General features: G+C 45.6%; 5 protein-coding genes, 1 long non-coding RNA gene and 2 pseudogenes across 25 annotated transcripts; 4 read left to right on the top strand and 4 right to left on the bottom strand.

Moving 5' to 3' along the window:
- Positions 1-11,537: 11,537 nt before the first annotated feature.
- Positions 11,538-12,401, top strand: LOC120651735 (defensin Tm-AMP-D1.2-like). The gene is made up of 2 exons (XM_039929348.1): positions 11,538-11,843; positions 11,917-12,401. Exons 1-2 carry the CDS (start codon positions 11,774-11,776, stop codon positions 12,096-12,098), a joined length of 252 nt encoding a protein of 83 aa, XP_039785282.1. The 5' UTR covers positions 11,538-11,773; the 3' UTR covers positions 12,099-12,401.
- Positions 12,402-12,859: 458 nt separating this feature from the next.
- LOC120698955 lies at positions 12,860-15,484 on the top strand. 5 transcript variants are annotated; one of them, XR_005685139.1, is made up of 3 exons: positions 12,860-13,288; positions 13,506-15,032; positions 15,146-15,484. It is a non-coding gene; the product is annotated as an uncharacterized LOC120698955 (long non-coding RNA). The 5 variants fall into 5 exon arrangements; XR_005685141.1 differs by having other exon boundaries at positions 12,861-13,288; positions 13,514-15,032; XR_005685146.1 differs by lacking the exon at positions 12,860-13,288 and having other exon boundaries at positions 13,295-14,601; positions 14,755-15,032.
- A 6,335-nt stretch (positions 15,485-21,819) lies between these two features.
- On the bottom strand, positions 21,820-26,592 carry LOC120653735 (annotated as a pseudogene).
- A 692-nt stretch (positions 26,593-27,284) lies between these two features.
- Positions 27,285-30,374, top strand: LOC120698968. 2 transcript variants are annotated; one of them, XM_039982786.1, is made up of 3 exons: positions 27,285-27,946; positions 28,293-28,444; positions 29,354-30,374. In XM_039982786.1, the coding sequence occupies exons 1-3, from the start codon at positions 27,486-27,488 to the stop codon at positions 29,620-29,622; spliced, it is 882 nt and encodes a 293-aa protein (XP_039838720.1). In that variant the 5' UTR covers positions 27,285-27,485; the 3' UTR covers positions 29,623-30,374. The 2 variants fall into 2 exon arrangements, with proteins under 2 accessions (XP_039838720.1, XP_039838727.1); XM_039982793.1 differs by lacking the exon at positions 29,354-30,374 and having other exon boundaries at positions 28,293-28,503.
- Positions 30,375-40,549: 10,175 nt separating this feature from the next.
- Positions 40,550-74,197, bottom strand: LOC120698983 (structural maintenance of chromosomes flexible hinge domain-containing protein GMI1-like). Of its 6 annotated transcripts, none has more exons than XM_039982811.1 (38): positions 73,990-74,196; positions 73,137-73,491; positions 72,992-73,024; positions 72,619-72,705; positions 72,462-72,517; positions 71,504-71,587; positions 70,925-70,997; positions 70,213-70,268; positions 70,017-70,131; positions 69,859-69,927; positions 67,296-67,379; positions 65,657-65,707; positions 63,021-63,135; positions 62,887-62,939; positions 62,688-62,816; positions 61,640-61,730; positions 60,728-60,762; positions 54,716-54,791; positions 54,412-54,600; positions 54,121-54,303; positions 53,994-54,015; positions 53,792-53,909; positions 53,608-53,724; positions 53,174-53,488; positions 52,970-53,088; positions 47,678-47,855; positions 47,470-47,578; positions 47,224-47,321; positions 45,747-45,845; positions 44,620-44,686; positions 44,458-44,540; positions 44,094-44,357; positions 43,850-44,017; positions 43,577-43,691; positions 42,925-43,099; positions 42,596-42,787; positions 41,536-41,853; positions 40,550-41,130 (listed from the first exon to the last, which is right to left on the bottom strand). In XM_039982811.1, exons 2-38 carry the CDS (start codon positions 73,479-73,481, stop codon positions 40,809-40,811), a joined length of 4,803 nt encoding a protein of 1,600 aa, XP_039838745.1. In that variant the 5' UTR covers positions 73,482-73,491; positions 73,990-74,196; the 3' UTR covers positions 40,550-40,808. The 6 variants fall into 6 exon arrangements, with proteins under 6 accessions (XP_039838745.1, XP_039838736.1, XP_039838753.1 ...); XM_039982802.1 differs by having other exon boundaries at positions 73,977-74,196; XM_039982826.1 differs by lacking the exons at positions 40,550-41,130; positions 41,536-41,853 and having other exon boundaries at positions 42,606-42,787; positions 43,025-43,099; positions 73,977-74,197.
- Positions 74,198-93,564: 19,367 nt separating this feature from the next.
- Positions 93,565-99,342, bottom strand: LOC120699011 (sirohydrochlorin ferrochelatase, chloroplastic-like). 10 transcript variants are annotated; one of them, XM_039982917.1, is made up of 8 exons: positions 99,150-99,342; positions 98,910-99,012; positions 98,576-98,770; positions 98,424-98,485; positions 96,145-96,213; positions 95,033-95,158; positions 94,723-94,815; positions 93,565-94,118 (listed from the first exon to the last, which is right to left on the bottom strand). In XM_039982917.1, exons 3-8 carry the CDS (start codon positions 98,703-98,705, stop codon positions 94,014-94,016), a joined length of 585 nt encoding a protein of 194 aa, XP_039838851.1. In that variant the 5' UTR covers positions 98,706-98,770; positions 98,910-99,012; positions 99,150-99,342; the 3' UTR covers positions 93,565-94,013. The 10 variants fall into 10 exon arrangements, with proteins under 10 accessions (XP_039838851.1, XP_039838812.1, XP_039838805.1 ...); XM_039982878.1 differs by having other exon boundaries at positions 98,576-98,778; positions 98,910-99,049; positions 99,150-99,341; XM_039982871.1 differs by having other exon boundaries at positions 98,576-98,778; positions 99,150-99,339.
- A 30,755-nt stretch (positions 99,343-130,097) lies between these two features.
- On the top strand, positions 130,098-133,913 carry LOC120699059 (annotated as a pseudogene).
- A 6,269-nt stretch (positions 133,914-140,182) lies between these two features.
- On the bottom strand, positions 140,183-142,657 carry LOC120699068 (L-type lectin-domain containing receptor kinase SIT1-like). Its single transcript, XM_039982930.1, has one exon. It carries the CDS (start codon positions 142,385-142,387, stop codon positions 140,336-140,338), a length of 2,052 nt encoding a protein of 683 aa, XP_039838864.1. The 5' UTR covers positions 142,388-142,657; the 3' UTR covers positions 140,183-140,335.
- Positions 142,658-143,715: the final 1,058 nt, after the last annotated feature.

Raw genomic sequence — 143,715 nt, forward strand, 5'->3', positions numbered from 1 at the left:
GCAAAGTCTGACTCTGAATATCCTTCTATTTCTAGAGATTCTGATTTTTTGTACGTTAGCATGAGCCTTCTTTACAATCTTCCAGTGCTCTATGCCTGGATTACTTTTGTATCTGCCAAGTACCCCGGTAATAAAACTTAAGTCAGGGCGAGTGCACACTTGTGCATACTGTAAGCTTTCGACAGCTGAAGCATAAGGCACTGCCTTCATTTGCTCGAGCCCATACTGGTTCTTGGGACACTGATGTTTCCCGAAACTGTCGCCCTTGACTATTGGAGCAGGTGTGGGCTAGCTCGCATGCATACCGTATTTCTTTAATACCTTTTCTAAGTATGCTTTCTGTGACAATCCTAATACCCCTTTTCTTCTATCTCGGTGAATCTCAATCCCTAAAACGAATGAAGCTTCACCAAGATACTTCATATCAAAGTTCGAGGACAAAAATTTCTTTGTCTCCAGTAGTAGATTAACATCACTACTAGCCAGCAGGATGTCATCCACATACAGGATGAGGAAAATAAATCTCTCATTCTTAAATTTTGCATAGATGCAATTGTCCTCTTCATTTTCTTTAAATCCAAACTTCCTTATTGTTTCATCAAATTTCAAGTACCACTGCATTGAGGCTTGCTTCAAGCCATAAATTGATTTCTTTAGGTGGCATCCTAAATTTTCTTGGCCTTCCACAACAAAACCTTTCGGTTGTGCCATGTAGACATCTTCATATAGATCCCTATTTAGAAATGCCGTCTTCACATTCATCTGATGTAATTCTAAGTCATAATGAGCCACTAAGGCCATTATTATTATGAAAGAGTCTTTACATGAGACCAGAGAAAAGGTCTCATTGTAATCTATTCCTTCTCTCTGTGTGAAGCCTTTTGCCATGAGTCGCGCCTTATATCTTTCTATATTCCCTTTGAAGTCACACTTCGTTTTGTAGACCCACTTGCAGCCTACTGTTTTGGCTCCTTTGGGAATTTCTTCTAAGTCCCAAACTTTATTGGTACTCATTGATTTCATTTCATCTTCCATGGCTGCAAACCACTTGGATGAATTTGCGTTTTTCATGGCTTCTTCAAATGAGGTGGGATCACCCTCAATTTGTATTTCTTCGCTATTATAGACTTCCTAATCGTTAGAAATAGCAGATCTTTTAGTTCTTTGTGGCCTTTGTGGGGCCACTACAACTGGTATTTCTAGTCCAGGAGGTTGCTGTTGCTCCCCCTCATCCGCGGCAACGGGTTCTGGTTGAGCATGAGGAATGGAATTCTCATTCTTATTTGCTGCCACGTTAGGAGAACTAACAACGGGCGTTGGCACTGCAGTTCTCTGTACTGCTGGTGCCACAGCCACAGGTAAGCAGAAATAAGGTTCTTGAGTCATCGGAGTAGGAACGAATACCCGCTTCTCCTCAAGATCAATTTTTCTGGCTACCATGCTCCCCCTGATCATCTGATCTTCTAGAAAGGCAGCGTGTCTTGTTTCTACGAATTTTGTATGTCTGTCAGGGCAGTAAAAATGATACCCTTTCGATTTTTCTGGATAGCCAATAAAATGGCAACTGACTGTCTTGGGATCTAGTTTCCCAATGTTTGGATTAAACACTTTGGCCTCAGCCGGACAGCCCCACACTCGAAAATGATTGAGCGAGGGTTCTCTTCCTGCCCACAGTTCATACGGTGTCTTCGGCACCGATTTACTTGGCACGCGATTAAGTATGTAGATGGCAGTTTTTAATGCCTCCATCCACAAGTTAATCGGTAGCGTGGAGTAGCTCATCATGCTTCTTACCATATCCATAATGGTATGGTTTCTTCTTTCTGCTACTACGTTCTGCTGAGGCTCGCCCGGTGTGGATTACTGGGCAACTATGCCATTTTCCTGTAGGAACCTTGCAAAAGGTCCAGGAACTTGGCCATACGGGGTATGCCGACCGTAGTATTCTCCCCCACGGTCGGATCTGACAATCTTGATCTTTAAATCATGTTGATTTTCTACTTTTGCTTTAAATATCTTAAATTTATCCAACGCTTCTGATCGTTCTTTTATTGGATAAATATAGCCATAACGCGAATAATCGTCTGTAAATGTTATGAATGAATCATAGTCATCTACAGTAGTGATAGGGAACGATCCACAAATATTTGTGTGGATTATTTCTAAAATTTCCAAACTTCGTTTGGCGCCTTACTTTATGTTCTTGATGTATTTTCCTTTAATGCAATCGAAACATTGTTCTAAATCTAAAAATTCTAACGGTGGAAGAATTGATGCTTTTACTAAGCGCTCTATTCTCCCCCCTTGAAATATGGCCTAAACGACAGTGCCATAATTTCAATGAGATTGCATCAATTCGTTTGCGTTTCTTAGTGCCATTCTCACATGAGGAGGAGTTCTCATTCTCAGAACTTACAACATTAACATTCTCAGATAATGAAAGTAAGTACAACTTGTCTTGTCGGAAGGCAAGACCAACACATTCTTTATTATAGTGTATCTCACACTTGCCATCTCCAAAATGACAAGTAATCAAATCATCATCCAACTTAGACACACTAATTAAGTTTCTTTGCAATGAAGGTACATAAAGAACATTTTTCAAATGAAGTACAAAGCCATTATGTAATTCTAAATGAAATTATGTGATGGCTTCAACTTTAGCTTCTTCACCATTCGCCACTTTAATTCTTCTTCCTCCTCTTGGCAGGGTCTGGCTCATACTTGTCCCCTGTAATAAATTAGCAATATGAGCAGTTGCTCCAGAATCAATCCACCAAGTGGATTTATCATAATTCAAAAATAGGGATTCATCTACAAAAGTAATGGTGTCCTCACCGTTCTTTAACAGCTCCATTAGAAATTCTAGGCATTGCCTCTTGTAGTGCCCTCTTTTCTTGCATTTGAGGCACTGGTCTTTATCAACTGGGAAGTCTGACCAATCTTTTTAGCATGGAAGTGGTTTGGAAGGACCACTTTCATGCTGATTCTTGCTTGGCGGGAAGGGCCTCTTGTAGTTCTGGTAATTTTTTTGGGGGTTCTTTTTCTTTTGGTGCTGGACTTGAAAGACAAGTTCACCACCACCATTGGCATTTTCCAGCCTTGCTTCTTCCTGAGCACACATGGCAATCAGCTTCTCAATGTCCCAGTTTTCTGGAAAGGTGTTGTAATTGACGTGAAAAATCGCAAACTCCTTTGGAAGGGACTTGAAAACAAGCTGGACAAGGAACGGTTCTGGCAAAGGCATGTCCATTGTCGCTAGCTTGTTAGCCATGTGGCTCATCTCTTGGATATAATCTCGGATTCCACCACCAGTGTACTTCTTTGTAATTAGCTGCTCTGCAAGAGTAGCAGCATAAGCCTTCGAAGAGCCAGTGAACTGACTCTTTATTTTCTGGAGTTATTCTGCAGCGGTGGGGCAAGCAGTGATTGCCATTCTGATGGATTCTCAGATAGAGCCTTTAATGATCAATAAGCACTTGCGGTTTGAATCCGCCCATGGTGCCATCTCATTGTCATGCAATTTCTTTGCTTCATCATATTTCTTCTGACGAGCCGTGAATGTCGCGTCAGCTTCATTCTGAGCCCTCACGGGCTTTTCTGGTTCTTGTGGCTGAGGCGTATTGATGGCCAAATCTATATTGGCAATTTCCAGAGCGATTTCTAGCTTCTAGTACCACTTCCCATAGTTTCTGCCATCTAATTCTGGGATGCCATTCAAAAGGTTCATAGCATTCGAACCTGAAATTCAAATTCAACAATTTGTGAGGACAACAATAATATGCATGCATCAATTTAACTTTGGTCAAAATTAAAACATGCGATATTCTGTACATTAAATCTAAATCACCTTTGGGCAGAAAAAAGATATAATTTATACAAAATTCTGAACAAAATCATAATATTGCAATATCAACTTTGGTCAGAAATTACAATACCATAATATACTGAAAATTCTGAAAAAATAAATAAATTTTATATGCCTCTATGTCAATTATCTCGTTGTTTCAAATTAACATAGAGACAAAATAAATTCTTTGCAGCGGAAATATGTAAAAATTCTAAAACTTCACAGATGTTCTGCTCTGAAAATAATACACTTTGGTGCATTTATTTGCAGAGATTCAAAATTCTGAACAAATTCATCTCAAAACATAATTAAAATGGTTCTGAAAATAAAAGGAAAAAAACTTTTCTGGATCTGTTCATGCGGCCCGTGGCCAATTTCGGCCCACAGTCGCCCCCCCCGGCGCCTGGGCCCTCGGCCCAACAGAGGATGGCCGGGCTGCCAAAAGGGCCCAGCGCATCGCCCCACCTGGGCCTGGCCTGTGCTGCCGCGGAGGGGATCCTGGCTGTCGGATCTCCATACGACGGACCTCCGGCCATTTCGGCGGAACAAAATGCCGGTGAATGGCTCGGCCCGAACCCTAGCACCATTTCTTCCTTTCCCCCCTTTCTGAGCTCATCTTGGAGACGGCGGTGCCAACGGCGCGAGGGAGACGGCGGCGCTGCCGCTGCTGCCTCGCCGGAGGCGCGCTCGCCCTACGGTGTGCGCACGACCATCGAGGTGGCCGCGGGCGGCGCCCAATTCTGCATCCGGCTGAGTCCCGCGCGCGGGTGGAGCGAACGGCGAGCTTCTGCCGGTTCTGGGCCATGCGCCGACAAGCGGCGGCGGCGGCCAGTTTCTGGACCGCGCGCCGACATGAGGTGGCAGCGGATCGGGGAGGTAGGTCACCCCTTCCCCCCTGTGGTTCTTGTTTCTTGGTTTCGAATTTGCTAGGGTTAGGGTTTCTGAGTTCGATTCGAGATCGATTCATGATTTTTTTTCTTCGATTCTTCTACTTTATGATGAAAATACCCCAAAAAGTCCCGATATATGCACTAAATCGGCGTCTGATACCAATGTTAAGTACTGAAATTCTAGGGTTCTATACAAGATCGAGTCTAGGCATACAAATCAGGTCTAGGGTACAAGTTCTGGGTAGAGAAACAAGAGTTCATGGCCCTAGACTAGTACATGAATAGAGAGAGAGAGAGAGGAATAGGAGATGCAGACCATCCGTGGGAGGGGGCGCAGAGGAGCTGGTGCCGGCGGGTGCCATGGCGTCGATGGAGTCGAGGATCGAGGCGAGGAAGTCTGAGTCGACGAGGTGCGGGTCGACGAGCTCGTGGTCCGGCGACGGCGGTGGTCGGCGTGGGTAGCGGCGTCCCTCAGGCCTCCAGCGACACTGGCCTTCAACGGGGAGAGCGCGTGAGGTCATGGTGGTGGTCGCAGTGGTGCTGGCAGTGCTTCCCGTCGGCCAAGCGCAAAACCCTAGATCGGTAGGGACTGTGGGGAGGGGTTGTGGCAGCGAACCTTGGGGTGCGTGCCCCGACCGCCTCCCTGTTCTTTATATAGCGCTGGCGACAGAGGCCCACCCGTCACAAATAGACTGGGCGCTCCGATCAGGAGCGGAGGGGGAGTCCGGCCCGATCTTTGGATCAGGCCTGGAGATCAACTCCAACATTCTCCCCCTTGATCTCTTCTTGTTTCTTATTCTTGTTCTTCATCTGAATCATTCCATTACAAATCAGTGTATAGAGCGTGCCTCGTCATGACAATTATTACTGTTAGATTTCTATAGGTGGTCACACCTCCAAGGATCGTCTATGGGTGGCCGCTGCTTCTATGGATGTCAGCAGCTCAGCGCCGGCATGGATCCCGCCACATCCTTAGAGAGGAAGCACGAGCCAGTGTGTTCATAAAAATATCAATTTTCTCTTTCGATTCTAGTTGTGGTTTTGCTTCTGCTTTAGGTTAAACATGACAAGGAACCTTCACTACAGGTCGGAACCAGCAACCGGTAATGTTGTTAGGGCCTTCACTAGCGGTTGATGTCACAAACCAATAGATAGTGCCCTAAGACATCACTAGTGGTTAGTGGCACCAACCAGTCATCAGTGTAGGTTCTCCATGACATTGATCTTGCACTGGAGCAATTGAACTTGTAGTGATACATCAGCTTCATTAGGGTTCATATCAAATCGGTAGTCAATAGACTAGATAGAGTTCACATATTAGGTTATTTCCGATCTAGTTCGCATCTGAGAATTGGGCATGCAAGAGCAATCCCTGCAGAAAACATGGACGAAAGCCTCTTATGATAGTTTGAACCAAGATGTTCACCTCATCTCTCTGGTACCCTTGGTTTGCCTTGGGACAGTTGACAGCACTGCCACCTCCTCATCCGATGATACCATGCATGCTCTCCTCCATCTTCCTGCCTCAACTCAAGCCGTCACGCGTCCATGTTGGCACATATAGCAACTTTATTGCATCTCAGCATCGGCATTGCTGCAATTTTATAATTCCCGATCTCTTTAGCTTTCGTTTGGTGCACTTTCATAGTCATCAAAGTTTCCGGGATGACGGTTGGAGGAAAGGGAAATGGGGAACGATATTTGGGACGTATTTTTACCCTGCGGGAACGAAAATATTCCCGTCCTGGATCGGAACGGCATTCCCAGAACGTGGAATGCAGGAGCATTCCTTTTCCCCTTCCCCGGTGACTGTGTTCACGTTGGACTCACATGCCTCCTGCCATTTAGACTCTTAACTCATGAATGATATAGAACAACCTACACTTTCTATTGAAAACCCATGTGCATGGTGATTGTTTGAACCCAGAACGCAAGAGTAGAAGCAGAGGATCCTATACCTTAAATCTGAAGATATGCACTGGTTAGGTGTACAAATCTGTCCATCACGAATGGGAAAAGCCTCGGATGTTGAAACGCATTTTGTGCACTATATCTGACGACATCGTGGAATTGATCAGTGCATATTCACATCTCTCCCATTAAGCTAAAAGGTATGCAAATGAGCAAATCCACCAGGTACAATAGCAAGGATCGCAAAATCATAAAGCAACATACTCATATCTCCAACCAACTAACACCATTGTAAAATTACTGCGTTCTTACCAGTTTGCTTTGGGACAGGTTGGCATTCTGCATGCCCCGTCATTTCTCACCAGTTCGCAGACATAAGGCCAGTCTCAGTGGGAGTTTTATAGGCACAGTGAAAGTGTTCGGGTGCTCTAGCCTAAGAGGGGGAGGGGGTGAATTAGGCACTATTAAAACCTTAACCTATGGCTCCAACTAGTTTTCACAAAACTTAAACTAGATCAAGCTATCTAGATGTGCAACTATGGTTCACCTTAGTGTGAAACCCTCATCACAAAAGAGTTTTGCAACCTATAGCCAATCCTAGCAAGATACTACACTAAGAAAGTAAAAGCACACAACTTGCAATATGAAATGCGGAAGCTTAAAGGGAGGGATGAGAGGAAGCGAACTCTCGACACGAGGATTTATCTCGTGGTTTGGATTGCCACAAAGGCGCCCCTACGTCCACATTATTGAAGCACTCACGAAGAGTATCGCTTCCTGGCAATCAAGTCTCTTCCGTGAACACAATCACGGTCACCTTGATCCCGATCTTCACTAAAGGAGATTGCCTACGAAGGAGGGGTCTCCGTCCCCCCGCACAATGTTGTCGACGCCGCTCCACACCAAGCCGGAGAGTCGTTGACTTGCCAGCAAGCCACTAATGCTCCAAGGAGGCCAGCGCACCGAGATACAAGTTTGGTTCACTCTAGAACCACAGCACAAGGATCTAAATCTTGCTTGATCACTCACTCAAGAGCTAACCTAGGATTTACACTCACAAGGCTTGTGCTAAGGACTAAGGATTTGATCTCTATACTCTTAGATGGCTTGGAGGTGTTCTTGGATGTGTGTGTGATGTCTTGGGACTCCAGCAAACTTCAAATGGCCGGGGGAACACATATATAGGCCTCGAACTTGAACTAGCCGTTTCGAGCCATTGGGCACATTTCTGCGTAGACATTGGAACTTCCGGTGCTAGGGCATCGGTTCTTCCGGCCACTAATAGCTTGAACTAGCCGTTGGGGCTTCTGACGAGTTCTGTAGCTGAAAAATGGTACCATCGGAATATCCGGTGGTAGCATCGGAACTTCTGGTGCTAAAGGAACTTTCTGGGTCAAAAATATGCTCTCTGGACAATAGTACGGCATTGCACCGATATCCTTTTTTGTAGCATCGGAATTTCCGGTGCTTATAGAAATCAGCTTCAAGGTGCTTCGTATTTTGGGCATAACTTTTTACTCCGAACTCCGATTTAGATGATCTTGTACTCTTTGGAAAGCTTGTGAAATTATCTACAAGATTCTGCTAAAGTACATCTCATTTGACCAAATTTTGAGCATCGGAATAACCGGTGATAGGCATCGGTTCAACCGGTGCCACACAGAAATCAGCTTCTCCGTGTTTTGACCATAACTTTTTACTCCGAACTCCGATTTCGATGATCTTGTACTCTTTGGAAAGCTTGTGAAATTCTCTACAAGATTATGCTAAAGTCCATCTCATTTGAATAAGTTTTGAGTGTTGGTTAAACTGATGTTTGTCGGAAGGTCCGGTGCAGGTTCATAGGAAGAACCGGTGCTACTGATTTTTACATAACTCATCCAATTCAGCATTTCTTTGAGTTCTTTCTTTATGTTTTGCTTTGCTAACCCTTTTTAATATATTTTTGGGACCTAGAAAGATTCACTTAACAAACTTGTTAGTCCCATTGATTGCGTTGTCATACGATCACCAAAATCACTCGAAATGGCATAAACGGTGCCATGTTCCTTACATACAGTTTCCTAGACTGAGAACTAGGTAACTATGCCAAATGAGTTTCATGATGATGAAACTCTTCTCACATCCCATGAAACTCCATCCTTCTTTCTCCTTGCCATGTCAACAAAAGTGATAGTATTTAATGTCATGAAACCTTCCATGAAACTCCCACTGAGACTGGTCTAATGATCAAAGGCTTGCTAGTACAATTCTTTATTGATTTTAGGTCCAGTCTTTACGTCTATGACTCTCCCACTACACTACAGCCAGGTACTAGCTAGATATGTATAGGCCCTTGTTGTACACGTATAATATAGTATTCTTAAATGACAAGCCATATTGTATTATATATATATATGAAAGATCACCTCCATCTAGGGTGTTTGGTGTTTCACTAATTCTCTACACTAAACTTAATTACCTCCCCAGCAACGCCGGCCTCGCAGCGTTAATAACTAACTGTTACATGGGCGAAGCTACTCATTAGGTACTGGGTGCTGATGTACCCAGGGCTCTTGTGATCCTAAAATTATTATTGCTTGCTTATTATCCTATTAACTTTCAATTCTTTCTTTGGTTAGGAAAAATAGATTAGGTATATGAAGAATTGAATATGCATGTGTGATAAGAGAGCCAATAATCAATAAATTGGGTGAATAACTTCGGTGATTAGCTACGCTTCATTGGCAAAGATCCGAAGTTTGACATCAATATATCTTTGTTTTAAGTAGTAAGTAGCTTAGTATGCTCGTCGATAGTGAGGAGCTTGACGATGGCAGCACCAATCTTAAAACTTATTATTGACCCAATTCCCTTTTATAGGGTGAGTATATGTATGTATATATTTGAGTATTTGTATATATATGTGTTATGTTTTGAGCTCTTGGCTCAATCACATCAATTGAGAAAATTTATATAATCATGTCTTGTGTTCTCTCTAATAATTCCCGGATTACCAATTTATAGCATATCAGAGCAATTTAGTATTAATGGTGCACCCCTCGTTTTGCTCTAACTTCGCTCCTGAACTTTACATTGATCTAGCCATTGCTCACGCCATAGCTCCACCGCTGATGTGTTTTCTGTGAACCCCTTGTTTTCCCTTCGCTGGAAGGTTCGAGCCCACCAGGAGCCAATTGTAAGAGGCTGCCGCCGATTCATCGTGGCATGGCAACCATAAGAACGCCACTTCGTAGCACGGCCTCCATTACATCATGGCCTCGGACCCAAAGATTGACACCCGGCCCCAGCCTGCTCTGTGCGTCAAGCCTGTGCCTTTCCAATTCCTCTCATACCCAGGTGTCTAGGCAAGTTTAACCTCCTCGTTCATTGTTTTTCCCAGCTGGTCGATGGGTTGGAGACTTGGGTCGGAGTACTTATAACCTCTACTGCTGGCTCATGGTTGTTGATATGCTGGGTTTGTTGGCATCGTCCTTTTACTACACTTCAGTATCAACATTCTGGTGTCCACCATGAATGGTTATTTACTGAGACGATAAGGATGACAGGCGTGTGGTGAGGTGTATCATGGTTGTGGTCTAGATTTCAACATGGTCACCGTATATACCCATATACTTGCAAAAGAATCAATTGATAAAGTGCAATGTTTTAAGCATCGGATGGATTATAGTAATAAATCAATCAGTAGGTCAGGCACCTGCACGCTAGCATGTACAGCCAGAACAACAACAAAAAAAAAACTAGATTTAATGCAAGATCATGCAAAAGTAAACCCTTCCGTTTCTTTTTTTTTTTGAAATGGGAAGCTTTATTAATTTCAAGGCCGTTAAATCAAGGTGATACAACATCTTGAAATCCCCTGGCCTCTGCCCGGAGACACACAACCCAAAGTAAATGACAAACTAAAAAGTTCACGGCACACTAATGACTACCAATCCGAAAACTAGACCGCCACCCATGTGCCTGGGTAAAAAACTTCTTGGCCACCTGCACCAAGTACCGAGAAGCCGCTACAACGATCTCTAGAAGACTTCTGCAAGACAGCCCATGTACGTGGCCAATGCGTAGTTAAAGAGATCTTTATGTGATTAAGAATTACTATGTCAGTGATTTTTTTTACAGAGTTAGCATGTGCTAAATTACTTGAATAGAAGGAAAAAAAATCACCTGGATCTGAATCTTCTGAAATGTATTGTAGCAACATGATGGCACTATGTCGTCCAAGATAAGGGCCTTGATACCCCTTCAACACCGAGACAACCGGGAGGAGCGGAGGTTCGCTAGAGCTGCACTTACCGTTGGACTGCCACTAAGACTTTTATCTGCTGATGGAGTATATATATTGTAGGATGATGGAGCTAGAGATTGAAGGCTCTTGGAAGTGCTTAGGAATGTCAACTTACCTATTGACCTTTCCAACTACTTAAAAGTAATAGTGGTCACCTAATAAGCTAGTAAGCTAGGTAAACTCCGTGCAGCCTGCCACCAAGATAAAATACGATCAGTGATGTATACATTTTGATAAGTTTATGTTTTTTTTGGCGCATTTTGCAATTTGTTGGACCAAATTAAATGATACAACCATATACAATTTATGTATGGTGTGGGTGCAATTTACTCTTGTTAGAAAAGAGAAGCATGCTAATAAGGTATGCATGTGGCTCTTAGATGCAACAATTGTACGCATATGTTTGTGCCCTGACATAAACTCATGCATCTTTTCCCGGCCCCTCTCTTTTCTCAAAATTTAAAAAAATTATTTGAACACTTCGCGTGCAGCTGTTGACGTATACTTGCGCAAGGATGCAGGCCAGCGTCCAGAGCTCCACAGTCGTTCAATAATTGAATGGCCACAGTTCAAAATCCAGCAGCCGTGTCTGGAGGGGAGCCAATAATAATTCAATGGCCATCCCTGATCAGCAGCAGCAGCCGTGCATTCTGTGACTGTCCGTAACCGCCGCTCTTATATTTATCCCTTCCAAAATTAAACACTGCTGGCTAATCTCAGCACTTTTTATAGACCCATCGATCTCCGGCCGGTTCCCACAACTTAACAAGTCCATCTTCCACATCAAGCTTGCAGTGTCTGTGGATAGTTCATCAGTAGTTTTGGGTATAGGAGATGGCGCTGTCTCGCCGCATGGCCGCACCCGTCCTCTTCGTCGTCGTCCTCCTCGCCGTCGCTGCCTCAGGTGGTGACCATCCATCCATCCATATGATACATACGCCTAACCATATCAGATCTTTAATTTGAACTGCATGCAGAGACGGCAACTGCGAGGGTGGTCGCAGATGAGACGCACTGCCTGTCACAGAGCCACACGTTCAAGGGCATGTGCTTCAGCAGCGAGAACTGCGCCAGCGTGTGCAAGTCGGAGAACTTCCCCAGCGGCGAGTGCAAGATGCACGGCGCCACCAGGAAGTGCTTCTGCAAGGTGGTCTGCTAGTGCACGCACGCCGCCCCATCTCTGCAGGAGGAACGGCGCAAGCAGCCATGCATGTCGATTACGTTATTTTTTCATCGTCCTTGAGGCCCAGCAGGAGGATACCTGGGGTGTTCGTCCGTGCTGGCTGGGACACTTCATTTAATTCTTTGTCCATGAAGAAATTTACAATATAGTCCCTTATTTGCCATCGGTGTATATATCAGCGCACCACCTATGTCGCTGATCGCAGTTAGGGTCATGTAATTCGCAATATTTCCTAACTATTTCATAGCCAATTTAATGTTGAGATTAAAGCAGTGCAAATCTATACTATAAAGATCGAAAATAATTAAATATATTTTTCATTCATCTTGGGCCACCATACTCCTCACACCGGATCCAGATCAAGGGAGGTGGGAGGGGTGGAGACCCCTAATGCCAAAATCTAAATTATTTTGTCACCCGACGGCTCGCCTACCCGCCTCGCATACCCACCTTCATACCGGTTCGTTTGGTCAGCTGGTCAACGCGTGCTTCTCCTAAGTTTCCTCTGCTCCATGCGCCTGCCTTCTCCCCTCACGCTCGCCGTGCGCGCGCCACCGCCGACTGATGGCGCCCGCGCGCAGCCGCCTCCTTGCTCGCCGCGCGCGCCACCGCCACCTCCCCTCCTCCCGCTCAGACAGGAGGATTCCTCAATGTTCTACGAGCACTGCGCGACGCCGCTCGGAGGGTGGAGGCCGGCGACGGCCGCGGGCCGGCGCTGCAGGCGCTCCTCGCGCTCGAGGCCGGCGCCGACGACCTCCTCGCCGGTGACCCCAATCTCTCCACGCTACGCCGGCTCCTCTACCGGCTCAGAGCCCTCTCGTGCTCCATTGACCTGTGCGGGGCCGAGGAGGAGGGGAGCAGGATGATTGGATCCCTCTCGCATGGTGCCGCAGGTGCGGAGCGCAGAGGGGGATCGCGCGGGTGGCCGGTGCCGTCGCGAGGAGATCCAATCGTGGAAATCTCGCGGCGTGGATTGGGTCTCTGTGCGCGCGGTGCCGCAGGTGCGGAGCGCGGAGGGGAATTGCGCGGGTGGCCGGTGCCGTCGCCGGGGAGATCCAATCGTGGAAATCTCACGGTCGTGGGAGGAGATCGAGCCGAAGAGGAGACAGACGAGGAGGACGAGAACCGCCGCTCGATGGCGGCAGTGCACCACCGCCCCCAATCTGGTTTGTGTTATCAAGTTGCCCAACTTGTGCTTGTTAAAATGTATCTGAGATATATTCTAGGACCAACCAAAACTAAAATATTATACTTGGAGTGGGTGACTAATAGTGCCGATCAAATCTGTTAATTTGCATGAGAAATGACATGCGTTACTTTGTTGGGATGGTGTCTGCCTGATTTGGTCCATAATTGTTCTCTGCGTTATACCTTGGCGGCTAGCGGAGCAGAGTGGTCCCTTGGTCACCAGCCACACACCAGGTGCTTCACCAAATGGAAAATATTACGTACTTGATAGAACTCCAATATACTCTGAGGCTGTAAAAGAAAGGGAAAGGATAAGATAGTCTCCGACTCCAATATACTCCATCCCGGCAGAACTTGTTCGTCCCCGGACTCTCGAAGTCGACCTTCTCAAGGTACAAACGAGTCGCCCCCTGCTTGTTTGAGCAATTAACAGTTTGAGCTTTGGATAGCTTGCTTGTGGACTAATTGGGGTATGGCTCGATAGGTCTGAATTGATTGTTGATTATTTTGGGGATGGTTGGATAGGTCTGATGCATGCTCTTATTATTCATAATTGTGTGTCCTTGTCGTTTCTCTTCTCTTTCTGCGTGTAGAGCAATAGGGCCTTGTTGAGGGATTTGAAAATCAAGATATGTATAGAGATAAATCTTCCTCCTGCCTTGTACACAGCGTACTCATGTGGAAAATTCAGACTATTTTAGGAAAATTACTCTTTCCTGTGTTCACTAATAGGAGTCTGAATTTGTTACAATTTAGAACCAGTCATGCTTGTAAGGAGAGTTTTTTGAAGCAGCTTTACAAGTTCTCATGAAAACAACTAATGATGTTAATATCATTTTTTATGCCTGTAGCTGCGCACGCATGTATTTATGGTCTTGAAATGTAGGGGAATTTTTCAGAAGATCATTCTCTATTTTCTGTCATATGAACTACCATAATGTAAGGGAATCCTTGAGATGATCTTGCTCTATTTTCTGTCATATGAACTAAGTCGAATGCACTGTTTTTGTATTTTGCTGCATCAGTGGAAGCATTGGGTTGTAAAGATGGCAGTCTGGAAGACCAATTGTTTTGTTTTGCTCTGCTTTGCTTTTCTCAAGCTCCATTTGATGTATATGGCACAAAAGCATGAGATACAATGTATATGGGATTATTAACATCTTGCTTAAATCTGAAATGTTTCTTTGGTCTAATCTTAAACTATGTCAGAGTATGCAGGATCATATGGTGATACCTGCAGATTATGTTGAAGACCATATTTTGTAGAAGTGACATGAATAATATATACAAGGTATAAGTCTATTTGATTCAGTTACTAGCATGAAAGCAGTAGCAAAAAACATAACTAATGCGTACCATAATTAGTTATGTTTTTGCTTTTTCTAAAATGACTGATTATAAGAAGTTATCCTCGTTTGCCCTCCTCTAATCGGACTGGGAGCAGGCCACCACAACTGAGCAGGTCATGGCTCCGTTCAGTCTTCCTCAATTCAAGGAAATTTGGTGCACTTTCCTTTTTTTGTTATCTTCTCAAATTCAAAGTTACACTTTGTGAGATATAACTGGGATTTGAGAAATTTTAGGCCATTCTCTAAGTTTGCTTGCAAGTTCATTGCATGAGTAGAGGAGAGCAGTGCGTACGTAGGCCGTGATTCATATGGCTGCCAGTATTCCCTACAATGGAATATCAGACCGCTGCTTATTTTTCATGTGCTGTCGGAGGTGTGCGACGAGATTTGATTTGATTTGATTAACATATTTCTTTCATTGATTGTTGACTTAGTGTTTGAACCAGATCCTGATTATGAGCAAAACATTATATCTTGATGACACAGGCTAGCAGGTGCGGCTCAATTTGTCATGGCAACGTGTGTAGTCACTGATATACAGATGGAGAGTCTACAGGGGATGGACGGCCGGCCCTAGGGAGAAAGGAGAGAGGGAGGGCCCGCTGCTCCCTGCCATAGTGCTTTGTGAATTTTCACAAGAGCTGGGCAATTTTCCATTGATATTGCAAAATACCAGTGCAACGTTTGTGTAGGAATGATCACTGTTTTGTTCTTTAGATTTTGTAACTGAAATTTGTACTCCTGTAGAGATCTATATGTGAATATACACCAGCAATTAATTGTCAATTTCACAATTTGCTCATGATAAAGACACGTTTAATGTTATCCATGTATAGTATTCAATTTGTGTCCAGCTAGGATGTTGTACATTTAGCTTTCCATATCACGTGTACATCTTTGCTATAAATATATAATTTGTATACATCTTTGCCAAAAAAATAAAACTATTATTTATTTATGAAATTTTGTTTATAAGTTTTTTCGAAATACGTGCGTGCCGCACGTACACTTTACTAGTTTATGAAATGTAAAAATCAATTGATTCTTTTCCCATACAAAATGTCACTTTCCTCGATATCAAACAAGCAAGTTGAAGGTCCAGGATAAAGGTTTTGATAAGTTAATACTCCCCACTATTAAACGCATCAGCTTCTCGAGGTACATCTGGGGGGAGGACACCAGCGATTGACGTATTTGGAGGTTGATCGGACGAGGATAGTGGAAGAAGGGGGATGATGGGTGTGGCAACCAGAAGCAGTGAGGCAACCATTGCCACGCCCCAATCAGAAACCTCCTCGCCGAGATTGGCAGCCATCAAGGCCCCCCTGAAGGTGCTCGTGCGCAAGCATGTGTGCCCCCTGGTGCTCATCAACCCCCAATCATAGCTCCTGGGCGTCCCCACAATGCAAGCAAGTTCAGCAGAAGGATTTGATGAAGAGTGGAGAGGCGAAGCCTGTGATTGATCCTAGATATCGCTTCCTAACTTGCGTCAACTGTGGTGACCTGGGCACTTTATTGGTAGCTGTGGAAAACCTAGAGTTTGCTTCATGTGTGCTATCCCAGGTCACCACATGGACGCTTGCCCGAAATGGACCCAGCCTCACCCTGCAGTTGTGTTTTATAGTAGTGCCAGTAGAGCTTTGGGTTTCTATCATATGAATGTGTCTAAGGAAGGTCCTAGCCAATGATTCAACTTAACAAATTGTGGTGTTGTGAGAGTGCTCTCAGGTCAAATTACGGTCAATGAACTAGAGAAAGAGCTCGCTGCATTTTACTGTAAAGAGTGACCGTGGCAGATTAGAGAGCATGAGGCAGGTCAGTTTCTAGTGAGATTTCCTCCACACAAGAAGGTAGCTGACATTAAGAATTACTCTTCTTTTGCCCTTAGAAAACAGGGGTTCCATGTTGAAGTCCTTGAGTGGGTTTGTGAGACCATTCACTTTTGAAGACCTGCAAGATGTTTGGATTCAGGTTAGGGTGTTGCCTCCCAAGTTGTGTAGCTGGAATGCTTTTGCTCAAATCATATCTGGTATCAAAATTCTGCTAGAAGTAGATTGGCCTTCTATTTTCAAAAGCTTTTATGAGGTGGTGAGAGTTAAAGTCTCATGCAAAGATCGCTCTAAAATTCCTATTGAGAGGTTGCTTGAGATGAAGGAAAAACTTTACATCATATTCTTTTCGGTGGAGGGGGCTCAACAGGAGCAGAAAAATTAGAAAGCAGAGGGTGATGTTCTTGATGATCCTGATGATAATGATGATGAAGCTGATGACTTAGATGAACACTCCAATGGGCGAAAAGCTATGGATAACACTCAAAGACCACAACCCAAAAGTACTCCAAAAGATGCTCCATCTAAATCTAGGAATGAGCATATCAAATCTAAGACAGCTCCGCTGATCCAACCATTGCAAGTTGAAATTGATCAACTTGCACAAATGAAGGTAGAAATGACCAATCAACGGACTGACCAACAAGTACAGGGAGGAGATGAACTAGAAGGAGGGGACTTACAGGACTTCAGTGGACACCAAGAGCAAGAGGATATTTCTAGATGGGAGAAATTCAGACAGCTAGCCTCTGAGGAATCATTCAAGGGGGTTGTTCCAATCTCTTAAGAGAAATGGAGTTGGATGGAAATAGTTAATATGATTCTGAAATTAGTGAAGAATTAACCACAGCTTAGAAAATTTTGATCTATTCCTCCACCAAGAGAAACATATTCTCTAAGTTAGAGGAGTGTGTTAACTCACATGTGATACATCAGAACCAAAAGCAAGATGTGATAGCCAAGAACAAAAAACAGAAGTGAGGGCTAGAACCTCTGTGTGATAGACCAAGGAGAAGGAAGGAAGATTGGAGGATTATGATGCAAAAAGCCACATACTTAAAATGCTACAAGAATTTTGAAACTTCTAGAAAGCCCCAAGATAATTCTTTTGTTGCTCTTGATAATGACTATCTAATGCATGTAACATCAAACATGTATACCTGATAACATTAATATTATGAAGAATGAAGAAATAGAAAGAAAAATGTGACTATTTTACTGATGAATTTCCTAAAATTGCTTTAGCTGTAAATTTGGATTGTGAGATGAAAACTGCTAATGATAGTAGTAACTCACCTAATTCTTTGTACCCTGGGCATATTCAGTGTCACCAAATGAAGAAAGGGAAAACATGGCTACAGGTTGCAAAATGCTATGAAGCAATCCCATAATTCTGATATTAATCATGATAGAGGCCATGTGGAATGTTAGAGGCCTGAATAAATTAGGCAGATTAGAATGTTTAAAAGATTTCATTCATAATTATAATCTAGACTTTGTGGGTTTGCAAGAAACAAAGAAAGCTAACTTTTATGCTTCTATCCTAAATCACATTAACAGTAACTTCAACTCGAATTATCTACCAGCTGTTGGGACTGCTTGTGGTATCTTGGTTGGTTTTAGAAACAATACATTTGATGTTCTATCTTGGGATATCAAACATTTTTCTGTAAGCGCCGTAGTCAAAAATACTTCTGATAAGATGGTCTGGAAGCTAATAACAGTCTATGGCTCTGCTTAAGATCATGGTAAACAAGAGTTAATTGATGATCTGCTTGTCCTGTTTGGATGGGATGGTCCTTTGATCATGGGTGGTGATTTAATCTAATTAGGGGTGTTGCGCATAAGAGTAATGAAAATATTAACTTTCATTGGTCTTATCTCTTTAACAACTGGATTAATCACAGAGATTTATAGAGCTGAAAAACCATGCTAGGATTTATACCTCGACCAACAACCAGGATCAGCCAACTATGGCCATCCTAGAAAGAGTGTTTATCTCTACAAATCTTGATGCTCAGTATCCCAATATTAATCTCAGTAGCACTGCAGGTTTAGGCCGTGACCATGTCCCTCTGATCATCAACTTTGGTGTTGACACTGTTAGGAAAACTTATCCCTTTCATTTTGAAAAATGGTGGTTAGGACAGGAGGACCACTACCATGTGGTAGAAAAATCCTAGAATTCACCTTGTAATCTTTCTAATCCTATAGAGGTTTGGCAGTTCAAAATGAGAAACGGACCCAAACAGTACAAGTTGAAAGCACCGAGTTTCGTGCAGTAGCAAATTGGCCCCAAAATACACCCAAACAGTATGAAACACACCAAAACATGAGTTTAGTATCCAATGGGGTGGATCGGGTGTGTTCATTGCGAAAAAGTTTGATGCGACTTTTTGTTACGAACTTTTGCATTAATTACTCTACTTCGGTCCGTTTTGCACCTAGTTTCATGCAGTAATGGAATGGTCCCAAACGCACCCAAATAGTACCAAACAGACGAAAACACGAGTATAGTGCCCAATGGAGTGGATGGGGAGCATTCATTGCAAAAAAAGTTCGACGCGACTTTGTGGCAGGATCTTTTGCATTAATTGCACCACTTCAGTCCATTTTACACCAATTTTCCTGCAGTAACGAAATGGTCCAAAACACACCCAAACAGTACGAAACGCACCAAACATGAGTTTAGTTCCAATGGAGCGCATCAGGTGCATTTGTAGAGAAAAATTTTGGCACGATTTCATAGCATGAACTTTTGGATTAATTGCACCACTTCGGCTCATTGAGTTTCATGCAGTAATAAAATGGTCCCAAAACACACCCAAATAGTGCAAAATGCACTAAAACAGTTTAGTGCCCAATGGAGTGGATCGGGTGCATTCATTGCGAAAAATTCCGACGTGACTTGGTGGCACGAACTTTTACATTAATTGCACCACTTCGGCCCATTTTGTACCGAGTTTCGTGCAGTAAATAAATGATCCCAAAACACACTCACATAGTATGAAACACACCAGAACATGAGTTTAGGGCCCAATGGGGTGGATGAGGTGTGTTCATTGCGAAAAAGTCTGATGTGACTTCGTGTCATGAACTTTTGCAATAATTGCATCACTTCGGTCCATTTTGCACCAAGTTTCATGCAGTAACGAAATAGTCTCAAATGCATCCAAACAGTACAAAATGCACTAAAATACGAGTTTAGAGCCCAATAGGGTGGATCGGGTGCGTTCATTGCGGAGAATTCTAACACAACTTCGTGGCAAAAACTTTTGCATTAATTGCACCACTTCGGCCTGTTTTGCATCGAGTTTTATGCAGTAATGAAATGGTCTCAAATGCATCCAAACAGTATGAAATGCACCAAAACAGGATTTTAGGGTCCAATGGGGTCCAATCGGCCCATTTTGCATAGAGTTTCGTGTAGTAAAAAAATGGTCCTAAGTGCACCAAAATAGTACGAATTGCACCAAAACAACAGTTTAGGTCCCAATAGGGTGGATCGGGTGCGTTCGTTGAGAAATCCAACACAACTTCGTGGCACAAAATCTTGCATTAATTGCGCTAGTTCGGCTTATTTTGCACCGAGTTTTGGGTAGTAAAAAATGGTCACAAATGCACCCAAAAAGTGCGGAGCGCGCCAAAACATGAGTTTAGTGCCCAATGAAGTGGATCGGGTGCGTTTGTTGCGAAAAATTCCGGCGCGACTTTGTGGCACGAAATTTTGTATTAATTGCACCACTTCGACCCATTTTGCGCCAAGTTTCACGCAGTAACAAAATGGTCCTAAAACACACTCAAATAGTACGAAACGCACTAAAACATGAGTCTAGGGCGCAATGGGGTGGATCGGGTGCGTTCGTTGCGAAAAAGTTTGATGCGACTTCGTGACATGAACTTTTGCATTAATTACTCCACTTCAACCGGTTTTGCAGTGAGTTTCCTGCAGGAACAAAACGATCCCAAATGCCCCCAACTGGGACCAAACGCACCAAAACATGAGTTTAATGCCCAATGGAGTGGACGAGGAGCGTTCATTCCGAAAAATTCTGACGCGACTTCGTGGCGCGAACTTTTGCATTAATTGCGCCACTTCAGCCTGTTTTCCACCGAATTTCGTGCACTAATGAAATGGTCCCAAAATACACGCAAATAGTATGAAACACACCAAAACATGAGTTTAGGGCCCCATTTATTGGGTTGGGTACGTTCGTTGCGAAAAATAACGACACGACTTCGTGGCACAAAATTTTTTATTAATTGCACCACTACGGCCATCGCGGGGAAGGATGCGAGCCGGGAAAGCTCCGCCTTGTGCCGTGGGGGAAGGGCCGCCGCCTCCGGTGAAGCTCCGCCATGTGTCGGGGGGGGGGGAATTGTCGCTGCTGCCGAGAAGCTCCGCCTTGCGCTCGGCGCGGTGCGGGACAAGGGAGATGGGAGGGCGCGTGGGAGGAGCAGCAGCGCCGGAGAGGGAGCTCTGGGCGGTGCGAGGGGGGGAGCTCGAAGCGACGCCCATGGACGATGGTGCTCCGGCAAGTGGGGGTGGGAAGCCGAGGTGCGGGACGTGCATGGGGAGGCCGCTGGCGTGTGGGAGCTTGAAGCGGCGCGAGAGGGGAGTGGGAGCGTTTTGCCGAGTGCCACGGCCTCGGCTTTTCTCCCGAGCGGGGTCGAGTTTTGCCGAACGGAATACCGAGTGGATGGGTTTGACGAGGCTATCGGATGCTTGTTTTGTGACTTTTTCTAAAAGTTTAGCTAGCTAGATTCTTTTTAGAGAGGCTGTTGGAGATGCTCTGATATCCACGCAATAAGCACAAGAGTTTTTTCTCCAAGAATATAAACACGAATGAACACAATCGAGATAGAGGCACAATTTTCTTTGAATTTTCTCCTTTACCAGTATCAGCAAGGATATCCATGAAAAAAACATAAATAGTTAACATATTTCAGCTAGCAGTGCAATTTCCATTGAGGTTTCTACCTTGGTCGTTGGCTTCACCACATTCATTTCCCCTATGTTGCCTCCAGCTATTCGCATCTATGAACCGATCTTGTCATAGCATTCAGCCTAATTCAATGTGTTAGTAACAAGTTTCACGAAGCATATAAAGGTAAACACATTTTCTTTGAAGTTCTACTTTGGTATCTTGCTTTACCTCATTCCTTTCGTCCAGGTGGTTTTCTTTTGGTAGTCCCTCCTTAGAGCAAATCTTGTCATTGTCATAATTCAATGCTCATTAGTACAGGGTTCCACAAACGCAACATAAATGTACCAACTTATTTGAGGTAGCAGCTGATTTTAAGAAAAGCCCCCCACCTTGGTATTTTCGTTCATCTTGTTCCCCTTTGCAGCAGGTTATCCTTATTACCTAGTTTCCTTCTCAGAAGGATTCTTGTCACTAGATTCATCGGATATCGATTTTGAAGCAGTGTTGCCCCTGGTTATTGCGCATAACAATGCATTAGCTTCTCAGCAAAGAAAACTGGTTTGGTAGATAAAACTTGTATATAATGAGATAAAACAATAATGTATGCAATAAAAGGATTATATTGTTGTACACATCGTACCCCGTGGACTCTTTCACAGCAGAACATTCCCTCCATATTCTGAGCATGGCACTACAGGTTCGATCCCTGATAAAGGCGCTCCATGAAAATGGACCACTAATTTTCTCAGACTTGTTCTCCAGCAACTTACGCATCAACTTGGCCTCCTTTGTGATGGCCTAGAGATTAGTTTGCAAACAACACGGAGTTCAAATACACATATCAAAGAAATATTAACTACATATTAAGTAGCTAACAATAATCTGGCATAGCCAAAGCTTGTACCATCATGGTGGCAGCAGCTTCAACACATCGAGGTCCTTTGTAGGCCATAAATCCGAAGGCCGTCTTCCGAATCATGGAGCATAAGTTGACTTCACGTATCATTCCAGTGTTGGTTTTCAGCAACTCGAACAACAGACAAGTCTCCGCCATGACACACTTGGAACCATGGTTTGCAATTGACACAAGAAGTTAATGAAACTTCAGTGAGCAATATATCTATAGGTTAAGGAGGCAGTCTGGCTACGGTTTGTTAGCAGGGAAGGACACACCTTTAAGGCAACACTGGTGGTCGTAAATCCAGCATATTCCACGATAGTTGTTTGATGGGCAGAGTTGGTGAGCTTGTCCTTCAGACTGATCTCATCAACATTGTGTTTTTTATCAGAGCAGCTCAGCATATTCAAAAGTTGATCCTCCAGAATGATACACTTGATACCAGCATTTCACAGTTTGTGCAAATATTAATTAAATTTGGAAATCAGGCTACATATAGTAAAAGCTAAGCGGGACGACAATGGTTTTCGAGAGAGGGAGAAAGCCAGGCAGGAAGATACCGAGTTGAACAGGGTTGTCAAGTCATTCCCATCATCTCCATTGTGATCAGGACCAGTGGCAGCATTGGCTTCCAGTTGATGTGCCAATACTTCAGGAGAATTGCGCTTATAATATTCCTGGAGGTAAGTCATGTATAGGCACCAAGGCTGCACAGGAAAGTACGGTAGTATCAAATCCCACCCCCATGCTCTTTCGAAAAGTTCTGCACCGGACAGCAAGCAATGTATATATTAGAAGCAAGCAAAATTAACAATTAATTACCTTAGGGAGAACTAGAAATGACATCATAGCAATAATAGTAATAGAGAAATAAAAGCTACAGGAAATGGATCTGGAAGGGTACAAAGCAACAAATCAAACTACAGAGGTAAAATATTTGGATAATAAATCACAAGTGGAATGCATAGTTAACAATTAACTCCAGTTCCACTTTCAATTCCAAGAGAGGATAAGCACAGGGAGATGCACCTGGGTAATTAACTATCCGCAACGGTGGTTGTTCAGGACGACGACCAAGCTTTCTACATTCTTCACCATTCACAGTAAAACCAGTCAACATCTCCATGGCAGTTTCTTGCTTCTTGGCCAAATAGATCTTGAATCCGGCCTCCATATCTTTTAGCTTAGAGGACATTGTGGTGGTCAGGGCCGGCGTGGAAGAGGTGCTTGATTTTTTCTGGATTTTGACCTTGCAGACCTCCTCAGGCATCTTACCCTTGACCATGTCTGTAAAGGTCTGGCGGGTCAGGTTCAGCAGCCCCTTGATGTCCAGGTAGTTTGCAGCCTGCCAAGGCAAATATATAGCTAGATATTTTCCTCGAGTGTGCATTTTGATCAGTGAATACGAAACATCAAAAGGGTCCAACAATCCCAGCATGGAAATCAATCGCAAATACATGGCAACGGCAGATAGTTGCATACATTCAAGCAACCAGGAGTCTAAATGTATCTGGGTAATATTTTATCAGTTCCTTATTTGCTAGCATCTGAGCATCAGATCTGATCAAAATATATGGTTTCTAAAATATCATAATCTACAACAATTATGATCCAACAGTTTATGGGTTCCTCCTAGAACTAGAAGCAAAAATATAATCCTACCACCAGATAGTAAGTTGTAACAGCCAATGAATCAATGCCAGGGCTCCATAGCCAAGCATAAGTCATGTAAATTAGTTCATTATTTCCTTTTTTTTCTCCAAGGATGTATAAAAAATGGTGGAATCAGATAACAGTTGTATCCATTTGCAAAGCATCAGGTACAGGGGTCATTTAAGATACCTTTAGCATCAAAACAAATTATTTTGAAGATACGATATCAATTTCTACCTAAGTACCATGGTATATTAAGCCTGCAAGTGAGTCAATTGTTACCAGTTCCACACTACTCCCTCCATTCCAAATTATAGGTCGTTTTGGCAAATTTAGATACATAGTTTGTGTTATGTATCTAGACATAGCATATATCTAGGTGCATAGCAAAATCTATGTATCTAGATTTGCCAAAACGACCTACAATTTAGAACGGAGGGAGTACTTGATTAAGATATTCCTACCAAGCCAAAAAACAGACATTTCCATTACTATTTGCATTTGATCTTAAACCTTCCCAGGTTTCAGCTACGATGTTACAACAGGTGTGAAGGAAAAACATTAAGGGCCCATTTGGATTTCATCATTTTGAAGGAATTGGAATCTACTTAATGGATTAGGCTATTTAGCTTGGAATTTGAGATTCTACAACTTCGCAAAGTTCACATATAAGCCTATTTCAAATTCATAGGGTGGGAAATGGAAAATGATTCTATAGCTACTCTCCAACTTGTAGCATGCTCTTCAACTCGCTTCCCTATAGTAGAAAACTAGAAATGAACATATAAGCTTCTCTCTTGCATAGCTAACAATAGTATGCAAATATATTCCATATACAAACATATTAGATAAATTAATACATGCCTAAATTATAACTTATTACGATCTCAAAAAAAATTATAACTTATTACAATGAATTCAATTCCAAGGATCCAAATGGGGCGCCCGCCTCCTTTGGTACAAAGGATTTGCAAAACATAGGAATAGGTAAAACGTAGGATTAGAATGTCATGCCATCTTGAATCCTATGGAATGAAAAACATAGGAAAATTGCTAAATTGATCATTTGGATGAAACATAGGAATGAGAAGAGAGAGACACACAAAGAAGAGAGAGATAGAAACAAAGGATTTTTCCCAAGCCTCATGTTAGAAATCCTCCAAAATTCCTATGGAACAAGCCATTCCATAGGAATTGTAAAGGTTCAATCCTTTGTTCCAAAGGGCTCCATAGGAAAATTTCCTATAGGATTCCAATCCTACAAAAACCCTCTATTTTTCCTTTGTTCCAAAGGAGGCCAGATATCACATTGCACCAAAATCACACCATGGCCAAATGCATCCAAAGCAAAATGTTAAACCAAGTCTCATGGACACCTTAAGAGCAGCTTAGGCAACATTTATGTAGGACGCACAAAATTATTCATCACTACGACAACTTATGGCTCATTAAAGTAAACTGTATATGCACAGTATTATGATATAAGGTAACTCAAGATAACATAAGACGAGCCAAACCCCACAGAAAACTACTTGCTATAAATCAGACAAGCAGAATATTCATTAATTATGTGAAGCTATGAAATGTACAGAACTAAGCCCTGATCATGGGAGGCACAGTTCACAAGCTGATCGATCAAAATAATAGTTTGCACCATACAAATAGCAATAGATGGACTGAGACAACATATGAATACCATGCATACCTGAAGGGGTACCTAAAATAAACTGATCACTCGTTTTCATTCCAACCCATATTACCAAATGTGAAATCAAAACAAGTGTCCTATTGACAATATTTCAGGTGTCAATCGTAAGGCATACTCCCTCCGTCCCATGAAGAATGCAATTCTAGTTTTTTTCAGACAGATTAGTGGTGGCGTGAAAAGACTCTCATGCCCTCAATTGTTTGCCGCATATGGTTAGTGTTGGCATGCAATTCAAATCTGACCACGTAATTAGGCAGCTAATTGAGATCTAATCTCTAGAATTGCACTTTGTGTGAGATTTTTTTCAAACTCAGGATTACACTTTTCATGGGACGGAGGGAGTATACCACACTAATTATCCCCTATTCAGGTATTGCAACAGTCATACACTAACAAAAAAGAAAAAGAAATCCATAACCTAACCTGACGATATTTCAAAAACCAAAGACCGATCTGCCACTGCCATTAACCTTTAAGCGGAAGTACAATCAGATCCAAGGTATCGAGGGGAAGGGGTGGGGGCTCACCAGCATTGACGAAGCCTGCATCGAAGATCTTGAGCCAATCCTCGGCAGACTTGTTGGTTGCGCCTACCGCGTCGCCCGGCCCGGTCGGCTCGGCGTGCTTGTTGCAGTACTCGATGACCTTGACGAGGATGTGGGAGGTGACGCTGGGGAGCGGGATGACTTTGTCGGCGCAGTCGTCCTCGATCATTTTCTTGAGCATGACCGACTGTATCGCCGCTGACTCGTTCACCTCGAACTCCTCGTTGTCGCTGCTGCGCAGCCACAATATCTTCTCCTTCGCTTTCTGAGGCGCCGCCATCGATCCCCTCACCGTTTGGAGACTGTGCTGGAATCGCAAGGGTCAGGCGGCGGAAGCCGGAGGGAGGAGGGCACGCCGCCGCTGCAAGGGCTTGCTGCTGCGTTTTTATTGGAAAGACTAAGGATGGAAATTTTTATTGGAAATTTCACAAACATGATGACTCCCTGCTTCTTCTTTTTTTGTCAAATGGAGATGAGAGCTGGAGCAGTTGTTGTCTCTTTGTTTCTTGATGTGCAGAGTGTGTAGGCTTGTAAATTTTGAAGTGTGAACGGATGACTAAATAGAGTCTGAGAGCAACGAACAGAGCTGGGCAACGATCGGCCGTTGAGCTGTTGAAAACAATATGCATTTATAGTTTTTTATTATCTTTGCATCGATTCCTCTTTGAATTTCGCATCTTGGTACTGTGCAAAGATTCGATTGTGCTTTATTGTTGATGGGTCGAATCTTTGCATGTAAGCACAGTTTAGGATTTGCTTTTGAAAGGCTACTGGAGAAGCCCTTATGAATGCTTTTATATATGTTGTCTATGTTAAATACTTGCTGCAGCTAAAATTTAATATAAATATTTTTTTACAATAATGTAGTGTGTATAAAATGACACATTTTAGGTAGAAGAAAATTGTAATGGCATAGTTTTAAATAGATAAATTGTAATGGAATCTTCCAAGTTGGATATTTACAGTACCACCAATCCAATTAACTCTTTATAAAATCACCTCTTGCCTCTTCACGCGTGACACCATATATACAATATAACAAATTAGAACGTTGCCTGGTAATGTTATACATATAACAAATTATATAGCCCTTTAAAAGTAAGATAAGAAAAACAAACTTCGCGGTGGAAAGCTAAACACGTATTTGTCTCAACTCAGCACAGACGATTGAGAAACAGAGATTGGCTTCCTCTTCCTTGGACTCGGGAATTCGTCGCCGCCGCTCTCCAAATTCCGGCACGGATTAGCTCTAAAGCCTGGCCGCGATGGAAGCCGAGAGGGAAAGCACGGAGCCCACTGCAGTGCCGCCTTCGGCTGCGGTCCGAGCGGTGCTCGGCGACGACGACCTCCTCCGCGAAATCCTGCTGCGCCTCGCCTTCCCCACCGCCCTCGTCCGCGCCGCCCCCGTCTCCAGGCGCTGGCTCCGGCACGCCTCCGACCCCGCCTTCCTCCGCCGCTTCCGCCGCCTCCACCCGCCCGTGCTCCTCGGCTTCTACCTCAGGGAGCTGGGCGCGCGGGCCCCGCGGTTCGTGCCCGTCTCGCGGGCCCCGGAGCTCGCCGCCGCCGCGGGCCAGTTCTTCATCAGCGACTGCCGGAACGGGCGCCTCCTCGTCACAGACTTCGACGACCCCACCGCCTGCCGACACGCGGTGCTCAGCCCGCTCCGCCCCGGCCCTGCGCGTGGGAAGAAGGCCGTCCTCCCGCCGGCGCCGAAGCTGAGCCTGATATGGGCCTTGTTTGGATGCGCGCTAGGATTCTAGCGCTAGTGAATAGTGCCACTTTGACTGTTAATTACAGTGTCAAATAAAGTCAGTTTATAAAACCAACTTCAGAACCCCCGCGCTAGTGACCCTGAAGAATCTAATGAGGCCTTTGACCGCGCGATTAGAGGATGGTACTGTAGCACCACTGTAGCAAATCATCGATTAATTACCGTCATTAGATTCGTCGCGAAAAGTTACACTCATCCCTAAAAAGGTTTTGCAAATAGACTTCATTTAGTGCTTCATGCATGCGAGATTCTTTTTTCGGGATTTGTGCGCGCTAGAATCCTAGCGTTGCCAAACAAGGCCATGGTTCTTCCTCACCGAGAAACCCGCCGCCGCCGGCGAAGACGACGGCGCCGTCGCGGTCTTGATGCTGCCTCTTGGTACGACTACGAAAGCAAAACTCCAAGTGGATCTGCTCGCTTCAAGATCTGGCGCCTGGGTCGTCCGTCAGTGCGGTGATAGACTATGATAGGCGATACGCGGATATTTCGCAAAACTCACGTACCGGTATACGAAAACTCACGTACTGGTATACGGATATTTGTACTTGTACTCTACGGATACTCTCGGATACGTATTCCGTAAATATCGGATATTTTTAAATAATAAAAATAAATCAGATACTCATAGGATACCTGTGGATACCTATCTGATACCTTCAAACTCTAACAACACCACTCAATCGCTTCATATAAAGGTACTCCATTCAGCTGTGCCACCCTCTCATCCCCACTCGCGCAGCCGCAGGCCCGCAGCAGCCTCGCACGGCTCCCTTGCTGTCACCGCCGCTCGGCCATCCGCCCACGCCTCCTCCTGCTCCTTCCCCGCTGCTCATCGCTCCCTTGCCGTCACTGCCGCCCGGGCACCTGCCCGTGCCTCCTCCTGCTCCTTCCCTATCGCTCGTCGCTCCCTTGCCGTCACCTCCGCCCGCCCACCCGTCCGTGCCTGCGCGGCCTATCTAGACAGAGGCCCGCACATCTGTTAAAGCACTATTTAGGGTGGTGTTGCGGACTCTGGAGAGGGAGAGGAGGAGCCGCGGCCGCCGGAGTTGGCCGCTACACAGAGAAAGAGAGATAGAGTGCCGGAGGTTGGGGAAGAAGACGACCGACATCCATTCGTGGAACAGACGAACATGTAAGATAAAGTTGGTTCTTTTTTCCTTTGCCCCTTCTATTTTCTAATAATTATAGAATATATGAATATATGAGTTTATGACGCACATTCTAGTTCGTGAAACTTTTATTTATTTTTATTTTTTTATATATATTGGCATATCCCTGTATCCTTGTTTTTTTAAAAATGACATATCGGAATATCACCGTATCGCGTACCGGTATTCGTATCCGCGTATCCGGACAACATAGGTGATAGATCTCCCGGAGACATTGCCTCCAATTGCGTACACGCTTCCACCGGCCCGAGGCAAGATCTACAGCTTGACCAAGTCTGGGCGCATTCTCCGGTTGGACATGACCGCCGCGAGGAGCTCTCTTCTCCGGCAGCCGGAGAGAGCAAGCACGGACAACCTCACGCTCTCATGTGGCGAGGAGGGTTCTACGCTGTTCCTCATCCACGCCGAAGGGTATCTGCTCAGCATCTGGCAGCTTCCGACGACCAGCAGCGACGCCGATGAGTGGGCGCTGGTGTATGACAGAGTTCATGTGCGTGAGGCGTGCAGCCGTCGTGAGGATGTTATGGTGCTGGCAGTTGATGACAATCTGGAGTTTGTGTTCCTGCGGCTGAGGTCGAGTGCGGTTCTCATGCATTTGCATCTGAAGAGCGGGAGCGAGAAAGTGTATGACGAACTGATGGTGCGTGATGGGCGCTTCTTAGATATCAACCCCTTCATGATGGTTTGGCCTCCGGTCTTCCCAGCATTGAGGGACGACGACAATCCTGATGGATGATCTCTTACCTTGGTACGAGATTGTATGAGTATGACCACACCCCACTTTTTGTATATATTTCCTTCCCTGTCTTTGACTTGAAAAGATCTATCTCACTATGCTTGTGATACATCTGTTGATTCAGAATCTTACCTGGCTGTGACTCTTTTTTTTTTTTTTTTGAAAAACCCCTGGCTGTGACTTTTGTAGAGTGCTTGGATCTCTTATTGTTGCCTTAGTAAGACCATGCTCAATAATTCCTTTACTGGCATAACTTTTGTAATGTTAAACTTTTGTTCTGCAGTGAGGTAACATAGATGCAGAGGAAATTGAAAAGATATGAGTGCGCAATCACAGGGTCATGTCTCTCTACTTTGTGTACAAATGTACAATTGTTGGTGTATTGGTGTAATAGGTAAATATGTAGGGACTATTGTATAAAAGAGAATGAATAAAGAGGAGAAGAGAGTGGCTGTGGGAGATTGACCCAGCCAGATAATTTCCCCACTCTACAACATGGTATAATAAACCACGCCATGGTGTGTGCCTGGCGTGCATCGTCACGTGGGAGTGCATGTGTTCATTATTGATCATTTAGGTTGCTAGGGTCTGATCGAGTCCGTAGCATGTCCACTGACGCACGAAGTTCGTGCTTGTGTTCACGTCCAGTGTCGAGTAGGATGGTGTATGCACTATCTCATAAAAAAAATGTACTATAAAATACTGCACTTAATAAATGAATATCAATTAAAGTATTCGTATTCAATAATATTTTTATTTTTGAAGGTAGTTGAGTCTTGAGTTTACAGAAATTCAACATCGATAATATGTATGCTTGACTTGTTTTTGTTATTGAATAATTTTTATGCGTGATACTAATTGCAGTTGCTTATTTGATTTTCCAAAATAGACGTCCTTCTCATGCATACATATTATTGAATAATTTTATTTTATCTGGTTTTCAAAAAACACGTGCCCTTCATAACTCTTATTCGAACTCCCAACGAACAAAACCCTCCTGATCTGCCGGCTGCCGCCATGTGCACAACGAGCTAGTCACCCCTTCCGCCGCCGCCGCCGCCGGGTCACGGCCACCGTCATCGCCTCCATCCTGATTCCTGAACCGTCACGGAACAATTTAAGGCGGCGCGCAGCTACCGTCGGCCGCGGTGTTCGGCTCCGACGACCTCCTCCGCGAGATCCTCCTCCGCCTCGACTTCCCCACCTTCCTCGTCCGCGCCGCCCTCGTCTCCAAGCGCTGGCTCCGCAACGCCTCCGACCCGGCCTTCCTCCGCAGCTTCCGCCGGCGCCACCCTCCCCGCCTCCTCGGCTTCTACGCCGTCGTCGACTACCGCCCCAGGTTCATCCCCGTCTCACGGCCCCGGAGCTCGCCGCCGCCGTCCGGCGCGCCAGCAGCTCCACAAACGGCCGCTTCACCATCTGGGCCGCCCGGGGCTGCCACCTCCTCATCTGCGACGGCCGCGCGCCCGCGCACCGGGTGCTCAGCCCGCTGCACGTGATGCGGCGCGCGGCCTTCCCCACGCCGCCGCCGAAGCGCCTGCGCGACGCTTCCCTCTGGTTCTTCCACGCCGAGGACGGCTGCGAAGACGGCGCCGTCGTGGTGGAGGTGGTGCTCACCGATGCCAAGGTGCAAGCGGAGGTACGCGCCATGGCGTTCGGCGCCTGGGGCGTCGTCTGCACCACACCGGCAGAAATGGAGCTCCAGCTCCCCGCCGTGCCATTGCCTTGGGTCGAGGAAATCCTGCCGCCGGTCCAGGGGAAAGTCCACATCCTTACTAACCACCCGTGCATCCTGGAGCTGGACACGGTGGCCGCGAGCATCTCCGCCATCCGGCTTCCGGGCAGCGTGGTGGTGACGACGAGGAACTTCAAGGTCTCACGCAGCCAAGATTTGGGGCTCTTCCTCGTCCATGCCAAGGGTTCCCTGCTCAGCGTCTGGCACCACAGGATTGGCAGCAATGGCGCACGCGACTGGGTCACTACGACTTTGTTCCAGGCCGTTTGTCCCGGCAGCCTTTGGGCCCGGGACAATAGGTGGCTTTTGTTCCGGGTCCAACGGCTAGCCGGGCCAGCGGGGAGACAGGGGCCTTTTGTCCCGGTTGGTGGTACCAACCGGGACAAAAGGCCCGCGTAGCCTTTTCTCCCGGTTGGAACCACCAACTGGGACAAAAGGCCCCCATTTTGTCCCGGTTGGTGCCTCCAACTGGGACAAAAGGCCTTGGGCCCCTTATCCCCTTCTCTCTTCCCCCGTCCGAGCCATTCGGCTCACTTGCTTTCTTGCGCTTCTTGGCTCGGGATAGAGTTCTTACTCATTTCTTCACCACATTTGTGAAGATCTTTGATTCCCCGTCCATTCATCGGCGCTAAAGGTTTGGGGCTTGTTTTTCTCTTCTTCCTTGGCTTGTATAGCTCATTTCATGCTTTAGAAATAGAGAAAATGTGTAGCTAGCTTATTTCTTGGACATTTAGCTAGCTAGATTGCATATGTAGGTGTGATTTTCTTTTAGATTTAGATGAGTATGTGGATAGTAGGAATTTTTAGAATGAGTGTAGATACTTCATGTGATGTACTTGTATATATGACCATATTGTGGATAGTTGTTTTTTTTATTCATGAATGAATTAATGAAATGAGTATATTATAGAATTTTTTGTATTATGAATGGATTATTATGACTAGGGTTTCAATCATAATTTCTGTGCTAGGAAAAATTCCTTATTTTTACCGGAGCCTATAAACAACTAGTTATTATTGCTAGAAAAATGTGAACACTTGAAGTGCAGTATAACTGTTTTTAAAAATCAGTTATGCTTTATGCCTTAATAACTTGTGTTATTTTTCATACCCTGTAAAGTTATCCATTAAATCTGAAAATTTTGCAGAGAACTCATAACGTCCACCATCCCGCCCCGGACCCCGCCGCGCGAGCCCAACGTCCCCGAGCGCCGCCGACCTCACGCCACCGCCCAGAGCCCCGCGTCCTCCGGCTCGCCCCGCCTTCGCTTGTGCGAGTCCAATTATTTGTTTGAATTTGTTTAGAAATTAGTTTAAATATGGATTATTTGTTTAAATTTGAAAATATGGATTATTTATTTAGAAATTATGTTGTAAAATATATATTATTTGTTAATGGTGCTTTAATTTTGATGACAAATAGGGTGTTAATTACTTTTGAAATTATATTATTTAGAGTTCATGTTATTTAGAGTGAAATCATAATTTGTTGTTTAGAGTGAAATCATAATTTGTTGTGTAAATAAAGGTATATTTACAAATTCTCGAAATGTATGAATGTATGTATGTATGTATGTGTAAAGTGAGTTTAAGGGTTTTATTTGTATTCATATTTTAGTTACGATGGACCCGCGACACACATACGCGGAAGACGAACAGTTCCTGTTGAATATGATTGGCGAAGGTCAAGGAGATGTCCCTGAACAAGCTGATGATGGCAGCAATACCGACATATATTTGAATATGTCCGGTGATGGAATTGAGACACCATCTATTCAGGATAACACTGCTGCTGAACAAAGTGCTAATGTACGTATCACAACTATACTTATTTGTAGTGACAATCATATTTTCATCTGAATCTATATGAATACTATGAATGTTTTTTTATAGCCGTCTGGATCATCGTCGTAGCAGAAAAAGACGAAGCGAGGCCCAACAAAAAAACTGGAAGGGCGGTTCATTATAACGGAAGTTGGTCCAGATGGCGAACCGATCGCTCCAGAAGCTGCCGCCAAAAAATTCATAAGACAATCCGGATGTATTGTCAGGGACCACATCCCGATCAGCTTCAGGCTTTGGAAAGCTTCCAATCCAAGCGAGGAACGGGATGCGGTACCCGAAAGAGAAAAAGAATGGTGCTGGCGGGAGCTTAAGAAAAACTTCACGGTTCCAGCTGAATCCGAAGAGATATGCAAGCGCTGGACCCTGAGTAAGATGGCCGAACAGCTGCGATCATTCAAGAAAATTTTGACGAAGAAATATATCAAGACCGGGACCACACCCGTATTTACCGGCGAGCTCGAAAAGCTCAGGGGTCACTGGGATGCATTTGTGGAATATAAGTCTTCAGAGCTTGGGCTTGAGAAGGTGCAGAAGGCCAAAGACAACGCCTCGAAGAAAGTGTACCATCACACTCTAGGCCAAGGAGGCTACAAGCTTGCAGTACCCAAATGGGAGAAGATGGAGCAGGATCTGCTTGACAGAGGCATCCAACCTGCGACCATGAGCTGGTCTGAAAGGTAAAGGACCTGGTTTTATGGTCACGGGGGAAGCTTGGACCCATTGACTGGTGACTGCATCTGTGGGCCAAACATCCAGCGAGCAGCCCAGAGATTACAGGAGGCCATACAAGCAGCGGCCGAGGGAACATTCCAGCCGGATAGAGAGAGGGACGAGCTGACTTACGTCCTTGGGAATCCAGAGCATCCGGGCCGCACAAGAGGCAAAGGCGTGGTTCCGTGGAAGTATGGGTTCAGGGATTACATTGAATCATATAGAAGCCGGCAAAGAAGAAAGAAAGATGAGCGGGAGCACATGCGAAGGCTAGAGGAATGGCTCATGTCACACGATCAAAGACTGGAGGAAGAGGTTCAATGCCAAGTGGCCATAGCAATGAGCCAGTAACAGTAAGCCCAAATGGTGCCTCCAGAGCCTAATGTCGCAGCCGATCACATGTCTCAGCGGAAAAGCAGCTGCGCTTCCACAGACGTCGCCGTCGCTGAGCCAACGAGGATGCATGCCGCAGTTGAAGCGTCGGCCCCGCAGCGATTTCCAGTGGATGAGATCACCCAGCGGACACCTTGTGACCTGCAGACTGACGTTAAGAACTTAATGTTCACTGTTGCGTACGGTACCGCCATGCTAACCCAACCAGGCGACGTGTACCACGGGCAGCAAATTCCGCCTAGATACACAAGAGTTGGCATGGAGCAGGTGTGCCAGGGTTGGGAGACGCTCGAGCTTGATATTCCTGGAGGCGATGGGGAGAGGACACTAGCAGAAGCCATTCATGGCTACATCCTATGGGATAAGCGTTACATTGTCCAAAAGTCGGATGATCAAACACCAAGACCGGCATCTCAGCATGCCTCTCCAAGACTGGCATCTCCGCAAAACTCCCCAAGGGTAGCACTGTCTCGGCAAGGATCACCGGCGCATTCTCCATCACCATCATCTCATGCGCCGATGAACACTCAAGCGTCACCGTCGCCTCCATGGCCACCCCCTCCACCGCCGGCAAAGAAGCAGAAACGGCCGCCGGCAAAGAAAGTAGCTGTACCGGCTAAGGAGCCTCCAAAGAAGAAGGAAAAGGAGAAGAAAACCAAGGAGGCTCCTATTAAACCCTGGGACATGAGCCTCGAAGAATGCGATCGGATAACTCAACAAAGAGTTAAAGAGCACTTCAAGCCGAAGCCGAAGCCGGAGCCCGAGAAAGTCATAAATCCGATAAATTTGAAATTTTTTAAGGGAATGTGCGAAGCAAATAAGAGAAAATTCATTCCTGGAGACCCCCCTTCAGACTACGAACGCACAATTATCAAAACTACTGAGAAAAAGAAGAGACAATCAAAGTCGTCGTCGTCCGACGTTCCACAGCTCGGAGCCCAAAAGAAACAATCAATAGAGCCTCTCGTAGTGGGACAGACGATGCAAGAACAAGACTTTGTTACATTTTTGAAAGAATCAAACCTGACGGCGGCTCAGATTGCAGGGGGAGAAGATATTCCAAAGGACGATGTGGTCGTCAAATGGACGTTTGAGATCGGCAAAACTCTTGTACCCCCCGAAGTAGTGTCTGTGCTTCCAACGCAAATGTATAAGCTGCACCAGCACTACATGCGTGCGATGGCAGATTGCATCTTCATGCAGGGCGCAAAGATTAAAGATGACGATTTCTTACGGGGGGAGGCCATTATATGGATAACCTGGGAAGAAATTTACCAACTATTCCATCAGAAGGCCCTCGACATCTCTATGGTCGGCTTGTGGGTTCTGTAAGTATTTTACTCTCCTTACGTATTATTTTGCATGATCTCAACATATTGATCTCTTGATTTATTCGGTATCATGTAGAATGGAGATACATACTTGCAGAAGAAAGGATACTCTCACCTCGGCTTCATCGACCCAATTACTTGTAATTGGAGGCTTCTACGTGACAATTCCGATGAGATATTCCAAAACTTATTCAAGTACATAAGCGTTCATCACAACAAGCAAATGATATTGTTTTCTTACAACTTTGCGTGAGTGATTCCTTTCGTCTAACTCTTTCTATTCTGTAATCGAATTGTTTAAACCTTAACTACCAAGAACTGCCTCCGTATAATCTTGCAGTGAACACTGGGTCCTAATTGTCATAATTCCCGAGAAGAGCCTACTCGTGGTTATGGACTCATTGAGGAGACCTCCAGAACAATACGAAAATCTTCTTAACATGATGAAAAAGTAATTCTACCACTACTCCGTCGATGACCGATAATTTGAATCATTTTGTTACTTTACTATAATTGTTCTAATCATGCACAGGATTTGGAAAGAATTCGCTAAAAATCATCCGGGCAAATTTGACAAGGAATTGAAGATCAAGACAGATTTTCCGGTACGCACTTGGATGATTTGTTGCACGATTCATTAGTTTTATTATATATTCATGTAAATACCTAATAATTTCTTCTCTCTTAAAGTGTATGAGGCAGAAACAAGGCACTGTATTGTGCGCATACTATGTATGCGAGAACATCCATGGTCTGGTAGGTCCTCCAAAGGGCTGGACAGATTGGGAGGAGGAAGTAAGTAAAAAACTTATTAATATTTGAACTTGTATTTTAATTAGTCAAAATTAATTATCCCCTTTTTCCATAGGTCGGTGAGATGCGCGATAAACTAATACCGGAGGAAAAGATTATGACGATTCAAGAATAATTCTCCGGATTTATTGTTGAGCAAGTCCTCGATCCAAAAGACGAATTCTACTATGATAGAATATCTAATATTGACAATCACAGCAAATATGACAATATACGCGTATATATGTAATTAAGAACGAATATACCTATGTAAATATATATGTGTGTCTATGTATTAAATTTCTATTTATGAGTATGTATGTATTAAATTTCCAAAAGACGAATTCTACTATGTAATTAAGAACGAATATACCTATGTAATTAAGAATGAATATACCTATGCAAATATGATGGAGTATGTATGTATTATATATATAAGCACTCCAATAATATATATGTGTATATATATATATTTATATAATATTGGTCCTAGACATTTTCATATGTAAAGGAATTCACATGTATAGATATGTGTATACATATATATATAAGTGAATTAATTTATATATGAAAACTATCTAGGACAAATATTATATAAGTAACTATATATATATATATGTACATATTAGTGGAGATCATACACACTGAATTCCAATACATAAGTTTATTTGAAATGCAAAAGTATAATTGAAATAGAAAAAAAATTGAGAAAAGAAAAACATGAAAAAAGGGACCTTTTGTCCCGGTTGGTAACACCAACCGGGACAAAAGGGTGCGCTAGCCACGTGGGCGCTGGCTGCACCTTTTGTCCCGGTTGCCAGACACGGGACAAAAGAGCACCCCCTTTTGTCCCGGACTGGCGTTCCCGGTTGGAAAACCGGGACGACAGGGGTTTTCCAACCGGGACAAATCAAGTTTTTTTTAGTGGTGGCAGGTGGGCGATAGGATTCCTGTGCGCGAGGTGTGCGACCGTGGGGAGAATGTTTCGGTGCTTGCGGTTGATGACAACGCGGAGTTTGTGCTCTTGGGGCTCAAGACAAGTGCGCGACTCGTGTGCGTGGGTGTGAAGAGCAGGATGGAGGAAGTGTACGAGGAGACGCCGATGCTTCCTGTGCGGGGCAATGTGTTCCCCTTTATGATGGCTTGGCCTCCAATCTTCCCAGCGTTGAGGGAAGAACATACTCCCTCCGTACCAAAATACAAGCCATGCTAGGAATTCTAGGACAAATTAATAAGAAGGTAAAATGATCATGTTTATCCCTATTTATTATCCATATTTGACGCTAATTGATTCTTGCATGCACATGCACTTTCTAAATAGGGTAGAATGACATGTTTTTTAGGACAAAATTTGAATGCTAGGATGCTATTTTGGGACGGAGGGAATATATAATCAAGAGGAATGATGTCAGGACTTCTCACGTTGTATTTTTTTTCCGCATTGAGGTAATGTGAGCGGACAACAAATTAAATCACAAAGGTTTGAGCGTGGCCGTCATATGATCATGTGTCCTCCACTTGGTGTAAAATGTTTGTGATGCCTTTACTGGGTTAGTACAGGGCTTGTTTGTTTGAGCTTCCTAGCAGCTTCTCAACATGAAAAGTCAGAAGTTCAAACAAATAGCGAACTTCTGGTGCAAAAGCTTAGTTTATATGGAAATCTGGAAAGCTCAGTTTTATGAGCTTTCCATAGCTTGAGCTCAGAAAGCTAAACACGTCTTCTAAAAGGTAGTGTTGGCCAGGATTTTCAGAAAAAAAGGGCCAAAAGCTCAAAAGTAGTAGCTCAAACAAATAGTAAATTTTTTTGAATATGCCATTTTACTTCCAGAGAAGAGGAATTCCACAATTTAAATAATAACTACTACCTCCTTCCCAAATTATAATTTGTTTTGGCTTGTCAAGATACATAAATATAAAGGCAGCTCGAAGTTAGCTGAACCCAAGGCGGTCAGCCTTGTAGAATTTGTGAAGAAATTTGTTGAGCAAGGCAGTGTTTTGTGTTCTCAGAATTATTCCCAGGCTACCTTCCTCTTTAGAACGATTGGCATGCTTCCATGCCACTAGGCATCCACCTTTCTGAGAGAGATCCAGAGACACTGTTTTTTATATATCAATCTGTTACAAAATCTTCTTTGGTAACTTTAAGGTACAGAGATAAAAAGTTGGCATGGAAGAGTAAATGGAATTGACCAAAACTAATCTACTAGCATAAGAAAGAAATATGGTGATACCCATTAAATATTTTCCCATTCTTGTCAATATTGGTATAAAGTCATCTGCTGCAGATCTGGCGGTGCAAAGAGGCAAACCCAAATAAGTAAAAGGCATGGTTCCAATCTGACAATCCATGGTACATATCAATAGTGCCAACTTCTCATCAAGCACATTAATGGATACTAAAAGGATTTGTTAAAGGGGACCTTCAGTCTTGTCGAGCCTGGCAAGTTGGGTAGCATTAGCTGGTAAAATGATGAGGGTGACATCGGCATACTGGATATTGGGAAATCACCACCAAACTCCTGTCCAATGGGGTGGCTGATGATGTTTCTGCTTGCTGCATCATAGATGACTGATTGTAGGAGATCTGCACCTAAAACAAATAGTAAAGTAGGGTCCCCTTGCCTAACTCCTCTTCTACATTGAAAGGGTTTTCTTAGCACCCCACTGAGCAAGACTAAGGAAGTACCTGAGCTAAGGATTTTTTGGATCCATTTAGTAGAGAAACCTTTGTTTCTTAGAGCTTTCAAGATGACTTGGTGTTCCAGTTTATCGAAAGCCTTTTCAAAATCCAGTTTCAGAATAACAATATCTCTTTTTGACTTATGGCAGATAAGAAGAAATTGATAAGCCCAACCTAGACAATCTTAAATTGTCCTGCCTTTAATGAAACCATATTGATTGGTATGCATCACTTTCAGAATAACCAACTAGAGTCTATTCGCTAGGAGCTTTGTTAGGAATTTAACTGAGTAATTCATCAGTGAGATAGGTCTGTAGTCGTTCATTGTCTCTGGACAGACTTTCTTTGGTATAACCGTATAAGAGTAATGAGACCCCCATTGATGCTAGAAATATCCAGATTACTAGCAGCAAAATCATTACGCAGTCTGAAAATGTCTCGCCATTGGAGGCACGGTGTCGAGGTGACTTGTCTAGTTATCTTATTGTTGCCAACAACTCTCGTTAACCAAGGATGTAACTGAGTGGCAATTGTTACAGAAAATAACCATCGCCTGGGCTCTTTTTCCAAACATCTTCTGCATTAGGCGCGGGGAAGTCAGGTGCCAGACCATGAACGGATGGACTCCACCTGGTGCCCTCTGGTACCCTTGCGCTCTGCTCCACCGTCCACCGGCACTGCATCATGGTCTGCGATATATATTTTCACCATGTAGAGCTTGCAAGCTCGTCCAGAGCTCTAGGGAAGCTTAGCCCAATCACCGTGACCACAGGAATACATCATGTAGCGTCATTGTTTAGATGATATTTTCCGTCCGTCTATCCAACTGAAGGAGCTCAAAGACTAAATGGTCCGTGTCAAAATATTGAAGTGGGATATATGATTCACAATACAATGAATATCAATATCCAACACTTTTAACATTGTTCGTTGCGGAATCCAAATCCGAGTAAAAATAAATATTTGTATTCGTATTTGTATATATTTGCCCATATCCGATCCGTTTTCATTCATAGTGGTCAGAGGTCAAGTAAACAGCGGAGGCGAGATCGAACAGTCATGTCATGCACACCGAGTTTCTGGAGGTGACGAAAGAATTAAACTAGTTAAAAGCATTCATAAGAAAGAATAAGGTTCGATGCAGGCAACCAAACAAAACAATTAGGAGGCACGAAAGAATTAAACTGGTTAAAAGCATTCATACGAAAGAATAAGGTTCGATGCAGGCAGCCAAACAAAACAATTAGGAGGCTATCAAGGGTACAGCATGTGCATGTCATCACGGCATAATGTCCATGTACCTTGGCAGGAGACTGACCATATCACGTCAGTTCAAACTACCAACACAAGGGGTCTCCATATGCATTGCAGAATAGGTCTGCCTACAAAACTACAAATAAACTGTGTCTACGGCACAGTTCCTGCTTACAGATCAAGTAGTTCCGCTTTCACCGGGGTTAGAACATGCTCGTTCCCATAAGGTTGGGTTATTTTATCTGATATCTCGTCAAACTTGCGCTTCCTCTTGTTGAACTTCTCCAACAGTTCCTCATAAACTATTTCTTGTTTGCTTATTTCGGTTTTGATTGCTTCCAAAAGCTTCACTTTGTCATCCAGCTTTCTTGCTTCCAAAAGCTTCACTTTGTCATCCAGCTTTCTTGTCTTCGTGACAGCATCCTGATGACCTTTTAACTCACCCGGAGTTTCCATCAAGCCGGAGACAACAGGAAATGTTATCTTTGGATCACTGGAAAATAGACCAGATTAATTTAATACAATATAGTAATGGAATAAATATGCTACCAAAATAAATAATGATTTTGTGATGGAAATGTATTACAACTAATGCTAAATACATTACTTAAGTGAATGTTCTTTTTGTATCATAATATCAACCTGGTGATTAAAAAGATTATTCATCTTGTGTAATGGCAAAAAATCAAATGCTTTAGAATTATTTCCTAGTAAAGCTCTCTAACAAATAAAGAATGAACCGAAAATTCAAAATAAAGCCAAATGCAGTGGTCATTGGCCAGTTAGTTGGCAATACTTCATTAAGTGTCATTCTTGTTATCCCAAAACCATCTAACAAATCGATAGTCAAGGTGTCATTCTTGTTATCCCAAAGGAGCTTATGAAACATAGTACTGACCTGTAACCAAGAAGAAGTTTTCCTTTTCCTTTAATAATGCCACCATCCAATGATATTGCTCCACCGTTCAAATAGTCCTTGGCTCGGAACATATCATCTCGGGTTTCATAAACTTGAAGCTCTCCAAAGAGACTATAAAATAAAGTTTCACGGAGTCCATGTCCACCTTTTGTTGTTATGTTCAAGTTCTCGTCAGAAAGATTTATCATATTGACAGCAAATCCTTTGAATCCCTTAGGTCCATTAACATGTGGAAACGGCCACGTCAGGTTTAATTCCTTTTGTGGACTGTTCCGCATAAGACCTCCTTTGAAGGGCCTGCCAAAGAGGTGCTGTAAATATAAATGCTTTCCATGGGATAAATTGCAAGACTAGATTACTTTCTCTACTCGAGAGAGATTTGACAATACATAAGACAGTTGGCACAGAAAAACTATTATCTACTTCAGAGATTTGTCAATACATAAGGCAGTTGGCACAGACAAGCTATGTAAGATAGATCCATAGCCCAGTTTAGTACTTTTGATGATACAAACAACAAATTATTCTCATAAACTAGTATTCTAACCCAACCCACACAGCCAATTTGAGGAATTTAATTTTATATTAGCTTGTTTGATAATGTCGTGTATGCCTTAGGAAAGGCTTACTCTGCAGGCGACAGTCAAGCAAGGCTGACATGAGACACTTATCATCAACGTCAGAGATAACCAAGCTATCCTAGAAGATTAGTTAGCTCCTAGCTACCAAGTCAAATATATTTTCACCAAGATTGTGTGTGTCAGTTAACATTAATGTCATAATTTTCATTAGGAAGATTTGTTAAGCAAGCATCATACTAGGCGTATACCTATGGAAATAAAAGAAGATTAAACCTAGTCTCCATCTAATCAGCTGCTCATACACATAAGGTTGCATATACTAGTGGTAGGTATAATTCTAATACTATTTTAGAAAGTTTATTATATGTGTGCTTGTCCTTGGTCAAAATTACTTAACACTCAAACGGGACAACCACAGAAACAACTTTATAATGGAAACTACAAAATGTTGATCTTACTCTATATCATCCAGGCAAATGGTAGAAAATCTACTCTTTATGGGAACTCCTAGAGCAGCTGCTTCATGATGAATGCCAAAGCCAACATCCACATCTCCATCAGTGTTGTATTTCTCAATGCAATTAGCAGCATCCATTGTCTTGCAAACTACTGAAAGCATGTCATCTTTGCCAAGATATACAGCAAGCATCCTACAAAATAAATACCCAAAGATCCAGAGGAAGAAAATGATACATCACCTTAGAAATGACCAAAAACGAACTACATACAGTCCAGTGTCAGAGATAAATTTAGCCACTATTTTAATTGTTCTTACAACAACACTTACTTGCCAATTTTGCTGTTTGGAACAGTTCCAAGTAGGGCAACAATACCGACAAAATCATCCATGAAACATTCACTAGAGCATAGAACAAAAGCAGCAGTACCAGGTTTTTCTCTAATTTTATGACGAATTAACTCCTTTGCATCAATGAAATAACCAACCATAGACCCGACCTCACCTGGTTAAAAAAAACTGAAGTTACATAAAGCAGCAAACCAAAAATGAAAGCAATATGGTCTTTCCTCTTAATACAAAGATACGCAGCTCTCCTGCATGTTCGAGGAAAAAAAAGCAATATGGCTTGGCAAAATTAGTAGATTGATTATGAGGTGCAAAGCACGTGTACATGTATAGGCAGGGAACCTAGGGTATGGCTTATGGAAACAGAACCAACCGGAAGTCCTTGCTTAACACAATCATGGCCTAAGGCCTGTGCGGCCAGCCACCCATGGCCCACGGCCTAATATAATTACCACGCTAACACAAAAGCTATCTGCTGTAACCATAGTGATGGCAGAAGAATACAAGGACCATTGCAAATGGAGCTGAAGCTCAAGTTAAGATTATAACACAATGATTATATGAAAGCCGGAATATTTCGCAATATAAAGAATGAACACACAATCAATACAATGACTGCGCATAGAAAAATCACCTTTTAGGGTGTCAATTTCCTCCTCCAGTGAGTCCTTGCGAGAATAAAGAGTTACAAGTCTCTTTTTTGTAGACTCTATCTCTGAAAAGGTATCTCCAACTTTACTTTCGGTTTTCTGCATAAGTCACGATATGGAATAATAACAGAGATCTTAGTGATGGACATGCTTGAGAGTTTCTTTAATCTTGCTTGTAAGTTTGTCATAGTTTTAAGAAAATTTCTATCTAGAAAACAGTGTAGTGCCCTGTACTTTTAGGAATGTCAAATTCTTACCTTAATAACATCTTTTACATATGTGACAAGATGACTAGGTTGAGCAGGAGCAACTTGAAAGGGAATTAAAAGATTTGAACTGTCAGTGGATAAAATTGGATCTCTCAATATAGGTTCAGGTCCATCCTCAAAGCTGGTCAATACTAAATCGAAAGGTTGAACTTGAAGCTGCAATGGTTAAAATTTAGTAGTACATTGGAAACAATATATAAAACATGTCAGAAATGTTATATGCAATTGGCACCTGAATCGTTATTTGCAAATCAGGATAATGTGTGTGACATGCCACAATAGTGACATTTCCTTGTTCACGAGGAAGCTGCACATGAGAAACTACACACCTTCCATGTTTAATGGCATATCGTGCTCCTTCCGCTAGTGGTAACTCATTCGATGTGATGTTGAGTGTATGAAGGGGTCCATCTATGGATTCATCAATTAGACCGTTGCTATCAGAAACTTCAAATATTATGTCCAGAAAGGATCCAGCCGGACAACTTTCAGGAACCTGTCAAATAGCAACACACATAGAAACCTCAAACACTATCTCAAAATTAAGGGCCAAATCACAAAAATAAGCATTCATTTAAGGAAAAAAAGTATCTTACATTTACTGCCTTTAACTCTCTTATGGCTATTTGAAATATTTGTAAGAAAATCTTCTTCCCATTGTGAAAAATTGATATACAAGCTGCACATGATAGGCATAATAAGTAGAATGAAAATTTAGTATAAAATGTTGACATAAGCATAATCCAAAATAACCAAACCTTCTGAACCAAAGCCACCCAAGACTCTTAGTGCTCCACGTAGGTCAATAAACCCCTCACCATTGACCTGCAAAGTTCACTCTTGAGCATAAATGCTGGCAGATAGACAACTGCAGAACTATTGATCAACAAAATGGCTGCTATATATGATGGTCAAAACATGAGGTAGGAATAAGGGAACAGTAATGTAACTGTTCTCTAACAACATACCATATTCCTTTAATCACACAGTAAAGCTCATTTGCCATTCAATAAAAACACCATTATAGTGCCATCACTATCTCTATTTTGAACAGGCACAACAAATTGTGCTAGTTTGTAAATAAGAAAATTCTTTCAGAGTCCACATTAGTTGCCACCGTGAACAAAATCCTGACATGGCATATATGATTACTAGTCCAAAATCCTCCTCCACTCAAGCCTCTCTCATTCAAATTTAATTTGATGAGGGGATGACAGTAAAATATTATCTTTGAAAGCAGAGGCCTAGAGGGTCCGAAATTGGACTTTCTGAAAACTAAAAGCAGGTGGCATGGAACTTTTCTTCTACTATACCTGAGCAGTTCAAGACTAAGTACAACACACTACTTTATTTTTCCTTTTGTGCAATGAACAAAATGTTCCTTCTGTATGAATGCAGCGGCATGAATTGGAAAGAAAAAGACAAAGGTAGATCAACTAATGTGCCACATTGCCCATTCACTATAGTTACAATCGCAGGTTACTCATCATGTAAAGTGCAAACAATGAGATTCTGGCATCTGGCTGCAATTTATCTTTTCTGGATTCTGCAGGGTACAGTGGGTTTAGGATAGGCTTGGGCTTGGAAAGAAATTGAGCAGTTATGCTCAAGCTGACCACTGAACAATACTATAAAAAATGTGGGTATTCCAAAAAAAGATAAATCTAATGTAATAATGCAAATCTAATGTAATAATGCATTCAAATTATTTTATTTTGTACATTCAAAAGTCTTGGCAATATACTGACCAGTCAAATTCACCATCATACTTAAAGTAGGTTGATACATGTGTTAGAACCACGCACAAATTTGAATAATATCAGTTCAGGCCTATTGCAATGCACTGGATGCATTTGAATAATCATACATTATGTGAAAGGCTTACCTTCTGAACAGAGATTTTTTTGTCTAGAAAACAGAGTCCATCAACATGGATATCAAGTATGGTTCCTTCTTCAACATGATTGCTAAATTGATCGAACACCTGCCACATGAAGTGGTTGGTATTCAGGGTCACAAATAAACACCCAGTAAGGATTTACTGAACCGGAATGAAGTATTACACTTTATACAGTCCCCAAATTCAGATGTAAGGCATACCTATTTTAAACTGAAGAAATCTCATTCTTCATGATTCTAGATTTTCACTCAAAAGTAAGAATTTTGTTATTGCATGGTCAGTTGCCAGCTTTTTATCAAGAAAGTGAGTACCACAGAAAAGTATTAGTGTAATTTGCTCCTCTGAAACAATTTTCTCGCCCTAGATCAAAGAATTAGCTTCTGTTTTTTATTCGAATGAAAAGGAGCCTAATCTTTTGTTAGATCGATATATGATTTAGAACCAAACAAATCTTCCTAACAATGTCAAGACCTACATTCCTATTAAATATGCTATCAATGTACAATATGTTCCGATCGATGAATCACTGATACGCCAGGAAGGGCACGGTGCCCGTATCCAATACGGTAGGATACAGCGATACAGCCCGATATGCGTATCAAAAAGTATCGAGAAAATAAGATTTAAAAATAAAAAATATAATTCTCAGTACGCAGCGGATACTTCATGATATGCTTCTCCTGACACATTGGCACAGCTAAACCTCTTCTCAGAGCCCATCAACATCTGAGCCGTTGGTAGTCAGCACATGTGTCCTCTAGACCTCTACTCCTCTGATCTTCTAGCATGTGCGCCACCACATGACCGTCTGCTAGCGCCGTCCCTTGGTAGCTCTGCGCCCCCACCATTGGGATCATGCATGCTGTCATGAGCGAGCATAGCCACTGGGATCCGAAGCTGTGGGATCTGAAGCCACGGGCGCGAGGCGCGCATCATCAGGAATCTGGCGCATGCTCCGGTACCTTGAGTGAAAACTGCAGCCTGCAGGAGAGTCATGAAGCAATCGCCGGTCAAGACATCGCACTCCAGTCTCCAGAGTTTCTTTGTCGCATAGAGGGTCAAGACGAGAAGAGTTACCCATGTACCAATCGATTCTCTTGCTGGAACAGTCAGTTTGCCTTCTCATGCCATACCATGTACCAATCAATTCTCTTCCAGGAGTGACGTGTGTGGAAAGAAATGTGGTTGTACTTAGCTGTAATGGTTATTAGTTAATTTAAATATATATTATTCATCGTATTGGCGTATCCTTATTTTTCAGCTATTGACATATCGGCATATCACTGTACCCTATCGCGTATCGGTGATACTCAGAACCTATGTATCAGTGATACAAAGGTTCCGATGGTTCATAAGGGCTTCTAATAGCTATGTTGGGCCCTTACTGGGCATCTGCAATAACCAATTCACCATGCTTATTTAGGTAAGTATGGTGTACAAGTTAGGATCATAATTTAAATACCTCAAGAAGGAAATTATCGATCACTCTTCCAGGAGTTAAATTCTCTTCCAAGAAGAGGGACATGTCCATAACAACAGTTGATGGAAGGCCTGGTTTAACTGCAGTAAAACATATCAACTCTTATAGTGTGAATAAGGATCAGTACTTAAGGAATAATAAAAAAATCCTCATGAAATAAAAATTAACCAAACTATAAAATTGCAATACATGAATGTAACAGATAAGCAAACAAGCTTTGTATCTAACCTTTACATGGCCATATACCAGACAACTTATTATCAAATGAAGATAGCTTCAACTTCGCCTCATACTTTGGCCGTAGTATGTCTAACTTGCTGGTTTTAAACAAAAAATCCTTCATGCACAGCACAGCGTCAAATATGATTAGCATTGAAACATCAAATATTACCAAGTTATGGTTGGTATTGTGATAATGGATGTTCATATGGCATACTTTGACGTTCATCGTTAATGAATCTGATGCGAGTTCCACTTCAACGTCATCAACATGCGCAAGGACATCATCACCATCGAACAAAGTTATAGTAATGCCAGATGTATCAAGGAAAGGAATTTCATTTCCATATTGATCAACACTTTTAACAGCAAGGCATATAACTGGACATCCAAGCCTGCAATATCAATTCTTATCAACTGAAAAGGCAAAAGTAAATGTAGCAGGAACAAATATAACAAATGAAGCAAACAAGAGTTCTGTGCAGAACTTCATATGACTATCAATCATGGACATTTTTGGGCATGTTTGAGGGACGTGTTGGAGTGAAGTTTAGGGTGAGCCGTGTTAGGGCCTAATTACAATACTGGTACTGTTGGAGGATAATAATTGTTATATTCCTCCAACCCTAGAAGGGTGGGTATATATAATGCATATACATAGGCCTCTAGATGGGCCTCTATACACACGGGCTCAATATACTCCAACACCCCCCCGCAGTCTGAACTACCGGCACAGTGATGTTCAAGACTGGACAACAAGAAAGCCAACACCCCCCGCAGTCTGAACAACCGGCGCAGCGGTGTTCAAGACTGGACAAGAAGAGAGTACAAGTAGAGTACAAAGGGCTAATACCCCCCGCAGCCACAACTAGCCACCGGCTACGTTGAGGCTGGATCGAAACTCCAAGAAGGTCGATGAGGGCAGCCCCTTGGAGAAGATGTCAGCAAACTGGGAGGTAGTCGGGACATGGAGTACCCGAACATCGCCAATTGCGACTCTGTCGCGCACGAAGTGTAGGTCAATCTCCACGTGCTTCGTCCGCTGATGCTGGACGGGGTTGGTGGAGAGATACACGGCGCTGACATTGTCGCAGTAGACGAGCGTGCTCTTGGCGAGCGGGCTGTGGAGCTCCGCCAAGAGCTGTCGTAGCCAGGACGCCTCCGCCACGCTGTTAGCGACAGCACGGTACTCCGCCTCGGCACTGGAGCGGGAGACAACCGGTTGCCGCTTGGACGACCAGGAGACCAGGTTGCCGCCCAGGAAGACGGCGTAGTCGGAAGTGGAGCGACGAGTGTCCGGGCAGCCAGCCCAGTCGGCGTCGGTGTAGACCACCAGCTCTGCTGAGGAGGAGCGGTGAAGCACCAGGCCAAGGTCCACAGTGCCTCGGACGTAGCGGAGGAGATGCTTCAGCGCAGCAAGGTGTGACTCCCGGGGATCATGCATATGGAGACAGACCTGCTGTACAGCGTAGGTGAGGTCCGGCCTGGTGAAGGTGAGATACTGCAGAGCGCCGGTCAGACTCCGGTAGGCAGTAGGATCAGCCACCGGATCACCCAGATTAGCAGACAGCTTCGCCTGAGTGTCGACAGGAGTGGAGCAAGACTTGCAATCAGTCATCCCAGCCCGCTCCAGAATATCGAGGGCGTACTGCCGCTGGTGAAGGAGAAGACCAGACGGGCGAGGCTCAACAGTGACGCCCAAGAAGTGGTGGAGCTGACCAAGATCCTTCATAGCGAACTCCTGCTGCAGAGAGGAAATGACACTCTGAAGCAAATGTGGACTGGAGGCTGTGAGCACAATGTTGTCGACATATAGCAGCAGATATGCAGTCTCATCCCCACGGCGGTAGATGAAGAGAGACGTGTCAGACTTGGCCTCGTTGAACCCCAGTGTCACCAAGAACGTGCCGAACCAAGAGTACCAAGCCCGTGGAGCCTGCTTCAGTCCATATAGAGACTTGTTGAGCCGGCAGACCATATCCGGACGACTCGAGTCCACAAATCCCGCAGGCTGAGAGCAGTAGACAGTCTCGGACAAGATGCCGTGAAGAAACACATTCTTCACGTCCAGCTGGTGCACAGGCCAAGCACGCGAGAGCGCAAGTGAGAGGACCGTGCGCACCGTAGCGGGCTTCACGACCGGGCTGAAGGTCTCATCATAGTCCACACCAGGCCGCTGAGTGAACCCCCGGAGAACCCAGCGAGCCTTGTAGCGCTCCAGTGTGCCGTCAACCCGACGCTTGTGCGTCCAGATCCACTTGCCAGTCACCACATTGCAACCAGACGGACGCGGGACGAGGTCCCATGTCTGGTTGGCTAGAAGAGCCGCGTACTCCTCTTCCATCGCGTGACGCCAGTGAGGATCCGCCAAGGCGTCGCGGACAGAGGAGGGTACCGGAGAGACCCGCGGCTCTCCCTCGGTGGCGGAGAGAGACGCGGCCTGGGACGCCATCCGCCGAGTCACCATGGGATGGATATGCCGAGGATCCCGATGGATGACCGGCGGGTGGTACACCTCCGGCCCGGCTCGAGAGGGAACCGGAGGAGGCGGCGGCGGCGGCGGCGGCGACGGCTCCGGTGGCGGCGTCGCAGGAGCCTCCGGAGCAGGAGGCGGCGCCGGTGTCGACGCCGAACGACGCCGGTACACCTGTACCGGCTGAGCGTACCGCTTAGGTGCAGGGGAAGGTACCGGGGCTGCGCGTGGCGCAGTGGGAGACACCGGGTCCGCGCGAGGCACGACCGGAGGTCTGGGTGCCGCGCGTGGTGCGGCCGCGGGCACCGGGGTCGCGCTCGGCGCAGCAGGGATCACCGGAAGTGGTGTCGGTGCGCCGGGAAAACCTGCAGGAAAAGGACAGACAGGTAACGGTGGCTGAACCGCCTGGTCAGTCGGAAACAGAGACGCCAGCTCGGGATCAGACGAAGGTGTGGAGGAGGTGGAGTAGGGGAAATCCGACTCGTCGAAGACGACGTGTCGGGAGATCAGAACGCGGCGAGTGGTGAGGTCAAATCATCGATACCCCTTGTGGTCAGGAGAGTACCCGAGGAACACACAACGAGTCGAGCGGGGCGCCAGCTTGTGAGAAGCGGTGGCGGAGGTGTTAGGGTAACACGCACACCCAAAGACCCGAAGGTGGTCGTAGCGAGGAGGGGTACCGAAAAGAGCGTGGTGTGGAGTGGGAGCAGGAGAAGCAGTGGACGGAAGGCGGTTGAGCAGGTAGGTGGCGGTGTGGAGGCTCTCAGCCCAGAAGCGCGGGGGGAGAGAAGCCTGGATCAGAAGGGTGCGCACGACGTCGTTCGTCGTGCGAATCATCCGCTCAGCCTTGCCGTTCTGAGGAGAGGTATACGGACAAGACAAACGCAGCTGAACACCCCGAGACAGGAAGAAAGACTGGGAGGTGGAGTTATCGAACTCCCGCCCGTTGTCGCACTGGACGGCCTTAACGGTGAGGCCGAACTGAGTGGACACCCAGGCAAAGAAGTGGAGAAGGGTGGTTAAGGTCTCAGACTTGGCACGCAAAGGAAACGTCCAAGAGTAGTGCGAGAAGTCATCGACCACCACCAGATAGTACTTGTAGCCAGAGATGCTGAGTACAGGGGAGGTCCACAGGTCACAATGAAGAAGGTCGAATGCATGCATCGCATGCGAGGAAGAAGAGGAAAAAAGAAGTCGAACATGACGACCGAGCTGGCACGCATGGCAGAGGGGCTGAGCAGGAGCCCTAGTACCAGGAACATCGGTACTACGACCGAGCTGAGCCAGAACGTCGCGGCCTGGGTGACCAAGACGACGGTGCCAAGTGGTGGAAGACGGCGTCGCGGCAAAAGCGGCAGACCAAGACGGCCAGGGCGAAGAAGAAGACGAGAGTGGCGCAGCGGAAGAAGGAAGGCGAAGGGTGTAAAGGGGCCCCGTGCTGTCACACCGGAGTAGGGGACGCCGGAAGGCCGAATCCTTTACAGTGAGGGCAGAAGAATCAAACTCGATGGAACAACAATTGTCAGTTGTAAACTGACGAATGGAAAGAAGATTATGAACCATCTGAGGAGCAACAAAGACATTGGGAAGACGAAAAGAGCCAGGAGCAGAACCCACGGCGGTGACAGGAAGGCAAGATCCGTCACCAACCATGATGGAAGAAGGACAAGAGGGGTGTGGGGGTCGAACAGAAAAGAGGATACCGGCATGTGGGGTGTTGTGGAAGGAGGCACCCGAGTCGGCGATCCACTCGGTGCTGACCGGCGGCGTCCGCCCCATGGCGCTGAAGGACTGCCGAACAGGGGAGCAGCTCCGGCAGTAGCAGCACCGGCGGCGATCGGCGCGGCCGCGGGGGGCATCCCGACCGCAGGCCACACGGCGGCGAGGGAGGCAGTGGCCCGCGCGGAGTCCCTGGGCGCAACGGCCTGCGCGGCGTGCGCGGCGGCGAGGGAGGCGGCGGCCCGCGCGGCCTGCGCGGCATGCGCGGCGGGCGCGACGGCGGCCACAAAGGCGGCGGCGGCGGCCAGGTCTGCGGGCACGATGGCGGCCTGCGTGTTGGGCGCGACGGCCCGCGCGGCATGCGCGGCGGCGAGGGAGGCGGCAGCGGCGGCGTCGCGGGCCGTGGATCCAACGGCAGGGGCAGGACCAGCTCCCGGCACAGCAGCCGCAGGGGTAGCCTGGTCGGCGCCGCGCCACGCCCCCGTGGGTCCGCCCAGGACGGCTGGAGGAGCGCAAGAGGTCAGCCCGGCAGCGGCAGAGGCGCGCCATGGCAGAGAGGCAGCGGCCGCCGGGGCAGGCGCATGCCAGGCCGAGACGGCAGCGTCGGCGGCGGTGCCCGCGGCGCGTGCAGCACCCGTGGCGCCCGCGGTCTGCACAGGCAGAGCGGTGGCAAGCAGAGGAGCGGCGTCCGGGGGCCACACACACGCCGCGCCGGTAGCAGGGGAGGCCGCGCCGCGCCCGAGCACGGGCTGCGGTGGCGCAGGCTGCCCAGGCGGCGTCGTGCCCGCGGCCCACGCGTCGGGAGGGGCGGCCCAATGGAGGGTGCAGGGCAGGGGAGGGGGCGCTATCCAGGGGAGCAGCAGCGCAGTGGCCTGAGCGGCGCCCCTGGGCGGCGGCGGCCTAGGAGAAGGGGCCCCGCCCCTGGGTGGCGACAGCGCTCAGGGGGCAGGGCCCCTAGGCAGCGGCGGCGGCGCAGGTAGGGTGAGGGCGGCGGCGCTGAGGAAGGCGGAGCCGCACGCAGAGAGGGGGGCGGCGGCGCGACGCCCACGCGAGCAGGGAGGGCTGTGCGGCGGCGGCCCCCAGCGCGACGGGTGGATCCGCACCGAGGGCGGCCGGATCCGTCGCGGCGGCGGTCTGCGGCGGCCCAGCGTCGAGGGGGCCGATGGCGGCGGCTGCAGCGGCGGGCGCCCAAGTCGCGGAGGGCCATGGCGTCGGCGACTTGGGCTATGCTCATTTATAGGCTATGTTCAACAAGCCAGAAAGCAAGTAATTACACAAATATTACTATTCCAACTACGTATGCATCCCAGCACAAACCTTATATTCACAGGATCACTATTAGTGGAAGAGCCAGTGAAAAGACAACGCCTAGAGTTCAAGTCAGGACAGACTGTTATAGTTGTCTGTTTCTGAATGACACTTGTATCTCTGCAACTCTACAAAGCATTTCAATATACAGCATAAGGTTAAAAGAAACAAAATCTTGCAACTGATTCCATATGAAAATGTTACTATACTTACCACAGAGAAATTAAACTGGTAAACTCCAGATTTTTTAAATATCCACGAAGCTTCTCTCAATGGAAATACGTACAGTCCATGTATGTCATTATGCAATGAGGTTTTCTTCACCTTTTTATCAACAAGTTTTGCAGGACAGTCTTTACTTCTGGACAACTGTTTAACCTCCATTACCATCTCCAGCTCATCCTTCACAATATACTTCTGCTCAAGAAGACCAGTGGAGCTAGGCGTATAATTTCCTGGTCGTAAAACAGCTACAATTTCATGTGGAGGTCGATAACCAGCCATTACATCACCTTCATATGGTAGATCCTATCAAAGTAGAGCAAAAAAAACAGCGGGTGCGCGCACGCACACAATTTAAGGACCTCCAAAGGGTGTTTGCAAATACTTCACATTAAAGTTTGAGCCTATTATATTAAATTACTGACCCCTCTTAGTCCAAGAGCATCAACTTCAGAATTACTGATGAGTTCAATCCATGCAGGAGCCTTCTCCTTTCTCTTTTTCAGCATTTGATTCCAAGAATCATCATCCATAATTTTGTACTGCAAGTATAGCAATTAAAAACACACCAAACGCCAGAAATTTGTATGCATTTACGCAAGAATTTACCATTCTATTATCTATTATGCTGACGGGAAACGAGACTGATTCTTGGATATATATATTTGGACTCGTGCAGCCGGCTTCATCGAGCCAGCATCCTTGCTCAGCAGAGTAATCGATAGGCCTGGAAAATTTACAAAGTTTCGCATTTCTAAAATAAAAAGAGGAAAGCAAATTTTTTACTGGATAAACTGGGATTAAAAAGGACCTGCATATAAGGCGGGCTTCACCTGTGAATAAGGCAGTCCAACATCAGAAATGAAAGATATGCCAACCTCTTTCAGAATGAGGATATGTCATAAAAGACGAATACAATAGAACATGAGTGAACTCACCACAAATATCTCCTTGAAGACCTTCAACAACAATGTACTCCAAAGTGGTACACAAAGAAGTTTTCAATGAATAGAATGTATTTTTCATACGTCCAGTTGCTCCAGGAAGAATTTTCAGATGATCTCCTCTCCTCCAAGTCTTCCCTTTTCTGGTAATTGATCTATGAACTCTAATGACTTCAACTGCAGGATTGTAACAAGAATATAATAAAAATGTTCAAAGAATTTCATGATTTGTTAATTGAATAAGCATACAATAAGCACAACAGTTATGCATCTGTAATCCCTCACCATCATTGGATATTCCAAGTCGTTCCTTGCACTTTGGATTGATAATAAGGGTGGGTTCATCATCCCCACCATCCATTTCCACATCGTACTTGTCATGCATTTCCTTGATCCAATCATAGTATTGTTTCTCCAGCTGATTATAACTTAGTAATTTTTCGTCCTTGTCACAAGCTTCAACTTCAACCTCAGCTATTTAGCAAAAGAATTAGACCAACCGCGGATATTAGAATTATTAAATTGAAATTTAGCTAGTAAGTGTTAAAAGACTACTAGAGCAGTAAATCAGATGGGCGAACAACAAAACCTGAGGTATTGTTAAAATATTTGCTACCCCAATTACGAAGTGCCTTCGTAAAATGATTATGTTGTGCTAAATCAGTCTGCAAAATTAACATAACCCCAGTTAGTAACTCTACATTGAGTGCATATCAAAGGAACAAGTGCCTGACTCATAAAATATGGGGATGTCTAATAGTATCAATGTTGCAAGACAATAATGTTGAGTGCATTTCATAAGAACATTAATGTTATGCACTATCTGTAGAATTCTACTTTCTGAAATAACAGTTTAGTGGAAATATTCCATTCTAGGAATTTGTAACACTTAGATGAAAGAATCCTGACATTTTTTTCGTGAGACATAATAAAAGTGCACTTGGAACACTATGTTATATTTGTGACTTACAGTGGGTGAATCGAATGAACCAAAGAGAGAGAGCGCAAGGATAGAGAGCCAGTAGATAAGCAGTCAGTATGGGCCACTTGGGCCTATAGAGTATATGGGCCATACTTAACACCCCCCTTCAAACTTAAGGCGGAAGTGGAGGATCTGAAGCATTAAGTTTGAGTAAATGAAGTCTATGTTGCTCTCGAGTTTGTGCTTTGGTGAAGAAATCTGCTACTTGCAATTCTGATGGCACATACTGAAGAGCAATTGTTTGTTGATGACAATGAGATCGAGTAAACGAGGCATCAACACCAATATGTTTTGTGAGTTCGTGCTTCACAGGATCATTAGCAATTTGTATGGCTCCGGTATTATCACAAAGGAGCGGTGTGGGGGTATCACAGGAAATACCAAAATCAGCTAGCAACCATCGAAGCCATACAATCTCTGAAGTGGTAGTGGCCAGGGCTCGAAGTTCTGCCTCTGTACTTGATCGAGATACAGCTGACTGCTTCTTGGACTTCCAAACAAGGGGAGAAGAACCAAGAAGGATACAATAACCTGTGACTGAACGACGATACGTGGGATCACTCGCCCAAGTGGAGTCCGAGTAGGCATGAAGATGGAGTGGACTGTCATGAGCATAGAGCAAACACTGATATAAAGTTCCCCGTAAGTACCGTAGAACACGAAGCAAGTGTCCAAAGTGAACCGTTGTAGGGGCACTCACAAACTGACTCAAGATATGCACAGCATGAGCAATGTCAGGTCGAGTGACTGTGAGATAAACAAGACTCCCGACAATATGCCTATAGCGAGAGGGATCCTCCAAGGGAGCACCATCAGTAGGACGAAGCTGTAAGTGAAGATCCATAGGTGTTGCAGCTGTCCGATTATCAGTAATGCCAGAGCGAGCAAGAAGATCTTGTATATATTTGGACTGAGAAAGATAATAGCCCTTGGGAGAATGCAAAACCTCAATGCCTAAGAAATAGCTGAGAGGGCCTAGATCAGACATCTGAAATTGCTCCCCAAGTTGCTTCTTCACTTGAGAAATGTGTTCTATATCATCTCCCGTGATTAACATATCATCAACATATAGGAGAAGCAAAGTACGTCCATGCGGAGAATGATGAATAAAAAGGGCTGGATCATGCTCACTTGGTGAAAAACCTGCAGCCCGTATCACAGAAACAAAGCGCTCAAACCAAGCACGAGGAGCTTGTTTGAGACCATATAAGGCACGACGAAGACGACAAACATAGCCTGAGCCTGAGGGTGCATGAACACCAGGTGGGGGCTGCATATATACTTCCTCATGTAAATCACCATGGAGAAAAGCATTCTTAACATCCATCTGAGAGATAGGCCAAGAACAAGAAGCAGCCACAGCAATTAGAGTGCGAACAGTGGTCATGTGAGCAACAGGAGCAAATGTCTCATCATAATCAAGACCTTGAGTTTGCTGAAAACCTCTGGCAACCAAACGAGCTTTATATCTTTCAATAGAACCATCAGATTTGGTTTTAATTTTGAAGACCCATTTGCATGTGATAGGCACAGCATGTGACGGCAGTGGAACAAGATCCCAAGTACCTGTACGATCAAGGGCAGCAAGCTCCTCAGACATAGCAAACTGCCACTCTGGAATACTAGCAGCTTCCTGATAAGTGGCTGGCTCAAAAATAATAGCATTCATGCTGGGAAAACCATACTTGTCTTCAGGATGAATAGTACTACGATCCCGTAGATTATATCGTGGACCAGCCTGTAACTCATCAGAAATAATATGTGCCTCATCAATATTATCATTAGAAGTAGCCTGTAACTCATCAGAAATAATATGTGCCTCATCAATATTATCATTAGAAGTGTCAACAGCGGGCACATCAGGACTGGCCGAGATGGGAGAGGAAGAAGAAATGTCAGTGGGGATTTTGGAACGGCGCGTGAAGAAGCGGGTGATAGGTGGTTTTGAGAACAGATGAGGTGAAGTAGGTGTCTCATAGTGTGGAGGCGAGGTGGAAATACAAGGAGCAGGAATGGATGCGGGAGATGAAGTGACATCATCTGTGGATGAAATAGGAGGAAGACTCATAAAAGATGTGGACTCTGTGGGAGAATATGAGGGTTGTGTAGAGGGGTTATAAAAGAAAGGACGGTCCTCAACAAATGTCACATCACGAGAGATACGCATGCGACGAGAAGAAGGATCATAGCAGCGATAACCTTTATGCTCAGGACTATACCCCAGAAAAACACACTCAATCGATTGAGCAGTCAATTTAGTGCGCTCACGAGGTGCAAGCAGAACATAGCAGACACATCCAAAAACTCGAAGGTGGTCATAGTTGGGAGGCTTACCAAAGAGGATTTCACCAGGGCATTTGCCAGACAATTTGGATGATGGTTGTCTATTTATGAGATATACAGATGTGGAGACAGCTTCCCCCCAGAAATGAGAAGGAACAAAAGAAGCAATCAGAAGGGTGCGAGCAGTCTCTATGATGTGGCGGTGTTTACGCTCAGCAACACCATTCTGAGCATGAGCACCAGGACATGAGAGCTGGGCAAGAGTGCCTTCAGAGAGTAAAAATTTGCGAAAAGTGTCAGATAAATACTCTCCACCAGAGTCAGAACGAAAAACACGAATAGAGGTAGAAAACTGAGTATGAACCATGCGAGTAAAAGTCTGGTAAATGGAGCACAATTCAGATCGATGTTTCATGAAGTAAATCCAAGTGTATCGAGAATGATCATCAACAAAGATAACATAATATTTATGACCACCCTTAGTAGCAAAAGGTGCAGGACCCCATACATCAGAATGAACAAGATCAAAAGGCCTAGCAGAATGTGATACACTAGAGAAATATGGAAGTTGGATTTGTTTTCCAAGTTTACATCCCTTACAATGAAAACCAGGCTCTATTGATGTATGGCCTAAGCAACCACTATTGATTAATGTCGACAAGCGAGAGCCACATAGATGACCAAGCCGATGATGCCACTTCGCAAAGGATGATGTGGAAGACAAAGCAACAGATGACACACGAGCGGTGGAGGCAGTAGAGGAAGGAAGGCGCAAGGTGTCCAAAATATAGAGGCTATGAGAACCTCTACGGCGATGGCCAGTCCCAATCACATTCCCGTTTCGACGATCCTGAATAAAACATGATGTATCATCAAATCCAACAAAACAATTATGGTCGGTGACTTGACCGACTGAAAGAAGGTTCATAGATAATTGAGGTACAAAGGAGACATTGGGTACAGAAAAATTTGAACCAGAAAGAGAGCCCTGATGAGTGATAGGACAAGATGTACCATCAGCTGTTTGAATAGAGGCATCATCGTTGACCGGCTTGCAAGCAACCAACTGAGAGCGATCAGATGTCACATGAAAGGAGGCCCCTGAATCAAGAACCCATGACGACTGAGCAGCACCAATAGGAGAGGCAGCAGCAACAGATACAGATCCTCTAGTAGTGGAAGTAGTACCCCGACCACGAGTAGCACGGGAAGTACCCCGACCACGTGTAGCACGATACTCAGCCAACTTCTCAGGATAGTGAGAAAAACAATTTTCTGAAGCATGGTTCTTTTTGCCACAATGCTTACAAGGCTCAAAAGAGGTAGCCTTTGTCATATTGAACCGCTGAGAGGCTGCCAACACACTGTGAGGCAGTGATACTGAAGAAGATATTGATTGAAGACGAGTTTCTTCAGCAAGTGATTCAGCCAAGGCTTGGTCCATAGTGAGTGTAGAAGAATTATGAAGCAGCCGAGTACGAATGGAATCAAATTCTGGCTTCACTCCCATGACAAAGCGATATGTTAGAAATCTTTCAAGAAATTTGTGAGCTGGGCAGTCAGCTGTTGTGCACTCATTCACCATAGAAGTCAATGAACCCATCAAACGATCATAAGCAGAATAATAGTCATCAATAGACATATCACCTTGCTCAATGACATGAATTTGCTGCATGAGATTATGGAGAAGAGCACCACTGTCCTGAACATAACGCTGCTTGAGGGCAGACCATATTTGCTTAGCTGTTTTGAACTTTCTGAGACTCATAATCATAGACTGTTTAGTGCTATTAATCATGGCAGCCATCACCTTCCCATCATTAATTTGCCATGTGGTGATAATACTAGCATTATTGCCATCAGATTTAGGTGGATCATCAGTGAGATGAGAATAAAGACCATGACCTCTCAAAGCAGTTTCAACACAAAACGACCACTCCGGATAATTGGAACCATCAAGAGTGATATTAACAACAATGGAACTGGTCTGAGCCATGGTGAAGATTGCAAGAACTGAATTGAACGAAGCACCAAGCAGTAGGTAGAACAAAGAGCAAGCACCAGAACAGAACAGCCCAGCAAGCAGCAGGTAGAGCAGCACCAGAACAAAGAGCAAGTAGAGCCGCACGGCACAGCAGTGGAACAGAACAGCCCAGGCAGAACAGAGCAAGCAGAACCTGCGGGTGGAGGCGGAGCCGCACGGGGCGCAGCCGCGCGGACGGCGCACGGCGCGCTGACGGGGCGGACGGCGCACGGCGCCCGGGGCGCGGACGGGGGCGGAGCCGCACGGGGCGCAGCCGCGCGGACGGCGCACGGCGCGCTGACGGGGCGGACGGCGCACGGCGCGCTGACGGGGCGCACGGCGCACGGCGCGCAGAGAGGGAGGCGGACAGGCGGGGCCGCTCCCGCACGCGAGTCGCGATGGGCGGTTGCAAAACAGCGGCGGCCGGCCACCGGACTGTGGATCTCGGGTGGGATGAGTATCCCTAACCCTACCTGCTCTGTACCATGTGACTTACAGTGGGTGAATCGAATGAACCAAAGAGAGAGAGCGCAAGGATAGAGAGCCAGTAGATAAGCAGTCAGTATGGGCCACTTGGGCCTATAGAGTATATGGGCCATACTTAACAATATTGTTTGGTTCAAACTTCTCAAACACGCATGAGAGCTGCATATCTTTATATTAAGAAGAAAAGGGGTAAAAGAGCCCACAGAAACAAAACCAATCCACACAAACTCACACAGACACGCTTATAAGACATAACACAGTAGCACCTTTGCACAAAAGAAAAAACAAATGACCATGACTAGCTCAACTAAGGCATATCCGGTTCAAACTGCTTTCATAAAATATGTAATGCTGCCACATATAGAACAAGTGATGCCATACTCCTAGATTATATGAAGTAAAATAATTTTTTTTTACTTTGGCCAATAAAAACTTAGGAAAAGAAATGAGAATACTTCACTCGAAGATTTTGTAACTCTATAATGTTTTACAAATATGTTCTAATTTAGATTGGTGATCAAAACATATACAAGATTGAGTTTCTACTACATGACGCAATAACTGATTTTAGTCGTTTACTAGTCCAAACACCTTCAATTTATGGTGCCCAAGGAGAATTATTTTAGATGTTTTTAGCTTCGATCTACAAAGGTATCCTTTCATAGATGATATAACAATAACTCTCTTGTTGCGAAGGATTATACCCTAGAAGGGCCAACAATCTATAAGAATTTGAACATCAAGTTAATTCATACATCCAGGTAGCACATGAAATGGAAAAAGAAAAACAAGTAGAAACAGATAAGGACTAAAATATGACAATTTACCTTTGAAAGTGTTGGAGAGAACCCTGCATCTGTTTCTGCAAAAATATATGTAGCAAAAAATATTCAAGCGATTTAATAATAAAATCTTATAGTTGTTTGGACCAGATGGGTTAATAATAGCTTTCAGGAAACAAAGTAGGGTTTTAGATAAAAAAAATGAGTTTTAAGTTGTTATTACATTGTTTAATGGGCTTAGATAATATTTTGCTGCTCTAGTGCAAAGATGTTGCTCCCTCCAGGCTCTGTTGTAAGGGTGGACCCAACGAGTCCAAGCCTTTTCTTTAGTTGTCCCATTGGCCATTGCAAACTAACAATCACAAACGGAGTCCAAGCCTTTTCTTTAGTTGTCCCATTGGCCATTGCAAACTAACAATCACAAACGAGGCCAGCATAGCTTCTAATACCAGGACACAGGTTTTTATGTAGAGGACCCTTCAAATTTTTCAAAGAAAACTTTGTTGCCGAGTTGCAGGCTCTGAAGGAGAAGTTGGAGGTGTACTTTCAGGCACATGACAAGGAAGGTGTGTGACTGGGTGTAGTTTGATGTGGCATAACCAGCAGGTTAATTATCACTGCTATGGATGCGAGGTTATATATGATCTTGAAGCAATCCTCTCCACACTACCAAAACAACTGCCATGTTTGGACTTTGGCCTACTAAGATAAACATGTGCCAACAACATAGCATTTCCAGTTTGATTGTGTAAACTTGTTTGTTGCAAAAATACAGATTGTCAAATTCAGAACTATCCAAGTTAAAGCAAAAAATGCAAGGTTAATGGGAAACTAAGTTTAAGTTCACAAGTTAGTGAATATCCAATATTAGCTTTCTTGGGTTTTCAGAACTAAACTATCCAAGTTAACACATCCACAAAGTTGGTTGTCTGGTAACAGTTAGTATGTTAAGCTTACCTACAAAGCATTTTACCCTCTTGCAGCATCGCCTAAAGAATTCAGCCTTGTGGCCTTTTCTGTGTTTTGCTTCCATGAATGGAAGAGGACCCTACAGTGAATAAATCATGATGTGGTAATAAGATTAATGTAAAAAGGTAAATCAAGCAATTAAATGCAAAAGTACTCTGTTTGGATGCTCCCTATGAGTTTCATATGCATTAAGTCTGCCAATATCCACACAAGATAATTTCAATCCAAATATGAAAGAGGAATCATGTAACGAAATTGGTATCTATTGTGCTGAAAAAAAGAGGCAAATCATATTCATTGTATGAGTTCAGTGTGATCAAGTTAACAATTTCCTCTCAATTATGATTTTCCCAAGCATGAATCCTCCTTAGGATCCGTAACAAGGGGGAATGGAAACATATCATTACAGTTGAGAATGAGAAGTATCTCCAAAGTCAAACAAAAAGACAACTTGGTCAATTGGGCAGACTCTGAAGGATACTGAGTGCATCAACTATTTGTACCAAATGAATGTTTTGGGCTGGTTGGCAATCGGCATTATCAAAAGGTATCAAACAATTGAGGCAACATAGGGTTTTGCAAGTAACTCTATCCTGGCATAGTACCAGATGATGTTATCAAGGCAATACGTTAATCAAATGGGTTGTAATGATTTAAGTGCAAGCAGGCAGGCTCAATATCATGATAACCTAATTTGGTTACATGCAAAGTTATGCAAAAGGTATATGGAATAATCCAAATCAGTTTTAAAAAAATGAGTCCCATGATTACAATATTAAAATACACAGAAAATGATAGGTGCTAAGATCCTTACTACTAGCAGCTTGTGAGAAATTGTAAGATTTCATTAGCATGAATCATGAAGGGTAAGGAAATGCTAGGATGCTACAAGAGTATATTAAAAAGCAAGAACAGTAAAGGAAAAACATTAGTACGGATGCAAGGTGACAAAATGCTTTGCAAGCTCAGACAAATGTTTCACAAAGAACACATCATAATGCCAGACTAAATTAGGGTGTGCCCTTAATAGTGTTACCCATCTAGCGTCGGGAAGTAAACGCCCAAGTCGACGAATTGATACACGAGAGAAGTTCTCGAAGTTCTCTTTCATTTCATAGCCATCATTCCTTAACTTTTCCAAGATAGAATCTATAGATTCTTTTCCCTAAAAAGAACACAAAGTTAGTATGGGCACACTTCAATATATTCATTGCTCATTACAAATTCTTTAATACCTTTATAATTGGAAAGTAGACACACTTCAACCGCGCATGGGCTTGACAAGAAGCTAAGAATACAACATGGAAACAAACTAAGGCAAATAAAGAAAATTTATCATATCCTAATTTCAATGCAAGAGATATATCACCTGATTTGATTTCTGTAAACTTTAGGTGAAAAATAAAATCAGGACCATTTGAAGAGTGCATATTAGTTACTGTGACTTCACCCTCTTGTACCTCAGCTAAATTTACATCATTCACCTGAAATATATCAGCAACAAGGCATCTCTCAAAAAAAGAAAGAATGATAGATAGAGGTGCACATTTTCCATGGCATATTGAGCATTTGATTCCAGTCATGCAAACTTTCCATGTGGACTATTTATTATGGATTGGAAAGGCCAGACCCATAAAAGTAAAAGAAAAATATTTACGAGGCCCTCATATTCCCAAGAATCGGTAAGCTTGCACCATTCACGTCTCACCTAACAATACACATGAGTTTTCATGACCGCCATTGCATTTGATATATGTACACAATGTACCCATGGATTTCATGTGGAGTTGTAGGCTTGATGTTATTATTAAGGTTATAAATATATCCATAAAGGAAAAAACCACAATTAGTGTAAGGTGGCTTAGATTCACATCACAACACATCAATGTACGAAATAGCCGGCATCACAAGACCATTTTGGGGGGGGGGGGGGGAGGGGGGGCGGGCTTGGCATCTCTGATCTCCAAAACTTAGGGTGGGCCCTATAACTCAGGTGGAGGGTGGGCCCTGAAACTCAAGTGGCTGTCGTTGCAGAAAACAGAGCCTGAAAAGTTGTGTTACCGCGACACGGGTGTGGGTGTCGGATTCAGCAAAACCAGAAAATAAGGATTCGGGGATTCGTCTAATATATATTTTTTAAAATTGTAAAATTGTATTTTTAGCACTCAATTGTCGAGTACAATATCAGCATAAACCTAGAACACATGTTTACATGGCCACAGAAGATCCCACTAGGTGCTTTACCCAAGAAAAAGGCCCACCACTTGTAGAAAAAGTTGTACACCAGCTGTAGGCAGTGCAAAAAGTAGTGACAAGTACAGAACCAGCAGTCAGAAAAAAACATTTCTCTCTTCTCCCACGGGTTCCAAGGTCAATCCCATGCTCTCTTATTCGTGTTCCTTCTCTCCGCTCACTCTCTCTGAGCTGGTTCGCTCCCAGCGCTGGCAGGACTCCTTTAAACGAGTCTGATGCATGTCCAGCCGCGTTAGACGCGAGTCGACACCGTGATACGTGTCGACGCGGCAAAAATTTTTTGGATACGCGTGTCCCGGTAACACAGCTGAAAAGGCATGGGCTTTCTTCCCATCCAAGCCTAGTCACAGGTCTAGTCCTTCTTTGCATGGGCCGAGGAAGGAAGAGCTAACTTTCCCAAGGGGTAAAAAGGTCTTTGCTGCTAACACCGTTAGCAATCAAACTAACGGAAGGGCCACATTAGGGAGAAACTGAATTAATGGGTCATATAGGGAAGTTTTGAAAAAAAAGAGATCAAGGAAGGAATACCTAACTTTAAATGGGCCAAATAGGGAATTTTCTCATTTGCAATAGCTGGGCTCCAGGGAATGCAAGTTCTTCATGTGGACTGTGGCCCATAATCGGTGTTGGAAAGCAGATAGACTTGCTAAAAGAGGCCTTACCCACCCACCGAATTGCCCACTTTGTGATTAGGTTGGACAAACAATTGATCATCTGTTGGTCTCTTGAGTTTCCACCCGGTACTTTTGGTTCAGCATCCTGCAGCAGTTTGGTCTACAAGCTATTGCACCACGGTTAGATGATCATTGTTTTATTGACGGGTGGGCAGGAGCAAGCAGCAGGTTCTCTGATCAGGTTAAAATGGGAGTTAATTCCATCATCATCTTAGGGTCTTGGTTAGTTTGGAAGCACCGTAACTACTGTGTGTTTGATGGGGGTGCCCCTAATTTGTCCCAGGTCATGACAGCCTTTAGAGAAGATGTCCAGCAGTGGTCTATAGCAGGGGCTCGAGGAGTTTCATATCTCCTTGCCCTAGCTCCTACCTCCTACCTACTCTAGGCAGGTGGTGTGGTCTGGTAGCAGAAGTTTTTTTGTTTAAGAGAGAATTTCTAGTTTTTTTTGTTTTGGGGGCTCCCCCCCCCCACCCAAATTTTCTCTTCTTAATATATTGATGTGCACCTCTCCTGCGCGTTCGAGAGAGAGAAAAAAAGACAGCTATAGCCTCCTCTATCTCTGAATGAGAAGGGTGCCGCTTTTTGCTTGCATGTGCAATTTAGCCACTATTAGCAGCTATAGCTCCATTTACCCCGCTATTAGTTGTTTTAGAGGATCAAACACTAAATGGCTTAGCATGCTATTTTGTACATTGCAACATATAGCTACACATGAAAACCTGCAAACATAATCATTTTAGAACCACCAAGCACTTGATAAACGTCCTATTGACGCTTGTAACAGTAACACTGAGGGAATCGAACACCACTACAAAAAATCATGTGATCCATGACGATTGATTTTCGTCACGAATCACTGAAAAACCGTCATAAAATAGTATCTGTGACGTTTTCAAATTTCGTCATGCATCGAGCGTCATAGATTACACCTCGTGACGTTTTAACTGAAATCGTCATAGATTACTCAATCCGGTAGTGCATGGAGAAAACTAGGAACATACCCATATTTCCAAATTTAACTAATGAATAGTAGTCTGATATTGAGGCTTAAAATACTGACAGGGAATAAAAGGCAAACCTCGAATTCAACTGGGTTTCTTGTATTCATTGATTGAGTATCATCATCACACTGAACAAATTCAAATAAATCACATTAGTATAATAGCACCAATTAAAGCCTAATTTGCAAATACATTCTCCACAAGAAAGTGTTTACAAATAAAACATGTAAAATGAACTGCATCAATACAGCAGTCAAAATAGGTTGACTCGGATGACTATTAACGATCCTCTTGAATTCAGAAATTCAACTTGCAGCCTAGCCACACCAATGTTAATGTTATCATTTTGAAAAGTTTGTGCCTGCCAAGAAGACCGGTAAGGCTAGGCCAGAGGTGATTATCTGGATGCCTCTGTTAGATGTATATGTACTCTTTGTAGTTTCCCCATTGTATAAGAGGTTTTGTGCATATTTCTTAATGCATGTACATATATATATTCGGGTCTAGATCCCTCATATATATTGAATACTAGTACTATTCATAACATGGTATCATAACCTGGTTATTCTAGGTTTCTTTCTTTGATTTATATTCCCTCCATTCACTTTTGATAGCTTGACGCAGAATCTCGCACGTTGCACTTGCGTGCTTTTCACCCACCACTATCGTGACCATAGAACTGGTTCTCTGCTGATTTGATCTTGGGCACCTCAATTTTAGCGTCGCTTCTTGCCATGCGCACCGTCCGCCAGCAATTGGTGCAATTCTGCGTCGACTCCTCGCAGTGTGCGCCGGCCGCTCGTCAATTGATGCTGTCCTGCGTCAATTTGCGTCGCCTACTCGGTTCCGACGTGGTCCTGCATCGATTCCTCGCCGCCGCGACACGGCCGCCGGGGTCCTAAGCGCCGACGCCGGGATTCATCCGTCCGCCCGCTCGGACGCCACCCGCCGTGATCCGCCGCCGCCGGCCGTGCATCCGCCAGGTTCCTCCGCCTGCCGCGCCGCCACCGGGTCGGGCTCCTCTGACACCACCGCTTCTCCGCCGGGACGCGCCGCCGCCACGCCTTCGCCGGGCCGCGCGCCGCCGGCTCCTCCGCAGCCTCCGCGCGTCGCGGGGCTTCTCAGCCACGCGCCTCCGCCGCGCGCCTCGTGGTCCTCTTTCTGTGCGACTGAAGCACATAACATAGTCCTCTGTTTTCTGTTTTCTCAAGCTTAGTTTCAAGCTTGTACTTCTTTAATTGAATCTTAAGAAAGACACTAGTTAATCTTGGTTAAATTAAACAATTTACCAAATGGTCACACTGTATAGGTGCATTGCGCATTTCAATTATGTGAGGACAAATACAAATGAGTATTATTATATCAATTTATTTAGTTATAATGTCTGCATTGCACAGATTGGTTTCCAGGACCTAGTCAAAAGGTTCGATGGCTTTGGGCTTTCTGGCTATTGTCTTAATATTCTACAAACAACTAAACCGTTGAACAATGTCGCTCTTGCTGGTATCAGAAAAAACTCAACACGAAAATCTTGCAGTTCAAAATGGATTCATAGAACAAGTGCACCTATTCATGTTAACAGTAGACTCAACCAAATACAATGCAAAAATGGAAACTACAAAATTAAGTACCTGAAGAAAAGAAACTTAATCCTGCTAAGACAAAATGGAAATTTATCTCACTAGTTTCTAGTATGGAATAAATTCACATAAGAACCTGGATATATGGGAAATAGATGTCCTTCAAAAAACCAAGAAGTCTGTCTACTTCCAGATGTTTTTTCAACCCATAAATCTCCACCTGTGAATGTATAAAACACATGCACAGCAAAAGGTGAATAACTTGATAAAACATTATCAAACCACACAAAGTTACAATTTCGATTCATTTCCTAAAACTGATTTGTAAAGAACGCAAAGGTGAAAGTGGGTTGCAAAATAGACATTGAAAGAAGTATATATATGACTAACTAATAAGAATATTTTTCCAACCAGTCACAGCAGTGTTCAATTCTTTTTTAAAATGAAGCTCTTATGGAAGCTCAACTCCTCATTTCTGCTGTGAAGGGGAGCGTGTGGATTGCGTGGGAACAGATACTACCTTTTGACACACAACATAGTGTTATTCACAATATATATCGATTGGAGAGTTTTCACTAAAAGATGAGTGCGCATATGGAAAGGACAATTTTCCCGTGAAATATTAAGTGATCAAATATGTTAGATGTATATGCATCCTTTGTATTTAGTCACTAGTATAGGGTGCTCTTTGCATATTGTACATGACCTTATCAGCCCAATTGGGCAAGGCAATAGATTTTGAGTTGCTCATTTGTAACAAAATATATCCTAGCAAACTGCTATAGGAAACTTATGTTACTTATCACACCAGTTTTTTCTGGGAACTGTATTCAACGCAGGACACACTTTCAGGAGACCAGAATGTAGGAAAGTAGGATGCGTATAATGTGGTCGATTGTATTGCAATGAGCCCCTTGGGCGGTATATATAGGAGTACAAGGCTTGGAGGGCAAGACACCTCCCCTAGAGATAAGGAAGGCTATCACGGGATTACATCAATCCTAAACTACCATATCTGGAGTTGCCTAATATACTCTAACATCCCCCCGCAGTCATAGCGGTAGCAACACAAACGGTCAGACTGAAGAACAATGGAGACGTATCCCCCCTGCAGTCGGAACGCCGGTGCGAAAGCTTTGACTGGAGACTCATGCAGATGATAGCCCTTTAGTGCCGTAGTAGCCGAAGTCGAGGTGGACGTGGTCGAAGCCGTGGAGGGGGCGCGGGTCGAAGCGTCGTCGAGGTGCTCGAGTACGCAAACTTAGCAGCTTCTTACCGAAGACAACAGCAGGACGGTGCGGCGGATGACGAAGGTAGACGGCGCGGTTTGCGACTTAGGTCACGCTCAGGACAGGGGTGGCGACGGCACAGGTTGCAGCAAGTGTCGTGCTCAGGTCAGGGGTGGCGACGACGTCTTCCTTCAGGAACATCGGCGGCGATGTCCGCGCGAGAACGGCTGGAGGCGCGGAGGTGGATCGAGCGCCTGCTTGACGAAGACCGGCGGCGAGTGGCGCCACCGCCTGAAAAGGCGACGACACCGGTAGGGTGGCTTGAACACGAACGTCGTTGCTGCAGCCTGGAGGGCGCAGCAACAACCTCGTCCTTCGGGAGGGTCGACGATGGATCGAAGACGAAAGGCAGGGCGACGCAAACCCGATAACGAATCGGGAAAAACCTAAGAAAAATACACAGCAGCAGCAGCAGGGTGACCTCCGGGTACAATCTCGGGTGCCGTAGCGAATTCCTCTCTCCTCCTTGTCTCTTCCCCGCGTGGTCAACACGGGACAGAGAAAACAGAGGAGATTGGAAAACCCAAGCGGCTCTCCTCCGATCATCAGGCCAAGATCTGCCCCCGCAGCCGCGTCTTCTCGAGAAGCAGAGGCGGCGCTGGGGAGGAAGGGCGGCGGTCGATGGCGTAGGGGAGGTAGCCGGCGAGGGAAGGGTGGTGGGGCGGAGCCCACGACGCGGCGGCCCGACAGCGACGTCGACCGGCGATGCTGCGGCCCGTCCGCCCGACGGCGCGATCTTGGCTCCTCCCCTCCAGCCGTGCACACGCGCGGTGCGCAGGCCGTGCGGCGGCACTGGGAGGGGCTCCTCCCCCTCGGCAGCCGCGCACGCTCGCTGTCGTGCGGTGGCGGCGGCTCTGGGAGGGGGGGCTGGCCTGAGGCGCGGAAGGGGCGGGGAAGCCGTGAGCGGGGCCGGGGACGACGACGTAGAGGCGGCGGCGGCCCAAGACGGGGCCATGGCGATGCCGACGAGCGACGCGGCTACGGCGACGCGGCTACGGCGACGGTAGAGGTCATCCCTCCTGCTGCTTGTGGACGACAACGGCGGCGCGGATCAGAGGGATCCGCGGCGCATCCTAGGAGGGCGCTGCCCCCGGTGGAGATCAATCTCGATCTCTCCGGGGGCGCGCGGGTGCAGCGGAAGCGGCGGCGCGGCTAGGGTTAGGATCTCGTAACCTAGGCGTCTGATGCCATGTAGGAAAGTAGGATGCGTATAATGTGGTCGATTGTATTGCAATGAACCCATTGAGCGGTATATATAGGAGTACAAGGCTTGGAGAGCAAGACACCTCCCCTAGAGATAAGGAAGGCTATCACGGGATTACATCAATCCTAAACTACCATATCTGGAGTTGCCTAATATACTCTAACACAGAACATTCAGAAAGTGATTCGAAAACACCATGTAACAACCTGGGTAAAACTCTTGTGTGGTGACAACGTCATCTCCTCTTCAGATGGATCCCTTACTCCTCCAGCAGTCTGCAATCCAGAGGTACTGATCTGATTTACTTTGGAAAGTACAGCAAATAAAGTAGCAAGCAAGCAAAAATTGGAGAGAGAGAGAGAACCTTCCAAGTGGGTTTGGAATTCTTAGATAATGTTTTTTTCAGCAAGGCGTCCCTTGATAGGTGTAAGGTAAACACTTTTCCAGATTCCTTAGTTTTAGAGTTAACAATAGCAATTCTGTTGCACAGAAGAAACAGAACAAGTTCATCAAGCACAACAACCACAACTTTCTACCTAAATTACGTGATAAAAGCATACCCTCCAAGATGCATTGAAGCAATAGTTCCACCGTAACCAAACATCCCAAAGAAGGGCTGCAAAATTTAACAAAAAAATACATAAGTACAACACTAACAAAGCCTTTTAGTCCCAAGCAAGTTGGGTACACTAGAGATGAAACCCAACATGAGCAACCAACAAGGAAAGAAGAAAAAAAAATATAAAAATTTAAAAGGCATCAACAGAGTAATATTATTGGGGAATATAAAAGTCTCGTTGGTTCAAGCATGTGGATGGCTGATTGGGGTGTTGGACAGGTGGCCACACGGGCCTGCACCACCAAATCGACTACCACAGCCAAGTTAGGACGCTCCACGAGTTCTTGGCCGCAAGGCCAATGAAGGCTTTTCAATTGAGTTCATATGCTTGCAGAGTAACAAGCAAATACAGTCGGTGCCACCAGTCTAGAAGAGCCTCACTTCTTCAAAAAAATAATAATAAAAACAAAGAAAGAAAAACTGCTCAATTTGGGGCGGCTGCCAGGTTCTGGTTTTTATATCTATCCCATTTCCTGAACCATAATCCAAACAACCGAAATGTGGATGTAAATTTACTCTGCCCAATTTGGTCAACTTCAAATATCTGCACATTTGCATAGTCAGGATTCTATCTAAACAATAATAGCCTTTTTCAAATACAATGCAATGCAACTGAAATAAATTGAAGTCTCGAGTCAGTCAAGTATTCTCACCAATAGATATGGTGCTTTCCCACCAATACCTTTCTGCCGAAATACTCTATGGTTAGAAGAACCCAATGTACCCCTGTACAATGTGTCAGATTAACTATTAACATACTATTAATACCTTTCTTGAAAGAATGTTACAAGATTGTTCATAAACTTAATAAAACCACTTTTTTTTGTCTTTCAAAAAAAAAACCACATTTTTCCTCATGTACCCTTCCAACAAATATAGATGCAAGTATCAATTGTTGAGAATCAAATAAACAAAAAGAGTTAAGTACTCTTGTATCTTAGCTCTGGTTCATATTAATTGGACAGAACAATTCATAGAATTCTGTGATCTAGATATCATAGTTTTAGATTCAATCAAGTGTGCAGAAGCAGAATATTCAGCCACTACATTGGAGCCTTTGCTGTCACTTTGGTCATCAAGTATATAAGATTAAAATACTACAAGGCATGAATCCCGATGTCATTAAACAAAGCACTCACTACACCATCCCCGGTACTCCCGGTCTCCCAGCATGGTTCACAGCATGAAAAATGACCCATAAAAATATATCATGTTTGAGCTTCCGGCATTACCATTTAGAGATAGAGTTCTGATCCGAACCATCCATTCCCCTACCAGTGTCAAAAATCATAATCTTTTCTTTGTCAACAGTTATCCTGTAAGAAGATTCAAGTTTCAGTAACCATACCAAGTTTGTGCAGTCTGGAAGACATGTATGACCCAAAAATTAAATACTGTAACGCTATGGAAGCAGACTTGAAGACAAAACTCTAAATAATGTAAGATCATAAATATAGCCTGACAACACCAGCTGCAGAAAGCATCATGATGTATGAATATCATGGAAATAGAGCAACTCAATGTAGCTAACTGCTTATTGTCATACTAATACTAATGAACAATCACACCTCTTCAGATTAAAAAAAATCAAGCCCGATACATCTACATTATTATTTCTATACTTTTTTTGTTTATTGATGCACTTAACTACCCTCACATTTTTTTTTCATTTAAAGCCTTTTCTTTAGAATACACAACTAGCAGTATCTCCCCTCATAGATTCCATGCGAGTTTTAGCTTTTAGCTGAGCTGTTGTTAATTCTTTCTTTCATTGCCTTGCCTCAATGAAATATTACTTGTCTGGTCACCTTAAACCGAACACCCTACTCTCTGGCTTCATACAAATAGTCATTTAACAAAATCAAGCTGAAAATAAAGTGCAGCATAGCAACATTTCTTAACCTGTTGACCTAGCAACAAACAGTAGTAGCTTCTTTTGCTAACAGCTATCAATTTTCTTTTCTTTTAGGATTACATTCCAAACATAGATTACTAGCTAAAAAAATATAGATACAGGTTGAAGTAGAACGGATAAAGAAAACAACATTAAAGACTTATGATACAGGTTGTAGTTGAATGGATAAAGAAAACAATATCAAAAGACTGATTCTTTTAATTCGGGAAAAAAAAACTGGTTCTTTTAGACCCTAGGACTTTGATGGGAAAAATATAAATGCATGGGGTACTAACCTGATCAACTTCCTTTCTCCTGTACCATTTGACCACACAGCTTGCAGTGCATTATCCTGAGAAAAGGAAAATAGAACAAAAAAGGGCCAAGGGAGGGGCCATCAGAAAATGTTGCCAACCAGATATTAAAATATATGATTCTAACAAGAAAACTAACAGTAAGGTCAACAAGAGCACTCTCAGTGCTATATTCTGCCGGAAGCTCTTGAACCAGATCAGTTTGAGGGGTAAGGTCCCACATATTCTGCAGATAACAATTGTTCGAGTAAGAACTAAGATAGGGATTAGTCCAACAGGTTGATATCGGCAGAACTCAATTGATTTCTGAAAGTTATGAATTCAGAACACAAACACAAGGATCTTAGGCTCGCAACAAGATACTAGTGCAGAAATTGTATCTTAGCAAGATAGGATGCGAGCCTCAGCTCTCAAAGAAGTCTACAGTTCTCAGTACTTTGTATCAAGAATAGGCAATGAAGTGCTAAATTGTCAGAGTAGAGAATCTGAATAGCATTACATCACATACTCACCTCAAATGTACCGACAAATCCTCCTTTTTCATCCTGACAAAATAAACAGATATCAAATACAGCATCTGATAGTATACATAGCCATTTCATGAACGAAAACTTAACCCGTAGTTATGATAGAAAATACAAATGGTTAGGGACTCACCTGGAGTCTTAATATGTTTGTACTCTTGGTGTCAAAGTTGCTCAACTTGATTTTGTCTGTAATCTTCTGGTCAAGGATGTCCGTTAGAAATATATTGCCATCCCAGTGTATCTCCCGTACCTTTCCACCTCCCACAGGGGCACTGTTCAACTCCCTCTTGACACTACGCAAGAGATCACGAACCGGCATCTCCTCGCCAGGGTTGTTCAGCGTGAGGCTGATGCTCACAGCATTTGGCAACAGGACCTGAAACCGGTACATTGTTGGAGCATCTTCTTCCTCGATTCCATCCAAATATTGTACTAAAGCCTTTCTCTTGGCTCCTCTGCTTGCCTCTGCCATCATAAGGCAAGACCTGCTCACCATGCAGAACAAATTGCAGAAACTATTTTTCAGATGAGATTTGCACAATTCGATATGGAAGAAAGAACGGCACAAAGGAAATTAAACAGGTGAAAGAAAACAATCCAAATTCGAGCGTGCAAACATGAAGCATGATAAATGCTTTAAGAAAGAAAAAAAAATACAGGTTTAATTGTTCGAATATATATGAGCTCAAAGATGCAGTTTTCCCCAGCTGAAAGAAATGTAAGCACCGCTGCACAACTTACAATCCGATCATGAAAGCGTGTTCGCATCCCCAACAAAAACCCCAGGAAGCGCAGCAAGAAAAAAAAATTCACGCATCGGGTCAAAGCAAATCGAAGGTGGGAAAACCCACAGCGCAGGACCAAAAGAGCAAATCTTTCCGCTTCGATCGACCCAAAATCGCCCGGCACAAGAAAAAGAAAAAAAAAGGCAGGAAGAAGAAGTTAAACCGGCGACGAGAGGCCCCCTTACCGGCGGCGGCGGCGCTATTACCCTGCGACCCACGGAGCCCTCCGCGCTCCCCCTCGAAGCAGGAAGAAGAACAGGGTAGGTCACAGGAGAAAAGATTCTGCAATGGAGAAGGAAGGCGGGGGCGGACGGCGGAGTTGATGTGAGGAGGAAACGCAAGGGGAGTGACTGAGTGGGAGTGGGGTTTAGAATGCTGAGAAGGGGGAGAACAGAGAACACCAGGGGTCGGGGCATCCCACAAAGGAAACTTGCCCTTTTATGTGCAAGCGCGTCTCCACCGAGCCGCTGGCCAATTACGCTCTGCCAGCAGCATCGCCAGGGTTTAAAAAATCGGTGGTACTGTTCAGAACCGGAACAGTAGTACAAAAAATTTACTTTTGTATTTTTGAATTTAGAAGTCTAAAATATAAAAAACCGGACCCGGTTTACTGTCTCGGACCGGACCGGAAACGGGAAAAAATCCCGGAAACCGGCGGTTCCCGGACGGTTACTGCATCGCCCCCTCACTGACGGTGCGGCCATTGAGTCTGCCTGCGTTGATGGCCCACTTAGGGCTCACCATTGTGTTATGGCCCACTTAGAACATCTACACTGTATGGAAGCTGAGGTGGTGTTAAGATCGGGCCACATCATACTCCCTCCGTTTTCTCGTTTATTAGGCGCGAGGCCACGGAGCACTGCAACAAGAGCGATTCTCAGCGCACGCACGGGCTCTAAACGCGGCGAAATTTAGTCACCGTAGAGTAATTGCTGCATGGCTGCATGCAACATAGGCACCGTAGAGTAATTGATGCATGGCGTCCCGTTGGTTGTCAAAACACCACGGCAAATAATTATCTCGCCATTTTTTCCATCAAAAAAACATTGCCGGCCCAACCGCCAAATTCTTTTTCGCCATCGTCAATTTTTTCCCTGCCCGCGCTCATCGCATCTGTCTTCTGCCCCGAAATTTTGAATTGCATCTACACTTTTCAGTCTGCGCCAAAAGCAAATGGAAAACATGTGTATAAATAGCCTGTCCAGCTCTCACGTTCTCATCTCCACTCCTCTTTCTCCAATTCTTGTAAGCCATGGCGGATCCACACCCAGATGGAGGCTTTGATTTGAATAAAGATGTTGTTGGGCTTGATCTTAATGTTCCAGTGCTTGAAGAGGATGCTAAGGAGGTGCAACGACTACCTGCTGTAGAGGTTTATCTACACAACCCGATTGACTGGGATGAGCTGCATGCGGATTTCATCCATTGCTGTCGCATCTTCAAGAACATCACTGCTGCCTGCACCGAAGTACAAAGGAATACAGAACGGCCCTATTATCTTCAAGAACTTCAGCTCCGGCGGAGGCGCTAGCCATGGAAGCAGAAAAGAAAAAAAAGCTAGGTGGACTGGATGCAGAGGGCCAGGATTTATATGTATTCATGGGCTGTTTGTTTTCCGTGGGCCAATTCATTCCGTGATTAAATGAGCAGAGAGTACCGAGACACACTGATGCGGCGACGCCCTACAAAAACGAAAAAGCAGAAAACGGACGGACGCCTAATAAATGAGAACGGAGGGAGTAATTACTAGCTTAGTTAAATTCGGTGTAGTGTATTGCACTATCTTGCACCTCACCATGGATTGAGATAAGGTTCATAAGTGCAGCTTTTCCACTACTCTCTCTCCTCTAGCACTGGTTGCCCAAACAAAACATAGACGCTTGAAGGTGCTAGTTTAGCATCCGCCCTCCAATGTATTGCACCAGAAAAAAAATGTCTGTCATCTCTAGCACTACTTTGGCACACCCGTTGGAGCTGCCCCTTCCAGTGAGAAGGCTGGCGTGTTTGCTTGGCAGGATCATCTTAGGCTTAATTATTGCAAAACACGGCAAACTCAGACCCTCACCTACACGGATCTCGCTACGAGCACCTGTAAGTCCTCATACTAGCTTTTAGGAAATAATGGTCAGGGATTCTCGATTACTAATTTACCTTTTTTTTCCTCAAAGATACATAAATTAGACTAGCAAACCCTCTGCACTTGATATTGATAAAAATGCGGCGAACAACAAGAAGCATCAGCCGTTTCAAAATAATGCTACGGAAATCAATACCGACTCATTCCGCAACTTGAAATATGTTCGACGCAAAACTATGCTGACTAACGGTTAAACGACTAATTCTATTTTTAGGGATCCATATGTGATGGTAATTTGGGGCTGTGGTTCAGTGACTTCCTCCATTCTAAATTATATATTATTTTATTTTTTAAGATTGTATTTGTTATATGCACCTAAATATACGTTATACCTACATACATAGCAAATACTATATTTCTAATAAATCTAAAAGGACCAAAAAATCTGTAATTTGGAATGGATAGAGTATTAACCAAAGTTCTCTGATGCTCACTCTGTTCTACTGGCTGTTTCTCCAGCCAACCAACAGTGTTTTTCTCTCACATCAAACCAGCACCAGCCACCAGTCACAAGCCAGCCAGTAATAATTTTCTCTCACATCAAACCAGCACCAGCCACAAGCCAGCCAGTAGTAATTTTCTCTCACAACAAATCAGCACCAGCCACCAGCCGCAGCCAGCAGAACAGAGTGGTCAGTGCGGCCAGATCGGTGTCTGAGTCGGGCAAAGTAGTCAGACTAGAACGCATAGCATGGTTCCAAACTCGAATGATGTGGCGCCTAGGGGCGGCGCTAGGGGTATGCCCCTTTATGCCTAGGCATACCCAAAATTTGGAGAAAAATATCAACATGTATTCATAGATGTATATACTCCTTTCATTGCACAAAAATTGTAGTTTTAGAAAATTTCAAACACATTACTCATTCAAAAAAATAACTTTGTTACCCATAATTACTTCTACCAATTGTGATAGAAAACTGTATTATTTATTTGGTTTTCTAGATCCTTAATGAATGCATACACATTGAAACTAGAAAAATAATATCTACTGAATATTTGCTCTATACGTTCTTCTATGCAATGCTTTCTTGGTATAATTGGTATTGCTTTAATTAGATGAATCTCATTACAAGCTAAAACTACATTCTTTGTGGGACAAAATTTGGATGCCAAAAACTATACTTATATTGACTCGGAGAGAGTATCATATACAACTTATGGACCCAATTCAACAAAGCCTAGCAAGGAAGCCCCAAATGCAAAAGAATCATTCTCTCCGTCTCTGCTCACAGCTCGCCCTGAGCCCCCGTCCCCCCCGGCTCCGCGTTCGCCCCAGTGCGCCTCCGGCCCTCGGCTTTGAGCCCTTCGCCTTCGGCCCTCCGCCTATCCCCTGGATCGGCGTTTGGCGGCACTCCGGCGACCGGCATCCGGCTCTCTCATCCTGATGATCTCCCCAACTCAGCAACGGCAACTCCGGCAGGGGCAGGCCGCAAGCCCCTCGCCGTCCCAATGCCAGCACCCCAGCATCAGTGCGAAGGAGGCCGCCACCGGTTATTATTCGCACCGTTCAACAGCGCTTGGCTGTAGCTACCGCATGTTGAGGCAGCGCAAAATGGCGGTGGCAGCTGTAACAGCAGCGAACGGTGCGATTATGGATTTGTTATGCAACTTATCGTCAACTATATTGCATATTAGCTTCAAATTTTTTTCTATATTCGGCATACCCAGCCGCAAATTTCTGGCTCCGCCACTGGTGTGGCACCTCTCCTCTATCTTTTATGCACCAACTCATGGCTATAATAAGTAACTTTCTCCAGTGGCTAGTAATGTAGAACACATGGTCTCGAAGCAAACTTAGAGCATCTCCAAGAGCTCTTGTATTTTATTTGCTAAATTTGAAGGTTGTAGACCATTTGTAAAAGTAGAAAAGCACCTACTTCTATGGAGTAATCCAAGAGATTAGCTAAAATTTGATGGTTATATTCAAAATCGTGGACTGAGGAGTGGGAAAGGCGGCCGTGCAGGCAGCCGGCGGCGGAGCGGGCGCAAAGACTAGGGGCGGCGGCCGCGCGAGCTGCCGCAGCGGAACGTACGCGTGGGCTGGGGTTGGCAGCAACCATCGCCGGTCCTGACCATGGCCTTGTTCTCCGCCTGGTACCACACGGGCTGCACCATGTGGTCGTTGCGCTCGCGGAGGAAGTCGGCCGATGTTCACCAGTAAGCCGGCGGAGCTCGAACCTCTCTTCCGTGCCGTGGAAGCTGTCCAGGTGCGCCTCCAGGTTGTGGTAGCACTGAGATGTCCATGGTCTTCTTTAGGAACGGCGATGCCTTATGGTCCAACGCCAGCAACATGCCTAGGTGACTGGGAGGCGGCCGCTAGCCGCCGACGGTGCAGCAGGCGCGCGGATTGGGAGGCGGCCGCGGGCAGGGGCGGAGCTACGTTGTCTCCGGGGGGTGCCCAGGCACCCACGCCGAAACGAAAACTCAGTGCTAATCATCAAATTTTCACTTCATAAATCAGAGAGCTAGTAGTAGAACCATGGACAAGGCACCCCATCGATTCAGCTCTCTAGCTTCGCCCCTGGCCGCGGGAGCAGCCGATGGCAAAGCAGGTGCACCGCACTCCCGGGGACAAGGGGCCAGCCGCTGGCAGAGCAGGCGCGCCGCTCATGCGGGCTGGGAGGCGTCCGCGCACGCAGACTAGGGGCCGGCCGTGCGGGCCGCCTGTGGCGGAGCGGGCTCCCAGATTCGAGACGGCGGCCGCGCGCACAGACTGCTCCTCCAGTTCGCCTCGTGCTCGTCCAGTTCCAGCCACACCTCGCACTCCTCCAGCTCTGGCTCGCACCACCACCCCTCGTGCTCCTCCAACTCCCGCTCACACCACCGCGCTGGCTAGGCGGTTCGCCTGCTTCGCCTGCAAGACGCAGCGCTAGCAGGGAAGGCCCGGCGGCGGAGGGACGGGGCGCAGGCATGGGAGGATCGGCGGAGGGACATCCCTGCCTGGGAGCGCGGGAAGGTGGGGCCAGAAGCGCCGGAGTGGGATGGCGAGTGCCGCACGCTGGGCAAAGATGCCTAGCGGAGGCGGAAGAATACAAAACCAGAATAGATGACGAGTTGTTTGCAATAGCTGTTGGATGTCATTTTTTCTCCTCTTTTTGCTTTTTTAGCTATCCCACACCATATACAAGAGCTCTTGGAGATGCTCTTAGTTGCAACCACCGTGTGTAAAGTGATGGTTGGTCGTCTTTAAATATACGAGTGCTTTGCGCGCGCCCCTGCGTGCTTAAAATGATAGTTTGATTCTGTTGGGCAATGTATTTTGGTTTACATCAAGTAAAATCAAGTAGAGTAATTGCAGACAGATATACATAGATATATAACATATGTAAACAAAGATACTACATACATATTAATTTACATGAAGATGGAAATAAACTCAAGCACATGGTAATGTGCGGAGGTACATCCTAGCATATTTATTTATTTATACACATATACAGTTGTAAAATGGAAGGTAATTTTTTTTATTTTAAATAGGTTTGCCTAGTTTTGGTTCTCATCGATACTACTTGATGTTGTCATGGAGTTCAACAAGGGAACATGCTATCTTGTCTAATGGATTTGCTGAATTATCTTCACTAGTATAGACAACTTTGCTTCTCTTCTCGTCATTCCATTACTGATTGATATTGGAAGCATGGATGAAGCTTCTAAACAAGCAGTACTCAGAGTGGACAGCGTTTTTTGCAACCCTTGATTTTAAAGTCCAATTCCCTTTGGGTGAGGTCTTCGCTTTCTTCTGAGAATATGGAAAGAGTTAAGTGGCAATTACATAAGGTCTAGCACACACGCACTCGAATTAAAAGTTGACACACAACATTTCCTGACGGGTGAAACTGGGAGTTTGCTCTTTATTTTATTTGATGTGCTTGAAGATGTTGCTCACCCGCTGGTTGGTGCAATTCCTTCATGAAGTTAGTAGCAATAGTATTTGTTTAGAAGAGTATTGTTTTGTATGTAAGAAGAAAGGCTATTTATTCGTGTAGTTACCTAACATTTGTGCAACCGAAGTATGACTGATAACAAAGTCAAAAAAAGTGAAGGCATTACCTTATCAATTCAGTGGATCCCTGCAGAACACACATGAAGAGGGGCAGTGTCTCCAATTATAGCATTTCTGATGAAAGGTGTTCCTCGTATGAACCTAACAATCTACAAGAGCCAATAATTGCCGCAAATAAAGAATTGAATATTCTGACATTACGTTGAAGATATGGCAAAGATATCCAATCAAACAAAATAACTTATTTGGATTTAAGGCGTGTTTGGTTTACGGCCATTGGTCGCCACACCACGTCGTGGCCAGGTCTGCGGCGGTCGTTTCCTCTGCCTCAAAAAATACTGTTTCGTGGGCGAAAGTACTTTGCATGTGGCAATGAGTGGCTCCCAACCAAACATCCCTTTACTCCACTGAAATTTTAGTTTGCAGCAATACCCTATTCATATAATCACAGTAATTTGCGGTCGGTTTTCAAGAGAATGAAAGAGGGTACTAAAATGGAGTTAATAGTTCATCAAACCAATGTACCACTGCAATGGTTGAAGGAGCAAAGCTTTTCTTCAACTGTTTCGAAAACCGACGATAAAAACTACCACGTTCTATCCAACAATGGAACGACCTACACAAATTTGAATCTTATAGTTTTGTGTAGCACTGAGAATGTTACTTCAACCATTTGTGTTGGTTCCATATATAAGCATATTACTTTGAGCATATATATTTCCCTTCTCTCAGAATTTGTGTTTGGAACATATATGAGTATAAGCCTGTTTGTGACCATCAAAATTTGTTTGATGGTCACATATATGAGCATATTCTTTCAGCCTACACAAATTGAGAGATGGGTTCCATATATGCATCTTTCCATATATGTTACCTACACAAATTTACTGAGAACTGTAGACCATATATATTTCAGAATGTTACTTTCAGCAATGAGAATTGAGAAACCTTCTGCAACACATTCTGTAGCACTTCCTGAAATCGACACTTTTATATGAGCACCGCCATCTCCTTTGGTCACATTTGACGTGACATGGACAATATTGTATACTGTTGTGGTGTGGCAAACCACAGCCGGGTGGCGGAATGCACCCGCCTAAGCCCAGAGGGTGAGTACTCGGGGGTTAGCTAGGACTAGTTCGATCTCGCTCAAGAACACGATGAACACAGCCGGTTTAGAGTGGTTCGGGCCGCCGAAGCGTAATACCCTACGTCCACTGTGTGCTGTATTGCTTGAGTTTGGGTGAGCTCGGAGAGAGCTTGGTTTGTGTGTGCTCGAGAGAGCTTGATAGCCTGTGTGTCTGAGGATCTGTGTTCTAGCGGGCGTGCTCTCCCTTTTATATGTACAATGGGAGCACGTACACTGAGCGGGGCCCCGACATGTGGACCCGGCGATATATTATAAACTACACTTTGGCCTTCAATGCCTCAGATCCGGAGATCTTGTCGTCGGCTTCTGTGCGTAGCTTCTGACCAGGGATGGTCTTGAGCTGTCCTGTCATAGTAGAGTCTAGCCTCTGCAGCCGCGCGTCGAGGTCATGATGAAGCGCCGAACTACTGACTCAGTCATTGTAGCAGCGTGCATTGTTGCTCCAGTCAGTAGCTGGTCATCATGACTCGTCGTCCATGCGCACGGCGCTGAGTCTTTAATGCTTGTCTTGGTAACTGACGAGCCGCCTTGGTAACTGTCGATCCACAGTGTGGACTGACAAAAGCTGCCCCGTGCCCAGAGGCAGCAGAGCCCGCCTCAACCACTCGCACTTAATGCGGGTGAGTGAGGGAGCTTCCAGCGGAAGGCTTGCGCCCGCACCCGCGTCTGCGTGACACGTGGCGGCTCCGACCCCCCCCCAGCAGCTAGCTGAGCCGAGAGCTCACGGGGGTCCGGATAGGCACGTGGAGGTCCCGGACCCACCTGCGGGGGTCCGGGTCCGCGGCCACAGGTGCTGAGCATTTCCACCTCTGGGACACGTGGTGACACCGGACCCGTCCCCGAGCGGGAAGCGGGTCCGGACCGTTGGTCCGGTGAGATGGAGTCGTATCCCAGGGGTCCGGCTGCTCAGCTCCTTAGGGCGTAGTTACGGATAACTACGCGAGTCTTGGCACAGTAGGAGTGGGTACCCCAGTTGTAGGGTACCGACATATACAATTGATCATAAAAACACAGCTCCAATCTGCAGCAAGTCATTCACGTTAGCGGCTGAGTATTGTAAATGATTACCAACATATGCGGACTTATGTGATCAGGAAATAATACTAAATGCCCAAGTAGAATTGACTTACAGGCTTACAGACATTGAGAGAATGAGAGTGAAGAATATGCTAGTCCATAAGTCTGACAAAACACCAGGTTCTACAAACAAGCTTCCCTTTCTCTCAATCTCTCTACAAAGAGCTGGAATGATGATGAGAAAGATATTGCCCGAATTGCATGCATCCATCCAGCAAGTTAACTATAATTCTTTAGAATATAGGAAAATGACAAGATATGGGCTACTGGATTAACTATCCGTGACCAATTGACTTCTAAAGGCTAAAGCCTAATCATGAATTAAATAAGTTAACCCACAATATCTTGTCATTAGATTCTTGGCGACTTGCTACCTGGGAAGGGTAGATTCCACTTTGAAGCCTTCTGGCCTCAACTTGATGGTTTCCAGGAGGTGGTCGCAGATTCTTGGAATTCAGTAGAAGCAAGATACTGCCCTTTGGAGACACTGTCTATGAAGTTTAAAGCCCTCACAAAAGCCATGCAGAGCTGGAGCTAGAAGAAGATCAGACATATCAAAACACAGCTTGCTTTGGCCAAGGAAATTACCCACCAACTCGAAATTGCACAAGATAGTCGGCCTTTGTCGGACAGTGAATAGTGGCTGCTATTTTCTCTGAAGAAGCATTCACTTGCCTTGAGCTCCCTGCAGAGGACAATGGTCAGGGTTAGATCAAGAATTGGATGGTTAAAGGAGGGGGATGCAAATACTGCCTTGTTCCACTCTCAAGCTAGACATCGCAAGAGGAAAATTTTCATCTCAAAACTGATCTCAAACGATCAGGTGCTTACCAGCCATGAGGAAAAGGCCTCTGAAATTTTCTCCTTCTATGAAACGCTACTGGGATCTTGTGAATAGAGGGAAAATTCGATCAACTTGGATAATCTGGAGCTCTCTCACCACAATCTATCTGACCTCGAGTTGCCCTTCAGTGAGGAAGAAGTGTGGAATACTATAAAGCACTTACCTTCTGACAAGGCACCTGGGCCTGATGGCTATACAGGTCGTTTCTATAAGATGTGCTGGAATATTATTAAACCCGATGTGTTGGCGGCATTGGCAGTAGTACAAAGTGGAAATTTTAGGAACCTTCAACTCCTTAACACAGCCCTGCTAACTTTGTTGCCCAAGAAGGAGGATGCTGTCATGGTCAAGGATTTTCGGCCAATCAGCCTTATTCACAGTTTCACCAAACTAGTCACTAAGCTGGTGGCTAATCGGTTGGCCAGCAAGCTTAATAAAATGGTGGCAGCAAACCAAAGTGCTTTTATCAAGGGCCGCTGCATTCATGACAATTTTGTTCTTGTGCAACAAACTGCCAAATTCTTGCATCAACAGAAACAGCCCCGTATACTTCTGAAGCTTGACATGTCCAAGGCTTTTGACTTTGTCTCATGGCCTTTCTTACTGGAAATCCTAGAGAAAAGGGGTTTTGGCCCTAGATGCCGAAACTTGATTAGTGGGTTACTGGCCTCTTCATCCACTCGTGTCCTTCTCAATGGAATTCCTGGGGCGACTCTATTTCACCGGCGTGGACTGAGGCAAGGTGATCCTTTATCGCCCATGCAATTTATTCTAGTTATGGAAGTTTTCAATAGTATTGTAAAGAAGGCTAATGATGAAGGATTACTGCAACCGTTGGCAGCAAGAAATATGCACCATCGGGTTTCTTTGTATGCTGATGATGTGGTTCTTTTTCTTCGACCGGTTGCTACTGACTTGCACATGGTTGAGGACATACTGCGGCTATTTGGGTCGGCTACCGGTCTTAAAACAAGTATACAAAAGAGCAGTGTCTTGCCCATTCAGTGCTCTGAAGATGATCTATCGGTAGTACAAGCTCACCTCCCTTGTGAGGTCCAGAACTTTCCATGCAAATACCTTGGCCTTCCTCTTTCTATCAAGAAATTGACCCGGTCTCAGCTCCGACCAATTATTGACAGAGTTGCGGATCAGCTCCCAGGATGGAAAGCTGACCTGTTAAATCGGGCGGGAAGAGCTATATTGGTTCAACATGTTCTCACGACAATGCTAATCTATGTGGCCTCTGCCTTGGACCTGCCTCCTTGGTGTTTAAAGGCCATTGACAAGATTCGTCAGAATTTTCTTTGGCGGGGCAGGAAGGAGGCTAATGGAGGGCATTGCTTAATAGCTTGGCCTAAAGTCGCTAGGCCCAAAGAGCTTGGTGGACTGGCCATTTTAGACCTGCATCGATTTGGTTGGGCTCTCAGAGTGCGTTGGTTGTGGCTTGGCAAAACTGAGCTGGAGAGGCCATGGAGCGCCTTCCCAATTCCAGTGCACAACTGCGCCAAGTCTCTGTTTGCTACTGCTGTACATTCAGAAGTTGGCAATGGAGCAAACACAAAGTTCTGGACAGACAGATGGCTGGATGGACGATCCATTGAGATGTTGTCTCCCAATTTATTTGCTTGTATTCCAAGGAGGAGAGTCAACAAATGAACTGTACAGGAAGCTTTGACAAACGACAAGTGGCTGGAGGACACCCAAGGCCACTTTTCAGTGGCGGTTTTACCTGAATATCTTGATATTTGGGCACTAGTTCAGGAGGTGGTGTTACAATCTGACGTGGAAGACACTCACAAATGGCATTTTGAGGCTTCAGGGCAGTTCTCTACTAAATCAGCATACGAGGCCTTCTTCAATGGGTCAGTTTCCTTTCAGCCTTGCAAACTGATCTGGGGAACATGGGCGCCAAGGAAGTGCAAGTTTTTCTTATGGCTAGTTGCCCACAATCGCTGCTGGACGGCGGATAGACTTGCTCGTAGGGGTCTACCTCACCCAGAGCACTGCCCCCTCTGTGAGCAGGAAGATGAGTTGATCAATCATCTCCTCTCAGCTTGTGTGTTTGCCCGGCAGTTTTGGAATGAGTGGTTTTCTGGTTTTGGTCTGCAAGAACTCACCCCCAAGCTGACAATGTGGATTTCTATGCTTGGTGGCAGCTGAGTAGCGACCGACTACCCATAAGTTTACAGCAAGGGTTCAACACCTTGGTTGTGCTTGGAACATGGAGTATTTGGAAGACTAGAAATGATGTGGTGTTCAATGGGGCTGCTCCTAGAATAAATATGTTAGAATGTGAGAGGAGGAAGATGGCTGAATGTCTGTCTATATTGAACATCCCCAAATGGGATATATGTAGTACATGAGAGCCCAAACCCTAGACTAGAGTACAAAGACAATAATACCCTTAACCCCCCCCTCAAATGCAAAGCATATGCAATTGCATTGCATTTGGAAGAGAGAAAGAACACTAAGCACTAGACTTAGGCACATTACAAATTTACAACACTAAGATAACTGAAAACATCCAAATCTAAGTCTCCAATATGTCGCAGTGGCATGCGAATCTTGAAACCTTGCCAAGCCAAGAAGGTGCAAAGAGAAGCACAAAGGTAGAGAGTCGTGATGATGAACGTGCCTTAATCAAAGAGTCGTGGACTCGCAGAGGAGGCGACAAGGAGCAGCAAGGCGCAAACGGACGAGCCATCACCGCACAGATCCGGACGGGGACAGATCCACACGCATCCGGACAGGCATGGCCGCACAAATCCGTGACAATCAAAACTGCAGTAGCAGTCAGAGGCTACAGGACCGAAAGGGAGAGTCGCATCGACGACAACTGGAAAGTGATTATCCAAAAGAGGTGGACAAGGACAACCACAAAGGAAAAGATAGCAGTCAGCTGTTTGGCAAAGATTTTGTGGACTCGAATGACAAAGGCGAGTTGAAGGAGCAAGATTAGCGGATTCAGATGGACACCTCAAGGAAATAAAGACCAGATATTAGCATCAAGCAGAGCAGACAATGTGGTCCAGTGCATTGCAGAGCAGAGCAGAGCAAGGCAAAGCAAGGCAGAGCAGAGCAGAGTGGAGCAGCAGGATGGATCCATCCTCTTGGAAGAGAGGGCCCATCCATCCCGCCGTAGCCCCTTGCAGCGGTGGCTCGGCGGCACAGTGCGGGTGGCCTGGTGGCACAGGGACGCAGAGGAAGGGCCCCCAGCCGGCTGTGCAGGAGGCCTAGTGGCGCGGCAGAGGCGCGGGCGCTGCAGCCGGTGGAGGGCACGACGCGGAGGCGCGAACGGCGCGGCAGCCCGCGGAGGCGCGGTGGCCTGTGGAGGTGCCGCGGTTGCAGAGGCGCGACGGCTGCGGAAGGCGCGGTGGAGACGCGGCGGAGGCGCGGTGCACCGGCGAGGAAGATGGTCGAGGGTCCGGGAGCCGGGCACAGGGGTCCGGGAGCCGGAGGAGGACCGCCGTCGCACGGCTCCTCGGCGGCGGGCCGGAGAAGGGGAGCGGCTCGGCGGTGGTAGATCCGCCGAGCCACGCGCCCGAGACAGCGACCAGCGACCCCCGATGGAGAAGCGTCGACCGGCGACGTCAAGCACAGGGAAGGGCAGATCGGGTCGGGATGACGCTCAATCTGCGCCAGGAGATGCCAGATCGAGGCCCGGCGGCGCTCGATCTGCGCCCGGGGATGACGAATTGAGACCCAACGACTGCGGAAGGTGGAGCTGCGGAGGAGAGCGCCGGTGGCCAGACAAGCAGAGGTAAACGGGCGGCGACTTGCTTGCTGCTGCTGCGACTCGACTACGAGAGAGAAAAAAAATGGGTTTGCTGCTCAGGTTGCTGCCCCTGGGAGTGGAGTTTGCTACTCCCAGGGGCAGCGCAGCGGAAGACGGCGACGGAGGCGACCGGTAAAGATCAAATCTTCGGCTGTGATACCATGTTAGAATGTGAGAGGAGGAAGATGGCTGAATGTCTGTCTATATTGAACATCCCCAAATGGGGTATATGTAGTACATGAGAGCCCAAACCCTAGACTAGAGTACAAAGACAATAATACCCTTAACAAAATAGAGCTCTCCTCCTTGCACGAGAGGAAGCTGAATTTTGGATGCTAGTAGGTGCTAAAGATCTTAGTGTCATGGTCACTGCTAGACTCCCCAACTAGCTGTTGGTTATGAGCTTGTTTTGGTCTCGTTGTTGTTGTTGTTTGGAGCGTGTGTAAGTGAGCCTGTGTTAGTGTGTGTGTGTGTGTTGTGTGAATGAGTGTGGTGTAAGGCTATTTTGGCCAAAACTCTCTTATTAATGCAATGATATGCAGCTCTCCTACATATTCGAGAAAAAAAAAGTTAACCCACAATAACATTCCATAAATGGGAGCAGCTGAAATTATCTGAGAAGAGCCTTGGCAATGCAGGCCAACCCTCCCCATCTCACGCAGTGGCACGCTGGTGTTCAGCTGCGGCTCCGGCGCGCGAACAGAGAATTTTTCACCGTGAGCTGAGGACCAAGGAAAGCAATTACGTGCCGTAGATCCTCAAAGCGACGGTCCAAATTTTTTTTTTTGGCGACGTGGCCGGCCTAGCCTTTCGCACATTCTAGCGAAATTTAAGTTGTGGCACAGTTATGGTTGGTCCTCAAAAGTTGCGTTATTGCCATGGACATGGACATGCTAGCGACAAACATTATGCTCCAAATATCCATTGTTTTTTTGTCAGTAGTCATGATAAATGACTTCAATACACCTGATCGAAGTAGATTAATTCAAGATACCCACATGTACCCACGATATAAACATACACATCTCACATATGCCTACACGAGAATGAGTTGACAGATTTTGATTTATTACGAGCATCTCGTTCTCTAGTGTTGGTGTATATTGAGCCCCCATATATAGAGGCCCATGTATAGAAACTATATATATCCCACTCTTCTAAGGTTTGCAGGAATACATCTGATTATTTCCTTCCTACATGGTATCAGCCTAGTTTCCTCTCTCCCCTCTCCTCCCTACCCCAGCCGCCGCCGCCGGCAGCCATGGCCGGCCGCCGGCCCCCGGCCCCCCTCCTCTCTCCTCCTTCCCTCCCCTCCCCTCCCCTCCTCTTCCTCTGGCCTGCTCCTGCTGCCGCCGCTGCGGGCGCGGGGGGCGCCGGGGCCGCCGGCCCGGCGCCTGCTCCGGCCGCCTGGCCCCAGCTGCCCCTGCCTGACCCAGCCGCCGCCTCTGCTACAGGCGCTGGGGGCGCGGGGGGTGTGAGCCCACCGGCGCCCGAGCTGCAGGGGCCCGCAGCCGCCGCCCACCGCGCCGCCGTTGCTGCGGGGAAGCAGCCCCTTCCCGCCGGCGCCGCCCTTCCTGAAGGTCCTCCCGCGCCGGCCGCGCCCGCGCATGCGTGGCCCGAGCTCGGGATACCTCCTGCGGATGCGCCGCTCGCCGCCGCGGCACTCCGTGGGCAACAGGCCGACGCCGCTCTCGCCGCGGCCCTCCTCGCCGCCAAGTCGGAGGCTTCGGCGGCCCAGGAGCTGGTCCGCGTGGCGGCCCTCGCTTGGGAGTGCGAGCGCGCCACGGCCGATGCTCTCGCCCTCCGTGTCTCCTCCGGCCAGCAGCCCGTCGACCCCGAGCACGGCGTCTTCTCTTCCCACCAGGACCCACCCCCTAGATCTGGACCTCGGCACGACCCGACCGACCCCATGGTCGCCCAGCTCCACCTCCAGGCCGCCGGCGTCCAGAAGATCAGGGCCCTGGTCACCGTCCTCCTCGACCCCACGTCCTCCTCCTACAGATGCTGGCGGGACCAGGTTCTGCTCACCCTTCGCCGCTACGCCCTCGACGACCACGTCCTCCTCGACACGCCGATCGAGGCGCAGGACATGGTGTGGTTGCGCCTCGACAGCGTCGCCATGTCCTGGATCTTTTGGACCATCTCTCTAGACCTTCAGGACCTCGTCAGGACCCACAACGGCACCGCGCGACAGGCCTGGCGGGCGCTCGAGGGGCAGTTCCTCGGCAACGCCGAGTTCCACGCTCTCCAGCTCGACGCCACCTTCCGCACCTTCGAGCAGGGGACCTCTCCGTTGGTGAGTTCTGCCGGCGGATGAAGGGCATGGCTGATGCTCTTCACGACCTCGGGTGTCCGGTGTCCAATCGGGTCTTGGTGCTCAATGTCCTGCAGGGCCTGAGTAGCACCTATGACCACCTGAAGACATGGATCACCCGCCAGAGGCCCTTACCCTCCTTCCTGCAGGTCCGGGATGATCTCGCCCTCGAGGAGATCACCAGGGGTCTCGCGCCCGGATCGTCCTCGTCCACCCCCACCGCACTTGTTACTGCTCCACCGGCTTCCTCCGCCGCTCCTGCCACCTCCCTCCTTGGTGCTGCTCCCGCCGGGCAAACTGGAGGTGGGGAGGGGGGGCGTGGACGTCGTCGGCGGGGGGAACGAGGTGGTGGTGGTACTGGTGGCCCTGCTTCTGGGGGTACCGGTACCGGTGGGGGCCGTCGGGGCGCGCCGACTCCGGCTCCCGCTCCTGCCCCTGGAGGTACGCCCTGGCCATCCTTCAGCAACCCATGGTCAGGGCGCATCTCGATGTGGCCGTTCCAGGGTCTGGGGGGGCTCGTCCTCAGCTCCAGCCGGCGGCCATGTTCACCGGTGCTGCCCCCCTGTTCGCGCCGTCTTGGACCCCGCCCACTCAGCCCAGCCAGCAGCCGACTTGGCTTAGGAGGTGGGACCAGGCCGCACTGGCGCAGTCCTTCAGCACCATGGGGCTGACGCCGCCGGTCAGCACCGAGTGGATCGCCGACTCGGGTGCCTACTTCCACACCACCCCAGATGACGGTATCCTCTCTTCTGTCCGACCCCCACACCCCTCTTGTCCTTCCATCATGGTTGGTGATGGGTCTTGCCTTTCTGTCACCGCCGTGGGTTCTGCACCTGGTTCTTTTCGTCTTCCCAATGTCCTTGCTGCTCCTCAGATAGTTCACAACATTCTTTCCATTCGCCAGTTTACTGCTGATAATTCTTATTCTATTGAATTTGACTCTTCTGGTTTTACTGTGAATGATTCGGCTTTCCGGCGTCCGCTCCTCCGATGTGATAGCCCGAGGCCCCTTTACACTCTTCGGCTTCCTGCTTCCGCTGCTCCGCCTTCGACTTCTTCTTCGTCTGCTGCTTTTGTCGTGACGCTTTCTTCCACCACCTGACACCGCCGGCTTGGTCACCCTGGCCGTGACGTTTTGGCTCAGGTCAGTCGTAGTACCGATGTTCCATGTACTAAGGCTCCTGCTGAGCACCTCTATCTTGCGTGCCAGTTAGGTCGTCATGTTACACTTCCTTTTTGTTATTCTTCGCATGCTGCGCATGCCTTTGATTTTGTTCACTGTGACCTATGGACATCTCCTGTACTCAGCAGATCTGGCTATAAATACTATCTGGTCGTGGTTGATGATTTTTCTCATTACTCTTGGATTTTTCCTTTGCGCGCCAAGTCTGAGACCTTCCCCACCCTCCTCCACTTCTTTGCCTAGGTGTCCACTCAGTTCGGCCTCACCATTAAGGCCGTCCAGTGTGACAACAGGCATGAGTTCGATAACTCCACCTCCCGTTCCTTCTTCCTCTCTCGAGGTGTTCAGCTGCGTATGTCTTGTCCGTATACCTCTCCTCAGAACGGCAAGGCTGAGCGGATGATTCGCACGACAAACGGCGTCATGCGCCCCCTTCTGATCCAGGCCTGTCTGCCCCCGCGCTTCAGGGCTGAGAGCCTCCACACCGCCACCTACTTGCTCAACCGTCTTCCGTCCACTGCTTCTCCTGCTCCCACTCCACACCACGCTCTTTTCGGTACCCCTCCTCACTACGACCACCTTCGGGTCTTCGGGTGTGCATGTTACTCTAACATCTTCGCCACTGCTTCTCACAAGCTGGCGCCCCGCTCGACTCGTTGTGTGTTCCTTGATTACTCCCCTGACCACAAGGGGTACCGATGCTTTGACCTCACCTCTCGCCGCGTCCTGATCTCCCGACACGTTGTGTTTGACGAGTCGGATTTTCCCTACTCCACCTCCTCCACACCTTCTCTTGACCTCGGGCTGGAGTCTCTGTTTTCGACTGACCCGGTGGTTCAGCCACCTTTTCCTGTCTGTCTTTCCCTGCAGGTTTTTCCGGCACACCGGCACCGCTTCCAGTGATCCCTGCTGCGCCAAGCGCGGCCCCGGTGCCCGCGGCCGCGCCACGCGCAGCCCCCGGACCTCCGGTCGTGCCGCGCGCGTACCGGGTGTCTCCTGCTGCGCCACGCGCGGCCCCGGTGCCTCCCCCTGCACCTGCGCGGTACGCTCAGCCAGTGCAGGTGTACCGCCGTTGTTCGGCGCTGGCACCGACACAGCCTCCGGCCCCGGAGGTTCCTGCGGCGCCTACACCGGAGTCGCCGCCGCCGCCATCTACACCGGAGCCGCCGCCGCCTCGGCCGACTCGCTCTCGAGTCGAGCCGGTGGTCTACCACCCGCCAGTCATCCATCGAGATCCTCGGTATATCCATCCCATGGTGACTCGGTGGATGGCGTCTCATGCCGCGAATCTCTCCGCCCCCGAGGGAGAACCGCGAGTCTCTCCGATACCCTCGTCTGTCCGTGACGCCTTGGCGGATCCTCACTGGCGTCGCGCGATGGAAGAGGAGTACGCGGCTCTTCTTGCCAACCAGACGTGGGACCTCGTGCCGCGTCCGTCTGGTTGCAATGTGGTCACCGGCAAGTGGATCTGGACGCATAAGCATCGGGCTGATGGCACACTGGAGCGCTACAAGGCTTGCTGGATTCTCCGGGGTTTCATTCAGCGGCCTGGTGTGGACTATGATGAGACCTCCAGTTCAGTGGTGAAGCCTGCTACTGTGCGCACGGTCCTCTCGCTTGTGCTCTCTCGCTCTTGGCCTGTGCACCAGCTGGATGTGAAGAATGTGTTTCTTCACGGCACTCTGTCAGAGACTGTCTACTGCTCTCAGCCAGCGGGATTTGTGGACTCGAGTCGTCCGGATATGGTTTGCCGGCTCAACAAGTCTCTGTATGGTCTGAAGCAGGCTCCTCGGGCTTAGTACTCTCGGTTCGCCACGTTCTTGCTAACTTTGGGCTTCACCGAGGCCAAGGCTGACACTTCTCTGTTCATCTACCGCCGAGGGGATGAGACTGCCTACCTGCTGCTCTATGTTGATGATATTGTGCTCACCGCCTCCAGTCAGTAGTTGTTTGAGCGCATTATCTCCTCTCTGCAGCAGGAGTTTGCTATGAAGGATCTTGGTCAACTCCACCACTTCTTGAGCGTGACTGTTGAGACTCGCTCGTCTGGCCTGTTCCTTCACCAACGACAGTATGCACTCAACATTCTGGAGCGGGCTGGGATAACTGATTGCAAGCCATACTCCACTCCTGTCGATACTCAGGCGAAGCTGTCTGCTGATCTGGGTGATCCCGTGGCTGATCCTACTGCCTATCGGAGTCTCGCCGGTGCCTTGCAGTAGCTCACCTTCACCCGGCCGGATCTCACCTATGCCGTTCAGCAGGTCTGTCTTCACATGCATGATCCTCGGGAGTCTCACCTTGCTGCACTGAAGCGTCTCCTCCGCTACGTCTGTGGCACTGTTGGCTTCGGCTTGGTTCTTCACCGTTCTCCCACCTCTGAGCTGGTGGTCTACACCGACGCTAACTGGGCTGGCTGCCCGGACACTCGCCACTCCACTTCCGGCTACGCCGTCTTCCTGGGCGGCAACCTTGTCTCCTGGTCGTACAAGCGGCAACCGGTTGTCTCCCGCTCCAGTGCTAAAGCGGAGTACCAGACTGTCGCTAACGACGTGGCGGAGGCGTCCTGGGTCGGACAGCTCTTGGCGGAGCTCTACAGCCCGCTCGCCAAGAGCACGCTCTACAGCGCCGTGTATCTCTCCACTAACCCCGTCCAGCATCAGCGGACGAAGCATGTGTAGATCGACTTGCACTTCATGCGCGACAGGGTCGCCATCGGCGATGTTCGGGTTCTCCATGTCCCAACCACCTCCCAGTTTGCCGACATATTCACCATTCACCAAGGGTCTTCCCTCCTCGACGTTCTCGGAGTTTCGCTCCAGTCTCAACGTAGCCAGTGGCTAGTTGTGGCTGCCGGGGAGGGGAGTTATTTGCCCTTTGTACTTTCTTCTTGTCCAATCTTGAACACTGCTGCGTCAGTAATTCAGACTGCGGGGGGTGTTGGCTTTCTTGTTGTCCAGTCTTGAACACCGCTGCGCCGGTAGTTCAGACTGCAGGGGGGGTTATATTGAGCTCATGTATAGAGGCCCATCTAGAACCCCATGTATAGGAACTATATATCCCACCCTTCTAGAGTTTGGAGGAATAAATCTGATTATTTCCTTCCTACATCTAGTAGCACTCTTGGATCTTTTATTGACTTCAACCTCCAAAAACCGTTTTCGATGTTCTAGTCGAGGCCCTGCTGACTTTTTGAAGGCACAAAAATGTTACCACGAGATCCTATGAAGGAAACAAAACTAATTAATTTAAATGGTAGTAATAGAAACATCATTACATCCGCATGCAAGTAACTAAAAAAGCTCATGATGGGCCTTCATCATCTCTGACTAAGATGATCAAGCCCTAAAGAACGTGAATTCTTGACTAGATCTTGTTCGTTGTTCAAATAACAACAGTAATTGTTCTTAAGGTTAGCTAATGAAGCTATACTCTTTTCTTGATGGTCCACCTGTCCGACTAATTTGACAATCTGCTCAGAATATGGACAGTCCCGAATTTCAAGATGCACAAAGCCGATTACAATGGTAATTTTGGCTGCACGGGACATAAGGGACCGGGACATACACTCGTCAGATCTCTTACAGAAGAAAAATATTGGCCCAGACCTTGTAAATGGTAAAACGGAGAGAAAAGCTGGCATTGAAATGCCACTGCCACAGCTATTCAGATTCTAAGAGGCAGTATGAACAGTCATATACTCATATATAGAGAACTGTGGCCTCCCAGGTATTCACCATCAGGAGTAGAGGCGGCACTTTCCAGTTCCAGCACATACTGTACACTCATCGACATTACCTGCAGCGTGTTGCAGGCAGTACTTGATGCGATCATTCATGATATCCTGCAAGCGCATGTTCCACACGGCATCAGACAGCATATGTTACTGTGTGAAGTGGTCGGCTCATCTACTATCCTTGTCCTAAATTGGTCACAAATAAAAGTTGCCTCTTGTATTTATTAAGAAAAAATCAATCAAGAATTCTAGAAAATAGGAGTGAATGGGAGAACAACCAGGGTTGTATAGGTTGACGGTTAAATGTTTGAAGCATGTGATCTGGTTGCCATGCAAAAGCTATTTTTTTGCAATGATACAAGAATTTCCTGACTACAGCATTTTTCTATGTATATTGTCCCAAACACACAAAACATGAGAAATATACAACAATTCCATACAACTACAATTTGCAGTAACTTTCAGTGTTTCAATGCCCACTATTTACAAAATCACAATTTTATTTTATAGAAATGTTAGCAGTCCTTTCCAAATTATTGTAATTCAGAAAGTCATCAAGAGTATAGCAGTTCTACTGATCTACATTGTCAACAAAATTCCTTTGTCACTAAATTCTGGAAGAACTATTAAGTGTAAGTAACTCCAAATCAGATTCACGTGATTAACAATTGCTGAATAGAAATAATCCAGAGGGAACTCAATGAGCACATACCACCATAAGCTCATGCAGTCCAAGAGGGGCAGTGACAATATAGGGTATATTTGAGAGCTCCTTGGATGCTTCTGCTGCTAAAGCAGGGATATCCTGAGAAAAAGGGTCCAGCATGTATGAAAATCCATAATTAATACAACTATTCTATGCAACTGTATGTACAAGGTAGATACACATCTACACTCTTCACAAAAAAAACTATAAGCAATGAAATGTCATGCCTTTAACAAATTAACAGCCTTAACAATAAGCATTATCTTCCAAGGAAAACGATAAACATTAACAATCATGCATAAGTAAAAAAATATACTTGTTTCCAATGTCGTCCAGGGGAAAGGAAATATGGACTAACAATAACACGGGATGCCCCTTGTTGCACACATTTTCCAAAAGCATCCTTAATAGTAGGCTCAGCCAGCTCCTGCATTTGTGAAAACTGCAAGTTAAAGCAACAAAATGTACCGATCACAACAATATGAAAAACTAAAGAATAATATGATGAATGGACTAAGAAGTCTCAGCGAATATCAAATAATGTTACAGAGTTGGGAAACAAAGAATATGGCAGTAAAAGAGATTAAGTAATACATCTCTTTACCAGCAGTAATTCTACCAAGCTGATATACAAAGCTGGATAAATTCTTTAACTTGATCAATAGCCAAAGGTTGTGTTGGAGAGAACATAGGAAATATGACACAAATCTTAAAATAGTGGCAGTATAATACTATTACCATTAGTCGGTGAAATGGCTCTACGCAATGATTTCATTCAACAACATGTTCAGAGATGGTTCAAAATCACAATAATTCTTGAGAAGAATTGAAAAGCACCTAAATGTCACATGCAAAGCATTAGAAGTTTGCCGCTGCCACAGAATTCCAGTGACATTAACTTGTATTTGTTTGAATCAGTTTGAACTTCATAGCTGAGATTCCGAGATGGGACTAGCATGTCAGTGTCAATTAATGCATTCTGCAAGTTTTTTTTTTTTTTTTTTTTTGCTCCTAGAACCTAACATAAGTATCAGCTTCTCCAGACTAGAAGCACAACCCAGGCCAAACAGACAGATTCTTTGTGTGCGCGGGCACACGTATGTGTTTATTTATACAGCTTTTGGGGTACAAGAACTCTTTTTTCTTCTTCTCAAATACGCAGGAGAGCTGCGCATCATTGCATTAAGAAAGGCTAAAATAACCGTACAGAACACATACACGCTCCACACCCCTCCGGGGTTTAAGTTGCCCACGACCAGTTTGAATTGGTCTGGCCCTGGTCCTGTAATTTATTTTTTAGAGGGGGTTAACACCCCCCCCCCTTTTTTTCTTCCTAATATATTAATGCGCAGTTCTCTTGCGTGTTGTAGAACAAAAATGCACCCATGCTAAACATGAAACAACCACCCACCACCAAACACTGCTAACCTGAGGTTGAGCAGCAACCAGACCAGTAAGGCCCTTGGCGCCTGCAAGCATCCAGAGATCGGCGTCATTCTGTACCAGGATAAGAGCCTGATCAATCCTAGGCGAGGCACCACTGAAAACAACATCGTTCCTCAACTTCCAAGGATCCAAGCCCCCAGAATGACCAGAGAGTTAAAGCCTCATCGTGTCTGTTTGCTGAGGGAAGCCCCAGCTTGCTGCCACCACTCAAACAGACCCAAAGTTGAGTGGGGTGCAAGGTCAGTTAGGGCAAAAAGGTGCAGCAGCTGCTGCCAGTACTGTCTGGAGAAACAAGAACTCAGAAGTCATGAGCCCCAATTGTTATCTTCTTGGAGACATTAAGCCAGGACACATTTCTAACCGTTTCCAGTTATTAGTGTCAATAAATTAATTTCAGTATGGTGGGTTTTTTAAGTGAACACACAGGAGAGCTGCATATCTTTATATTGAAGAGAGAAAAGGGGGAAAATCCCATACAAAGCAGCCTCTTTGCCTCACATTGTAGGTAAAAGAAGGCCGCAGGAAAGGAACACCACAGTTAAAACCCTACACTCACACTTGTCCCTCACCTCGACCAAAGAAAAGCTCCTGAAGCTTTCGAGCTCCAGCAAAGCACCAGAATTGCAATTCCTCTATTAAGAATTGTTGTGCTGCCGGCAGAGAAGGGGCTACTCCATCAAAAAACTCCCCTACTTCTATGATTCCACAGGGTACAAGCACCTAGGGTCACGGCCCTGCTAAAACCTTTTCTTTGGGACTTCTCAACTATGTTAGACGCTTTTCTGCACTACTCCGGGAAGCTCTTCTAATTCATCCTAGGCACTATGTGCTCTAGGCCAAGGGGGGTCAGCAGGTTACACCACCATTGCTGAGCAAAGACACAAGTCAAGATGTAGGACAGGTTATGTGGACATTTGACTTACTACATTTTTTTTTGGATTTTGTTTCCCTGATTATTCAAGAATATGCTATGTATATATTAAGTTCATAACATAATGAGAGCCTGTAATCTTTTTCTCTACTCAAACCAGAAGGCCAGCTGAGTATCCGCACTCTTCAGTAAGTTTATACTACGAGGACCAGAACAAATTAACAAAATACGTGCATTTTAAACACCCAAAGGGAACTAAACCTAAATTCTCGAGCTAACCAATTGTACATGAGGATTCATGATAGGGAATAACTGAACCAGGCGCAGAATTCTTGCACCAGTTTAAAGCTATGTTTTTCTCTGAACAGAAAATGTATGGTATAGACAGTTACAGCTTAATCTAACTCAAAATCAAACACTAGACTTGGGTTTTATGCTTGTTAGTCTTCTGAACTTACTGAGTGAGACTTTTAAAGGAAAGAACATAGTAGTAAAGAACGATAAAGAAAACGAGAGATGTGCTCTAAAAAAAGGATATGACGTCAAATCCTGTTGGTTTCGCTGTTATAGCCATGTGAAAACTATGTAAAAGGATCATCCAGAGGAAAAACAAACTCATTTCGTTGGCAATATTAACATCTATATTTAATAATTCCCCAGCTTATTGTGTTATATTTGTCCCATTGAAAACTGAGATGTTACTATTCTATTTTCCCATTCTAACACAAGGCCAATTGGAGAAGTGAAATGGCAATTTGGCAATAACATTAAAATGGTGATTAGGAACAAATAATAGACTATACTGGATATGATCCTTGTCCTGCAGTTCTGGAGTTACAGAAAGGCACGAGAAAATATGAATACACCTAGCCAAGGCAATAAAATTGCAATACAAGTGAGGGGGGGGGGGACAGATTCTATATTCCATAACCAGTTTATCCCACAGAATTAGCATCATATTGTCCTGTGAATACAGTATAGGATATGCAGTTTAAAGTAAAAATTTCAGCAATAGATATAAAAACAAACTGTGCTCGATGCATAGATTCTTAATAAATGTGCTTGCAGTGACCATTACAAGGTGCAATGCAGCTAGATTTGGGCAAAACATAGAAGTGCACAAATTAATATAAATAAACAAAAACTTATGACTGTCTGCATTCAAAATATGCTCATTGAGAAGCCAAATTTTCCATATCAAACATGCTGTGGAACACTTGGTAGTTGGAACTCGAACTTCAAGTTATTTTTTTATTGAATCTCAGAAAAATGTAGAGAGGCACACAACTCACTTGCAGCAAGTATTGCCTTCAAGTGCTATAAGTAAATTAGCAGGTTCCATTTTTCAGGCAAAAATAATGCATAAAAATGCTGGAGAAATGAACAATACCATATGAGCAGGCTCAACGATCTTATAACCAGTTCGTGCCCTGAACATCTCGACAAAGTCATCTGCATTTTTCAATAACCGAGAGTCAAGACACAGTAACAGCACACATCAATGCAAAAGATAAACATTGCCAACAGAATCAGATTTATTACTCAGCACGAGATTGGATTCTTGGCGCCGTGACCCATGGTCGACAATGACCACGGCATCCTTATCCCCCACATTGAAATCCTCACTCCCAGACGTTTCTGACCCACGGGCAGGATTCTGTATGGAATTCATAGCAAGGTTTCCACTAGACCTTCCAGCTCTCCGCAACTCGGCAAAATCGATGGAATTCCTCCCAGCTGCGCTCCTAGTGCCAAGAAGGAAAAAAAAAAAGGGGATGTATGGCAAGCGGCAGGACAGGAGCTGTAGCAGACCGCATAATTCCTCCATTGGTGGGCGAGAAACGGAAAGCAGGTCCAAGAGAGAGAAACTGATTACCTTGGGACAAGTATGCTTGCCGGAGTTGCAGGGAAAGGCTGCAAGGAGACTGAAACTGGGTGCATAGCAGGGGCGCGAGTTCAGCTAGAACCACCGAGATTCTCTGGGGGCGGAAAACCAGGGAAAATCCATGGTCAGATCCGAATACAAATAGCACACGTTAGGGGGTTTGGGTGTTCGATTCCTCACAGCAGGAAGGGAAGGGAAGGGAAGGGAAGGGAAGGAGAAGGGCGGACATACCTTGTCGCCGGCGAAGCTCCCGACGAAGAACCGGCAAGGGCGGCGCCACTCCCCTGTCGACGATAGAAATTTCAGAATTTAGGATGCCGTCGGATGGCCAGGCTGATGAACACGAGTCTCGGAATGATCCATCCGAGAAGATGATGTGAGCCAGCCGAGCTTAATCCCTCCGTGAGTTGGGCCGCCTCGCATTCAAGCCATTCAGACTTTCTGGGCTTTTCCACACGAGGCGTTGCTCGTTAGTACTTTTTTCTAAGGATCAGTGACTAGCATATTTAAAATATTAAATTAATTAATGCAGTCAACATTCACCCTGTTCAGCTGGTGGACAGCCTCCAGCCTCTACAGTATTTTTCTCTCACACAACTCCAGCTCCAGCCTCCAGCCACCAGCCAGCCAACAGTGTTTTTCTCTCACACAACTCCAGCTCCAGCCTCCAGCTCCAACCTGCCGAACGGGGTGATTCTAAAATGCAAGATTGAGCATCTATTCAGATTTGATTTGATGTAACATTTTGGAAAAAGTATTTCTACATTTTATACTCAAATACTGAAATAGAACAGTATGCATGTTGATTTTCTAATAATAACTAAAGTATAAACATGTTGGGTCATATTCGTTTATTACATTTAATCTCAATAAGATAGTGGTTAGATTGTTAGAACAGAATCGAAAACACATTCAGGATTTGAAAAAAAACAATTCTACTTCTGTCCCAAAATATAATAACTTTTAGACTTGGTAAACGCCAAATATTTTTATATTTGACCAATAATATCTCCAGAAGTAATTACTTTTAAATAGAAAATATTGTGATAGTTGGTTTCTTTATGAATAAACTTATGTCACATTTATGGTGTCAATCTTTATAGTTTTTTCTTTTAGTATCTATGGTCAAAGTTTAAAAGATTTGAGTTGGAAAAAGTCTGATGGAGGTAGTATATTTCAAGATCACAAAAATCAATTTAAACCACCTACTTCCTTGCCGATCTCTTCACGAACCTGCCATTGTACTGTTGAAGCATTCCATCTCCTTTTCTCACCCGTATGAACTCATGCGCTCGTTTCGATCGACCTAGCACAAATCTCAAAGCGAAAGTTTTATAATAAACTATCTCCCCGTAGATATGTATGGATTTTCTGGCAAAAAAGCCACATGATGGTTTTTGTTTCCTTGTTGAAAATGTCCAGCCAGCACAGCAAAACACGAGCAGAATGCCCGTTTTGGCCCAATGCGCAAGAAACGCCAGCCTAGTTTAGTTTCTTCATTTTTTTTGTTTCATCTTTCTTTAGGACACATTTCCTTTTAATACTTTCAATAATTTATTATTTTATAAATAAATGTGTACCTTTCAAAAATTTAAGCGCTTATTAATTCAACACTTTGGGATGATATTGCAACAATTTTAACATATTTTTAACATTTAATGTTCAAAATGTTGAAATTATAATATCCAAATGCTAACATGAAAAATTAGAAATATTGAAATGATAGGATAAAAAAAAGTTGATAAATCCATCATCTATCAATATTTACAAAAAGTTAGTCTACATTCTAAATTCATGGTTTTAACATTGTACATCACTTATTTTATGATACCATGAGTTTAAAATTTTAAAAAAGTTTAATGTTAAAATGATATAATTATGAGACATTTAAAAGATAGATGTTTGTAAACCCAATAATATAATGTTGCATCAGCCATTGCCGAAAAGTAGTATTAGTGGTGACAAACTAGGCGGATAGGAGGATCCATCGAAAGAACAAATATTTTGATATTGACCGCAGCAAAGAGAAGGGAAAGCGGAAAACAACAGAACTGATAATCCATTCAAGCAATATAGGGTTTCCGTATCGTAGTCCAATCTACAAGCGGACCTACGAGCAGTGCAATGTGGGACAACCGCCTACCTACACCACATTGGCAAGACTAAGCTCTGCATCCATGTTTGATGTCCGCCTAATGTTATCCTAAATGCTAAACGCCAGTAAACAGTCAGCCACCCTTTAGTTAGCATTTAGGCCATTTAAAAAGTGTTTAAACAAAGTTAAATAGTCTAAATAGTTTGCTATAGTAACACTAAAATATACATATTTATGTATGTAAGTATCAAATATGCTAGAAAGTCTACATATTTGCACATGCAAAAAGTAAGTATTCTACCAAATAATCTTTTTGAAAAAAATCTAAATTCCACAACACTTTATACACTTACGATGCTAATTAGTTCGATATTGATTGTGGTAGTTGTAATCCTCCTGTTGACTAAATTATGAATTAAGTGGTCATTTAGATCATTTAATCATGTTTAACTCAACTCTGTTTATATGGTTTTTAACGGTTTAAACAGGTTTAAGTGGTCCAACTATTTAATTTACCGATTAGGGCATAAACGACACGAATGACCTCTATTTACCATTTAAACAGAAAAAACAGCCATTTAAGCGAACAGAGTGCCCGCTAAACCCTAAACACTAAACCCTAAATCCTAAATCTCGTATTGATTTGGGGAAGGACTGCAGGGAGGAAGAAGAATATTTTTTGATAGGAGAAAGAAGCTAACTAGGGATGGGTATGGGGCTGAAAGAACCGACACTAAGCCTAGAGGTGGGGTGAATAGGCCTGTTCAAAAAATTCCTGAAAAACTTGGCAGTAAAAACGTCAGGCTCGGATGATCCGGCCTTATGTCCGATCTTCCGGACTTCCCAGGTCCAGATGATCCTACGTAGGGTCGGATGATCCGGCAGGCGAAAGGAATCTTGTACGAGATTTGAAATTTACTTAGCTTTTGACGAATCCCTTTGAATAGAAAGTTGACAAATGAAGTAATCAAGTCTGCAGACAAGTTCTACACAAGAGATATGCTACTAAAAAGTAGATCGGGCCAAAATGAGCTCAAGAACTATATGAAGAACAAAAGTAAATGAGACACAAGATTTATCCCGAAGTTCACTCCACGAAGGAGCTACGTCTCCGTTGAGGGGCTCACAAAGAGTAGGGTTGCCCTATAACCCTTTTTCCTCGCCCAATCAACCATGTAGGAGGATTGAGTCACTTACTATTGTTCTCACGAAGAGAGGGAGAAATACAAACTTCCAGAGGCTCAACCACAAAAGAATGGGAGCTCACCAGCACCTCTAACCGTCTAGGAGCAAAGCTCCAAGAGTAAAGAACACGAATCGACGAATCGAGGTTGCTTCAAGTGCTTCTTGAGATGAACAAGTAAAAGCTCGTGAGATGCTCACAAACCAACTCCCAAATCTCACTTTCTCTCAATCCCTAGGTAAATCCTTGCAAAAAATCTAGCTTTTGGATGGAGGAGAGTGGGGGAATGAGTGCTTTTGGAGCTGGGTTGGTCGGGGGAGAAGAGAGAGGCAAATGAGTGGGGTGAAGGGGTATTTATAGGCCCACCCCCGCATGTGACCGTTATGTGTGTTTTCTGAGAGTTTCGGATCATCCGGTGTAACCTCGGATCATCCGGGTGGGTAATAGAATAGGCTAAAACACACTCAAAAACTCACAGGTCCTGATCATCCGGCATAGGTCCGGATCATCCGGTCTCACTCAAAATTCTTTTATTTTAGAATGAAAAGAAATGTCCAGAAAGTTCTAGGTCCGGATCATCCAGGGAAGGGCCGGATCATCCGGAATTAGACAGAGTGTTTCGGGGGCAGGGGCCGGATCATCCGGCCGTGGACAGTGCCGAACAGGCTGGTAGGCCGGATCATCCGGCCAGTGCAGAAACTTCGTGTTTTTTAGTAGAACAAGTGTCTCTCAAGTGTAAAATTCATCTCAAATGAAGAACTTTAATGACCTAGATCAATCGAAGGCATCCCCTTGATAGTACGGTGGTCCTATACTCAATTTCAAACAAAAAATTAGAATTAAAACTCCAATAGGATCCACCATATATTGAATTTGAATTGGGTGCCTTCCTTTCATCTTCTTCTTGATTATTTTCATTTATTCCTGCACACATCTTATTGAAAGAATCATATCCCAAATCGTGATTGTCTAGAATCACCAAAATCAATTTAGGGGCCTAGATGCACTTTTAGTCTCTCCCTTTTTGGTCATTGATGCAATACCAATTTGGGCTCATAAAAGGGAGGAGTAAAATGTGTGAAATATAAATCAAGAGATAGGAGAGCTCCCCCTAAATATGTGCATGAATAACTCAAAGTGGCCTCAAATGCCAATACACATATTTAAGTGAGCTCCCCCTAGAACATTGCATATATGTGCTTTGGTGTGAGAATATAACCGTGATGTATATGACAAGATCATCACACAAGTAAAGTGAGAAATAACATTACATCATCCATCCATAAGCATCACACGATAAATAGATAATAAGTTCAACTAGACAATAGCAATTAAGTCTTACAAATTTAAAAAGGTTCCCGTGGCACACACCACACATAACACACCATTACATAGTTCCTTACATGTCCATATAAGAATTGAAAGCAATAAATGATAAAGATAGGTGGGGGGTCTCCAATCACCAGATTCACTCCCCCTTTGGCATCAAGCGCCAAAAAGGAAGCTACTCATCATTGCCACCATCGCCATCTCTATCTGACTTGGTCGCATCATCATCACCTTGAGCTTCTTCTTCTTCATCATGGCCACTGGGAATCTCTTGACCGCCATAGTCAAGCTCAATATCATCATCATCATGAGGATTTTGTGGTGACACAAAGTCATCCCACGGGTTGTAGACCCTAGGAGGAGTGGGATAGTCCCAAGGCTCGCGAACAGGAGAATGAGGAAGATCGATCCTGGTCATGATTTTCTTTTGCCTCCTCTCCAACTCGAGGAGTTCCTCATCCAAGCGCTTCTTCTGATCGCGCAACTCTTGCGCATTCTGTCGACACATATTGAAGCAAGCAAACACACCTTCAGCAATCATAGTCTACTTGTTTTTCTTTGTCTTGGATGCTCTGTGTCCCCTAGAAGTAGAATGTCCCGCAGTAGATGGTCCCGCAGGCGGAGGTGAGGGAGCAGCTCTAGAAGATGAAGCACCAGGAGCACCAGGAGAAAAGATGATCGATAAGCACCTGGAAAGTCTCCCAAAGGCTCAATCCCAGTGCTATGAGTCCCAATGTGAAGTGCTTGCTCTATCTTGCCTTTGCTTGTACGATATGGCATATGAAGATTACTATGCAAAATGTTAAATTGTGTCACTGTCTTAATCATATGAAAGATGTAAGGAGCATAGTGACATGCACTAGTGGAGTCATATGAGCATTCAAGAATCTCATTCCAAATAAACTCCATGACAGCGAACTTGGGCTTCCCTGGAGCCATCTGAACAAGCAAATTCTTTGCCATATGTGAAATGTTGTCGGAATCACCCCCTCTAGGAGTGAGAGTGAAGCGGAACAGAGTGTTGAGCAGTCTATAGAATGGAGTGAGACCCTTGACTGACCCATACACAACATCACCATAGGCACTATCATACATAAAGTGCATCTTGGATGGCTCAAGCTCATTACCTGCAAGCAAGTCTACCTTGGTGTCATCTCGGTTCATAACATAGTTACCACCAAAGAAGACAGAGTTTCCAGTGTGCCCAAATAAAATACTGAAATCTGCCATATTGTAGGTGAACCTCTTTCCTCCAAGATGCCAATGGATAACTCTCTCATTTTCTTCAATGAAGAGTGTGGCATAGAATTGTGCCACCACCTCCTCATTCCAATGACATTGGAAGCTCATGATATCTACTAAGTTCATCTCCTGACAACAAGTATATACTGCACTAGCCACATCTCTGACAGGAGCATCCAATCTTCTCAAATAGTTCCAATCAATCCATTTCATTTCAGTGGTGACATGCTTCTTGGTCATGATAACTGACTCATACCAGTCAGCCTGATGTGGAAACCAAAAGCGAATATCACCAAAGAAGCTGCGCTCTTCCTCCCTAGGATCCATACTGTATCTCAGATTCTCAATGGAATTTCCACCCCTCTTATAGTTCACTATGAGAGGATCACGACAAACACGAGTGGGGCGAGTGACAGAATCCATAGAATTCACAAGATATGATAGATTTATGTCATCATCAGGCTCATCTGTCGGACTCCTAGAATGACCTAAGGCAGAAAAACTGGACTGTGCACGAGATGTCCTTGGAGGGTTACCTCTGCCTTGTCCTGGAGGATTCCCAGTACCACAACCTCTCTTATTGCTCTTGCTCATGGCTTTCTTGGTGCTAGTGGGTCTTTTATGAACTTGAACTTCCCCTTCAGAGCCAGGTGAATAATCCTCTGAATCAGAGTCGGTGGAGCGACCCTTGTTCTTTGAAATCTTGGTTTTCACCATCTGGACAAAAGAATATGGAAGTATAATTTAGAACATGACCGAGAAAGAATATGAATTCATGAAAAAGTAGTGCATCTCCGTGCCCAACCGGATCATCCAGGTATGGGTCGGATCATCCGGTCCTGGAGGGGCCGGATCATCCGGCCTATATCCGGATCATCTGGGTCGGCCCGAGGAGCACCCTAAAATCACAAATCCGAAGATTCTAGCCCACCAAATCTTATGAAACTTTAGGCATGACCTCTAGATAGATAAAAAACATGATTCACCGGAGGAAATCACCTAAAACTTCCTACATTGAGAGATCGGGGCGAGTGGACTTTGAGTGAAAAAGCTTGAGATTTGAAACCGAACATTCGAAAAACCAAAACTTGTGAAACTTTAGGCATGTGTTCTAGGGAGAACTAGGATGCTATCCCCCAAAGGAATCGAACTAGAACTTCCTACATTGAGAGATCGGGCGACGTGAGTTTTCAATGGATTACCTTGAGCTTTTTCCCACGCGAATCGAGAAGTTTCGGAGGAGTTCGGGTGATCCGAAGTGTGTGAAATCAAAAGGGCTTGAGGGAGCAACAAATCTTTGATCGAAATCCCAAATCGCCGCGCGCGTGGTGTGAGGAGAAAGGGGGCGGCAACGCTGGAAGGAAAAGAATGAGGCGAGAGAGATAGGGCACGGGTGCAGGCCTATTTATAGGCGGACACCCAGGTCCAGATAATTCGGTGTAAGGCCGGATGATCCGGCGCCTTCCAGAGCCGGCCGAGCACAGGGAGCCAGATGATCCGGTTTAGGACCGGATGATCCGGGGTCACCAGAAAATTTTGACAGATTTGTTTGAAGTAGAGAGATATTGATCCGATGAGGGTGATAAAGGTGTATGGACATATAAGACCCTTGACTCAAAAATGATCAGCCACAATCAACAATACATAACCATGATCATTTGAGCCAAGAGGTGATCCAAAGATCACAACATCAAATGTTTTGAAAAACTCACACAAATATCATTTTTTCTAGTCTAGGCATCAATACAAAGTGCTTGCAATAAATCAAGCTAAGTTACGAGAATCCAAGATATTTAGCTCACTCCTAAGAAAACAAAACCTTTGCTCATCGAGAGGCTTTGTGAAGATATCGGCTAGTTGATTATCGGTACTCACATGACTCAAAGCGATATCTCATTTGGCTTCGTGGTCTTTTAGGAAGTGATGTCTTATGTCAATGTGTTTTGTTCTTGAGTGTTGGACAGGGTTATTGGCTAGTTTAATGGAACTCTCATTGTCACACAAGAGAGGAATCTTTTTGTACTCACAGCCAAAATCACTCAAGGTTTGCCTCATCCAAAGTAGTTGAGCGCAACAAGCACCGACTGCAACATACTCGGCCTCGGCGGTGGATAGCGCAATGGAATTTTGTTTCTTAGAGCTCCAAGACACCAAGGACCGGCCAAGAAATTGACAAGTTCCCATTGTACTCTTTCGATCTACCTTGCAACCGGCATAATCCGAATCGGAATAGCCAAGTAGATCAAAAGTGGAGCCCTTGGGATACCACATGCCAAGGTTTGGAGTATGCACTAAATATCTTAAGATTCTTTTAATAGCTACTAAATGACATTCCTTAGGATTAGCTTGAAATCTTGCACACATGCACACACTAAGGATAATATCCGGCCTAGATGCACAAAGATAAAGTAAGGAATCAATCATGGAGCGATATACCTTTTGATCCATGAATTTTTCATCTTCATTAAGATCAAAATGTCCATTCACGGCCATAGGAGTCTTGATTGGTTTAGCATCGGTCATGTCAAACTTCTTGAGCATATCACTTGTATACTTGGTTTGACATATGAAAGTCCCTTCCTTCAATTGCTTGATTTGAAAACCAAGGAAGAACTTCAATTCACCCATCATAGACATCTCAAATCTCTTGGTCATGATCCTACTAAACTTTTCACAAAACTTTTCATTAGTAGAACCAAAGATAATGTCATCAACATAAATTTGACAAGGAGATCTTTTTCTACTTTTCGAGTAAAGAGAGTAGAATCGGCTTTGCCCATTACAAAGCCGTTCTTGAGAAGGAATTCCCTAAGGCATTCATACCATGCTCTAGGAGCTTACTTAAGCCCATAGAGTGCCTTATGGAGCTTGTACACGTAGTCGGGATGCTTGGGATCTTCAAAGCCCGGGGGTTGCTCAACATAGACTAGCTCGGATAGAGGTCCATTCAAGAAAGCACTCTTGACATCCATTTGATATAGCTTGAAATCCTGATGAGCGGCATAGGCTAATAATATCCTTATTGACTCAAGCCTAGCCACTGGAGCATATGTTTTCCCGAAATCCAAGCCTTCAATTTGAGTGTAACCTTGAGCAACCAATCTTATCTTATTTCTTGTGACAACTCCATGTTCATCTTGCTTGTTCCGAAAAACCCACTTGGTTCCAATCACATTTTGCTTGGATCTTGGCACTAATTTCCAAACTTCATTTCTTGTGAAGTTGTTTAACTCTTTTTGCATTGCCATGACCCAATCCGGATCACCAAGCGTTTTGTCTACCTTAAGAGGTTCCAAAGAGGAAACAAACGAGTAATGTCCACAAAAAGTTGCTAAACAAAAACGAGTAGTTACCCCTCTTTGAATACTCCCAAGGATATTGTCAACGGGATGATCTTGTTGTATACTTTGACGCACTCTTGGATGAGACACTTGGTGTTGAGGTTGAATAGGTTCACCATCATCATAATTTTGAGCTTGATGTGCTTCTTCTTGAGTTTCTTCACCTTGTGCTCCCCCTTGATCCATGTCATGATCATGATTGTCACCATGAGCTTGACCTTGATCTTGAGGGACTTGAGAACTTGATGGTTCAACTCTAGTTGATGACGATGGATCCTCATTTCTTGCTTCAACCGTAGCATGTCTTTCTTCTTCTCTTGGCTTCACTTCACCTAAGATCATTCTCATGATTGATATACTTGGTGGTTCTTCATCATCTACAAGGTTCATATCAACTTACTCTACTTTGAGAGCCGTTGGATTCATCAAATTTCACATCTACCGTGGTCTCAACAACACCGGTGGTTTTGTTGAAAACACGATAGGCGTGCTTGTTAGTACCATAACCAAGTAGAAAACATTCATCAACCTTTGGTGCAAACTTTGAGCTTTTGGTTTTCTTATTAAGTATGTAACATTTGCAACAAAAAACTCTAAAGTAGTGCACCTTAGGCTTGTTACCGATGATTATCTCGTAAGATGTCTTACCAAATACTTGTGGATGTAGAGACGGTTGATGGCATAACACGCCGTGTTGATTGCTTCGGCCCAAAAGCTATTCGCAGTCTTGTACTCATCAAGCATGGTTCTTGCGGCTTCAATCAACGTCCTATTCTTCCTCACCACTATACCGTTTTGTTGAGGGGTATATGGAGCGGAGAATTCATGCTTGATCCCTTCTTCATCAAGAAATTTCTCAACATTGGTGTTTCGGAATTCCGAGCCATTGTCACTTCTAATATTCTTGATCTTCAAGTCAAATTCATTTTGAGCTCTTCTAATGAATTTCTTGACAATTCCTTAAACTTCACTCTTGTCATGCAAAAAGAATACCCAGGTGAAACGAGAATAATCATCAACAATTACAAGACCATATTTGTTACCGCCAATGCTTATGTAGGTGATTGATCCAAACAAATCCAGGTGTAGAAGCTTCAATGGTCTTGATGAAGTCAAGATGTTCTTGGCGGGATGTGGAGCACCAACTTATTTTCCCACTTGACATGCACTACATAACCTATCTTTCTCAAAAACAACATTGGTTAGCCCTAGGATGTGCCTTATATGTCAGACCCGGGGCAGCGGGACTGCTTATAGATATAGAATGTTCTAGAGTAAGGGATAGTTCATGGATGTACCTTACCTCTTTTGTAACTACTCAAATAGGCATAGAACTAGCTGTAGTACAAAGAAAACTACCCGATTGTGTTGTAGTAGGACTCCAACTGTACTCGGCTAGGACTTTCCATGTAACCCTATCCCCCCGGATATATAAGGGCGGGCAGGGACCCCCTCCAAACAATCATCAACACCTAAGGCAATACAAACCACACAGGACGTAGGGTATTACGCAAACTCGAGGCCCAACCTGTCTAAATCTTTGTGTTTCTTGTACCATCGAGTTCTAGAGCCGTCGATCCCTACCTACAAACCTTACTGCTAAGGGTATCCCTGAGCAGGCTTGGCGGTAAACACCGACAGCTGGCGCGCTAGGTAGGGGATTTGGCGAGTTCACTAACGAATTCGATGGCCGGATCAAGCAACGCCAACAGCGTGCCAGAAGGCACGACTTTCATTTTCGGTTCCTGGGCTTGCACGGCTGATGGAACGGGAGGCTTTTCCAGCCACCTTGTCACACCTAACTAGCCTAAATCGAAAACCTGCTCCCAACTCGCCGGCATCCACGAGTCCGCGGATCTCGACGAGAAAAGAGCTCTACCCGAACTCGACTCGGACAACCCAGGAAACGTGACAACTCAAAACCGAACTCTTAGTTTGGTCGAGTTCGACACAAATTCTGATTCCGAAAAGCCTTACTTTTCCAAAACTCTTAGAAAATACCTGGCTCATCTAAAGACAATCAAACGCCCTAAGATCAAAAACTCAAAACTACTCGCCGGAGTGGATCAAGTTTCCCGATCGATAGAGGGCTGCATCAAACTCGCAGAAACCGCTCTCAGCCCATCTGCGCTACAGCAGAACCCTAACGCACTAAACCCACCACAGAAGAGGTCGGGCGACATTCTCTAAGGGATCGATCGGGTAAATTCAAAGCTTGCTAACTGCATTAAGGTAGCTGAAAGCACTCTGCAAGACAAAGAGCAGAAATCGGGAGGAGGAATCTGCGGCGGAGCTGGTGAGACAAACCCCCAGCTTATTTGGATGGGACCGTCTATCTCCAAGATACCTTAGAGCCCTTCACCGAAACCTGCTCACACTCGGACTCCGAAACCAGTCGAGTCCAAGTTCGATCAGGACTTTGATCACTTCATGAATGGTCTCAAGAACTTTGAACCATTTGACGATCTTGAAGAGTGGTCAGACAATGTCGAGCTGTTCTCGGACGCCATGGCTGAACCAACCGAGCATGCCGACGCTCTTTGGGAACTGGCCAAGCTTAAAATAGGAAAAGCCAAGGCCCCAGAACAATCCAGCGACTCAATCTATGATAAACCCTGGATTAGGGAGCCTGAGGGGCTAACTCCTACTCAATCTTGGCTACACTGGATGAACGAGAACACCCTCCGTGTAGAGATGGGCATACCGCTTCTTGCTCACCCAAAGCATAAATATTCAAAAATCGGTGGGCTAACCGACTCCGAATCCGAGTACTCCTCCGACCCGGAGAAACAACTGGACGACCTAATCCAGTATAGTAAACAAGTCGAGTCCAACTCGGCTAAGAACCTCAAGTCCAATCAGGACTCCCACCCTAACTTGATTATATATGCAATGCCGCAAGGACAGATAGTGCATCTCAGGAAAGCACAAGATCCCAACGCCTCCGGCTCATAGCCAGCGGATCTGCCCTACCAACAGAGCACTCCTCTAGACCCATCCTCAGGTAAACAAGACCAAGAAATTCAAGACCTTTGCCGTGAAATCCTCATGGTTCGTATCGCCGAAGAACCTGAGGGTGATCCCACAAAGCATCTTAACCTTGACGACTACAATTCTGATGATTTCGATGAGTACCTTTCCAACAATATGGAAACTACTCCTCCTAAAATTACAGAAGCCCAAGCTACCACCAATAAGGATCCACCTGCTCCTCCTCTTCCTCCAGCGGTGACCATCACCGTCCAACTAGACGAGCAGAATCCAGCAGAAGACCTATACGAACGTCGTCGCCAGCTCAACCAGAAGAGGGCGTTCAGGAGTCAACGCCTCGCTAACACCCGACAAGAACAGCAAGGCGACACTACAACTACTCCAACTGCGACCTCCGCAGTGTGATCAACGATGGGCACGACGCGCGAAACATCATTATCTCAAGGAGAAAAGAACGGGAGGAAGTCGAGGCACACAACCCTTCTTCCAACTACCACATTCCGCCAAGGGCTTCCGCTCCGTTCAAGAAGCACAAGCCGGCTGTAGGGTCGAGATGGCGGACTAGAGGGGGGGTGAATAGTCCTTTCTAAAATTAATTGCGCCGGCTAACCGAAACTTATGCGGAATTGAAACTATTCGCGTAGCCAAGACTTCACCCCTCTAACTATGACTCTAAGGCACCTCCAAAAAGGTCCTACACAAAGCAAATGGAGTGCCATGCTAGTAAGAGCTCTCCTAACAATTCTAATGCCAAGTCATACAAGCCTAAGCACTAGTACTTCACAAACCGGGGGAGCTCCTACACAATTCTAATGAGCAAAAGCACAAAGCCAAACCTAAGCTCACTAGATGCTCAAAGACAAGGATACACAATCCAAATCCAAGAGCTCAACTTGCTTAGCTACACAATCTAAGCAAGAGCAACTAATTAAGCTACACAAGCTAACTAGTTACACTAGGATCTCTACTTCTAGCTACACAAGCAAGAAGATGATTAGTAAGCTACACAAGCTAACTAATCACTAGAGAGCAACTACACAAGCACAAGATATAGATGAATGTAAATACAAGGCTTGTGATTTGGAGAATGCAAACCACCGAGAAGAGTAGACAAAAATGACACGGTGATTTTTATCCCGAGGTTCACTTGGTTGCCACCAAGCTAATCCCCGTTGAGACAAGCTCCAAGGTTGCCGCCGATCCTCTTGCTAGTGGTGACTCTCAAGTCACACTCTCCCACGTGGAGTGCTCACACCGATCCGGCCGGACCACTTGTTGCTCTTCACGTCTCGCTCAACTAGAGTTGCTCTTCGCGGCTCCCGCGGGGTGAGCACAATACCCCTCACAATCTCTTCTCCGGAGCACCGCACAATCTTCTTGCGGGCTTCAACGGAGCCTCTTGCCACCAAGCCGTCTAGGAGGTGGCAACCTCCAAGAGTAACAAGCACACCGGCTTGCAACACGATCACCTAGTGCCACTCGATGCAATCTCTCAAAGCAATCGCACTAGAATCGCTCTCTCACTCGATCGGATGATTACTATCAAGTTAGAGTGAGTAGAGGGCTCTCAAGCACTCTCACACATGGACACCAAGTCCCCAAGGTGCTCAGCACCTTCAAATGGCCGGCCACACCCTCTATTTATAGAGGGAGGCCCCAAACTAGCCGTTACACTCAAATCCCGTGAAAACAGAGTTTTCGCGGACTGTCCGCCTCACAAAAACCGGACTGTCCGCCATTCAAAACCAACGGCTAGAACTGCAATGATTATGTGTCAGAGTCGACCGTTAGAGCCCCGGGCGGACTGTCCGCACCCCTGGGGCGGACTGTCCGCGGTTCAAAACTTCGAACCAGCCGATTTGCAAACGTCTCTGACTAAAACTGGAAGTGACCAGCGGACTGTCCGCTCCCCAGGGGCGGACTGTCCACAGTTCAAAACGTGAGTACACACAGAACCCGCAGTGTTTCTGTCCTAGAATTTTCAGTAGGAGGCGGACCGTCCGCCCCCAAGGACTGGACGGTCCGCAGTTCATTTTGGACACCCTAGACAGAACTACCAAGTTTCTGCGCCCGTTTCAGCTTTTAAAGGCGGACCGTCCGCCCCCATGGACCGGACGGTCCGCAGTTCATTTTGGACCACCAACAGAGCCAAAAATGGTTCTGTTCGAGCTCATCCGAGATAACGGCGGACCGTCCGCCCCCCTTGAGCGGACCGTCCGCAGGTATATTTCCAGCAGAAATGTACCTCGGTAAAACGGCCATAACTCTTAGCTCCGATGTCCAAATTAGGTGATCTTGGACTCTATGGAAAGCTAATTCAGAGGACTACACAACCCAATTGAATACTTGATCCAAAACACAATGGATCAAAGCAGTATTCCACTCCAAGATACCACCTAATTTCTGGAGAAAACCGAAAAACCTTTCTTGCTTCCCAAAGTTGATCAACATCAACTCCAACTCTTTCTCCTTTGTAAATGTGCCAACACCACCACGTGAACAACACCATGTGCATGTGTGTTAGCATTTCACAATCATTTTCAAAGGATTTTCACTTGATCTCACCACGCCACTCGATCCTAGCAACATCGCAATGTTAGATCGCTCAAGTGGCACTAGATGACCGATATGCAAACAAGTTTGCCCCTCTTGATAGTACGGCCATCTATCCTAAATCCGGTCATGCACTTCTCTACACAACCTTTGACCGGTGAAATGAAATGCCCTACAAGTCATACCTTTGCCTTGCGCATTCCATTTCATCTTCCCAAATGTTGATGCCACACAAGCACCAAACTCCATCAAGCCTTTTGATCATCTTCATGAGTCATCACTTGGCTTGATCTTCCTTGAATGATATGATCCACTCCATATCATCACATGACCTCTTTGGTCCATCGATTTTGACCTTGCTCGCTCTTCACCGTTGCCTCGGTCCATCGGCGCCAAATCTTGCCCAAGCTTCACCGCCTCGCGGTCCCTCGCTTCAAAGCCTTGATTTGCCCTTCTCCATTGCAACCGGTCATCAAGCCAAGCCTTGTCTTGATCTTCTCCATTTTCGTCACATAACTCCATGTCATGTCTCATATGCAATGAGCTCCTCGATCACACTATATGAGCATAGCATCAACACTTAGCCATTTCTCCTCCATGGGACATGTTGCTCATACTAGTGTCTTTGTGTGGACTAATCTCCTGTGTATCTCAACATAAACACTTATTAGTCCACATAAGTTGTCACTCAATTACCAAAACCAAACAAGGGTCTTTCACCGGCAACCATCAGTACCTGCCCTCAGGGTAAACCAAGCACCTAGCATCAAGGTGAATCATCTCAGAGCGGAAACAGGATCAACAAAGTACTGCTACGCAAGTGCTTTATCCACCCAAAGAGCTCTCACACGATCTTCCAGTGTGACTCACTCCGCAAGGCCCTCTTGGGGCACCTCCCCTGAAGGAGACACCACTGATAAATCTAGTCGACCTCTGCAGCAACTAGTTCTACCTCGAATTTAGTCGACCATCATATCGACTAAGTTCCTTCTTTGAATAAATTTTATCCAGTCATGTAAACCATTGCTCAAGTCTAACGAGCAAGGGGTAGGTCTTAAGAGTCAGAGTTTGTCACTTTACAGCTATCGTAATTTCGACAAATCCAAACAAAGTTGATTTTTCATATATCGACTACTTGGCTCTCGCTCACACGACCAGTACCCCATCTCGAAAGCCTTGCTCGGCTCGAGCAGCTATCGAGCGGTTTTTATGGTTCATACTTGAGTGTTTTTTGGGCATTTACGTCTTGGGCAACCCGACGGGGTTCGTACCTAACAGTTCTGTCCTAAAAGATACTCTAGTCCTCTAGTAAGACACCCTATTCACCCCGCCCGAGTAGATTTTGGATACTCTTTTGGCACCTTCATCTTGGGCAACCCGATGGGGTTAGTTCCTAACAGACTTTCCCTAAGAGTTAATCCAGTCCTTGGTTAAAAGGACACCCTATTCGCCTCGCTCGAGTAAGTTTTGGATATCTTTCTCACATTTACGTCTTGGGCAACCCGATGGAGTTCGTACCTAACAGTTCTGTCTTAAAGATTACTCCAGTTCCTAGTTAAAGGGACACCTTACTCGCCTCGCTCGAGTAAGTTTTGGATAACTTTCTGACATTTACGTCTTGGGCAACCCGACGGGGTTCGTACCTAACAGTTCTGTCTTAAAGATTACTCCAGTTCCTAGTTAAAGGGACACCTTACTCACCTCGCTCGAGTAAGCTTTGGATATCCTTTCGACACTTACGTCTTGGGTAACCCGACGGGGTTCGTACCTAACAGTTCTGTCTTAAGGATTACTCCGGTCCTTGGTTAAAGGACACCCTACTCGCTGGCTCGAGTAGGTCTTGGATACTCTTTCGGCACCTTCGTCTTGGACAACTCGACGGGGTTAGTACCTAACAGACTTGCCTAAGAGTTACTCCAGTCCTCAGGTAGGACACCTTACTCGCTCTGCTCGAGTAAGTTTGGGATGTTTCTAATATATTCACGTCTTGGTTAACTCGACGGAGTTCAATCCTAATAGTCCTATTCTAGAAACCAATCCAGTCCATTAAAGGACATACTACTCGATACGATCGAGTAGTTTAGGCCATTTTCGTAAATAGCTGCATACTATCTGGGTAACCAAACAAGGTCTATCCTAAATGGTCAACTACGAAAATCCCTTAAGGAGCACGGGTAAGTTCATGATACTCTAAAATAAGGTGACACAAGTTTCCCGCTTGCTTAGTTTACTATGGGAATCTCCGCTACGGAGTCTTTTTGCCTCGAGTACTTGACGGGTACTACTCGCTTTCTTGAGATACAAAAAGAACTCCTATTTTCCCTTAGTACTCTAAGTAGTTGTCGAGAGCTGACTGTCCTCTTATCTATCAAGAAACCCCTTATACCTCCTAGATACTCTAAATGAGATCTCCCCCCGATTTGGACAACAAAGTCCACAATAGCTACGCGCTAATAAAACATTTCCTTTGAAAAGGAAACCCATACTAAGCTACGGCTTTGAACACCCCCATAGTGCTATTCCCACTTGGTTAATCCCGAGGGATTCAATCCTAACCGGTTAGCACCATGGTTTCAGAACCATACAGATTCGATTCTATTCGAGAATGCCTCCCGTGGCACTTACGGATACAATGCATCGTATCTACTGTTATAACTGAGTGGGTACGATGTCGCCTACACTCAGGACCCTCGAGTGCAGCTACTCGACACAACAAAGGACTCCATAATCCTACCTCCAAGTATTTAACATTACACAAATATCTAACATTTGTTTAAAGTACTTCTGGCTCACATGCCAATTCAATTACAAGACAAGCTTAAGGAGACTCTGCCCTACTCAAGGCTTCTACAATCTGATCAGCCACCCCGGAGGTTTCCGCCAAATACTCACGGAACTGATCTTCCGTACAGTCAGCCTTGGCACCTTGTCCAAGGGCGTCCAGACGAGTGGTTGGCCAATAAGACTTCACCAGCCCAAGCACGTGACCTACGTACTGACGGGTGATGTCGGAGACGAACCTCTCGAAGGCTCCAGGCACCCTGCGAAGCCTCCTAGCCAGTGTGAGCGATTCGTCCCCATCTTCTTGTGGGATATCCATGGCCTCCATCACCTCCAGGGCGGCATCTCTGACTTCTCTCAGCTCCATGAGTTCTCGCTGCATCGAGTCTCGAGACTCTGATAAAGTCTTGAGTTGTTGCAGCACCGTCGCCGCCTCACGGTCAAAGACCTCCTTGATCTTTTTAAGCCTCTCTATTTCATCTGCGTTGTGGTACATAAGAATCTTTAAATCCAGTACCAAGCTTTCCTGAATCTCTAAAGATTTGGCACAAGCTGTGTACTCAATGGAAAGAAAATCTTATAAACACTAAGCAGATCTACTAGTTGAGTGCATATTAAATGCTAACGACTAACCTTTTTTAGATTGGGAAAGCTTCTTCAGCTTCCCCTAAAGAGCAGTCTTCTCAGACGAGAGCGTTTTAACCCTCTCTTTGAGAGCATTTAGCTCTGTCTCATCTGGAAACTGGACACTCATTCGTCCCAGTGCTTCCTGTAAAACAAAAAGATCAGAATACTAATCGATCTACTCCAAAAGTACTCGAAGTATTCAACTACTTACTTCTAGCAGCTTGACAGCTAGCTCCACATTCTCTCTTGGCAAATTGCTTCCCGATGTGACCTGGGAAGCACTCACCACCACCTCTGTAATAGCCCTCTTGGGCACCTCTTCAATTTTTCCTACAGTATTCCCTGTGACTTGGGAATCTAAAGGAAGAACATGCCACTTAAATTACAATAAGGGCAAATAAAAGGATACTTTTCCTACAAGGCACTACAAGCTTACCTGCAGGGGTCTCCGCAGGCTGTTTATTATCGCCTCCCTCAGGAAGCTTCTCGCCTTCTCCTTCTTCCGGAAGCTTGACACTTCCACCACCTTCTGGGATCTCCTCGTTGGCCCTCTTAGAATGGGGTAAAGGAGAATCCAGAAGCATGGAGTCGACCATAGCCTCCGCATCACGAGCACTGATATCGAGAGTACTCGGGGGCTTGCCCAGCTCCAGCTGAGAAGTCGAGTGGCTCTCAGCCCCCACGTCCTCTCCTAGGACCGCATCTCTGCAAAGACAAAGTAGTTACAAACTACTAGATTCAAAACAGATCCTACATATACAAGTTCTAAAGAACTTACGCAGGAGCTCTTATGAGGGCAAACCCCTTGACGCCAAATTTGCGGGCAAGCTTCATAATCACGGCCAGCTTACCCGCATCGACAGTTTTATTTATATCAAAACTACTCGCTGAAGGAGTAGTCCCGCTCCCACTTAATAGGTCCACTGTGGTGGAGGGGACAGTTTGTACCACCGCAGTATCATCCCCAGATAATGAGGTCCGTGGCATCTTAGCCGCCGGACTTAGAAAAGCAAAAACACAAATCAAAACTTGCAAATCGACAACTAGAAAGTACTCGATTGCAAATATAACTAGCTATTCACCTGTCGCTAGTAGTTTTGGAGGAGCTGCTACGCTTCCTCGCCACTGACCGAGTACTCCTCAGGCGCTCGGTCTGGGCATCAGCACTTGGAGTGGGGCTGTGCTCCTCATCACTCCTTTCTCCAGACACTATCTCATCTGCATAATCAAGTCTGGACATCAGTACTGTTCATATGAAATCTCATATGAGCATACTAAGATTTGATTAACAGATTGAGGAAATTGGAAGAACAAAAGAGCGAATAAATGCCTGGTAGCGAAGGACTACTCTTAAAATGATCCATGTCCTCCTACAGAAAGCAAATCCTATCAGATTGACACTATGGTAAAGTACATGATTTTCTATGAATCGACTACTCTTATCAAGTACCTGCTTTGGAGGATTCACAGCAGAAAATGTACCAGGAACAACTGGGATTTTTTTTACATTCTTCAGAAGTCGTTGTACTCGACTAAAAACTACATCATTCGAGATCTCTTCCTCCGAGTATCTCGATGGATCAGTTGTCCCTTGGTACTGAAATCCAAGCGATTCCCGAGCCTGTAATGGCTGGATCCTTCGCTTCATCCAGTCAAACATGACTGCTTCCCCAGTCAACATATTTTGCCTTAGAACGGCAATTCGCTCGAGAAGTTGGGGGATCTGACTCTCGTCGACTAGTTTTTTATTCCATTCAGGCCACTGAATTGGAGCATCTGGAGTAATTGATGTAAAGCTTCCTAATCGGTTCTCGATAAAGAACCACTTGGGCTTCCACTCGATTACTTTATTGCTAAGTTTATAAGAAATATATTCTCTATCTTTCCATTGCCTAAGTTGGAGACCCGCACCTCCTACTACATCTAAAACAAAGGAGTCGGGCTGCGGATTCAAATGGAAAAGGTAGCGGAAGAGTTCAAAATGGGGCTCAATGCCCAGAAAAGCTTCGCATAAATGCACGAAGATGGACATATGAACAAAGGAATTTGGGGTCAGATGATACAACTGGATCCTGTAGTAGCGCAGGAGTCCAAAAAAGAAAAAAGAACAAGGAAACCCCAATCCTCGTTCCAAGTATGAGGTGAAAGCAACAACTTCCCCCGTATTCTCATACGGATGATCCGAACCCAAGGCAGGATGCCATTGGATAACAGATCTGGGAACTAAAAGACCATGCAACACTAGAGATTCCAAATCAGATTGGGAACACTTACTGGTGTTCCACTCCTCATCGCGGGTTGGCTCCGCAGCCGCACCCTTCCCCTTGGTCATTTTCTTAGGTGCCATCCGGAAGTCTACGGATCGCTTCACACGCATAAACTGGTGGAAACCCTAAGAGGAGTATGGGGAATGACAAGGAACATGAACTTTGGATCTGGGAGCTTGAGAGCGGAAAAGACAGATCTAAAGCAGTAAAAACTAGTGGCGGCCGGTGGGGTAAAACCTAAGTCACCTTTTTATTTTATAATGACGGTGGCAAACATGGTAAAAACACCCAACAGGCCAACAGTCCGTTGTAAATCGTGGAAAAAACGGGATTTAAAAGAGACATTCCTTTTTCTAAGATTACATTCTGGAAAAGAAAACACTCACATCCCTAGTCGACTACTCGACATTCCTTTCCATACATGGGATTACATTCCAGACTAAGGAAAAGTACTCGACTCAGTACAACTACTCGATATTACAACTCGAGTACTTCTTTCTATTTTTACAAATGACTCGGGCTTGCATGCATAAATACCTAGATCTCTTGAGAGCTTCTAGTCGATGCCTGTTGCAGCTAGATCGACACGAGGCCGTGACAAAGTACAAACTTGTTATTCCCATTTAGGGAATAATGATACTCGTATTCTGGGAGAAAAGTTTCACGAGCATGAGGCAGATTATAGCAATCACCTCGCAAGTCCTCTTGTAGCATCTTGCAGAGAAATTTCTCCATCTCTCTGACCACTTTGTAACAAGATTAAGTCTCCCTACCAGAGATGCAGTTCTTGGGCACCTAGAAACAGGCAACCCCAAGGATGTGACACAACAAGACTCAATCCAGTAACCCCAAACCTGCCTCATTGGAATATGAAAGGACATGATGTCCAGCATGGATCCGATGAGAGCATTGGGGATGCAGGAGGAGGCAGCAGAGACTTCTCTTGCTACTCGCAAGTTCACTTCTAGCATCTTTTGCTGGGAAGAACTACACAAATCTCAGGAGGGCGAGAGCAAGAACACCAAGCAAAGGCCATGGCTGCTACACTTCGGTGCTTCTGCTAAGAGCCTCTTCCCTGCTTTTTATAGCCACAAGGGGGCTTACTAATGAGAACCCGTGAATCAATAATGCACATTTCACGGACGCATTCATGGCAGCATTCACGGACGTAGTCAAAAGATGCAATAATGCAGATTCTCCAAACAGTAACGTCCCACATGAGTATTGAATAAAGAGCCGTACATCCCGGGTTTAATTCCTGAAGTTATTTCGGGTGCAATCAGTGTGGCGGATCCAATTGTATCATTTTTCTGGGATTTTACCCGAAAAAGAGGTCTTTTCGGATTCCGGATCTGATGAATCCTGCAAATAATCTAAAGGATAAAATCTGATGCCACGACTTAAATCCTTAATTCCAAATCTACGCTTGGGGGCTACTCGCAGCAAAAGGGATTTTGATTTAAGGCTCGGGGGCTCCTGGATATAGGCACCATAGATTTATTTTTCAATTTTTTTGGAAAATAAAGAAGGAAAAAGATTGAAGTGACCCTCAGCCTGATTCTGCGATTCAACCAAAGGCTCGGGGGCTACTCCTTATGGAGCGCGAGTACTTCGCACACCATATATGATCAAAATTTCGGGGCTTGAGCACCTCACAGCCTCGAAGCAATTGGAAGTACTTGAAGGACTACTTGATGTATTTGAAGGAAAGACCAGAAGCAACCAGGAGGAGGTTCTGATTACTTGAAGAACTCGAAGACGCCCTGCCAAGTACTCGACGCCTGCAGGACTCGGCTACGAAGAGCTCGGGGGCTTGTCAGACCCGGGGCAGCGGGACTGCTTATAGACATAGAATGTTCTAGAGTAAGGGATAGTTCATGGATGTACCTTACCTCTTTTGTAACTACTCGAATAGGCGCAGAACTGCTGCAGTACAAAGGAAACTACCCGACTGTGTTGTAGTAGGACTCCAACTGTACTCGGCTAGGACTTTCCATGTAACCCTATCCCCCCGGATATATAAGGGCGGGCAGGGACCCCCCTCCAAACAATCATCAACACCTAAGGCAATACAAACCACACAGGACGTAGGGTATTACGCAAACTCGCGGCCCGAACTTGTCTAAATTTTTGTGTTCCTTGTACCATCGAGTTCTAAAGCCGTCGATCCCTACCTACAAACCTTACTACTAAGGGTATCCCTAAGCAGGCTTGGTGGTAAACACCAACATGCCCGTCCTTTTGAAGTTTGGCCAAGTTTCTCATGCCAACATGGGCTAGTCGGCGATGCCAAAGCCAACCCAAGTCGAATTTTGCCACTAAACAAGTCTTGGACTCAATCTTCCCCTTAGAGAAATCAACAATATAGACTTTGCCCTTTAAAAGACCCGTAAAAGCAATAGAGGAATCCTTCCTTCTAGTAACGGTCACACCCTCATTAGTAAAGAGACAATTGTAGCCCATCAAACAAAATTGTGAGACGGACAACAAATTGTATCCCAATTTTTCAACCCAATAAACATTATTAATTGAATTATTGTAAGTGAGAACGATTTTACCCAAACCAATTACTGCTCCTTTTCTATTGTCTCCAAAGACAATAGTTTCTTTGGGTATGTCATCTGTTTCCAAAGAAGTGAACAAGTCCTTCTCCCCGGTCATATGATTTGAACATCCACTATCAATCAACCATGCGCTTCCACCGGAGGAGTATGCCTACAAATTTAGGCTCAAGTTTTAGGTACCCAAACTTATTTGGGTCCTTGGAGGTTAGAATAAGCCATCTTGGGTACCCACACACTCCTCAACTTTCTAGTGTGAGCACCAATGTACTTGACCACCATCTTCCCATTTTGAATCACAACCGTGTAGTCGATGGTGTAGTTGCATGATATGGGAGATGGCATCTTCTTGTTGCTTGTGTTGACCTTTGTTGTGGCTTCAACCTTTTTCTTACCATGGTGAACACTCATCTTTGTGCCATTGTGAGCCATGGTCATAAAATCCTCAAGATTGGCTCTTTTCTTCCAAAGTGGGATAGCTTGGCCATTCACAATCTTAGTACCATTTATCTTGTTTCCTCTTGTAAGGCCAAGTCCATCACCAATGCTTGGAAACCTTCTAGCCGTATCATAAGCCGGGTGTGACTTAAAGTCACTCTTTGGCTTAAGATTTCCCTTACCAAGTAGCATGTTCAACTTGTGGATTTGATCATCCTTGCCCTTGATTGCTTCTTCTAGCTTAGAAAGGTTAGTAACACAAGCATTTATATCATGATTACTACATTTTTAGCACCCTTTGCTAGCGGAGACATTAGAGTCAAGATTAGCCTTGGAACTAGATTTGGTGCCCTCCCTAAGAATATTATAGCTTACTTCAAGATCTTTGTTTATATCTTTAAGGCGTGAATGCCTCTCTTGAAGTTCGCTATGAACATTCTTTAGGCTAGCTAGTGAGTCCTTTGCTAAGGTATGATCCTTTGACATCCTCACATTTGAGTCATTGGCAAGAGACAAGTCCATTGTCAACTTCTCAATCTTACCTTTTTCCTTAGCTAAAGATTCTTCTAGAGACAGGTTTCTCTCCTTCTCAAGGACGAGCAAGTCTTCTTTCTCTCTAAGAATCTCTTTTTTTTCTCTAATTTCTCCACAAGCTTTTTAATTTGTTTATAACCTTCTTTGCCAAACTTCTTTATCATGTTTTCTTTGTGTTGGGCCTCCTCTTTATCTAAGTCATCTTCTACTTCACTAGATGTAGAGGTAGGAGAGGATGGAGGGTTTGAATAGTTTGATATCTTATCCTCCTTAGCCATGAGGCACATGGGGTGATCATCTTCATCATCGGAGAGGTTGTTGAAGAGCCTTGGTGTTGATGAAGTAGTGAACAAGGCAAGTGATGTCGTGCCTTCATTGTCGGAGTCGTCACTTGACTCCCATCCTTCACCAACATGAGCCTTGCCATTCTTCTTCTTGTACTCCTTGCTCTTCTCCTTGTACCTCTTCTCCTTGTCATAGCTCTAGTCCTTGCCCTTGTCCTTGTACTTCTTGTCTTCATCTTTATTGTTGTTGTTTTGAGGACAATCCGCTATGAAGTGATTTTTTTCACCACACATGTAGCATCTTCTTTGTGAGGTTCCTTTCTTGACGTTTCTCTTCTTCATGAACCTCTTGAAGTTCTTCACCGTCAAGGCGAGTTCCTCATCGGTGCTTTCTCCATCACTTGACTCAACTTTCTTCTTTTACTTTGTTTGCTTCTCATTTATTTCTACCGTCTTGCTTGGTCCGGCCTTGAGAGCAATAGTCTTGACTTTTTCTTTAGCAATTGACTTGGCAACATCTAGGGCATTCATCTCATGAAATTGCAATGTGTTCAACAAGTTGGTTGGCTTCATCTTCTTATAACCTTCTTTGCCTCTAATGAAGGTTGCCAACATAGGATTCTTGGGTGCATAAGCTCTAAGCATCTTCTTTGTGACCTTGAAATCATCCCAATCCTTACTACCAAGAGCCTTGATATCGGTGACAAGAAGGGTGAGCCTATCATGCATTTGTTGGACGGTTTCATCCTTCTTCATGACAAATGCTGCCAACTCTCCTTGGAGAAGATCCATCTTTCCCTCCTTAACTTCTTCATTTCCTTCATGTGACATCTTGAGGGTGTCCCAAATCTCCTTTGCACTAGCAATGCCTCTAACTTTGTTGTACTCCATTGTGCAAAGGGAACTTCTAATGACTCTCACGGCTTGAGCATTGCGAAACATGTCATGTTCATATTCCGGAGTAGCCACTTCATCTTCTCCAAGTTGAGGCACACCTACACACACAACCGTCCAAAGATGTGGGTTAAGTCCATATAAATGCACTTGCATATCTTCGCTCCAACGAGCATAGTCGGTTCCATCAAATGTAGGAGGTTTGCCCATTGGAACGGTAGAGAAAGAAATATTGGAAGAGTTAGAGGATTGTGAAGTCTCATATGCATGAGATATAGAGTTATATCCTTGTTGAATCTTCTTTTCTTTCTCCAATCTCATCTTCTCTTCGAAAAGCATCTGAGCCTTCTTCTCAAGTCTTTCATTCATTTTCTTCTTAACCTTTTTCTTTTCGCTTGATCATCCTCTCTTCTTCTTTCATTTCTTCTTCAGCATCGCTCACTTCAAAGTCACTATCATTGACTTCGAAGGTAGAGGAGGTGCCACCAACACTTTCATCCTTACCACCGGCCATAGTGCTTTTCCCTTAGTGATTAAGTGTTAATCAAGAGATTAGGCTCTGATACCAATTGAAAGAATCGACACTAGGCCTAGAGGGGGTGAATGGGCCTGTTCAAAAAATTCCTTAAAAACTTGGCAGTAAAAAACGTCAGGCTCGGATGATCCGGCCTTATGTCGGATCTTCTGGACTTTCCAGGTCCGGATGATCCTACGTAGGGTCGGATGATCCGGTAGGCGAAAGGAATCTTGTACGAGATTTGATATCTACTTAGTTTTTGATGAATCCCTTTGCATAGAAAGTTGACAAATGAAGTAATCAAGACTGCAGACAAGTTCTACACAAGACATATGCTACTAAAAAGTACATCGGACCAAAATGAGCTCAAGAACTATATGAAGAACAATATGAAGAACAAAAGTAAAGGAGACACAAGATTTATCTCGAAGTTCACTCCACGAAGGAGCTACGTCTCCGTTGAGAGGCTCACAAAGAGCAGGGTTGCCCTATAATCCTTTTTCCTTGCCCAATCAATCACGTAGGAGGATTGAGTCACTTACTATTGTTCTCACGAAGAGTGGGGGAAATACAAACTTCCGGAGGCTCAACCACAAAGGAATGGGAGCTCACCGGCACCTCTAACTATCTAGGAGCAAAGCTCCAAGAGTAAAGAACATGAATCGATGAGTCGAGGTTGCTTCAAGTGCTTCTTGAGATAAACAAGTGAAAGCTCGTGAGATGCTCACAAACCAACTCCCAAATCTCACTTCCTCTTAATCCCTAGGTGAATCCTTGCAAGAATCTAGCTTTTGGATGGAGGAGAGTGGGGGAATGAGTGCTTTTGGAGCTGGGTTGGTCGGGGGAGAAGAGAGAGGTAAATGAGGGGGTGAAGGGGTATTTATAGCCCCACCCCCGCAGGTGACCATTATGTGTGTTTTCTGAGAGTTCCGGATCATCTGGTGTAACCTCGGATCGTCCGGGTAGGTAACAGAATAGGCTAAAACACACTCAAAAACTCCCAGGTCCGGATCATCCGGCATAGGTCCGGATCATCTGGTCTCACTCAAAATTCTTTTATTTTAGAAGGAAAAGAAATGTCCAGAAAGTTCCAGGTCCGGATCATCTGGGGAAGGGCCGGATCATCCGGAATTGGACAGAGTGTTTCGGGCGCATGGGCCGGATCATCCGGCCTAGGGTCGGATCATCCGGGCGTAGACAGTGCCGAACAGGCTGGTAGGCCGGATCATCCGGCCTATGGCCGAATCATCCGGCCAGTGCAGAAACTTTGTGTTTTTGAGTGAAACAAGTGTCTCTCAAGTGTAAAATTCATCTCAAATGAAGCACTTTAATGACCTAAATCAATTGAACGCATCCCCCTTGATAGTACGGTGGTCCTATACTCAATTTCAAACCGAAAATTAGAATTAAAACTCTGATAGGATCCACCATATATTGAATTTGAATTGGGGGCCTTCCTTTCATTTTCTTCTTGATTATTTTCATTTATTCCTACACACATCTTATTGAAAGCATCATATCCCAAATCATGATTGTCAAGAATCACCAAAATCAATTTAGGAGCCTAGATGCACTTTTAGGGGCTATGGGCAGGCAAGACGAGAAAAGTTCATTAGGCATGTGTATCTAATAATAATTTTGTTTGAAAGGTCTCATATAGTATAACTCGACATAGAATGTAGTGAAATCTCTCGAGATAGTGAAAATATGACACATAATGTAACATATTTTTATGCAAAACAAAAGCTACGTGATTTTTTTTTTCATTTGAGTCAGATTTTTCATGGCAAATGGGACAACAAGAAAGCAATTGAAATTAATAGTCAAAATCATCCCTAAACTATGGGGCTCGACTCAATTTGGTCCCTGAACTATGAAAATGTCAAATTTAGTCATTGAACTATCATAACAGGCTCAACTACGTCCTTGATGTGATGTGGCCCGCGACGTAGGCTACTCCAGTCACCACTCAATCAGTTTGGAGTGTGAAATATCCTTTTTTCCCCTCCATCCATAGAGCAGGTTTAACACAGTCAGCTTCTAGCCCGCATCGAGCCGCTCCCTCCCCTGCCATTGATGACCTGCGCTAACTAGGAGGGGCGACGACCTAGGTGAGGAGGGAGCGATCGGCTGGATGTGGGCTGGAAGCTACTCATGTTAAATCTGCTCTATGGATGGAGGGTAAAAAATGTATTTCCCACCGTAAGCAGACTGAGCGGTGATAGGAGGAGCCTACGTGGTGTGCCACGACAGATTCAAGGGATGAAATTAGGCCAGTTAGGATAGTTCAGGAATTAAATTGGATATTTTCATAGTTCAGGGATAAGCCAAGTCCCATAGTTCAAGGATGATTTTGGCTATTTTGCCAAATTAATAAGCACTCCTGTGATAGAACACATGAAAAAAAGATTGAAAATCACATTGCATACAACCTAAATGTAGATCATAGTTTATCTTACATAACTTTTGGAATACAAAATTGGTGTTTGTACATTCAATGCAAAATGAGTGAAAGGTTTGTATCATAAAAGGACACATTTATAGGGAATAATTGTTAGTCAAAATTTTATCCAAACAAAATAATAATTTCATATAGTGGAGCCTGTTCACTAGAGTTGGAGTCTTTACTCAACATGGATACTTGCATTTTCCTAATAATTTTATTTCAGGATTTATTCGCCACTATTTTTTTAGTGGTAGGGAACGTGCCTATCGACAACAAGAAACAAGAATGTATTGACTTTATGAATCTCGACATCTTGGTGGCTCAGTCTGTCCATTGATAGTATCTTTTTGTTGAACTTTGCTAAGGTTATAACTTAGCAATGAAAGTCAAGTAATCATAAGTTATGACTTATTTTATGTTGGAGCTATATTGCTTAACCTTAGTCCAGACTACTTTGCAGACTTGTACTAATCAGCTCAATGTGAAATCGTGCTGCATGATAGATGATATGCTACTTTTCTGTCGCTATGTTTTTATAGTGGCTGAATGGAATAAAATACAATATTTTAGAATCATATGATTTAAAAAATCTCACATGCATCTTATCCTTAACATTTACTATCATGAATGTATGTAATTTTCTATTGAATTTTCTATACTGAATATTTGATGCAATTTTGGGCTTTGTCCATTAGCAAATTTAAAATTCCAATAAACCTATGTATGCATGAGAAAGTGGTGCAGGTTTGCAGTCCCACCCTACTAGTTGATAAGATAACCAATGAAAATATGGAGCCATCCTCTAAGCTATGCAACGGGGAAGAGAAGAAAAAGACCACGCAAACACGCCACTCCTTGCCTCATCGAACGCGGTATGGTACCTATGTAAATGGCCCGCCGAAGTCCGATCCCTCGTGTTTAGGGGGTGTGGATTTCTTTTGTGTTTTTACTTTTTATTAGTGACTTGGGCTATAAGTGATTAGGAAATATAATCAATTTGAATTGTGATTGTGACACGATATTGTGCGGCTTCCCTATATATACGACCCATCGTCCCCAAAAACACATCTAATCAAAATAGAGTGCCGCCGCCGCTAGCGTGCACTAGCGAACAGGAGAACAAATCTTGAGAACCCTTCGCCTTTGAGAACCCTTTGTCTTTGAGATCCTGCACTGAACGAAGATGAATAAATTTTTAGGGACCTATTTGCTCGACCACTCAAGGTCTTCTAGTCGATCCCCCGACCACATGGGGTAGCCACCTTCATCATCAATGGCTACGGAGGGTCGTCATTGACAACGTATCTACTACAACCAAGCCTTTCTTATCTACAAACACTCCGTAACACTCAGTACATATACTATGATACGGTGTGTTCTTTAAACATGTATTTTTATTTTAGGATATCTTTATATTTTGTATGCTTTCTAGTATGTTAGATTTGTTCATACTAGTTTTTGTGGTTGCCATGATTTATTTCTTTCGAAATTTAATACTATGCAATAGTATGAGGCCAGTCTCAATGGGAGTTTCATGATATTAAATATTATCAATTTTGCTAACATGACATGGAAAGAGAATGATGAAGTTTCATGGAATGTGAGAAGAGTTTTATCACCACAAAATCCATCTGGCACAGTTATTTAGTTCTCAGTCTAGATAACTGTGCACATAAAATTCCCACTGAGACTGACCTGAATATCTATGTAACTTTTTTTTGTTTCTCTCATGTGACCCTACAAATTCTAAGTTAATGCAATGCGACTCTGGAAGCCAAGCATCTTGGAAAAAATCCACAGCACCGGACGGGGACACCGTGGGGCAGCGAGGAGAGGCGGCACGGCCGGCCCCAGTCTCCTGTGACCCAAGGCGTAGAATAGTCCGCTGGAAAGCATATTGGTAAGCCGGGATAGGCTGACTTCAACAACACAACGCAAAATAGGAGAGGCAATCGACGTTTTGCCTCGTCTACAGTGTTTGCATCGCACGATAAAAAAAATCTCGTCTCCAACAAAGCAGATGCAAATCAAGCTGTTGCCGGCGATGCCCCTTCCATCTCCTGTAACCGCCGCCGGCGCAGTCCCTCCCCTTCTTTTCCGCCGCCGCCCCTTCCCTCCCCTCCATCATCCGCGCATCCGACGTAGGAGCTCGCGGCCACCGGCCCTGGAGCTCTGCTCCAGCTCGCGTCGGCCCTCCGCCCTCCCTCGCGCCGGCCATGGCGCGCATGCGGGCGCGGCGCCGCGGCGAGCTCCGCCTCGTCCCTTCTCCCCTTCCTGCTCCGCCCCGCCCCCTTCCTCTCCCTTTCCCCTTCCTGCTCCGGCCCGCCACTTCCTCCCCCACCGCGCCGCCCTCCTCCTGCGTCGCTTCGTCGGCGCCGGCGGCCGGATCCGCGGCCCTCCCTCGCGGCGGCGGCGGCGAAGGAGGCCTGCGCGGCCACTGCGAGCCACGGCGTGCACGGCGGCCGGCCGCGGGCACGGTGGCAGAGGCGCAGCCCTCGGATTCGGCTGCTCGAGGTCCGGGCCGTGGGAGGCGCGCGGCGGACGGCGGCCGATCTGCGACGAGCTCGCATGGCGGCGTCCAAGGCGAGGCTGAGGGCCTCCTCTGCCCGCGCCCGCGGCCGCGCCTCGCCTCCTCCTCCTCTGCCGGGCGGGCATGGCCGCCGTCCGGGGCGTCCTCCGCCCGTGGCGGCGGGAGGGGAGGGCGAGGAGCGAGAGCGCGAGGAGGACGAGGACCGGGGGAGGTGGCGGCGCTTCATCTCCGTCGCCCCGTGGCGAGATCCGGTGGCGCGCGACGCGGCGAGGCGGAGCATAGCGCGGCCGGTGGGCGGAGCAGCGCGCTTCGCGGCGGGGCGGAGCAGATGCCTTCGACGAGAGAGGGAATGCAATTTGCATTCCCTCTCTCCTCCGATGCAAAATGCATGTCGCCTATGCCTCCACTGTTGGAGCGTTTCCCTCGCGTGAACAGTAGACCGTGGAGAGGTAAAATGCATTTGACTTCTCCTTTTGAAGTCAGTCTTAGCTCTGCTGGGCTTGCTGGTGATTTGTGAATGATTGCTTGCCATGTGTGGGGCAACCAGATCCTGCGCTGCCCACCCCAACAATCCCCAATTCCATTACTGCCCATCCCCGTCCTCGCTGTAGCAAACTACTAGTCCTCCTCTAGTCACCCCCAACTCCGTCGCATCGCTCACCGCCAGCCGCCGCCGCCTCGCCCGTCCGCCTCCGCCGCGCCGTGGGCATCCTCCCCAGCTAAGCTGTCGCGCCGCCCTCCTTGCCACACGCCCTGCCGCGGGCAGCCATCCCCGTCCTCGTCGTCGCGCCTTTGCCGCCCTTCTGCGGTGGAGAGAGAGGAGCGGAGATCCAGCCGCCTCACGGCGGATTCGTTCGTCTGATTGGTAAGCCCGGGTTGATTCCGCTGCTCCGTAATCTGTCTAGACGCGTGCAAATCCGAATCTTTCCCCGGGACGGGATTCAAATTCAAATCTTTGCTGCGAGATTCCATCCGGGTCGTCTCAAGTCTTAACGCGGTCTCTTCTTGGACTGGGTCGCTTAGGTTTTGAGATCACCCGCTGAATTGCTGACAATAAACGAAAAATATGTTTGCTTTTGCGCATCGTAGCCTGCTTGATTGTTCCGTCTGGGAAAATAATCTGCTTGATTGTTCTTTGCTCTCTTGCAATGTTCGGATCACCTTGTGTTACTCAAGATGCCCTGATTTGTTCTCGTTTTTCTCCTTTTGGGTCGACAGCTGCAGCGCATCAAATTTCCTCAGTACTGCTTGTACTTGTCTGCAAATAAATTCGTGCTGCCACCAAAAGGAGAGCTTCCGCAGCTCCTATGGCGAAGCCTCCCAATGGCATTGGCCGTAGGTATGTTTAGTACAGCATCTACAAAATCCTTTTAAGTAGTTCTTGTTTAACCTGTAGATTTAGCTACGAGTATATCTAATGCCAACAGCAGCATGCCAAGGTCAAATGAGGGCATGCGGCTCATATTTTCAGCAGTTGTCGGTGTCATGCTGGGCTACCTGTTTGGGATATCCTTCCCTACAGTCAACATAACCAAGGTAAAGTGGCCCATTGGCCTCTTGTTTTCTTCTCTCATTTACCTTGTTTAGAGTTAAGAAAATTCTGAATTGACTGCCTCACAGCTTCACTTCCCTTCGAGTATCATCTCCTACATTGAAGATAGGAACTCTGGCATCACAACCCAAACATTGTTGAATCATGCATGGGCATCTGCAAATAATCGTAAAAAGAACAATTCTGATTCAAACTCTGGTGAAATTCCCAAGGTACTTCGACACACTAGTACTTCATATTTTTCAGTACCGTCATATGTTCTATAGGTTTTATTGGCAATGCTTGAGTGAGGTTTCATATTTTGTTATTTTGTAGTCCATACTTGTTTGCTCTGTTATATACTTGTATTCCTACTGTGTTTCTCATGCATTGTATAAAACTTTAAGCTTCCCAAAGCATGCCAGGTTTGTAAATGTAGAGTGTTTTGTATGTGATGAAGGTTAATCAGTCTTCCTTCAATGGAAGTTGGTGGCCCAGCAATTGATTGTTGACATTCAGTCCTACATCTGACATATTTAGCTTAATAATATGGTTCCTGCTCTTTACTTTCCAATTTTCTTAAAAGGATTGCACAATTCTGTGTCCAGATTTATGTTCCTACAAACCCAAAAGGTGCTGAAAGACTTCCACCAGGCATTGTTGTGTCTGAAACAGATCTTTATCCCCGAAGATTATGGGGTGATCCTAGTGAGGTTGGTAGTTGCTACTGTTGTAATTTCTCATTTTTGCCTTCAATTGGAGGTTTTCTTGACGCCTTTCATATGATCTACATTCCTAAAATACATTTATTCCTCAGGACCTTACTAGTGAGCCGAGGTACCTTGTTACTTTTACTGTTGGGATCGGGCAAAAGGCAAATATTGATGCTGCTGTAAAAAAGGTAACTGACAGACTAGCAACTTACTTGCTGAAGCTTGGTGGATCAAAATTTGAACCCTGAAACTGATGTATTCATCATGCATCTAAGTGAACTTGTAGTTCAATTGAAATGAGCTTGTGGTCATTTCTTTTGAACTCATATAATTTTCTCATATAGTTTTCAGATAAATTCACCATCATGTTGTTCCATTATGATGGCCGGACTACTGAATGGGATGAATTTGAGTGGTCTAAAAGAGCTATCCATGTTAGTGTCATGAAGCAGACTAAATGGTATGTTATTGTTAATATACTCCAGTGCTTTTGCATGGCCCTTCTCAATGTAATGTTTGACTGGAAAATATGTGATGATGGGCATGTCTTGTTAATTTAAGGTGGTATGCAAAGCGATTTTTGCATCCTGATGTTGTTGCCAGATATGATTACATTTTCATCTGGGATGAGGATCTTGGTGTTGAGCATTTCAATGCAGAGAAGTAAGCAGTACATATTTACATTCTTGTTTTTTTTCGACTCAGCTGGTATTCATTTTGATCAAGATCATAACCATTCTATTTTCCAGGTACATTGAGCTTGTTAGAAAGCATGGGTTGGAAATCTCTCAGCCTGGTTTGCAACCTGATAGAGGACTAACATGGCAAATGACTAAGCGCCGTGGTGACCGAGAAGTCCATAAGTAAGCTGTGGAATCAATATTCTGTGTTCAATAATTAATGATAGGTCATTTTTCTTACTAATATTTTTCCTTACACAGAGTAACCGAGGAGAGACCAGGCTGGTGCACTGATCCGCATCTCCCGCCATGTGCAGCGTAGGCCCAACATTTGTTGTGTATTCATTTCTCATTGCCCAATTACTATCGATCATGTTCAATTTTGATGTGCAGATTTGTTGAAATTATGGCAACAGTGTTCTCTAGAAATGCATGGCGCTGTGTATGGCATATGATTCAGGTGAAGTGGCATTACAGTCTAAGTCAGTAGTTTCTCTGAAGTGATATGCTTACGCACTGTTTTATGCAGAATGACTTGGTCCATGGATGGGGTCTTGATTTTGCACTTAGGAAATGTGTTGAGGTATTCCCTGCCATTATCATGCATAATACTTCACCTCGACAATTATTTTCTAATTCCAGGATTAGCCACAGTTCAAGCCCCTTCTTCTCAGGATAGCAGCATCAATCAATAACTACATGATTCCCAACTTAATCAACGTGCCTTCCATTTTAAATACTATTTTGAGCTATGCACTGGAACTCATTTATTTTATTTTTGATTAAACAGCCAGCTCATGAGAAGATTGGAGTTGTTGATGCTCAATGGATTGTTCATCAAGCAGTTCCTTCACTTGGGAACCAGGGCAAATCAGATAATGGAAAAGCACCGTGGGAAGGGGTAAGACATCATCTACTGGTCCATGAATTTTGGGCTGCACAGTATAAGGATTGGTTCTTACTGTTTAACTTGGATGTGCACCACAGGTAAGAGAGCGCTGCAGAAAAGAATGGGGAATATTCCAAACAAGGTTGGCTGATGCGGAAAAGGCATATTACATGGAACGGGGCATCACACCCCCGAATTCAACAGCAGTTTAGATGAATACATGCCCCTCACATGCCACGCCAAGGTTTCTGTTGCGGGAACCTGGTCCTTGCATACTGGAGTATTCATTGAAGTGGCTGCAGCCCTGGGCCACCCATATATTTGTACATGAGAGCACCCACGAATCATCACGATTAATCTTAGTGTCGTCCCACTTGGTTCTAATGTTATTTTTTGGTTAGTGAGACTAGCTGCGATGTAAGTAGGAGATATAGCGGGGACCACGAGGGTACTCGTTTGTGTATTGATGACCTGATGCCATATGGATATTGACAATCCTTTTCCTCGTTTCGGTATGTAAATTATTTTCCTCAGATCAGTTCTTGTGGGCAACCAGGTCAAATTCTCCAGTTCAAGGTTTCATGAACTGGCAATGAAAGAAAAATATCCAAGAAACTGTCAAGTCAGAGTGAGCCCTGCATGGCATCTGACTAAATTATCGCTGACTGGTCCAATTCAGAGTCAAAATAAAAGCAGGTTCATTGAAGATTCTATCTGGAGCTTCAAGGAGGAGGATTTTAAGTGGTGGCTGCAAAGTACATTGTCGGAGTCTCGTCGTCGAGCCTTAAATATCGTGGACCGGTGTTTGGAAGAAATTTTGATTGTGGAGGATGACGCCTTCCAGGGATGGTTCTTTGGTAGTAGTTTGATGTACCAGCTGGGGAGTTGGATTTGGTACTGCGATCTGTTGAAAGATTTAAATTTACCGTATGCTAATATGTCTATTTGTCTGATTGGATGACGCCTTCTAGGGATGGTTTTGCAGGCTGTAGATTCTGTTATCTGATTGGATGAAACTTTGGCTGCTAATTTCTGTGTTGTACATTGGTAGGAGATAAATGTACCATATGCTAGGTCAATATAGATATTCAGAAGTCCGGATTGCCCAACATTATTGGGACCGTCCTCACAATATTGTATTAAGAATTACATCTTTTCACACAAATCAAGAAAACTTTCAGACCATGTCCTCATCCATACGGAGTGGTCCGTGGCCTTGTGAGTCAGGCCGGATCCCAAATTATGTTTTGAAAATGGGAACAGATGAGGAGATTTTTTTGCAAAGCGATAGTCAAACTCTTCACCTGGAGGTTCCCATTTGGATGTCCTGCCATCCGGGCTAAGGCCCCTTTGCGGTGAGGGATATTTTTTGATGCCATCAAGATTTGAGCTGTAGCTGGTGTCTTCATCAAAGGAACTTATCATTACACTATAGGAGTCTTGGCACCAACATTATTTAAGATAGCTTGGCCTTGGCATTCTTGTTCATTTTAGCCTCTCTTTTTTCCAGCACGTTATGCCTTTTTAACAAATAGTTCGCCATTTTTTTGGGATGTATAATGTCCAATTACCTTTACATAATATAAAAACCACAAAAATATTTAAAAAACTGTTCCTGTAAAATTCAAGCCTAATTCTGCGCTATGTCAAAAATAAAAAAAATCCGAATATGCTAAATAACAAATCAAATGCAAGATGAAATATTAGTATGCTTTAACCGGCAAGACCTGGACAAATGTAGTTGAACAAAAACAGCTCAATAAAGACAATCTTATTGGCACCGCGGAGGTGGCTGAATCTTCCAATCGGTAGAGTCTAACAAACGACCAGTTGCACTGCCGACCCGCACTGTTAGGCCAGCCCAGCAAATTAATATGGCCACGGGCTCCTTTGCACGTGGCGCATGCCCCAATGCCTCCCACCTCACTAGTGTGCCCCCTGGTGGCGGAACTGAGGGGGGCTGGCACAACATAATTTTTGTTAAGTATCAATTAATCTTAGCTTAATCTTAGTTTAACTTTTTAGGTATCTCTTAATCTTAACCCACTTCACCCCACAACAAAACCCATAATATCATTGGTTTCTTGAAAATCCACAATCCACCGTCCAAGTTCTCTCCATTCTCCCTGTTAGGGATGAAAGCGGTCGGGAACGGTCGGGAAAATCCTCTAACTACTTCCGTTACTGTATTTTTTACATAGGAACGGGAACGGGAAAGGCGGTCGGGAAAGCGAAATCGGAATTACGGGATGCCGGAAACGATACAATCTGATCGGAAATATGTCGGTAACGGTCGGGAACCGATAATTTTATCCGGGAATATAAACGCACATAACCACTTCAATCATTCAATTTAGAACGAGGAGTATATAGACAGTAAGACCAATAGTATCATAAATAAGTATATATAACATCAGTACATTATTCAATTTAAAAGAAAACCTGCCAGGTTTCCCGTGCGCAGCATCCAGCAGCTCAGATTTGCTTACAGCCCACCCCAGCCCATTGAGCAAGCGCTCCTACCAGGCAAGCACCAGCAAGCGCTCCTACCAGGCGCCGACGGCAAGCAGGCAGGCGGCTATAGCCGAGATGGAAGATAACAACAAACCCACTGCTTCGCTAATGCAATTGCATTAGCCATCACAGCCATGGCTCCTGTCTATACTTCTCCAATTTAAACCTATATAAATATATTATTGTTTATATGATATGCTCTGTAAACATTATTGATTTCATAACACATAATAGAATAGATTTTTTTTAAATTAGCCCTAATTTTTGTGGGAAATCAAGGGAAACTAAAATGAACAAGATATATTGACTCTCGCTTCTATTTTCCTTTGCGAATTATCATTGCATGATTAAATAATATATACCGTGACTAGCTAGTGCATATTAGTGCTGTTAATAAAAAAAGTGCAAATTGTAAAAGTCTTGTAACTACAAATATTATCGGAGTTTGTTAGGCCCCGGCCCTCCTTTAAATTTCTTTTCAGTTCTGCCACTGCCCCCTCCCACCCCTTGCATATTTTGTAATATTGCTTGTCCAAAAAATATTATCTCCTTCATATTATCCATGTTTGAAGAACCGGTTACACCATTGTGTTCTAGGTGTCAAGACGAACAAAAATAGACCCCAAGTTGCATATGTTTTGACGATAAGTTTTATTGGTGGGTAGTGCCTCCAGAAATGGGTGGACCTACAACAACTTCGGGTAGTGCAGTAAAGAACTCAAGAGCGAACAAATTATCTTCGGACAAGTGTCCAAAAATTTATTAACTCCGCATTCAATACCTCATCCGTTATAGTTACACGAGTATTTATAGGGATCGGTACAACTACCTGTACCTAGAAAATTACATCTGAAGCCCTTCTCAACGGCTATATTCCTGAAATATTCTAGGGGTCCATGGTAATTACACCTCTGCACCTCGCTTTCCAACTCAGCAACACTCGAATTCACTTGGGTCTTCATGGAGGATCTTCGCACTCGGCCTTCGTTGCCCGCTTGCTCTGCCCTAGTCTGAGAACACTACTTCCAATTGTCTCTACTGCTTTGCGGTTCTTCATCCGCTCACCGAAGCTCCGCGCGCCCAGGCTTCGCTAGCCTTCGCTACACCTCGCCGGCTAATTCCTTGACTTGATCTCATAGCTTGATGGCCCTTTGATCTGAGGGTTCTTCTGGTCGTTGGGCCGAAGGTGGTGTCCCCAACAGTAGCCTGTCGAGGCCGTGGTCCTTCCTTGGAAGTCCACATCTTCGTCCCTCAGGCGCGTGTATCTCCACCCGAACTCTTACCCTTCAGATCGATGCCCGCATGGCCTTCGCGCATGTGTGGGTCCTTGATTCCTCTAGAAGAAAACATGGGAACTTGCGCCCAGTGGCGGATCCATAGGGGGGCTGAGGGGGCTCCAGACCCCCCTAACTCCATGAAGTCCATGGGAGCCCCCCCCCCAAGCCCCCCCTACAATTTCCAGCCATAGTTGAAAGGGAGGGGGAAGAAAGGAGGTGGAAGAAGAAGAGAAAGGGAAGGAAGAGGAGAAAGAAAGGGAAGACGAGCCCCCCAATCTTCAGCTTCTAGATCCGCCACTGCTTGCGCCATCACTTGCGCCTTTGAGATCAACAATAAACCAACAATATGTGTTTTTTTTAAGTTGAAGCAACACAAGATGATGAAAGATGGCCTTGCCCGGCGCGCCGCGGTACCGTGAATGATGGCACCCCTATTTATGGTTGAGCACATATTGCTTTCCATTCCATCGCTTTCCTGCTCACAAGCTTCAGAGTTCTTCGCCTCGTGTGGCGATCATCTGCTTCCACGTTGCACTCGTTCCACATGTGTTCGTGCCAAAGGTGTTCCCCGCGGCATCGAAGATGGAGTCATAGGAGTCCATGGCGCCGGAGGGCGATTGTGTGAAGGCTCCCCAACATCGTTCCTTGGGTCAATGAGCATGACGCCAGCCTTGCTCGACAACATGGTGAAACATGGGGTGATCACCAAGGATGCCGCCCGCGTGCCTCCCGCCAGTGAGGCTATGGCACATCCGGAGGCAGATGAAGTCATGGTGTACATGGACTTCTTCGCTGCAGGTCTTTAGTTCCCCTTGGACCCTACCGTGGTGGAGATGTTCCAGCTGTTCGGGGTGTTTCTGCATCAGATGACACCAACTTTGTTCCTACGCCTGAATTTGTACTTCTAGCTGTCGAAGACTTGCCGCCTTAGCCCCAGTGCTGAAGGCTTCATGCGCGCTCATCGCGTGCATTACCAACCAAAGACGGTCATTGTGTGGTCTCTTGATGGTCAGAGAGTCAAAGGGGAACCCAGTACAGGTGTTACACCTTTGCGTTCCATAAGACCATGCCAGCCCCATGGCCGCATACAAGGAGAAGTTGGGGGGGTGTTTGGACTGGGCTTCATTTTGGTTTTATTACAAGGTCCCCCTCAATCTGGTGACAAAACACCACCCTCTCGTGGTGGACAATATCGGTGAGCTGGGCGAAACCTCGAGCCGACTGTGGAAGATAGGCTAGAGCACGAAGCCTTCTTTGTGATGCTTTGCAAGGTGTTGAAGGTCTTCAGCACGTGCAACATTGTGGAAGAATTAGCAGCCTGGCAATGTTTCCCGATGAAGGCCGGATGGGCCATCGCAGCCTGGCTGCCGGAGGACTGGTGGGTTGGCGGCATTCCTGTGCCCGACTTAACTGCATTGTTTAACCTACAGAAGCATTGTAAGTATTGCTTGACACAATCCTCGCTTTTTGTGTGCCTTCGATTATTCACTTGTTGATTGTATCTCCAGTGATCGACGCAGGGGTCATGGAAAATTGCAGGCTCAGAATCTTGTAGGCCGGATGTGATTCAACCAAGGTGCTCCACCATTGCCTGAGAGATCGTTACTGCAGGTAATGCACCAGCAACTTCAGCAGCAGGTTGGTGGGTCGCACACATCGCCATCGGCTCCGCAGCCGATAGCACCACGCCCACAGTATGATCCGTATACTATTTGGGCAACGATGAATGCCATGTCGCACATGGTAAATGAGCAAGCTCGAGGGGGGGGGCAGCGCATCGATAACAACCTGTTCCCGAGTATCAACAACAAGCGCCGACAGAGCAGCATCAGGGATCTGTTCAGATCCCCGCATCTCCAGTTCCACAACCAACACAACACGTGCAAGCCTAGGTACAACAATCGTTTGCTCGTCAGCAAGTTACACCTCAAGCTGTTGATTGGTCAGCACAGATAGCAGATGTGATGAGAAATCAATTCGGTTTGAAAGCTAAAGAGACGGCATTCATGTACCTTAAGAATTACCCTGAGGCTTATGATCAAATTGCTTTACCATCATGATACAGGGTGCCGGATTTTACCATGTTCTCTAGACAGGACAACATGACTACTGTGGAACACATCAGCCGGTTCCTGATCCAGTGTGGGGACGTTTCTACAGTTGATGCTCTGAGGATTCAACTATTCCCACTATCTCTCTGGATCGGTCTTTGCGTGGTTTACTTCACTACCACCAAACTCTATCATTACATGGGCTGATCTAGAGAAGTATTTCCACAAGTACTTCTTTGCAGGAGTACATAGGATGAAGATCACCGACCTGACGGCGATCAAGCAAAGTAATGATGAACCTACCACCGATTACATTTAAAGGTTTAGAGACATCAGGAGCATATGCTTCCGCTTATCTCTTGGTGATAGCCAGTTAGTTGAATTGGCTTTTCAGGGATTGCTGCCTCACATCAAAGAGTGGTTCTCCTCTCATGAATTTGAGAGTTTAAGTCATCTCGCTCAGAGGCTGGTATGTGTTGACGTTCGAACCCCGGTCTAAACATGGGCACCACGTTCCAGAAAAAAGTCAACTTCGCGGGAGATTCTTCCGATTCTGGAAACGAAGCAGAGATTGGTTTGGCCGATTGGACTAAAAAGAAAGAGCTAGTTTCGTGCCCGTTTGCAAAAAAGGAAAAGGAGAAGTTCGGGTTCGACGTCACAAAGGCCGACCGTATCTTTGATCTATTACTTCAAGAAGGACATATCAAGTTTTCTGCAAATCATACGATTCTGTCGGCCGCTAAACTAAGAAATTGCAAGTGGCACAACGCCGTTTTGCATAGTACTAACGAGTGCAGAGTGTTCTGCAAAGAGATCTAATCGGCGATTGAAGCAGGAAAAATCGAATTCGATGTGCTAGAGAAGCCGATGAAGATCGATGGACATTCGTTCCCTACCAACATGGTAGAGGTGGTGAATCATGATGCCAGTACGGGCCAAAGCTATTGATATATGTACAGTAAGTAATTAAAGCTGTTGCTGAAGACAAAGAAAAAGTAATTAAAAACACACAAGCAAATCAAGTGACTTGTACTCTGAATTAGTTTCTGCACATCCATATATATGTCTTTTAGTCTGTTGACCAAGCACAAATTCTATGAAAATCTGGAACGAGGTTACGAGGATATGAATATAGGCTGCCCTTTGTCATCATCTCCCTCTTGAGAGGCTAGTGTCAAAGCTCCTCACCGACACCGACGACGACCACGAAGAGGAGCTGGCCATGACAAACGCGTCGAACCCTTGGTTCTGCAGCAACGCCAGCATGCTCATGCCCATGTGATGCGTCGTCGCCAACTCCGGCAGCGGCGCGTCCCCGGCGAGGTACTGCATGACCTGCCTCATGCCTGGCCTCACGCTGGCCAGCGGGTGCGAGCACAGCAACCCCACCCTCAACGCCAAGCTCAGCTCACCCACGTCGCAGTCTCCCTGGATCCTGGGATCCACCGCCTCGACGAGCGACCCGTTGCGCCAGTGCTCGAACACCCAGTCCACCAGCACGAGCCTGCTGCTGTTGCCGCCGTCCTCCACAGGCCTTCTCCCGGTGGCGACCTCGAGAAGGAACGCGCCGAAGGCGAAGACGTCGGTGAGAGGGGACGCCCTGCCGGTCAGCGCCAGCTCCGGCGCGATGTACCCGAAGGTGCCGGCGACGACCGTGGTGCGCAGCTCGGCGTCGCGGTCGTGCAGCCTCGCGAGCCCGAAGTCGCCGAGCCGGGCGTTCATCTCACCGTCGAGGAGGATGTTGCTGGCCTTCACGTCCCGGTGGACCACGACCTGCTCCCACTCCTCGTGGAGGTAGAGCAAGCCGGACGCGACGCCCCTGATGATCTGAAACCTCTGGGCCCAGCTCAGCGCAGGCTTGCCGCCGTAGAGATGGCTCTCGACGCTGCCGTTGGGCATGTAATCGTAGGCCAAGAGGAGCTCGTCTTCGAGCCGGCAGTAGCCGAGCAGCTGCACGAGGTTGCGGTGCCGGAGGCGGCCGACGGTGGCCACCTCGGCGACGAACTCCTTCATCCCCTGCCGAGACCCGTGCGTCACCCTCTTCACCGCGACCTCCGTGCCGGAGGTGGGGAGCACGCCCTTGAACACCGCCCCGAACCCTCCGCTGCCCAGCAGGTTCTTGTTCTTGAACCCGCCGGTGGCACGAGACAGTTCCATGTACGAGAGCCGGTGCGCCCCGAACTCGATCTCCCAGTCCTCGCGCAGCTCGACGTACCTGTACCGTCGCCGGACGATGAGAAGAACGCAGCCGGCGACCGTGGCGAGGGTAACCACGCCGGCGACTACCGGGAGAGCTATCGCTAATAAGGCCGCCTTGGACTTGGATTTGGGGCTCGCGTGACGAGGTAGCTTGGGCAGACTGGCCATGTCGATGGCCGGAGCTGGCTCATCCACCGCGAAGCTGCAGCCGAGCACGTAGTGGCGCGTGCGCAGCTTGCCGGTCGATGCCGAGAAGCCGACGTAAGCCACGTCGGTGATCACCGTCGAGAGGTCGGCGCTGGCCGAGACAAGCGGCTTGCTCGGCTTCTCCGCTCCGACCGGAGCCAGCGTGACGTCGATCCGCGTGGCGCCGCCGTCGTAGTCCACCCACGCCTGCATGGCCTCGCCGCTGACGAGGATGAGGTTCCTGAACTCGCCGGTCCGGTCGTCGTAGAAGCCGGCGCTGGATGAGTTCACGGAGACGAGGCTGTTGACGTCGACGCCGACGTGGTTGTCGTCGATGTCCTGGAACTCGGGGCTCTGGATGGTGTCCAGCTCCACGGCGACCATGTGGTTGCGCGCGCTGCCGTTGCTAGTGCTGTTGAGGAAGCCCAGGTAGCTGCTGGCCGTCCCGGTGGAGAGGTCCCTGGACGGGGCGACGACGAGCGCCAGGCCGTGGCCGCCCATGCCCGGGGTGACCGGCACGATGCCGAACACGAACGACGCCGAGAATGACCGGACCGCCGCCGCCCCGTCCTCCTTCCCCCCGCCGCGGAGGTGCAGCGGCGTCGGGTGGAACGCGTCGCCTTTGCTCACCGCCGCTCCGTCTGTCAGCTGGAGGACGCCGCCTGGCGTTACCATGGCGGCACCGTGGAGGGCGAGGTCCGTCGCGCCTGCGAAGCCGGAGTAGACGAACTCGCCGGAGACAGCGACGGCTGCGAGGTGGAGGCCCCAGAAGAAGAGGAGAGGCAACACGCACACGCAATTGGCTTCAAGCATCATGTCTGAGTGTGATCAGAATACAGATCACTTTTTGGCCTGCGGTTGGTGTGTGTGTGTGTGTCAAGCTAACACCGGCATCGTGGCAGTCTTGCCCAGCAGTTGCGAGTAAACGAGTGATGAGAACGTGGAATCGGTCCCGTGTGGAGAGGCTGCGTTCAGAATTCAGATTGTGGGATGAACTGGCCAACTTGAAGATGGAGAAACTGATTGTAGGATGTAGAAAGTTGAGGAGAAAATGGAGCCAGTCGAGTCTGATTGATCGAGACCTCACACAGGATTCAATTCAATGTGACGAATGAATGAAGGTGATCGATGATCGTTTTTCAGACTATGTTCTAGGAAGTTAGTTCAGAAGAAACTCAAAAAAAAAATCGTGTGCTACATTTTCACAAACAAATTAAGGCGTGCATATCCATAAGGCAAAATGGCAATTGCACGGCTGGTTGCGCTGACGCAGAGTGCGTGACCCCACCTACTTTCCGTTTTGCTTCCTACCCTCACATACAGCTGGTTTGCAGAGGTCTTTTTAGCACGAACCTTCTTTATAAAATGCGTCAGTCTTTTTAGCATGAACCTTTTTTATAAAAACATATTTTATCTCATTCTCGCGGTCTCCGTTTTGAATACCGATTTTACATTCTACTCAACGATACAAACAAAACTAAATCCCCTTCATAGTAGTAGCAAGTTGCTATTTGTTATACATATAAGTTGTCAAAAAAAATTCGTACACATATAAAATAAAAATTATCACAAAAAATATTTTATTTGTTGTTATAGAAATAAAGTTGCCTAAAAAATTATGATATATTATAAATATAAGTTGTCACAAATAAAATCTATTATATACATAAAAGTTGCCACAAAAAAATAAAATGTCATATACGGAGTAGTTCTCGTACTCATAAGTTAAATAAAAAAATGGTAAAATAAAAGTTGTCACATATGTATAACAAAAAATTACCATAAAACATAATCTATTATACACATGAGTTGTAACACATAAAAATATAAGTTGACACACATATGAGATAAATGTTGCCAGAAGATATATTTATAAGTTGTCATAGAAACAAACTTACCGCAAAACATAATTTTTTATAATAATAAGTTGTCATAAAAATAGAATCTGTCATATACATAAGTTCGTTTTGCTTCCTACCCTCACATACAGCTGGTTTGCAGAGGTCTTTTTAGCACGAACCTTCTTTATAAAATGCGTCAGTCTTTTTAGCATGAACCTTTTTTATAAAAACATATTTTATCTCATTCTCGCGGTCTCCGTTTTGAATACCGATTTTACATTCTACTCAACGATACAAACAAAA

The sequence above is a fragment of the Panicum virgatum genome, chromosome 1K, assembly GCF_016808335.1.
Source record: "Panicum virgatum strain AP13 chromosome 1K, P.virgatum_v5, whole genome shotgun sequence".
NCBI classification, from domain to species: domain Eukaryota; kingdom Viridiplantae; phylum Streptophyta; class Magnoliopsida; order Poales; family Poaceae; genus Panicum; species Panicum virgatum.

Bases quoted from the DNA above. Each gene is read 5' to 3' on its own strand.
- LOC120699068 (XM_039982930.1), bottom strand. From the start codon at position 142,387: ATGATGCTTGAAGCCAATTGCGTGTGCGTGTTGCCTCTCCTCTTCTTC.
- LOC120651735 (XM_039929348.1), top strand. From the start codon at position 11,774: ATGGCGCTGTCTCGCCGCATGGCCGCACCCGTCCTCTTCGTCGTCGTC. The intron at 11,844-11,916 runs GTGGTGACCATC...AACTGCATGCAG, and splicing joins CCTCGCCGTCGCTGCCTCAG to AGACGGCAACTGCGAGGGTG.
- LOC120698983 (XM_039982811.1), bottom strand. From the start codon at position 73,481: ATGATGGCAGAGGCAAGCAGAGGAGCCAAGAGAAAGGCTTTAGTACAA. The intron at 72,706-72,991 runs GTGAGTATGTGA...TGTTATCTGCAG, and splicing joins GATTTGTCGGTACATTTGAG to AATATGTGGGACCTTACCCC. The intron at 69,928-70,016 runs GTTCTCTCTCTC...TCTGGATTGCAG, and splicing joins ATTCCAAACCCACTTGGAAG to ACTGCTGGAGGAGTAAGGGA.
- LOC120699011 (XM_039982854.1), bottom strand. From the start codon at position 98,861: ATGGAGGAATTATGCGGTCTGCTACAGCTCCTGTCCTGCCGCTTGCCA. The intron at 96,214-98,423 runs GTATTGTTCATT...ATCCTGGTACAG, and splicing joins TCGTTGAGCCTGCTCATATG to AATGACGCCGATCTCTGGAT. The intron at 95,159-96,144 runs GTTAGCAGTGTT...TTTAACTTGCAG, and splicing joins TGGTTGCTGCTCAACCTCAG to TTTTCACAAATGCAGGAGCT.
- LOC120698968 (XM_039982786.1), top strand. From the start codon at position 27,486: ATGGAAGCCGAGAGGGAAAGCACGGAGCCCACTGCAGTGCCGCCTTCG. The intron at 27,947-28,292 runs ATGGGCCTTGTT...CCAAACAAGGCC, and splicing joins GCGCCGAAGCTGAGCCTGAT to ATGGTTCTTCCTCACCGAGA. The intron at 28,445-29,353 runs GTGATAGACTAT...CGGACAACATAG, and splicing joins CTGGGTCGTCCGTCAGTGCG to GTGATAGATCTCCCGGAGAC.